Source organism: Electrona antarctica, assembly GCF_951216825.1.
Source record: "Electrona antarctica genome assembly, chromosome: 7".
In the NCBI taxonomy this organism is placed as follows: Eukaryota; Metazoa; Chordata; class Actinopteri; order Myctophiformes; family Myctophidae; genus Electrona; species Electrona antarctica.
Genome location: NC_136812.1, coordinates 20,336,296 through 20,480,474, shown reverse-complemented (window position 1 = coordinate 20,480,474; position 144,179 = coordinate 20,336,296). Strand labels below are relative to the sequence as shown.

General features: G+C 42.4%; 4 protein-coding genes and 1 long non-coding RNA gene across 6 annotated transcripts in view; 2 read left to right on the top strand and 3 right to left on the bottom strand.

Annotated features, from left to right (window-relative positions):
- Nucleotides 1-4,492, bottom strand: part of ncln (nicalin) — a 14,035-nt gene extending 9,543 nt beyond the window's left edge. For both annotated transcript variants that reach the window (XM_079504953.1, XM_079504954.1), the window contains exons 1-4: nucleotides 4,137-4,492; nucleotides 2,848-3,038; nucleotides 693-837; nucleotides 1-10 (exon numbers count right to left, since the gene is read on the bottom strand). The exon at nucleotides 1-10 is cut by the window's left edge and continues 85 nt beyond it. In XM_079504953.1, coding sequence (XP_079361079.1) covers nucleotides 1-10; nucleotides 693-837; nucleotides 2,848-3,038; nucleotides 4,137-4,308 — 518 coding nt within the window. In that variant the 5' untranslated portion in view covers nucleotides 4,309-4,492. The remainder of the gene's footprint in view (nucleotides 11-692; nucleotides 838-2,847; nucleotides 3,039-4,136) is intronic.
- Nucleotides 4,493-34,100: 29,608 nt separating this feature from the next.
- On the bottom strand, nucleotides 34,101-36,010 carry LOC306926465. Its single transcript, XR_013790387.1, has 3 exons — nucleotides 34,859-36,010; nucleotides 34,384-34,754; nucleotides 34,101-34,313 (listed from the first exon to the last, which is right to left on the bottom strand). It is a non-coding gene; the product is annotated as an uncharacterized lncRNA (long non-coding RNA).
- An 8,748-nt stretch (nucleotides 36,011-44,758) lies between these two features.
- Nucleotides 44,759-46,181, bottom strand: s1pr4 (sphingosine-1-phosphate receptor 4; the record flags this gene model as incomplete). The annotated part of the gene is made up of 1 exon (XM_079505199.1): nucleotides 44,759-46,181. One exon carries the CDS (start codon nucleotides 46,179-46,181, stop codon nucleotides 44,961-44,963), a length of 1,221 nt encoding a protein of 406 aa, XP_079361325.1. The 3' UTR covers nucleotides 44,759-44,960.
- A 4,750-nt stretch (nucleotides 46,182-50,931) lies between these two features.
- On the top strand, nucleotides 50,932-131,508 carry LOC306926797 (myosin IXB). The gene is given in 45 exon segments (XM_079506232.1): nucleotides 50,932-51,459; nucleotides 76,092-76,304; nucleotides 77,476-77,695; nucleotides 77,950-77,976; nucleotides 77,981-77,996; nucleotides 77,999-78,459; nucleotides 95,828-95,922; nucleotides 98,813-98,875; nucleotides 100,930-101,029; nucleotides 101,680-101,780; nucleotides 102,884-103,013; nucleotides 103,181-103,270; nucleotides 103,780-103,896; nucleotides 104,636-104,770; nucleotides 105,273-105,394; nucleotides 106,182-106,323; nucleotides 106,563-106,758; nucleotides 107,954-108,029; nucleotides 110,794-110,907; nucleotides 112,139-112,178; nucleotides 112,361-112,483; nucleotides 112,598-112,678; nucleotides 112,801-112,911; nucleotides 113,086-113,208; nucleotides 113,327-113,476; nucleotides 113,737-113,897; nucleotides 114,116-115,432; nucleotides 115,770-115,845; nucleotides 116,054-116,163; nucleotides 118,479-118,579; nucleotides 120,020-120,201; nucleotides 120,372-120,479; nucleotides 120,609-120,779; nucleotides 121,265-121,303; nucleotides 121,412-121,523; nucleotides 121,640-121,713; nucleotides 122,344-122,536; nucleotides 124,115-124,243; nucleotides 124,721-124,826; nucleotides 124,938-125,069; nucleotides 126,753-126,876; nucleotides 127,106-127,156; nucleotides 128,354-128,475; nucleotides 128,597-128,736; nucleotides 129,537-131,508. Coding segments are annotated over 44 exon segments (6,987 nt in total). The 5' UTR covers nucleotides 50,932-51,459; nucleotides 76,092-76,152; the 3' UTR covers nucleotides 130,091-131,508.
- Nucleotides 131,509-134,365: 2,857 nt separating this feature from the next.
- Nucleotides 134,366-141,334, top strand: use1 (unconventional SNARE in the ER 1 homolog). Its single transcript, XM_079506321.1, has 8 exons — nucleotides 134,366-134,749; nucleotides 135,446-135,495; nucleotides 135,887-135,965; nucleotides 136,189-136,341; nucleotides 136,692-136,707; nucleotides 136,839-136,860; nucleotides 138,035-138,197; nucleotides 139,402-141,334. The coding sequence occupies exons 1-8, from the start codon at nucleotides 134,648-134,650 to the stop codon at nucleotides 139,582-139,584; spliced, it is 768 nt and encodes a 255-aa protein (XP_079362447.1). The 5' UTR covers nucleotides 134,366-134,647; the 3' UTR covers nucleotides 139,585-141,334.
- The last annotated feature ends 2,845 nt before the right edge of the window (nucleotides 141,335-144,179 follow it).

The window sequence follows — 144,179 nt, the reverse complement described above, 5'->3', positions numbered from 1 at the left end:
TGAATCAGCACTATGAGAAAGGCAGAGCAGAACACAGTACAAATTAATCTTAAAATAGCTTTAAATGCGTGGTGTGGAAGGATAGGATATGACTATAATTTGCCAGTGCCCTCTACATCTTCTTACTGTAAATATATTTCTCACAAATATGCTGTTCTCTATATACTGTAATAATAACTATGTATGTTACATAAAAACAGATGAAAATGGTTTCACTTCTCATCGCCACCCCAAGAGTGCCTCTATGCTTAGTAGACACAGAAGTCTGCACGGAATCTAAAACTGATGTATTCTATTCAGCAGTTAACACAACTGCACAGTATCGGTGTATATCTGATGCTTAGCCACATTAGAGCTTGTACATCTGCTCTTTTTAAACATTTTTTTAATATCTTGAAAGTGTGAGATCTGATGATTTAGAAGCCATTTGTAGGCCCGGGCGGCTCGGCTGGCGTAGCCGTCTGGGCACCTAGACTGCTGCCCGACAGTGTGTCGCGGGATCGACTACTAAGCCCAACGACCTGTGCTGCATGTCACTCCCCCACTTCTCTCTCCCTATCTCTCCTCTATCTCTATCAATAAAAAGGTAGAAAAGGCCCCCCAAGAACAGAAAAGAAGGCATTTGTAGAATGGGCCTCAGGTATTAATGGGTTTTAAATAAAGGTCTATCTAATCTATGGAAGTGTCCTTACCCTCGGCTGCAGAGGATGATTCCTGGGAGGAGGACGATGTCAGGGTCTGGCTGTAGATGGACAGCAGCTCATCATCCTCCATGGCAAAGTAGACAGGAACAATTGTCTCTGTGGACAACATCTCTGGCTCCAGCTCCATGAACGTCTAGAAAGGAACAATACAAGAGCGTAGGTTTGACAACTAGTACACAATGGTTATCACAGAAAATCTGTTTCAATAAATAAACATGAAGAAAATAAATTAGTAGTTCACCATTTAATCATACAAAATTGAGTATGAGACAAATATGTCTTTCAGTGCCTTTGCATCATGTTGTGCTAACTATCAATGAGTCCATTGTGTCTCTGAACTGAATTTCCTTTGAATTATTTGTCCTTGGCAAACGTAAGGGATTATGATGACACCAATAAAAAGGAATGAAAACATTCAAGCATTTTTCGCGTTTGCCTCTTTGAACCCTAGAAGTCTGGTTTTGCCCGTTCTTGTTTTGAGTGGGGCACAGCTGATAAGAGATAGCATCTGTGGTTTAATTTCAGTTTGTAGTTGCACATAAATCACTGTATAATAGAAGCATGCTCAAAGCATGTTTTCCTGACAATGCAGGACGTGCACAAACCACAACCTCCTGCATTATGAAACACTGGGGGAAGTTACAGTAGTTAAATGTACCATCCAGACTAAAGGTCCCTGCACACACTGCTGCGTCTTTCGGATTTTTAGCAGCGTTTTTCCGGAAAACGCGTCCAGTCTGCAAGGACCTTAAGAGTCACTTTAAGTCATTTCTTCCATAATAAAAAGAAAATGCTGTATTATTATTAACTAACTTATTTTTGTGTCTTGGTTACTTGCACAGGCGTTATCATATCTTTCCTGCTCGCAACTGCTTTGCGCTCAAGATTTTTAACCCATTTAGGACTATTCCGATTCTAAAAACACCTTCTAAATACTGAATTCTGACATTTTTCAAATATTCATTCAAAAATTTTATGCCGCCAATATACTGTACATACTGTACATAGCAACAAGAACCCCAAAAAGGGTTCCCGTACTGAAGGGGTTAAACACCAAAAGGGGTTCCTGCCCAGAATGGGCGGGATAAAACAGCGTTATGCGCCAACTTTGCACATGCAGGGTTAAGATAATGTGGTTGATCTTATGGAGTGTGCTGTAACGCTATGTTACCCACAGACTTTGCGCTTACAATTAAGACGACCCTTCATGCTCTTACTTTACGCTTGAAAACACAAATTGCAAGGGTGTGGTTGTACACAAGAGCGCGCTTCGGCAGGCACAAACAATGCACGTACAACATCTGACAACAGTCTGTTGTTACGTTCCACGGTTCCCTGGCTCCACAGTACCTCTCACTCTCAGGCAGACTCTAAAATCAGACCAGTCTGAAGTGAGTGGTGCAACAAACTCAGCTTCCCATCATGCACAGTGTGAAGCTCAACAGCGCCACTTTGTCACCTGTTTGTACCCTAGCCTAAACATACATACATACATACATACATACATACATACATACATACATACATACATACATTTTAGGTATGCGGTCTAGTCTAACTTGGACTCAGGGGGGTGCCTTTTTTAAAACCTACCCATTTTAACCAAATACATACATAGCTGGGCATTGGAGTGGCTGCACCCTATGGTTGCACCACTCAAAAACTACTCTGTCACAGAACCTGCGGTCCAGACTTGGACCTCTGCCCCAAACAAGCAAAACGTTGGGGACACAGCCTTCAGTGTGGCAGCCCCCACCCTGTGGAATCCTCTCCTAATGGAGATGTGCCATGGTCCAACATTGGACTCTTTTAAGACTGCTTTGAAAAGACACCCATTCTCTCAGGATTATGGTGGCAAATAGCCATTTGTTGTTTTGTTGGTTGTTTTGATGTAAAAAGCATCCTTGGGTTCATGAAATGCACTATATAAATTCAATTATTATTCTAATGATTTACTAAAATGCGCAAGGTGGCTAGAACAAAATTGGCTGGTGCGCACGCCATGAATCCAACTGTAATTCTAGTGCAGCCCAATGTGAGCAGTGGTTGTTCTGTTGGTGGTAACTCAATACTTCAAGTCACAATCTCTGCAACGGACTATACTTTTGTATGCAAGATTTATCATGCCACTGGAGGTGAATACCTGTACTATGTCCTGAGGCATAGCAGACATGTTCTTGGGTAGGATGATGACCACAGCTCCTGCTGACTGGCGCAGGGCTTTCTGGTACTTTTCATAGGAGAAGTCCGTTAGCCGCATTATAACACAGCGGCGACTTAGCACCTCCGCATCCACAGAACGTGCCTCTGTGTTCAGTATGGCATTCCTGGTTCCTAGAGACAACAGAAATATTGTTCAATACATCCATTTGTTTGCAAAGTCTTAGCATCTTTCAGCACCTTATACGTTTTTTTATTTTTATTTAGGAAGACCCGTCTGAACTGAGTGGTGCTGTGTGTGTGTGTGTGTGTGTGTGTGTGTGTGTGTGTGTGTGCGCGCGCACGCTGCAATGGTAAGTCAGTGTGTGTGTGTGTGTGTGTGTGTGCGTGTGTGTTCAACAGTAACAGTTGGTGATCAACCACTATTGCCATAGTAATTTGGACATGCATACATGAAGACAGGAGGACATAGTTGGTAGTTTGAGTGGTAAATAAGGTCCCGAAAGGTGCTACAGAGTTCTATTCTATGCTTCTACTTGATGCTTAGCTTTACGTAAGGGCAGGGGAGGGTTGGTGTAGAAGCCATCCTCACTGTTTTGATAGATTATTGGGTTATTAGATTATTGGGTTATTAGATTATTTGATTGACACGCCTCCCCAGGCCTAATTGATTGATAGAGAAATCATAAGTGGGCCTGGGTGATTGGGAAAGGGTATGCACATTGGTGGACAAACGGTTTTTACCAGGTTATGAGAGCCACACAGCACAGAGAGAACATGCCATAAGGAACTGAGAAGCTGTTGTACCAATGGACTTTAATGGATGATCAAGTTAAGTAATATGCAAACCAATCAGTGGGTGCATCAGTGGGTTTTGTGGACTATTATAGCCAAAATAGCCACCACTACAGTTGGGTTTTGAAATGCCAGTAGATCCCATTGATTCTTGTTCCTAAATAAAATGTGAGATTTAATAACCCACATACTGAGAAGAAAGTTATGATTATAATGTTGCTATCACTGCTGACCAGAAATAAATCTCACTCTAACACATGAGGGACTGACTGCTACAGGAGGACAGAAGGCATTGGCTAACCAAGCTAACTCGGCTAGCCACGCTAACACTGCGAGCTGTCATTGGGACAGTTACTACACATAACATGCCACGATGATTTATCCAGCACCAAACGAGTAACCGATCTACAAGCTCACGATGCAACGCACTGTGAGCATCTAGATGAGATCTGCTATCTGTCGGCGAGCGACACTCACCGTACGGCTGTCCCTGCAGGTCGTACTGTTGCATGCGGTACACGGTGAATTCATGTGCGGCTTCGGCTGGGGTTGACACTAGGATCAGCACCGCGGGGATGAACACAATGAAAGTGAGCGGAAACGATGTCTTGAACATGTTGTCGAACATCTCGCTCGCCTCCTCAAACATGTTGGCGGTTGTATTTGCGCGACAAAATCAGAGAGAATTGGTATATTTTGTTGCTGTCTGTTTGTCTCCACAACCAGGAAGGAACTGACAAGAAGGTTAGCTACTGTTGCTAACAGCAGCCCTAACGCTAGAGGAACCAACCGCACCAATTGACACACGCCTTTTGATCAGGCGTATGACTGTCACCTCAGCTTGCAACAGATCTCCTATGCATGCGGGCTTATTTATCACGCATGCAATGCACAAGTACTCAATGAAGGGCATTGTTTAATGTCCTTTCATTTTTATTTAATTTAGTTAAATGACGACCCCTTTAAAATATTTTAAACTGAATACAATGGAATTGTGGTACATCTATGGTCCTTCAGGCGCTATCTGGGACAGCTATTTACTGTCAATATCAATTTCCAACAGCAGATGGCGCTGTAGACCAGATATTACCACCGTGGATAAGAAAGGTAAGAGAGTAGGCAGAATTATTTTTGAGTGGCACTCCAAGGAACAGCAATGTCCCTATGTCCACGTACGTGTCCCTATGTCCCTATGTTTAGAGTACCAGTACGGGCAAAAGTGGCGCTGTTGTGCTAGAAACAGAGAGAGAGATAGTTCCACTGTTGCCTGCTAATGAGAGAGAGAGAGACGTCTGCTAATTCCCCCACACATAAACTCTGTTATCGACCGTTTTGGACGCGGGCGACTCGCCAGAACCGGGCTGGCACCCTGGGCGCGTTCCTGTGGGTCTGGAATGTCTGGGGAGTGGGGACCCACCAGGGACCCCCACACGGAGTTGCACCACTCAGTTCACACAGGTGTGATTTTTATTTTAACTCTAGGCTATTGTTGCGCTCATACGGGCCAGGGCATATATTATATATAACTCTACGGGACAGATGCAAAGCCAAAGATACAGTGACTACAGCCTACCATGATGGTTGTAGCTGCTGCAAAAGCTACAAAACAGTTGAGCTGGTTTCAACTTCAGCTACAAAGATACAAAGCTGCAAATACTCTGTGTAGCTTTGTGTCTTTTACATCTATGTGTGTACATCTACATGTTTAATTTTGAGTTGGCACCAAATATTCAAATCCTAGTTAAATCTATTATTATACAACTGGCATAGGATACATATACACATTGCTTTTGATGTATCCATTAAAGGGACACTTCACCGCAGTGGCGTGACATTTTGAGGGGCAGGTGCCATGGCTGGACTGAGACAAAAACTCAGCCCTGGCATTTTCATGGAATTTGGCCCAGACTGGCCCACTACAACCAGTGCTCAGATACTCTACCGACTTTGCGATTCGAGGCACATACAAATACTTGAAATTCATAAGCCCTTAATACAACACTATTACAGAACAACATAAATGATACACAACCAACAGGCAACTACACTGAAACTGACAACTAATTTAACATTTGGCCCAGACCGGCCCGCCACCCGGCTCACTATGGGTTGGCCCACTTTGAAATTCTAAAATATCTAAAAACACATATTACCCACATAAAATCCCTAGGAAAGTGTTTCTTGTCTCCCAAACATCATTCAAATAAGATCTGGTTGCAAAAGGGGTGAAGTGTCCCTTTTATAATACCCCACTATTGTTAATACATTACAGACAGTATTACCACCTCAGACATTTCAAACTCTGCTCATAATCTGAGGAAAGACTATGGTTATAGCTGATGTCATATATATCATAATCATCTCTCTCTCTCTCTCTCTCTCTCTCTCTCTCTCTCTCTCTCTCTCTCTCTCTCTCTCTCTCTCTCTCTCTGCCCCCAGCTCTCTCCCCTCAGCTAAGTGGCAGATTAATGCTGATATGATGTCCTGCCATCCCAGTTAATGGACCTTGGCGTCATTATTTCCGTTGTGTGAGTAATCCTTGCCCGGGCCTATGAGAGATCAAGAGGCAAACAAAGGAGAAAAACCAATTAGGTATGACCATACAAACTCGTGGTAATGATTTTTGCATTATTGGGTATAGTTATCAATTGGAGATATTCTCAGACAGCCTGCTATTTTATTATTGTTGAAGAGATTCTTCAACAGCCACATACTTATCTCGAAAACACAGGAAAACATTATGATTATATTAATGGCAAAATGAAAAAAGCCAATAACACATTAGTAGGAAATGTTTTGTTTGTACGATTTTGCATTGCACTGCAGCACTCATGTCATAGTCTAACTCAAATTAAAGAAGCAGCAAACCCCCGGTGCCCACACTCAAGCCAGTGCAAAAATGTAATTTTAGCTTTTGGTCATATAGAAAGCTTGGAATAAAATTAGATTTTAGTTTTGAGTGAGCGCATGCTGCTGTTATCTTCAGCTCCAGCACGGCAGCACCTTACCTAAGGTGATTTGATTGGTGAGCTGTCACTTTGCTGATGGACGGTAAATTAAATATGCGAAACATCCTACTATCACCGGACCTTGTACAAATACATAAAACATTATTGTATGACACAGGGAATGTCCACGTACTTTACAGTAAACAGTGCGCTATTCAAAAAACTGATGCACACTTGCCCACACACACACACACACACACACACACACACACACACACACACACACACACACACACACACACACAATGTGTGGGCTGTTCACTGTGTCCCCGTTTCTTTCCACTGCTCCTGGGAATGTTCTGAATCAGTCCAGCCTTTGCCCCTGACCCCAGACCACAGAAAAACACTTCCTCTGTATGACCACACAAAAGGTTCAGTCAGTGTGTGTGGGTAAGTACCATGGATTAACGGGAGATTAGCTAGCTCGCAGTAAAGTAAGCAATTTGTAGTGTGTCTCTGTGTGTGTGTGTGTCCCTCTTTCTTGATCTCTCTCATTCTCAGAGGATGCTGTCATTTTCTCAGCACACTGGCAGGTTGCTCAACCGCTGAGCATATTGGGGTCCTAATCCATCATTGTCAAAATGTAGGTGCAACTGTAAAATCCCAAATCAGCTCTGAGACACCTTACACTCTTTCGGGTTCATTTTATACTTTAAGAGTAAAATGAACACAGTTTATAATACAAAGCATTACTAAAATGGCAAATATGGAAACTGCATTAAAGTTCACATGCTGTCGGACGAAACGGTCACAGACGCCTAGAAAGCAATTCAGGGGAGTCAGGGGAACTTGGTTGGAGCAGGGGTATAGTTCCTGCCCACCACCTCAGAGACTATGGCTTTGAATCCTCCATGGTGTCACGGTGCTTGGCCGGGCACTCCAGCAAAGACAATTGGCTGTGTTCATAGATAGAAGCCGAGCAGGGAGGGAGGATGATCTCTGTCGCTGCACTAGTGACTCCCACAGGTTGGCCAGGACACCTGAGGCTGTTCAGCATGGAGAAGAACTGTCTAGGTTGCATAGCATGCTCCTCTGCACGCGTTACACCCTCCTGGCAAAATTAAATTCCTGGCATGAAATACGTGGCAAATGTATGTGTATCAGAGAAGACGCGTGCTCGTCTACCCTCCCACATGACCAAATGTATAGTAGGTGTTAGCAGTGACACACGTGTAGGGAAAACTGGGAATTGGTATAACGACAAAATTCGGATTAAAGGGGAAAAATTACATCTCTAGTCAGCCCAGATGTTTTGTATGCGGAAGAGTGACAGGGTTTGGCTGGGATTGCAATGGCCAATGGGTACAGTATAGGCCTACTAGGTACATTCCCAAAAGGTGAATTCACTACACTTTCACTAAATTACAGGCATTATTGTATTTGCTACTGTACCTACAGTACTAAGATACCAAATTTGTTCAACCAATCTTTTTCATTAAGGCCACTAGAAATGAGATGAAGAGAAGAACAGTGTATGATGGTGAGCTGCAGCCAGCTAGACAGGGAGCCTATTTGGTGCAGCAGCAGTCGGATAATGGATGACGAGGCCTATTGGAGCCAGCCGTTCCATTAGGTTTTGTTAATGTGGTCAGAGGAGGTTGGCGTGGCGGCTCATCCGCCTTCATATCCACTTTCAGAGCTGCTCACTCATACGTCTCGTGGACTGGCCATATCTCTCTGTCTCCCTCTCTCTCTCCCCGGCTCTCTCTTGCTCACTCCATCTTTCAGTCTATTCTTTCTCCTTCTTCTTCCATGTCTATTTCATTATCCCTGCCTATTTTTAATACTCTCCTTTCCTTTTACAGGATTTTACAATACTTCTTTGTCTCACTTGCACTCATTCAGATTTTTGGCTTCACCCTTTTCCCCATTTTCCCCATTCCTGAGGACCCCAGTGAAGAATTAAGTTGATCCATTTTATGAGGGCCGGTACTGTCGGCGTCACAGCATTGATGAGTAAAGATACTAGCTCTTCTTGAATAACCTTAGCCAGGGATTTCTGGTGGCCGCCTCACACTTTTGCAATTCAGACTGTCAGCAGAATGTCCCTTTTCCCCCACAGCTGTTCTATTTCTGACATTCTTTTTGAAGTTTCACAAAATGTCCTGTTTTCTCAGAAGACTATTTCATTGAAAGACAGTGTATGAAATCACATATCCAAAATGTAGCTGAGCAATAAGGTTGTGAAATGAAGAGTTGCATGTGCCACGACAGGGAATGTACATAGAGTGAGAGGAACATAAAGAAATGAATGGAGACCCAGGGTTGTAAGGACAAAGGATGTGATGTGGTAATCTACTGTGCAATATGATAGGAAAGGATGTTCACTATGTTACCTCAACTTCTCTGCAACAAAACCTCTGTTCTGAATATAGTATACAGTATATAGGTCATATGTTTCACTTTCATGCCTTCATGTTAAGAGCCACCTCTTTTGCTAGTTAAGATACCATAAAACCAATGTGTTTATATCAACACACCACAGAGACCCTCGATTGATTACATACTGCATTTTTCTGTGACATAGAAGCACAGCATTGCTATGAATGGAAATGTCCATTCTGTATAAATGTTGTCTGATGTCCCGGCACACTGTCCTCTGTCTGAGACTGTTTCTCTGTCTACAACAGTATGTATCTGCCATGTTTAGAGTGGGGTGATATGAGGCATATTCTAATTACAGTCTGTACACCATTTTCTAGAATACCTATTGAGTTTGGTTAATATTTACACCTTGACCTTCTTATCTGTCTAAGCCAGGTATCAAAACAACCCTACAACATGATCTAGTCATCAGGGATTATTATATAAGGAGGAAGATTTTTTTGAATGAATATGAATGAATGATTGATTTTATTTCCGTGTCTGGCTGCCTTTCACAGCCCATCCCTTACAGGATTATTCAGACACAATTTTCAATACATTATATTTCCTGTGCCAACACGCTGACACCAAAATATTAAACAAAAATAAATATCAAAACAATATATACATTACTCTGATCGAGAGTACATTCAAGTAGTCCATTTAGTCGAGATAGACTAAAGCGGAGGGCGAGAGAGAGAGAAAAGAACATAAGGAGATAATGGACAGAAGACAGACTTGCGTTTAACTTAGACAAGGTGTATATATTTACACGCATAAATAAATTTATATACACAAAGAACTCGGATCTCAGCTTAGGAGTTGGTAGTTGGTATGATCCATCACAGTGCCACTATGCATATGTTGTATGTTTTCTTCTGGTCCAGGCTTTATGGATAATGTTTGAGATTGCGAATGTATGGTTATCAAATAAATATTTAACTAAAACGCTGTCCAGGGACTACATACACAAGTGTTTTTCTTAAATCATGATAAAAAGGGCAGTACAATAGAAAATGGATTTCATCCTCAACCTCACCAAGTTCACAATAGCTAGATGGTCTTTGATCTAATTCTGTTCCAGTGTACTGTCCTGTTTCAACATGTAGTGGCAATATTCCCGAGCGGGACTGGGCACACCGATATCGTTGGCTCTTAGATAGATCATACACAACATCTTTCACCTTCATACACAGTTTTAAACTGGCAATGTGTACGTAGTTTAGGTTTGTCATTGATTTCTTCCAACCATTTAACTCTGTATTTTGTCATGGCCAATTCTTTGAATATTCCCACATCCACCTTCTGTCTGTGGATGTAGAGATGCCCAAGTCCATGCTCCTGGAGAAGATCAGACACTTCCTGTGCCCAATAACCTCCTATTAGAATACCACCTGAAAATGGTGGATGGTGATGGGCCGCATGGGCGTTGATCCTTCTGAACTGAAGACACACCCACAGCTGTTGTTGTATGATAAAGGGGGAGAGGTTAGGGGAGGGGATGATATTGTAAACAAGCTGTCTCTGCAATATTGTCAGGGAGGTGTCTGTATCGTTTACGACCGTCAGTCACTCATATTTGATACAGTCTGTTTCTAGCGAAAATTTAACTAATTCAGCAGTAACATTAACGTTTTCTCTCAGTCAGTTGATTCTTCATATCCATATGAGTGAAATGGCCGGGATGACATGTTTATTTTTCAAACACAGTTCTTATGAGGCAAAATAAAATCCCCCTATGGGGATTACAATGCAAATAAAAAGTACATGAACCTGTCGACTTGCGCCCTATACCGATGATGTCAGACTTCGGTGCTCTATGAAGTACTGTCACCTGGCTCAAACACATGGAAAAACTGGAAGAAAATACAAAAATCACGGCACTCCATCTTTAGGATGTTCTATGTAGTTGAACTATTATATTCAGCTAGCGGGTTATGTGTTCATGAGCCTGTGAAGGTTACAATTTTAAATTGTGAAAAATGATATCCCCCATCAAATCCCAAAGTCATGTTTCCAGTTGGACTTGACACCTCTCCGTTGACCTTCCTCCTCTCCTAATGTCTCTCCGTCACCGGCCCACCCCGCCCCCCCTCAGAGTGACCCTGATTTCTCCCAGACAGAGAAGGCCTTGCATTCCACGCCTGTGTGCCTCCCTGTCATGTTTTCATCCGCCTGGCTAGTAGATCACAATGGGCGCCTGTGCCTGAGAGCCTGCTTTGACCTTCTCCCTCACCCAGCCACGCTCGCTCTCTCCCTCTGAGTTGAGCGGGAAACTGCCTTCTCTGACAGCCTAATAAATACAAAAACAAATTGCGGCAGGTTAGAAGAATGCGGCGTGGGCCAGAGCTGTTAATGTAATGAACTTGGCTTCGTGGAAATACGAGGCAATTAAACTCCCACGGTGCCTCCCTCCCTCCAGACCAGACAGACCGACGGGTGGCTAATATAGGGGGGCCTGGAGGGAGGGAGAAAGACAGAGACAGGGAGAGGAAAAGGAGAGAGAAGACCAAGAGAGAGAGAGAGGAGGGGGCAGACAGAGAGAATGGAGCCATTTAGCAGGCCCACAGGAGTAGGAAGTGTGCTGACTGTGATCGAGCTTAAACACCAATTAGTCATGAGGCCACCTTGTCCTGAGGTCACGTCCGCCCCACAGGAGTGCTGTCCAACCATCGCTCACCCGCCTACTGTTTGTTTTGGTTGTTTGCCGGCCTGATTGGGCTGATTACTGACTGATAGTCGGCCAAGTGCAGACCAGGTTTAGGCCACAGAGACGATGGGAAGAATGATGTCAGAGATGAATCCAGAAGCTTGTTGAGGGGCTAGCCTCCTATATCCAGCTTTTGGTGTCTGTCCACAAACTTTGTCCTACACAAACATTAAATTCCCATTGACAACATGTAATGGATAATTTTACGTCATAGCAAATAGACATAGTGTCTATTTTACGTCATGATGATGTACCAGGTTTAGGCCACGGTTACAGCGCCCTCATTTCACATGGGTGTGAAGTTATACTCGATTTAGTATTTAGATATTTGATATTAATTTTAGCTGCCCCGTCCCATTCCTATACAAGCCCCTTGTAACTTAAAACCCCAGCTAAAATTAATATCAAATATCTAAATACTGAATCGAGCACGGTCTGGGATGTTCACATACGCCTGAGTAGATGATGAAATTCAAATGACCAAAAGTTTTTTTTAAAGTGAAATATCCCATGTCCTGGATATATATTTATATGAGGGTCTGGATAATAATTCAGAATTGTGAAAACTAATATGGTGGTACTCAGGTGTGACTTATTGTTTTGCACAGCCCTTCAATACATTGACAAACTCGAGCTTGTCAGCATGTTGACTAGTGTGATGGTCCGATGATGGATTTTGTCCTTTTCTCCAGTACATCCCACTGGTGAAGCCTTGAAAAACATTAAATCTAGGAATTGTTTGTTACACATTTTCTTAACCGTCTTCTATATTAATTTCAGTAACCTCAACCATTTCATTAGCTTAAAACAATTAAGCACTCAGCAGTCAAACAATAATGTCAATATATGTCAATATATGATCATAAATAAAGACTACATTGGGTTGGTTACGACAAACAGATCAGTATTTCTGGATCATAGTTTAACAACAGGTTTGTGCTTATCATGAATGGTTGTACACCCCGCAGAAACTCCCTGTCCGAGGTGAAGGCCTGCCTTCGAGAGCGCCTCCATCGCCTCCATCGCCTCATCAGGAACACCGGTCTGGCAAACCTCACAGCCAAGCTCTACACGGACCCCATCGCTCTGTGCTTCGCCAGGATAGCTCAGCCCATCAGCCATCTTACTCCGGCCACAGCCCCGCCCATGGATCCAAGGGGGAGCCCCTGCATCTCCCACTATACCACAGGCGCCAGGTGGGTAACACTAATGACAGAACAATTATTGATGCCAGCGATGAAAATCTTTATTTTGCACTCTTGTTTCATATCCAGCTTTTGGTGTCTGTCCACAAACCTTTTCCTACACAAACATTTAATTCCCATTGACAATGAATGGAGACTTTTACGTCATAGTCTGAGCAAATATACATACAGGGCTCTATTTTTGTCCATGCTAAACCCCTTATCCCTAAACTACTTAGCCTTTTTTTACTATTTTGAAAAACATTTTTGCATAGTTAAAATAGCTATAACATTGACACGTTGTGAGCTTGTATCAATTTATGTTAGCGGACATTTGACATTGCTACATAAGGTACATAAGGTGGTCCCTTATTGGCCTAGCGCTCCCAATATGTGATTGGTTAGCCGATTTGCTCGTTTACGTAAGTTTTCCCTTCAGTGTCAATGACATTTAATGTTTTGATGTTTAATTTACGTAATATTTAGCGGAATTATCAACTTTTATCATCATACATCATCATGAATAATCTCATACTGGCCAATCAGAATGCCTGTTGCCTGTGATTGGTTAGCTGATTTTCTCGTTTACATATGACATACATTTTCCCTTCATTGTCAATGGCAAATATTGAGACGGGTGGGGACAAAAGGCGTTGATGTAATTGGCAAATTGCTGTCACATTACATATCGGGGCATACTGTCCTGTCAACACTCCCCACCGCATCTGAAATAGTTTGTCAGTCATCTAAAAACTTTGGTGATGGAGGTAAAATATAATGATGCATTATTACATTGTTGACATGCAGGATGGTCTGTGTACAATATTTATAATCCTGATGTTTCTGAATGAAACCTCAACACAGATTAGTTCCTCCTACAGACCTCCCAGACATCAGACCCCAAACCAAGTCAAAACCTGTGATGCTGATCATCTCCAATCAGCGAGGCCTGATCCCGGGGCTTTAGTCACATCTGGTTTGTAATTGGCCAGGATGCTGGAAGGATGAGGCCAAGGGTTGAAGTGACTGTGACAGACTTTGGTGTGTTCCATCCATCCTATTGCTTGAGGCTTATAACAGAGCTTATAACGACCACAGCAGTTTCCATTGTTGTTGATGAGGTAGTATTAAAAACTAGTTTGCCTTAGAGCCACAGAGCCTCCTCTGTTCTATACTATTCTCGCCCCCCCATCCTCCCATCCTCATAAATACATTGTTTGTTATGAATATAAATAACGGAGACCCAGTCGAGCAATTGCAAAGGAGTGAGCAAAAGAGATAAAAGGAAGGGGGGCAGCATGATTGAAATGCTAGCGAACCTTCAGGAAGTAATCTGGTCTGAGGCATGCAGGAGGGAGCGAATGGTTCCCTTCTGCTCCTGTTTATGCTTGCACTGAGACTTTTTTCTCACATACATCCCCTCCTCTCTCTCTCTCTCCTTCCCCCCCTTTCCTCTTGTCAGTCACAGCTTATCAATACAGCTGCTCACACTTTATCAGCTCAGGGTGTTAAAATGCAAAACATCTGTGTGGCTGAACACACTTTAAAAAGCATCATCTGACCACCTCAGCGAGAACCTCTCTCTCTCTCTCTCTCTCTCTCTCTCTGCATTCAAGATATTGAGGACACCCTTTGATTCAGAGAGCTCAAAATCTCCTGGCTTTGAAGCTACCAAGAAGCATTCACACTATACAGATGACACACATGCCTCAGATCAAACTCAGATTCATCTGCTCACACAGGAAATGAAGAAATCATGCTGCCATGATTAAAGTAAGAGTGTGAAGTTGGAACCTCATACAGTACAGTAGTGGTTCCCAAACAGTGTTAGATTTTAACTTGCCCATTTGTGCACCTTGGGCACAAAACGTGACTGACTGACTCAAGTTGTGAGAATGATAATAACGTTAAATCAAAAGTGCTACAGAAATATTATGAATCACTTACAGTATTCACACACAATATTGTTTTTGTGTTTAGGGGTGCTTAACCACTCCAATGCATGGCTTTTGAAGATTACGTCACGTTGCAGCCAAGTCTATGGACTTTAACTTGGGCGCCCGAGGCCCCTCACTTCAGTGAAGTGGCTGGGGTTCTGTAAGAGGTGAGCCATCTAGAAATGGGTCTGAATCTGTCTGTATTTCTGGGGCTAATCGTGCAAACCACTGGAGCGATCAATTTCTTGTGCATGCTCAGGCCAAGGACTACCTCCATGCATTTTCTTTCACATAATGTTTCATAAAGTCTATGGACTTTAGTTTGCTTAGGGCAGTAAATGACAAGTTTTATTTAACTTGAATCTATCAATTCATGAAATCTGCGTGCTGTTTAAAGTTTTGCCGGGGACCCTCTGAAACCCCCTCAAGGACCCCTGTGGGTCCTCGGACCCCACTTTGAGGGCCTAGATCTGAGGAGGACTTAACACATAAACACCTCCTTCATCAACATCGAAAACCATATGAAGTACAGTGCTGGTGGTGCTTTAAACTTTAGGGTATAGGCTGCTCTGCACAGTGGAGCTTGGAACAGGGAGCCTCGCAACATGTGCTTCGTGGAAACGTCTTGTAGTAGTAGTCTCTCACGCTGATGAATTCATCCTGTGCGGTCTGCTTGCGCTGCAGCTGTAGAACAAGATGAGAGAGATAAGAAACAGACAGGATATTTTTAAATACATGTACACACACAGTGGTTAATTAATTGAACTCAGAGTTCAATTAAATGGGCCGGTGCATTTTCTTGTGTGCCACTGTTGCCTATAACAATTTTCGAAAAGTGTTCAAACTAGTACTAGTTCATCATGGACAGTGGTCATTAGTATGTTCTGCTGCCCGGCTTAATTCTGAGAGTATACAAATGGTTTACACGTGTACTGTATGCTGTGCGTACATGTGTTAGTGTTTGTATATGTATCTGTCTACTGTGTGTGTGTGTGTGTGTGTGTGTGTGTGTGTGTGTGTGTGTGTGTGTGTGTGTGTGTGTGTGTGTGTGTGTGTGTGTGTGTGTGTGTGTGTGTGTGTGTGTACACACACACACACGTGTACACGTGTGCGTGAGAGAGTTGGACTGCCCTGCCACCTGTTTGGCTGTCCACCGTGTTCCATCCTTTGATGCCGTGTGGCGTGGTGTGGTATGGTGTGGTTGGTTGGTTGCCTCCAGATGTGGTATCTCCCTCCATCTGGAACTTGAGGAGAGAGGGAGAGGCTAGCTAGTCCCCAGGGATTTCCCCTCTCCGGAAGCCAAACGCTTCTTTCCAGCCATCTCTCCATCACTATCCCTCATTTGCCCTGCTCACCTCCTGTACCTTCTACCCATCCCAGGACAGACACGCAGCTGTTCCACAGCAGCGTCTCAATCCCTCGTCTTTATCCTTGTGGGTTATGGGGGTTATGGTTAAAGGAGGAAGATCTACAGTATGTGGGAACAAATCCAACAAAAACGAACAAAGAAAAAAAGACAGCGACACAACGTCGAATTATGTTAAATTAGTCGAGCGACGTGGTCATGCGAGTAAAGTGTTTTTGTTGTGCTGTGTCTTTGATATAGATTTGTGTGTGTGTGTGTGTGTGTGTGTGTGTGTGTGTGTGTGTGTGTGTGTGTGTGTGTGTGTGTGCGTGTGCGTGCGTGCATGCGCGTATGTTGGCAGCTTTTTCGGGTGAGTTCCTTAGATAATTTATACTGTTAATGACTCAATATTGCGTTGTACACATTTGATCTGTCAGCCTGAACTTCCCTGAAGGCATAGTTTTTAATTTGAGTCTTTTGAAGAACATTTCCAAAGATGCCTTGTGGTGTCTAGTCTACTGTATAGTACAAAAGGCTACTATTGGAATTGTTAGCATATTCAAAATGAATGCATATTGCTTTCATAGCTAGAGAAAGATGACATTTTGCACTTAAACTTAAACAGAATGAGACGTCAGAGAGCGAAAAAGACAATATGTAATGTGCATTCTCTCTAACAGCTTTTGCTAAAAGTCCCTGTTTGTACCACATTGTTCAGATTAATGTGCGTGTTATTGGACCTGCTGTAAGGATCTGGTTTACACAACATGTAACTTTGAACATAGCTCATAGCACATTCACATTCATGAGAACGCTGACAGAGATTTACAGTATGGAGTGGTAAAACAAACTATAATAAAGAGTGGGTGAAATCAAACCATATACTGTACATTTACCTCCCCTCCAAAAAAAGCTAAATAGAAAATGAAAGCAGCATCTATTTAATCGGTATCATTTTTCCTCATGCGGCCTTCGTTTTGCCCCATGTGAAGACGCAGGCTCTCCGGTCTGCTCTGGAAACAGGATGTGGGCAGGAAAACTGGGCATTTGCCACATGCCATGGAACCTCTCGTTTGCATAGTGTGTGTGTGTGTGTGTGTGTGTGTGTGTGTGTGTGTGTGTGTGTGTGTGTGTGTGTGTGTGTGTGTGTGTGTGTGTGTGTGTGTGTGTGTGTGTGTGTGTGTGTGTGTGTGTGTGTGTGTGTGTGTGTGTGTGTGTGCGTGCGTGCGTGTGTGTGTGTCCACATTTGTTTGGACTGTGACTGAGTGCAGTGAAATGCCTGTGTTTATGTGTGTGTTCCTCCCCCTTTCTGGTTCAGTGGTGCCCGCTTGCGTAGGCTTGCCTTCCCGGCACTGCACCGTGCATGGCATTCCCTCTGGCACCATGTTCAGCCCACCCTGGAAAAGTCCAACTGACCCAGGCTGTCTGCCTCCCTCCCTCACTCAGTCATAGACTGCTGCAGCAGCATCAACTGTTAGTTAGATCTTTCTGCTTCGATTCAGAGTATTACAAAATCTCAAGTTTTGCCAGCACCGATAGCCAATGGCAGTGTAGGAAACATGCTAAAAAACAACAGTGTCTGTTGTTTTTAATCCCTATGTATTATGCGCTTTGGAGTGATTAAATAACATAGAAGCAGGTCTACTGGTGGATGTGTGGTCTCGTGTCATTTGAGACAGGAGTTGGATCACATGTCTGTGATGCTGCCTCTCTCCTTTGACCTGGCGCAGACTTCTGGAAAGTTTGAATAATCAACACCAGGATAAACAAGCGAATACAGTCCCAGAGAAGATAGTGGATAAACATGGGCACGTTGGTTTGAGGCTACATGTGATGTCATCGATTGGAACATGAAATATCATAACTTGTGTTGTACTGAGAAAATATCTATTACGATAAATGCCCTCATGTACTGATTCCCCAACTACAATTCCATCATGTGTCCTCATAATTACAGTACGTGCACTGCAGACTTTCAGTGATTCTCAGAGTGCTTCCTAATGTCTCCCCATTGCTGTTCATTTGTGAAGTACAGTGACAGACTGTGTGCCACTCGCATTCTGGTCTTTTACTGGGGAGATGACTCACCATGTCAATCCCCTGCAGTGCTAAATAAATCCCCCTATTATCTCACAAGTGTAGAAACTAGACACTAGAAAATTAAGCGGTTAAAAGACACTGTCTTCTAATATAGCACATGAAAAATCACTCTCATAACAGTATGATTCTCCGTTTAGGACGACAAGACTATTTTGAGAACATTGCAGGGACTGCAGTTCTCTCCCTGCAAACTGCTTCAGTAAGACATTGCCCAACTTAAAAAAGAACACAGCAGGTTTAATTAGTGTGAATGCTATGTCTTGATGTGTAATATAATATTTTTGAAATACAGTCCTCAAGACTGCACTCTGATCATTCTAGTTTTATTGCAGGGAACAAGTCACGCCAGTACGCCACAGGCAACTGCTGTTCTGCCTTTGAGGTGTGTAGCATTCAATCAACTAAAATGTCCTTGCTACATGTACATCGTTGCTGTCGGTTGGAAATGTATCTTTTTATTTTTCAGGATTCAAATTCCAAAATAGCAAAAATAGCAGTACAAACTCAAATGCATGAATTTGAAGATTTTTTAAAAAAAATATGGAAATAAGAGGTCTCTGCCTTGGCGGAGCTGATCTCTAAAGTATGTTCTTGCTAGCACAGTAATGATATATCTGCATATTTGTAGAAGCGTATTTGTAGATTGTACACATTTTGTTTTTGTACACAATGCACAACAGGATTGATACATGCATGTTACAATATGGTCTTTACAAACATTACAGTATGTTGGTTGTAAAGTTAATTGATCCCACATTTCTTAGTTCATCAGTTCTGTAAATGTTTGGGATGATGACAAGGCATACAGAGAAACACAATCAATGCCTCTCAGACCCTCCCCCCCGTCCTCCTCCCCGCCTGAAATATGATATGTGTGCACCTGGACTCTGTTAGAAACACCTGAGTGCGTTAGTGGACGGAGGGGAAAAAGAGAGAGTGTCTCTTTAAGGAATAACTTGCAGAGAAAGAAGAAAAGCTGTACAGAGGGAGTGTGTGTGTGTGTGTGTGTGTGTGTGTGTGTGTGTGTGTGTGTGTGTGTGTGTGTGTGTGTGTGTGTGTGTGTGTGTGTGTGTGTGTGTGTGTGTGTGTGTGTGTGTGTGTGTGTGTGTGTGTGTGTGTGTGTGTGTGTGTGTGTGTGTGTGTGCGTGTGTGCCCGTGTGTGTGTGCGTGCGTGTGTGCGTGCGTGTTTGTGTGTGTGTGTCTCAAGCTGGTACACACATGGAGAGAGTGAGATAGAGATAGAGAGAGAGAGAGATAGAGAGAGAGAGAGAGAGAGAGAGAGAGAGAGAGAGCAAGAGAGAGAGAGCTGTGCATTAGGCACTAAGAGCCGTTTCTCTCTGGCTAAAGGCTAATGCAATTGCTACAATAAGAGTGTCTCAACGGAGCCTGGAAGAAAAAAAAACAAGTAGAAGGGGATGAAAGAGGAGTGGGAACGAGGGAGGAGAGAATGGAGGGAGGGAGTATGAGTGAAGGAAGGATCGAGAGAGAGAACTGGCAGCGCTCAGCGCTGCTTCCACACTCTCTTATATGGACAGTGGATCTCTTGGGACAACCCGCTGAAAGTGTCTTCTATCTCTCTCTCTGGGCTGTGACTGGCTGAGTAGGACGCTGTTGTGTGTCTCCAGAGTGATTTATCAGAGAGAGAGAGAGAGAGAGAGAGAGAGAGAGAGAGAGAGAGAGAGAGACACACACCCACACACACACACACACACACACACATACGCTTACGCACACGCGCACACACACACACACACACACACACACACACACACACACACACACACACACACACACTCCGGTAGCAGGCAGGCAGCAGTTACCAGCCAGCTGGCTGGGTGTGTTAACTCCACATCTGACCTCTATGGGAACAGAGCAGCCTCCACTCCTCTCCTCCTGGTGAGCTGTGGGAACAAGGGGAACAAATCTTCAGCCTTCCCTCCTCTCTACTGTTGAGCTCTGGGAACCACCCAGGAGAGCTCAGGACAGGATAGCACAGGACAGGGTGGCTCTGGTAGTAGTAGGCTACTTCTCAGGGAGCCCCTGGCACTGAGGATTGACCACCGTTTCTTGATTTGAAATGGCCCAGTTGGCACAGCGTTACTGTTAGTCGGACAGACAGTAAGTTTACCAACCAGTCAGTCAACCAGACAGACAGACAGACAGACAGACAGACAGCGTGCAGATAATCAATCAGACGGGCAGCCAGACAAACAGACGGCTGCATAATTCTTGCGCCCAGCCAGCAAACCAGCCAGTAAGTGTTGGTCGCTCAGTCGGGTCCTCCTGGATCAACTCTTCCATATCCTCATCTGAACTCCAAGCTGACTCACACATCCCAAGGAACAAATAGCTGCCTGGATCTGGGGCCACTAGGGTGAGTGTCACGAGTCATGACTTCTAAAAATCTTGCTTATTCTCTGTCTTTAATATGTTTTTTTTTACTGTTACTGTTCCTGTTTCTCACTTTGACAACTGACCAAAAATAGAGTATTTTAGTTATGGCCTCTCATTTGCAAATATTTGCTGTGGGGCAGATAATTGATTTAATAAAAATCTTTAATACTAATAGTTTTCAAGAAAGAATCTACTTCGACACACCGTGTGTGGCTGTGTGGCAAGCATGCAATATTATCTAAATCCAGTTGAATGGGAAGCTATACGATACGTGTGATTTTTACTATGTGAGATGGAATTACAGTTGATAATTCACACACACACACCTGCACTGTTCCTTGTGGGGACCTCGCCTACGCCCATTCTTAGCAAGCTCATTATTGTTGTTGGGGGTCCTAGAATTCTATACTCTCACCACTGTTATGGAAAGGGAGTTTTGATTTGATAAACTAACCCTGAAGTCAAGCACTCGGGACATTTTTAGACAAATAGTTCAAATATTTGACCATGCTCCAAGGCTTTATCTGGGTCTGCTAAGTCAGACATTCAGACTTGTTCCCATGGATAAGGCAGCGAGACAAGGTCACGTTATAACTTTGAAGAAACATTTTTTTTTGGCACAATAATCATTCACTTGAGAATGACCATTATGCAATAGTTTATATTGCAATGAGATTTCATAAGAGATATTATGATGGCTTCCTATGCATGTCACAAGTTAAAATGGTAACATGGTAACTTAATAATGGCCTCATACAGTAATGTCCTCCAGTATTAATAGCATTGTGTATTACTGTGTTAGTATTAAACACTGAATTATGTTGCAAGTATACAGTAATATTCATAGTAACCAGTTGCCTACTGACTAAACTGTGATCATAATTTTGATAAATTTGGTAGTAAATATTTACATGCTGAAATAAATACAGTTTCACAGTTAAATTCACAGAGAACCTAAGACCACTGTGAGGCGAAGTTGAATCCTTAAATTGAAAACTACTGTACGCTGCATATCCAATAATAACTGTGTCAGATGCGATTTGGGGCGTTGTCATGGAACAATGAACAGATGTTTGTTATTCGGGTTTGCCTGTTGATGTCTTTTCCATCAATATGGATCACTGTGAATGCATGTAAGTTAGTTTTTATGAATCCATTTTTACTATCTCTGTGTCTGTGTGCAGTCGAATGGCTCTGGCCACAGGTGTGTCCCCTGGTTTCTCTGCACTTTGTGTGTTCATTTGCTCTCTTCAGATCAACTACAGCGTTTAAGTGTACAGGACAGTATGGCTTCCCTGGGCTCTTGCAGCCAGACCATGCCTCCACCACAGGGAATTGCTGTCTGAACCGAGGCAATTACAGCACACATCCAAGCCGTCTTAGCCACGGACCAAATGAAGGGGCCTTTGATAGCACCCGACTGACGCATATTTACTTTTTTACGATGAACCAAGTAGTAAACAGCTTTCCTTGTTGGTGCTGGGGCAAGAGTTTAAACACATGCCTTCTAACACACACACACACACTAGCACATGCATGCACATGTGCACACAACCTATTATAAAGACTTCAAGGACATGTTCAACCAATGGCATACTTATTCAAACAAGCTCCCTTTTCTATTCATTGTATTCGATGGCAGACATGTCAGTGGCTGGCAAACAACAGGTGATTGTAATCAAATAGCAGGTGATTATCATGAAATGACAACTATGGCCAATGAGCTGTAGCATTGCGCCATACTGTATAGCAAAACACATTGTGATTACTATGAATACCTAATTTAGGTCAACACTAGACAGAAATCTTTTAGAAATAGCGAAATGTGGTGACAGAGTCAGCTCAATACCATATGTTCATGCCCATCATTGATTTCATAATCAGGTTTTTCAAGGGTGTTATTTTTCGGAGCAGCAAGCACAGCGGCAGCAGCCTCCAATTGGAGCCATGTGTGGTGGAAAAACAGGCCTCAGTATGTGGAGAGATTGCATGCTTGGAGTGGGAGGGAGCCTGCCGGTTACAGAGGTCACGATCCGAACACGCCAACTCCTCCTGGCCTTCTCACACGCCATGGTGACGGATGCATCTCAAAAGTCTGCCGTGGCTGCCTCTCCCATCTCCTCTGCTCCTTTTCCTTTGTCTGCTTGAATGGGAAACAGCTAGAAAGGTGCAAGCGCATGCATCTGCAGTGTTTCCATCGAGATGGCAAGACTACAGTACTCATAACCACATTTGCATCAATGCAGATGAAGGAAAAGGATACGAGGAAAGGACAGGAACAGGGTCATATATTTATAGGATTCAAGAGTTTTGAAGGGTTGACCTTTGCTTTGGTTTGAGTCTACTGTAGTTGAGTAAATCAGTTTGTTCTGTGCACAGCGGCTCCAGTGCATCCTGGTGTCCTCAAATGAACCCAGCAGTAGTAATGTTTATGTCTGTGTCTGATGACTTGCTCACTTGAACACTCTCCCTCACTCATCTCTCTAACACTGCACATACCATCTCTATCAGTTTTTTCTGCTTGATTTCACCTCTCTTTCACTGCCTCTTTCGCAATCTACGGATCTCTTTTTCTCTAGCACTTTCACTTGTTTCCCAGTCATGCTCTGAGATTTCTCTTTCTCTCTCTTTCTCTCTCTCTCTCCTCCACTCAGAATGTTATCAGGGTTGCACCAGCTATTAGCTAATAGCCGGGATAGCTACCACTATCAGATTCAGAGATAGTGTGCACCAGGCTTTTATGCAGTCGTGCCATTTCCCCTCATGCATTATGATCGATCATGTTCCTGTCAGTGCAGAGAGCTAGATCAAATCTTTTACCTTTATACCTCTAGTGTTTCTACAAGAGGTGTGTCAGTGCTTGTACAAAGGTAACTGCACATTCAAACCCATTAAACAAGTCGTTCCTTTGATAGGAGACTCAGCAATTAAATCCGGTTAGACTCAAATATCTGTTCTGCATCATTTTCAAAAAAAGATCCGTAATGATTGATTTTGCATGAAATTACACCCGGCCAAATTGCATTAACACGATGCAAAGTGGATTATACTTGATAGAACATGTGGGGGGACAAAATGCTGTTTGAAAACTGGGCACTTTGTCTGTGAGACTTGAGTTGTGGTTTATCTATAATGAGCGGCCTAATGGGCTGGATGATGAAGCCCAGATCTAACCAGCACTGATGAGGACTTCTTAATGCCCATGCCATGGGGCTTTTGGGTTACCTGAACTTACCTCTATGTACAAAGGCATGACCTGCCATCTAGTTGAAACTTGTATCTCTGCTGTATCTCTCTGATCTCATCATAGTACCCAGCCAGGGTTATTAAAGCAGTGGTTTTCAAACTTTTGTGCCCATAGCACACCAGGGGGCAAGCTTCCTCCCACTGTGTTGCGTTTCGGCCGTTTCCATGGGTTGTGAGCTTGTAGTTTGGCTATTTTTGCAACAAAACAAAGAAAATGTGTGAGTATCTCTGGGGGTGAACAAGCACAACACTATGTGCTTGAGCACTGGTTCAGGCGGTGGAATGGCCACTTGGGAATCAGAAGGTTCGATCTCCGGCCTTTCTCAAGTGTCCTTGAGATACCCTGTAGTGCAGTGGTTCCAAAACCGTCGAGACCCAAAAGAGATTAGACGTTTGCCTGCTACTACTTCTTATTATATTTTGTAATGTTATTTAGGGAATTAGATTGGTTTGCTTGTTGTTTTAAATGTAGGAAAAGAAAATGGAATTCTTACTTGTGACCCATAAAAATTGGTCCGTGACCCACAAATGGGTCCCGACCCACTGTTTGTGAAACAGTGCTGTAGTGCAGGGGTTCTCAACGTTTTTGACTGGGGACCCCCGGAAATGCTTTGGCCATGTCTCGCAACCCCCGCCCCACTGACCGCTACAATATCCTTAATAATAGAGAAAATACATCATAAATAAGTACTGAAACCGGATATAATCATTAAGGAAAGTTTATGCATGTACTATGTGTTCTATGTAAACTCTTAATTTCCATTTTCCAGACATTCAGTTGCAAAAAAATAAAAAGTAGTTTTTCTTTCTTTTTTAAAAAATAATCTGGGGACCCCCCAAAATAATTTGAAGACCCCCTGGTTGAGAACCCCTGCTGTAGTGTATCCTTACTGTAACGGCTCCCTTTGAGCAGGTTGGTGCATGGATGACTTGGACGCTTGGATGCCTCTGCCGTCGATGTGTGAATGGGTAAATAATATAATGCGCATTGTGAGCATGTTTTTATCCACACCTTGGAAATGCAGGTTCCACACAGAGATTCTAGACTAATATCTATTAATGATGTTAGTCTGGCCATGCCAGGCTATTGCACCATTTACCATTTACATTCACAACTTAGGTCAGTGTCATTTTGGCTAATTGTAATTGCCTGGGATTTTGTATTTAATTCAGATTCAATCTCTGTGTTAAATGGTCCCTGGATCGACCCCAAGCTTCACTCTGTCAAGCAAGAATAGCAATGCTTTATAATTCAGAGGAGCTTTGCACTTTGCATGGCATCTGCTTTGCACATGAAACAGATTGGGGAAAAAGCAGAATCCATAAACCAGCATGCAAGAGTTTATAGACTAGAATTTCATTAAGAAGTGGAAGTTGTTCTCTGTCACACGCAAACAACTCTCTTTCCTTCTCTTTGCTATACTTTGCTTTACTTGCCTTTTGTGAGAGTGGAGATGACTAATCATGGTAGCACCGGTGTGCCATATCTGCATAGTGAGTTCAGCACAGCAGAGCTGTGGTCAGCTGTGAAACTAACACCTGCAATCATCACTACCCTCCTACCACCATCACATACAGAACATGCCAGCATCCCCTGAGTAAACTACTCAGAATAGTGCCCCATAGCACACAGGATTACTCAGAATAGTGCCCCATAGCACACAGGATTGCTGTATACGAACGAAAACATGGTTAATGGAACTTCACACATCAGTGAATGTATGTCTAAGTACAGTATGTTATGTACAGTATATCTTCCGGTCTAATTCTGTGCATTCTGGGCGGGAAACACCTTTTGGTGTTTTACCCCCTCAGGCCGGGAACCCATTTTGCGGTTATGTACACTCAGAAAATTCAGCTGCTATATAAATATTTGAAGTTTTTCAGAAAACATAGGTCAGGCTTTAGAAGTCCTTTTTAGAATCGGCCTCAGGCCTAAATGGGTTTGCCCAGTTTTATGTCCCACTGACGGTCCTTGTGCACACCTTTGTGTCTAATGAGCAAATTGTCAAGACTATGAATGCATGGGGTCGCTTGGTTTGAGTCTGTAAACCATGTGCTTTCTAAATATGGTGACGTGTTCGTGCCTTCCGCCTTGTGCACAATAAGAACTTACAAAAGGTTGTGAATTATGTTCATTTGGCCTCACACAAACTAGTGGTCTTGACCTAATGCTTTCGCAAACCACAAACAAACCAGACTAAGTGTTCTGTTTAGTTGCTATGGCTACATGGAAATCACTGCCAACAGAATAGAACATTGAATTGAATTATTGTCTACACTAGGAAGAAGTAAAATCAGACAGATTTAACAGACATACAAGAATTTCTTTTACAGATAAGGCATCATTTTAGCTACCAGTGCCATTCATGTTTCTTTTGAAAAATGCATAGTTTCTGGTCGACAGCAAGTAGAGATTCAGATTAGGAATTCTAGAAGGTATATTAAAAACTTGAATGCATTCTTTGTAGTTCAGGGAATGTAATCAAATACATTAGTTTCAGGGAATGTAATCAAATACATTAGTTTGGGATTTACAATCACCCAAAAATCCCACCACTTTCAAAGAGGCTTTTGTATGCCAACTATACAGCATTGCATTTTAGATGAAAGATTCCATGTACGTATGTCTTACTGTACATACTGTACTACATCATTCAGATACATTACTATAGTTATGCCAATCATGTTTTTGCAGGCTTGTCTTAGGTTTCAAGTCATATTTAAATTATCTGTACCAGCAAATTAAAGGTATATTCAGTGATTAGACTTCATTCAAATATCACTTATTTTTTCTTTTTTTTTGGACAATCCTCCCTACTATAGAGTGTGCTGACCATATAAGGAGTTCCTCCCTGTCCCCAGTGAGCCCCTGGGGTCAAAAAACCCTAGTTTCAGTTTTGGTGGCGGGTGGCAAAGCCTTCATCCAATCAGGATGAGAGGGGCCTTCCTCCAATCATGATCGAGTGGGGGTGGGCCTTGGTGCACATGCTGTTGGCCTGTTGCACTTCCCCCCACTGTAGAGCGTGTGCATGTGCACATTTTGTTACCGGGGCGGACTGGGTGGTTTTCCAAATCACCCAAATCACTGAATGCTCCTTTAATTGCTATAAAGTAGAGCCTCACTGATGCCAGATCCCGATTCTTATCCCATGATTACCAATGTTTTGACCGATATCTTGTAACACAACACAACAAAAAAAGTACAAGTTGTGAGTCTGTAGATCAGATCAGCTATTTTTTAATACTAGTAGGCCTATATACAGTTGGAGGCCATCGATATTGTCCTTTTCTTTTTGCTGAGGTTTGCGTGATCTGCGCAAAACCCCTTTTGGTGTTTTAAACATTATGTTATAATTTAGCTATTTTTGAAAAATCGTGAAAATATTTATTTCAGAAAACTGGAGGATTTAGAAGGATTTTTTTTAAATTTTGAGGTCAGGCCTAAATGGGTCAAATGATAAGGGACAATATCGGTGGCACCCAACTTTACACTACAGTAATACTGATGTTGTCAAAACAGTCAAACAATAGCTAATATATCGGCCAGAACTGACCTTATATGCCACTCTCTCTCTTTCTTGGCCCACATCTGTCGACTTAATCCGCCATTCATTTAACTTGGCAGTGTTGACTGTGCGTATTAGTGGAGAATGATATCACATTCACAAACGAAACATTTCCTATATTAAGCCTACACACCTACCAAACAAACACTAACTCAGACAACTCCCTTTGAGTCAACTGTCACACATTGACACTTTCTTTCTTGTCTTAAACACACACACGTTAAAACACAGCTTTATGAGTGTCACACACCCACACACAAACACAATCGCTCATTCTGTTCCCCTACAGCCAGTGCAGTGAAGCTCAACGTTTAGTTCCACCTTTCAAACTTAGACAACATTTTGTATTCAGGAGGATTCCAGGGTAGGGAGGGACAGACAGACAGAGTATTCACATTCATACTGTTTGACACGATGGACATATTTCTCTGTCTGGAAACGATTCCGCACCACTTCGCTAAGTTGTACACCATGTGCTGTGACTGTGCACAGACTTATAAACACCACACAGAGCCAAGGCATGCTGCTATTCAGGCTTGTGGAAGACACTCTGTCCTTACATAAAAACAATGTATAGATGCAATGGGGTTCCTGTAAGCGGATATTGTAATTCCTTTATGGACCTTTAAGTGTAGCCCTGTGGAACTGAAGGATAGTCCTCCGGGAAATTATGTGTAATTATCAAGATGCTGTAAACGAGGATCATAGTCAGAATGATAGTCTTTTCCTTGGTCTGGTTAGACAGTCTTTAAAATGGGTGAATTACCAAAGTCTTTTCTTTCCATCTCTTGGCTCCTTAATGGGAGAAAGTCAGATGGCAGGAAGCTCAGATCTGGTCCGCCAATGGTTTTGATAATCCGGTTAGGAGGGAATGAGAGGCAATGAGAACATATGCAAAGGGATCAAGGAGAGAATTTTGAGACTCAACTCTAACCTCCTCCTCCTCCTCCTCACCGCTCAACAATCCTGTCATTATCCCCTTCCCACCAGGGTGGCCCTGGAATTTTCCTTGCAAAACAGCATAAACAACAACAATAGATAATAATACATCAGGACATTCTAATGCAGCGAGGGGGGAGTTGTAAAGAGTGTGGGAGTTTGTTTTTGTACGTCTTCCCTCACCCAGATCCACCCAATAACTTCAAGAGCTGGAGTGATTTAGAATGGGAACCGAGATCAAATATTCCCACATTGACCTGTTTGATGAATGGAAAGCCCTTGTTCGAGGTGAGAGAGACAGAGCAGAACCGCAATCATTTATCATATTCTACTTTGATTATTTAAAGTGGATAGAGGCGGGTATCCCTTCGTGCATCACTCCTCTTGGGCCATATGCTTGATATTCAGTTTTCCTACACTGGCACTTTATACCATGACTATTGATGTCCAGTAGCACCAGACGGTGTTTGCGGCCCCCGCCATTCCAAACAGAGCCAGTGTTTTCGTCTCTGAGTCACTTTAAACAAGCAAGGCCGAGCAGGCAGCTGGGTCTGCATATTCCAACAAGACTTCACATCTGCTGTGTCCTGCTGACGCACGGCCCAGGCAGCGCAGAACATTGCATAGTCATTCCTCATGTCCACGCAAACTTCATAACTTTTTCTTTCTACCGAGGTCAGGTGTATTGTCTTACATTCCAGGCCGTATACAGAAAGAGGTTTGAGCTTCATTGTACTTCATCAGTCCCAGCTCTGATGGCTTGTTCAAAGCATTCAAGTGTTGCTCAGACTTCAAGTATGAGGGTTTGAGTTTGTCAGAGACGTGGGTTCCAACGGTTCTGTTATAGAATTACAACTTTTAAAACTATGTGCCCCCTCCCTCCCTCTCTCCCTCTCTCTCTATCTCTCAGGTCACAGGTGTCCAACAGCTGCAGGATGAACCATGTGGAACATACTGTAGAGGGTGGAGAAGGTGAGGAGGGTGAATGAGGGCAGAGGGGATCTAGCCACCAACCTGGCTGTGGTGGGGAGGGTTCCTGGCACCGTGATTTGATGCACAAAGAGAAACGAAAATCACATTGCCAGGGATTTCCACTCCTTCACAGCTCACCAGGTGATCCAGGTGCATCCTTACATTCCGTGGTGGTTCTGGCATGTGTTGTTTGCAGCTACTCTCAGCCACTCTTCTTTTCCGAGAGAGAAAAATGGTACAAGACACTGGACGTTGCCATGGAGTCCGTGAAATAAATAATGGACATATTGACCAGAGATTTTTTTTATGTTCAGAGGAATGTTGCTTAAAAAGGTCTCACACAAGACTTAAAGAGATTAGCTGGTGGAATTAGATTCCGAAAAGTAATGTGTTTCCCTGATACCGTTTTAACACCTCTAAAACTCTAAAAGCATGGCTGCCTGAAATTGTTACTTGAAATTCAAATTTGATCCAAATTGGCCTATGGCTGCATGATCCAAGGATTCACTGTTGCTGCTGCTTGAAATGTAGGCAAGGATCCTTCATTGGCAACAGCATACTCTGAAGCACAGAATGAAATGGACCCTGCCGAATGCAAAATGAACTTTTGAATCTGGAGCACCACAGATTTTGAAACCACCAATGTTACCACCGAGTAGTCATGTAAAGGTCTAGCGCAAGTCTTTGTTCCCTCCAAATCCAGCCAGCCACTTGCTAAAGGCACAGAGCTTAGCTAATTGGTGAGCATTGATCCCTGCTATGTGTTGTTCACAGTGGCTAAGTTCAGTGCCTGAGGTGAAATAGTTGATTTCGGCGGAGGGGGATTTGTTCCGGTGAATGGAAAGAACTTGATGATCTTTGGATATGAAGAAGGGGGAGCGAGGGCTGAGGGAGGAAAGGAGAGAGGGAGAGAGAGAGATTGGGAGGGAGAATGAGAGGAAGAAATTCAGTACAAGCGTGGGAGTTAATGAATGAGAATTATGGTTCGGCGCAGGAGTTTGTGTGGGTTGTATGTATTCTGTGTTTTCCGGACTCTACAGCTTCAGATCACATAGCATGAATCACACCAGGAACAAACAACACCTGAAAACCTTCAAGGTAGTTTGGGTGATTGGCCTTTACTGCTAATTTAGGTGTTGTTTTTTTCAGATAAATGGAAATAGTGGGAGCAGCACTTTGTATACATGTATTGTATAACTTGATAATACTTAGCTAACAACCTGACATTCATGCCACATTTTAATTTTGTTGTATTGTTAAATTTGTTACATCCTAAAAGGAGATTTCCATTAAACACATTAAGGTCAGGGGATCTTAGTATAATCTGATCGACAGGAGGAATTGACTTTAAAGAAAGGCTAGAAAATTAGGAAAACAAACAAATATTTGATATTTGTTCAGAAACAAACATCAAAAAACTGAAAAAATGTGTTTTTTTAAATTCAATTCCAACTGTTGATCAGGTTATGCCAAAATACCAAGGACACGGTCCGAAAATTGAAGCATTGTCCTGATTTATTTTGTGGGCTAGAATATTAGAGAAATGAACCAATATTTGATATTTGTTCAGAAACAAACATCAAAAAACAGAAAAAACGTGTTTCTTTAAAGATGGAGTGCTACGATTTTTTCCCACCCTAAAACATGATCATCAGGTATTATTATAATATAAGGAGGAAGAACTTGTTCCAAAATGTGTACAGTATTAGTTAAAATCATGCTTTTATGTGGACACGCCCACCAGTTCATTAAAGGGTAAGACCACTTTTTTAGAGGTTTGGGTTGTTTTCTTACCTTATTATGGTCAAACTAGTCCAGTCCAGGAGTTATTTCGCTCCATAGTGCAGTTTTACAGAAAATAGCGTTATAAAAATACCAGCCCATTGACTTACATTGTACACTGAAACAGCTCTCAAAATCACTCTTTTAGTTCGTAAACAAACACAAACAAAGTTGTTTCAGACAATATAGAGCAACACCAAAACTCATGTGGTTTTATTTCTTCATAAAAATGGTAACTTCCTGTTGATTTTACTATATGAAGATCTGGATCCGGATCCATGGATCCAGTCCGGGTTTTCTTCTGAATAAAAATGGACAAATCAACAGGAAGTTAACATTTTTATGAAAAAATAAAACCACATGAGTTTTGGTGTTGCTCTATATTGTCTGAAACAACTTTGTTTGTGTTTGTTTACGAACTAAAAGAGTGATTTTGAGAGCTGTTTCAGTGTACAATGTAAGTCAATGGGCTGGTATTTTTATAACGCTATTTTCTGTAAAACTGCACTATGGAGCGAAATAACTCCTGGACTGGACTAGTTTGACCATAATAAGGTAAGAAAACAACCCAAACCTCTAAAAAAGTGGTCTTACCCTTTAAGTATGCCTGGTTTGCCTGGTGGGTGGTGATCCACCTGAACTGAAGCCGCACCCACAGCTGTAGTTGTATGATAAAGGGGGAGGGGTTAGGGGAGGGGTTGATAGTGTGATGTCACTATATTACTGTTTATTTCATTGGCCCGTTTGACTGTCAAGGGTTCAGCCTCCAGGAAGAAACCCTAAATACAAAGTTAATACACCATTGCACATAAAAACGACTCCAGCGTGTCTAATGAAGTACTGTCACCTCATAGACACATGAAAAACTGGAAAAATTGTGGCACTCCATCTTTAAAGTCAATTCCTCCTGTCGATCATATTATACTAAGATCCCCTGACCCATTAAGAACATTGATACTCAGGCTTATACATTGGATAAGGTCACTGTACAGAGTGTAGCGCTTCTAACCAGACTTAATGTAGCAACGGATATGTTGCTATGCACCTGGCAAGAACCATCATGCATACTAAGGTATTTGAATACTTTTTCAATGAGTGCAATTAGACACAGTTCCGATGTGGACTTGAATGTACCATTGGATCTATTGGGATTTCAAGAATGCGGATCTGTCCCGGCATGCCCATTTTTTGTCCACTTCACTTAACTCAGCATCAGCTTGCCAGCTCCTGCCAACAAACAAGAACATGGACTTAATGGTGGTTTATATATATATATAATATTATACGATATAATGGTATCCAGGCTGCGCTTTCCCATATGAAGTGCTGAGGGGGCTGTAACCTCCCGTGCCTACTGAACTGGTATCAGTGTTTAATCTAAAAACTGGCTCAGTTCAGCAGGAACAGGAGTGGAGCCCACTAACAAGTTGAATCTTTGTTCTGCATCACCTCATCATCCTCCAATCAGCACACAGCGCAGTCTCAGCGTTTTTCCACTGCCCTGCACTGTTGTTCAATTAGCCGGAGGGAGGGGCAGGGGCATGTGGGGGTCCTTGGCTCCTGCCATGATTGTCCCTGATGGAATTAAACTTGAGCATTCCTACCTGTCAGACATCGGCACTGAAATCTGAAGTTATTCCGGGACAGAGTAGCTAGAGTTAGATGACTGCCCCTTCATCAATTCAAATTATGAATTTTTCATGAACAGATTTATCATTTTATATGTACAGTAGACCCTGAGATTCTGAGTGGCGGTGTGAATATATACTGTCGCATACTGCCCTTGTTGTTATTCTGTTTAGCCTTCATGTTTATTTCAGCCTCATGTTCCTCTCTTATCAAGGTTGCTCTCTTTTCCTCTGTTTCTCACCCATTCTCTTTGAGATATCAAAGTCCAGACTGAGAGGGAGCTCATTGTGAGGTAATCCCAGTGAAATGTCTGCTATGTCTGTGTGTAATTGATGTCACCCTGGCTGCCCCCATTATCAGTGATTGGGAATGTGCACAATGTTCTTTCACCCCCCCCCCTTCCTCTCCCTGTCTCTACTGTAGGTATAAATCACAGCCTCAGAAAGGAAAGAGTTTCATCTTAAAGAGTTTATACCCATAGGGGAATGAATGCTTGTTAGCCCAGACAATGAATCTGCTCTTATCCAGCAGCCCCATTGATTGTGGATGGCGCCGTGGCGCCATCCCATCTATTTCTAATACTATTGTATTAGAAATAGACTCTACCTAGAAGTTCTATTCTAAATTTTTGAGGGGCGCCAGCCCCTCCTATGTCCAGCTTTTGGTGTGTGTGCAGTCTGTGACAATTTTGAGTGTTTGTCTTTGTGTAAACACAAACATTGCATAACACAAGCATTGATGACGAAGGTGAGGACGCAAATTGTGATTGGCCGGAATGAGATGATGTATGATGAGGTATAAGAGCGCCCCTCGCTTCACACAGGTGTGATTTTTACCATTGTAATGCCTGATTTATACTTGCTTGTAATGAATGTCACACACCAACATTGGCCGATCTACAAGCACACTTTGGTGTGCGGCGGCATTCCCAGACGAAAAAAATAAATACTAAATGTACTTATTTGTACTTGAAACTATTTTAATTTAAATTGTGTTATTTTGAAACCACTTAAGTTGTACTTATTATACTTAAGTTGCACTTAAAATCTGCTAAAACATATATTAAATATATTTTTCCTATTTTTTAAGCCTTTCACGACAAAAAAATAGTCTTTAATTGAAAATATACTTCCAGTATCCCACGTATACTTTTTCCGATGAGTGAAAAGCATACTTATATTATATTTAATGTAATTAATTATAATTAATATAATTGTATTTTCGAATATATTGAGTGTACTGTATATCAAGTATTAAATAAATGCATTTAAAATATACTACCAATGTGTTAATATACCGGTAATAACATTATGAACTAATGTGCTTAAAATGTACTATCAATGTATTACATATATACTTTTATTAGTTTCAAGTATAATATCAATGTATTAGAAATATACATTGAGTATGCAAAAAATGAACTTTAAGTATTTGATAGTATACTTGAAACTAATACAAGTAAGTATACAAGTATACTCCAAATATATTTTAAGCATAATTGATATATATATATACACAATATAACAATGATATATATATATACACAATATAACATATACTTCTGAAAAGTATAAATCTGCATATATTTGCATATATAACTTTGTTGGAGCAACCATGCCTTTCCAACAGATACTATACATATGAATGGGAAAAGGGGAGAGAGACTGACCAACTAACAAATCACATAAAACAACATAAATCACCAAATAATTCCACAACAAAACCCATAACATAACTCCAGTACACATTCTAATATTCAAATAATAACACAAATAAGAACAATAACACACGGTCCTTGGCACCCCAGTGTATGCTGGGAAATGGACTTCCTCTAGCCACTCCCATTTCACCTGGCAGTATTTATAGCACATTAGTACTTAATATACTTAAACTTAATATACTGAAAGCAGTTTATACTTTGATTGTATTTATAATGTATTAAAAATATAATCTACAAATATATTTACGTAAAATATGCTAAGAATGCATTTTTTTAAATACAATCTACAAATATATTTACTTAAAATATGCTAAGAATGCATTTTTAAAAATACAATCTACAAATATATTTTTAATTATTATAATTAAAGTACATCTTACAATAAATGCATGTTCAGGAGAACTAGCTATGCATATATTGATAAAGTATTTAAAATATAAAAATTAAAAATATATTTGAAATTATATGTATTTAAGTTTACATAAAATGAATGCACTTATGAAAAGCATATTTTCATATTAGAAATATATTTCTCATTTAGTACACTTATCACAAATGTGCTAAATTACAAATTAATTTATGTTCACTTATATTATATTTAGCAAAAATATAATTACAATGCATTCTCAATGTAATAATTACTATTATACTAAATATGAATTGGAAAGAAATGTACTATTAATATGATTCGAGGCAGTACAAGTATACTTTTAGCATACTTTCTGTGCAAAAAGTGTACTTAAGTATGGAAAAAATACATTTATTTTTCGCCTGGGTTTAATCTGGCTTTTAAATTGATCACATCAGTGGTAGAATCTTGTCTTCAGGGCAATGCTCCGTCCATTCTGACATGATTTCTGCAGGCACAGGTTCTCCAGCCCTCATCCGTGGGGAGCCCTAGTGCTGCTTGTTTTTTGTTTACCAGGTGTTTCATTGGGTTCACCATAGACATAGAAAGGTAGACGCCTCCTTCGGCTATGGGGCGTCTGACTGTATCTCCAGTGAGGCCAAGCTTCCTTGAGGCATGCGGGAACTTGCCAATTAAGCTTCCTCATGCGTCACAGAAGAAGGATGTTCAGTAGGCTAATCAGAGGCAATGTAAACGTGTGTTTTCTCATGACATTGTGAGCACGTAGATCTGCTAATTTGTGAAATGTAATTCCTGGTTAGGATAGTGAAACAGCAGCGCAAGAGGTCCCTGAAAGACCCCTGATGTAACATTGTATGAACTGAATGTAACCGAATGCACATGAAAATGTATCCAACTAATTCATATGAATTAATATTTCTGCTGTCTACAACAGCAGAAAGACATTTTTTTGTTGTATAGCAAGACCTTTATGTGATGTATCAACAACTGCATTCATAACTAGTAGAATAAAACTGAAATGTGACTGAGAAAGAATTATGTCATGTTTTTTCTTTTCTGAAATTGGTTGATTATAAGTTTGACGTAAACCAGTGGTTCTCAACCTGTTCTGGATCTCAAGGTTTTACATTATTCTTTTACTGTATGTTATATTATCATTAAAATCTCAGTGTTTTTGGCAATTATTTGGGGTCCCACTTGCAATACCCTCACGGACCACCAGTTGTTCCCCGGCCCAAAGGTTTATAATCACTGACCTAAAACCATTTTTACATTCTCAGAGTTACAAAAGTAAAATTCACACAGAAGATTTAACTGTGTCTTTCTTGACTGAAACAAGGATTTCCAACTAACTGTAGAGGGGAATTGATCCAGCTCCCTTCTAGAGTTACACACTTGTTACAGCCAGTTGGCTGGGCCTCCTGCCACATATGCTGAAATCATAAACATACACCACACACTCTCCAGCCCCCATCAAAAAAACATACACAAAGCGCACACACAAAATTACACAGCCATAAACGGGTTACCCAGACCAAAGTCTCCAACGCCGGCCTTGTCTCTCGTTTTAGTCTCCATAGCGATGTCAGGGTCCCTTTTATCTTCAGGCCTCAAAGGCTGACCAGATTTCATGATGTGGCTGCTTTATTGGGCTTGATCTGCTTTTGTTACCCCTCTGCTATTCAATCAAGGGTATGTGTGGTTCTGGCCCGTAGCTGTGTGCTGGCCTGGGTAATTGTGTTTTGGGGATGAACGGGAACAGCTGGGGAACAAAGCCTGAGTCCGGTCCATTCCTGCTGCTCTAGTGTGTAAATGACAAGTTGTGAGAAAAACCATGGGCCTGTGTTGGAGCTACTGATGCCGCAGGTCCACTGAACCTAAGGTCACGACCCCGCAACCGAACCCACTCGATAACAACTTCACAGATGAGAGGCAGACGGAGAGAGTGACAGGCTCTTTGAAATGCTAACTTCATGCCAATGTCTCACGAGAAGTCAAGCGCTTATTACAGTTGAACACTGACTTTCAGCAGGAATATGCTTTATTGGATTCATATGTTTCAGGCCAACCGTAATTGTCAGGTAAAACTATATGTTTTTTTTAATAAGAACTGTTTCTTGACGAATTGAAGTGTATGCTGTAATTCTTATTGTAATCATTTGCGTGCAATTAGAAGAACAGTGGATCAACACATTCATAACTACAGTACAGTTATTAGTTATTGTGCACCGTTCACTTGGGTTTTCAAATGGTGTTCCGTGGAGGTCCCTGACCAGTGACCATGCATGCATTCAGTAATGTAGGAAAGTGAATTAACACTACATTTGTCTTTCTTTCTTTCCCCCAAACCATAACTATTGGCACTTTTGTGATAGGAGGACAGTCCATATCTCTGTGAGAATCGTTTTCCCCCCCACACTGACATACCTGAAGAATAAGTACAGTGCAAGGTTGGAGCCAGAAAATGATAAGTGACTCTGTCCCTGTCTACCACTATAGCCAATAATAGACGGACTCCAGTCGGCAAGAACAATCATGCTTAACCCTTATCCCCACCAGACACAACAGTGGTCCCCAGGTATTAGTCAGCATGGTGGTTCCTGGTTCACAATCAGTTGAAAACCCCTGCTGTTTCCCAAACAGTTGGTCGGGACCTATTTATGACCAATTGTTATGGGTCAAACTTTTTGACCCAAAAATTTAATTTTTCTTCCGAAAAGATAATATAGATTATTTTTTAAATAACACAATGAATACAAAATTATGTTTACAACAAACAAACTAATCCATAATCCCAAAAAAGTAGTAAAATTAGCAAGCTCGTAACATGTCACGAAGCGATGCATTGTGTACTTGTAGATCTGCTATTTTCACTACTTTGTCCTGAGCAAACATCTAATCTCTCTTTTAGGACCTGAAAAGTATGGGAACCACTGCACTAAGAAATACAGAGCTTATGGACTTAATTAATAAAAAAATCTCTTACCCACAAAATGTGAGCTAGATAGCTTACTCTGCTATGCTTGATATGTGCTAAAGCTACAATTACTGGAAAGAAATACCTTTGCTCCAAAGAATCTGTGGTCTATCAACTAACTAACTGTATTGCCATTATTCACACAGTCCAATGCCAATAATATAAAATTACATTTGTTTTCGTCATATTTTTTGAAATAAGGGATTTAAAGACAAAATAAATAACAGACATAAAAGAAGAGGAAGTTGCACAGCAGAGAAAATGTTTGTCCTCACAAAAAGTGTGTCCTCGCTTATAGAAAACTTTTGGAAACCAGTGACACGTCATCACCCTTGGAACATCTTTCACAACACAATTAGTTAAGTGGATATGGTGTTCAAGCCAAAGAAAGGGAAGAATGAGAAGGGGGATTAAAGAAAGAAAAGAAAACATGACCACCTACATTCCCAAGGTTAAGAGCAAAGTCAGTGCAGTTGGACAGGAGCCAATCCAGGGAGAAAACAAGGTTTGTTTTTGTTACTCTAAGAAAGGAGAATTAACAGAGGTCCTTTGTGTACTCACCTGTAGGTATATATATATATATATATACATATACATATACATATAAATATACATATACATATACATATACATATACATATACATATATACATATACATACATACATACATACATACATACATACATACATACATACATACATACATACATACATACATACATACATACATACACACCATGACCATCAGAAAGCAGGGATATGAATCCAGTAGTGAAAGATGCATGGTTGCATCATAGCAGCCAGATATACAGAACATATACTCAACTGTCAAGCAAGCACTGCCGCAGGATTGGCATCCACATTTTTGGGAACTTGGCTTCTTCTGACTGTTATGATGGTTTTGTTCCAGGCTAGCTGAGAGCATCTCATTGAGCCATCTCTTGAAACATGGAGAAGTTGGAGACTTTGGAGACCAGTTTTATCAGTAGCCTATACATTTTTGGCAGCAACCATACCTTCCTTAAGCTGTTTTTGGTGGGAAGGTCTTATCAGAGCAACCACATATTGCTAAACAGCAATCTGGCTTAATGTGGGGTTTTGTAACAGTTGTAATTGTAATTCACTAATTCTGTTGAATGATGTCCCAAAATGATGTTGCGACCCCACCGCCAGTGTCCCGCAACCCCATGTGGTGTGAGGGTCGTGACCCCAACTTTGGGAACCCCTGAATATTCTAGTGCACAGCACGCTCAGATTTGCTACCACATGCTGTCTCAATAAAAATATAGGCCTACAGGCAACTATATCGGAAAACACTTTGGTACAGTAAGTGGACAGAACTCCCTCGTTTCAAAAAGGAGAAGAGGAAACAGCTGATTTTCTCATCCTCCCTTTTTTCTCTCCACCTGTTTTATTCCCACTGCCTGAACGTGTGTGTGTGTGTGTGCGTGCGTGCGTGCGTGCGTGCGTGCGTGCGTGTGTGTGTACGTGCGCATGACGCCGCATGTGCATAGTGTATGGTGTGTAGGTAATAGATACTTTTGTATGTTGAAGTTATGGGTAACTGCACACGCACATGTTCAGCTGTAGACAAACATAAATGTTAATCAAAGCCCACCTGTGTTTGAAATGGCACACAGTCTACCCAGGAACAACAGAACTTGGTACAGTATAGTACTGTTGGTTAGTGATTTTGCCAAGTGACTTTGACTTGGCCAAAATAATGCAATGGAACCTTAGTGTAACTTTATGCAAAAGATACATAACCAAGTAGTTATTAAATGTACTATATATGATCCATAATTTACCAGTTTCCAGCTAGCAGGCAAGAATCCAGGTACAAAAGACGCAGACACACAGAGCAGAAAATGGTCCTGAATGCAAATATTTGATGTGTGCATGTGGACAAGCAGCGACTACACCCTTCGTCCTCTTTGTTCTGTGTGTTAGCAAAGAGCATGATGTCAGCTGCCCGAAGGAAAAAGGTGAGAGCTGTGATTGATGATTGGCCATAATAGTATCCACAACTCCGAGTATATACACAGGCTTTATTGATGGCTGAATGTAGACACTGTAAGGCAGCCAAATACACCGGCTATTTTCTTAGAGAGGGTTTGTGTGGGGCATATGCTCTGGGCTTAATACAAAGAAAGAAACGTGATGTCCATGGCTTGCCAGCCTATGAAATCATCCCGTTTTCTTGAGAAAAAGCAGATAACTTCTGATCTCACAGATACCTGGCTGACAGGCTGTCGATCTCTGCATTACCTCACACTGTCTGAACACATACTGTACAACTGTGCATATGCTCACTAACATAATATGTTCATACACTCGCACGCACGCACGCACGCACGCACACACACACACACACACACCCACACACACACACACACACACAAAGCACCACTGTCTGCTTTCCTCTCCTGTAATGTGGACACTGGACATACCACATGGAAAATTATGCACAAAACAAAAGCTTCAAATAATATCACCAAAATCCATGTTCCTCCATGTCCCTATACAGATTGTTGACAAACAAAGGTATGTTGTAAAATGCACTGCCAGGTGTCAAAGCATGTAAGTCCTCACCCTTCCTTGTATGCCACTGTGTTTACATGTGTTTACATGTTTTCCCCATTTTGTGACCTACACAGGTACATGTATGTATGTGACACTCGAACAGTGAGTTAATATGTATTGTAAGTGAGCGAGCAAATGTGTGACATAAAGTACTTCAGTGTGTAAGTTAATGAGTGAGTGATTTACTGTGTATCTGACGGACCTACGGACAGACTGAATGACTGACGGACTGACACTGACTGAATGCTGCAGCTTTACTGTTCAGGTTGCACATAACTGTTCCTTCACTTCTCAGCCTCAACTTGAGCCCTGAAGGTTCCATGGGCTCAGCCTTGAGCTCCATGCAGTGCTAACACTACAGTTAACCCTCTGCCTTCGCCTCTCTCAGACAGTACATCATTAGCTGTCTGCTGAACACCTGGAGGCAAAGCCAGTTAGGTAATTAGAGAGAGGGCATGGCCATGTCTGTAGACTCTGCACGCAACCACCATTACCGCCCAGCGCACCTTAATTAGAGTAGAGAAAGGGGCCTTCTTGTTGTCAGAGTGAGAGAGAGAGAGAGAGAGAGAGAGAGAGAGAGAAAGAGACGGGGCGGGGGCTGGAATGGAAGACACTACAGATAGAGAGGGACAGGGAGTGGAGATCAGCCCCTGACATGTCAAATAACAAACGTATCGGAGCCCACGGCTAATAAAGCCTGGAATCTGCTGTTGCTTTTTCATAAGGCACCGGGCCTGGAACCAAGCCAAGACCTGAGACGAGGGAGGCTTATCCCCTATTCCATTCTTAACTGTTAAAATAGAGGAATGTGTGTGTGACGGAGTTGGAATTCACAAACACTCACAGAAGGTGTACATAATACTCATACACATACCGGTATGCCCAAATGTGGGAACAGATACACCAGCAATGACTTGTTTGGTACGATAACCACAAAAAAGAGGAACATGAGTCTGATGACTTTTGAGAAACCTCACAAACTGCCTGCAGGGACCGATTTGGTGTTTTAAAATATAATGCGAAACTGTGATGTAAGACTCAAAGACACAAAGGCGCACACACTATTGTGTACCTTTTCAGCTACCTGTAGAATCACCATGTACACTACAGGTGTGTGTGTGTGTGTGTGTGTGTGTGTGTGTGTGTGTGTGTGTGTGTGTGTGTGTGTGTGTGTGTGTGTGTGTGTGTGTGTGTGTGTGTGCTGTATAGTTTGTAGTAATGATCTGTTTTCATGCTTGTGTGACACAATGATCACCTCACCTGCTGCTAAGACCATGAAGGTGGCATTCTTCTCCTCTCACTTAACGGCTCGTTTCCCTTTCACACAGACGAGCCCGTGCCAGTCTCACACACGTCATAGAGAGGAGAGGAATGCCTGCTTGAATGGCTTCCAGAACATGGAGTCATTGGTATAGTTTCCGTTCCCTGTCGCCTCTCCCTTGTCTGCATAGTGAGCAGTGGTGGACACCACTGCAGTACTTGAGTCAAAGTATACTCCTGGTCAAATTATTACTCAGCTGCAAGTTACTGGAGAACTTCCTTTTAAAAACAATACAAAAGTACATGATTTAAAAGTAAATACTAAGTACAGTACTCAAGTAAATGTACTTTGTTGCTGTCCACCACTGAGCCACTATAAAGGAAACCGTGAAGATGGTATCAATTGACAAACATGGCATCCTTGTCTATACAAGCCTAGCTGGTACACGTAATCACTTTATAATCTACCAAAGCATGCAGTTCAACTACACAGCAAGTTCTTGATTGAGAAAGAAGATAGGAAAGTATTTGAAATTCACTCCCATAATAAACTCCATTCCTTTTTCGCTCCTAATGCCAGCATGTGCCTATAGTTGTGACATATTGTAGAGCAGGGGTGGGCAACTTTGACGATGGAGAGGGCCACTATATTTCCACACTCACTCCCTAGGGCCATATATTACTGTCGTAGCAAAAATAGCCGATCTACAAGCTCAAAACGCGTCGCAGCGCGACGCGTTTTGAGCTTGTAGATCGGCTATTTTTGCTATATTCGAATTGAAATCTTGAATTTTTGCTATTTTTGAATTGGAATCCTGAATTTTTTTAAAGCGGTGTCATGTTCGCATGTTGTGGAATTGTAACAGCTGAAACCAATATTATATCAGTATTCTGACATTAACCTGAGGGCCACATTAAGTGCCCCCGGGCCGCCAGTTGCCCACCCCTGTTGTAGAGACACACACACACATGGACAGACACAAGCGCACACAAACAAACACACATGCATGCACATGCACGAGTCGCACAGCCATAAACTCAGTGAGTAATTTCCTCCATCTGGATCTCATTTGCATTATTTCTTATTTGGTGTGATTTACAAATATTATGTACATATTGACCCATTACTGATGACGTATGGACCAACTAGGAATAATACAGTTTGTTCCTATATTTTGCAGTTGTTCATAGTTGCCTCATAGACAACCCAATTGCCAATTGGGTGACATTCAAATGTTGAAATTGAAAAGATCAAAAGAGATTTCAGATTGAATGACTAACACAATATTTAGTATATCATGTTCTACATCTGAACTTCTAAAATGTTCTGGGAACAGTCTCACAGTTGATCTACAGCAGAATACCACTCAGGGTTTTAAAAAATCAGACCTGTCTGAAGTGAGTGGTACTGTACTGTACTGTACTGTACTGTACAAGCCCTCCCTGGCCTGTGTGTGTCTGTGTCTGTGTGTTAGGCTGTGCAACAGTGACACTTGGTGGTCAACAAACGCTATAACGCTATTTTCGTGCTCAGACACAGCCAGGGACACAGGGACAGACCCAGGGACACAGGGTCTATAGGAGTGGTTGCACCACTAAAAAAAACCCAACAACAACAAAAAGACAATTTAATGAGTTGAAATGTGAACCTGAAGAGCCGTCTTTTCATAATGGGTTGCTTCTTGAGAAATGTATACAGCTGGGGTTGCTCTGGGAAAATACCTGCAATATGTTGAACATTATATATTCTCATGTCATGTCAAAACAGGTTGTTCCAGTGTAGGCCTAAAGACGTTATAATAGTTCAGTAGCAGACGCTTTGGGGCGAAAAACACCTGCCGAGACATATCTATCTGCCCTGTCATATTTATCAATAAGCCATCAGCCCTACTGTTCCTCCAGAACTGTCACAAATGAATGTCTATTTGCTTGTCTGTATTTAAACAGATGTCTGCAGATCTATGTCTGCAGAGTGAAGACATTCTGGTACGGTATAGGATAATATCATGCAGGTATTTTCCCCCCCAAAGGTATATCATCATGATATAGCTTTGGGGTGAAACATACCTGCTGAGACTTCCGTTACTCTCTACCGTTCCTCGGGCACTGTCACAAATTAATGTCTATTTGCTCATGCCTCATGGGGCCTGTCATATAGTGTGAAAATACTATGCCTGTCGAAATGGACGTTTTCCAATAAAAATGTTAAGTGAATAGTCATTCTGCGTCAGACACTTATTTATCCATATGCAACTAGAGTGTATAAAATACAAAATGTAACTATTTTGGCTATATACATCTGTACACGCTCAATGTTAAATGAACACTTTGATTTTATTGCACAGTACTATTCGTTCTCATTTACTGTACTCAAATGATGAGTAAAATATTTGTCCGTGACAGAATTAGAACAGTAGGCCTACGTTATGGGGTGAGATGTACTAGGACATCCAGCTCTGACCTGTATCTGATTACATCTAAAGGTTATTCATTGAATAAGAGTGCAGAGGTGCATTTTGGCCATGGTAGTCTCTCAAGACACTGTTGAGAAACAGGGGTCGCTGTTTTTCCGTTATTTGCAGATGGGATTCTCAGATTGTGGCCATGGTATGACGGTAATGTTTTCAATCTTTTCTTCCCTACATGCAGGAGTCAGCCCAAGCCTTTTGATTGCATGTCTCCCTCCAGAGGAAAGTGATGGTAGTTTACATCACATCACACCAGTCAAGTAATCTAAATGAAAAACTACATTTGTTTATTGTTAAAGTAAAAAATATCTTTATTTATATTTTCATGAATTTATCCTGAAACAAACATATCTGTGACCATTCATGTATCGTATTTATATAAAATAGCTCTGTTTTTATTTCACAATTTATAAAATGTACAGCATTTTAAACAGTATAACAACTTAGTAGTAAGGCTCAATTGTAACTATATACAACATACACATACAACTGGATGATGGAAATCTATTCAAAAGACACCAATGCACCATGACCATGAGACTCATAACTTCTCTGATAAATCTATCATAAAAATGTTTCTATATTTCCTAAAATTATAATGTCTTAAGTTCCTCTGCACATCTGTGCAGAATATGGGCCCACTACACCAGCGTGTGTAATAATCAGTAATTATCTCATGACAAAACTCTGAGAAATAACCGTTAGACCTGTTAGCTTGGGTGGGGTCATGCCATGGTTGTGGTCTAACCACTCGAAACTGAAAGACAGGTGGTGGTAGAGCTGCGCCTGTGCTTCTTGCTGGGTTTGTTGTGGGCCTTGCATGGTGTCGAAGGTGGCGATGCCACAACACTCAGGTTCCTGATCTTGTTGAAACTGTTCCTCAGGCTGTCCCTCCTGCTCCCCGACGTGCTGCTGGTGTCCTTGGACTGGAATGCGTCCGGGCGGCACAGGCCTGCCTTCAGGCAGCAGCAGCACAGCAGTCCGGCGATAGCTTTCCTCAGCTCGCTGCTGCCCAGGGCGTATATGATGGGATTCAGGCCAGAGTTGAGTACCGCCAGGGATATGAACCAGTCTGCGCTGAACAGAGGACCACACTGGCGAGAGACGCAGTAGAAGTCCACCAGCAGGAGCAGGAAGAGAGGTCCCCAGCAAAGTATGAAAACCCCTACGATGGAGATCACAGTTTTGAGAAGTGCTAGAGAGCGCTTGTTCTTGTGTCCCAGCTCTGTGCTTCTGTGAACGTGGCAAAAGATGGCACCATAGAGCACCCCGATTGTCAGTAGGATGATGAAGAAAATGATGAGGGTAAAGAGGATGTAGCTTTTGGAGTATAGAGGGAGGAGGGTTGAGCAATCGTCCAGGCTGCACAGACAGTTCCACCCTAACATGGGGAGAAAGCCTATGACCAGAGCCAGGAGCCAGCAGAGTAACACCAAGAGATAGATCCGATACGTCTTCCTGGCTGACTTCTGGTGCATTGGCTTCATCATGGTGGCGTAACGCTCCACAGCGATCAGCAGCAAACTGAATATGGATGCCGCCAGGGCCACGAACAGCAATCCTTCCCTGAACAGCCAGAGAGAGGGGCTTAGGCGAAATGTCTGGTTGCCCGATAGGCAGATGTTGACCACATAGGCGGCACCAGCGAGGAGGTCACTGAGGGTGATGTTGGCAATACAGACATAGATCCAACGCCGGCTGTGGCGGATCCGAGAGAGGACAGCTAAAAGTACCAGCAGGTTCTCCAGAACGATGAATATGCTGATGAATAGGGATATTATTGTGGTGACACTGACGTGGTTTTTCTGTTGGCCTGAAGTGGTGCGGTTCAGGAGACGACCAGTGTGGTTGTAGTGCTGCATGATCACATTGCTGATACCATTGATGGTGTTATTGTTATCACTGGACCAGAGGTACAGGTGTGGACAGGAGGCAGAGGAACGGAGAGACAAGAAGTTATCCATGGTTAGTTGGCCAAGCTGGGTGTGGGAACACAGTGCTATGTTGAACTGGGCAGACCTGAGCTTGGCTCACACAGTGAATGGCCTAGTGTGGGTCAAACAAGCAAAAGCTGGTCTTCACTGGACAGAGGCTCAGCAGTTGAGCTGCAGTGGAATGAATGTGGAACTCCTGTTCTCAAACAGGCTATCACACTCCTATGGCCACATAGAACTCACACCTGAAAAATGCAAAAATCAGAAAAATACCAATATGGTATGAATAAGAAATACATGATGATAATGTCAAGTATCAAAAATCTAAACAATAGACCCTAAACAATATATATTTTTTCTCCAGATAGTCAATTGCTGCCTGTTTCCTGTTAGTGTACAGTATAGTGCACATCAGTCCATTTAAAAGGCATCATTTAAATCTCTCCTACTGTATGTGTCACTACACTCTCCCCCAAGCACTGTGGTCTGTGGTTACGATAAGAGAAGTAAACAGCTGCAGTGCAGAGGGGATTTAAATCAGCATGTGAAGGAAATAGACTGACTGACGCGTCATTTCATCAACAAACAGAAAGAATTGCCATTCTAAATCACAGTCAGCACTTACTATAAGAAATACTATAATCGCCACTTACGACAGAAATACTGTAATAAGCACTACTTTATGCAAAAGGTAACACTTTTACACAATTTAGATACTGAAAGATAATTGTTCCTTTTGCAAATTTAAGATTGCAAACCATTTCATATGAGCACCATTTACCTTCATCTTTACTCACAATTAATGAATAAGTAACAGACCAATTAAGGCTTAAGCAGAAGCAGACTTAGTTGCAATTATAACCAACTGATGAAACTTAAAATATTGATGAAAACCTATTATAACTAATTACTAACAGCTTAATATAGAGTAGAATCTGTTCTGTCAGATGCAGAATGAAGTGATTTTAGCACTTACTTACTGTTGACTGCTGGAGGTGATGCTGAAGAGATGTAATTGCATCACTGAGCACTGTGGGTAGATTCTTGGTGCTCTTATTTGATGGGGAAGTAAGCCAGTTGTAGATGGTTCACACACCACACCCAAGAGTCAAGACACACACACACACACACACACGCATGCACACGCACGCACGCACGCACACACACCACAATATAGCATAGAAAGTTTGACAAATACACAATACTTATGTGTATTGGTCAAAAAGTGTGTTGACTGATAAGCAGTCATTGGTCGGCCTACAGTACATATGAGCTAACTTTACCAATGCAATATCCTCACATTGGATTGTATTGTTCGAAATTGACCTTGATGACATACAGGAAAGAACATTTCAGAACACTCACATGATACGCATAGTAGTGTAGTAGTGGTGTTGAAATAACATGATACTAGGATGTTTTGGTGTTGCAACCTGCAGGATATTCACATTTACCCACAAGACACTGGCACACACACAACCAGGCATTATTACAACAGATTGTAATGACGGTAATTTATTTTTCTCAATATTTCTCAGAAGAAAGCAAGAGAAAAACAGGAACTCCCAATCAGATGGTGAGGGGTCCCTCCCTGCAGCAGCAGATAGGGTTTCGTACACATACTGTACACCTCGTCATACAGCTGTGGTAACAGCGTGGGTAGATTACTGGCTCCAGCCCATTTTATTACCTTCGCTCAATCTATTTTCCAATATGAGTTAACCTGAAACATGGCAAAAATCCATCAGGCAGAAAGCAGGAGCTGTACTGTGACTTTCCATAAAACTCAGACTGTATAGAATTCAGATTGGGTATAAATACTGCAGAATTATTTCTATTGCTTCATACTAATAATCACTTTTCCAAGGTCAGCAAAAGGTGTTCTATCCTGTGGATTGAGTTGAATAGTATCCATCACCCTGTCTTCAATGCCCAATTATTGTGTCTTTAAGTCCATCTGTAACTCTAGCTGTACCTGTACCTAGTAATTAAATAAATGATGTGCTCTCCATTTTGCATAAAACGTCATACTACCTTTACAGTATGAAGTGAAATTCAAATGTACGTAGCTTGCGGAGTTAGTTCAGTCAGATATACTCGAGGGGCTCATTCAGTCTTATGCAAGACCCACATGTAATTCGCTGACGTGGCAATCAGCTGACCAATTGGGCAGTGTATTTAAGCTCACCTAAGTCTGGATTTTTCCCGCGTTCCTTCGTCTGCATATGCGTTTCTGATGCTGCACAGCATCAGGAATGATGATAACAACCTGGTGTTATCATGTTATGCACCGTTTGTTCCCACCACCTCCCCAGCACCACCGTGGGCTCTGCTATTTCTGTTCCCCATGGGGTGTTGTTATTGTATATAATATTATATATCTCCCTGGTCTTAATGGTTAATGATGGTTGTATAATTGTGACGAGCAGGGAGAAAAATTTAGCAGAGCCGAACGCCAAGATAAAATATTATATGCACACTTGTATTCTCATTCTACAATCAATATTTGTTCAATCTATTCGTGAGTTATCTGACTGTACTTTATTTATTTATTTATTTGTAATTTCACTGGAGGATAAGCCCCTTGAGATGCAGCATCTCGTTTTCAAGGGGGTCCTCAAAGAAGCACAACGCGAAACAAGAAAACATTCCAACAACGCAGAACAAAACATATCAAGGACATACACATAAAGGCTCTTCCAACATCTCAAACCCCATCAGTATACACTAGTATTCTTTACATTTTAAACTTGGAGGACATTGGAAGGTTCCCTTGTATATACGGTAAGTGTACAGTGCCATGTGCAATTGTGCATATTCATTCCACTTTTCAAATGTCAGTGAGGAAATATTATATTATACTGTATTCTATGTCATTGAGATGACTTACAGTATTTGACCTACAAACGGTACTAAGAAATGAGGTATAACAATCCGGGGCCTCTCATATTAGCACTCGAGCACATTTTACAACTTCTCTTTTTCTTATAGCCTGTAGTTCAGGTCAGGTCATAGAGATTTACGGTAAGATGCAGTTAGACTGCTCGTAAAAGGGTGTGGAAATGTAATTAGAGAAAAAACCCCAAAAGCAAAACATCCTTTCACGAGAATATTGAAAATAACTTCCAGTCTGCATCCTGAGGTAACAACAAGACCCACAACTGTTGACAACGCCCTTACTCTGAAAATCATACATCAAACATTACCGTACTCTATCCACAAAGAGGTGAGATGAATTGCTGTAGGCCTACACACTGAAAGAAGCTGAGCTACAGCTATAACTTTAGAGATATCTGCCATCGAAAACTTTCTGTCATTACTGCCCGCATCTCCTTAGTGCCTGGAGCAATTGATCTGAATTTGCACACAGACATTGCCCATTAGCTTATGCACCCAACTGCAAACAAAATGGTCACAGTGGGGAGTAGAGAACCCCCCCAGTTATATAATCTCCACTCGGGAGCTGTGCAGCATCCCAGGGTGTGCCATTTGAAAAAGAAGGATTTCCCAGCATGCCACCGTGTCGGTGTGCGACTGTGCGCACTCTGATATGAATTTTTATATGTGGAAAATTGAATGGAAAATGGGTTATAAGTGTATTGCAATTTACATTGTTGTATTACATTGTGTATACATTGTGTTATACATTGTGTTATGTCTCATGATTTAGCCATTATGTTGATGTGCATTTTGGTTATGGAACCATGGGAAATAAGGCTTTCTAGGGCTTTTGAGCCTTTATATGTGAACGATACAATAAACACTGTTTCCTGCATGAAGAAGTTGTCATATCTTCCTGGAAAACCCACTGGTTATTAATAGCAATTATCATATACATATATACTGATTGTACTGTTGACACTGTCATGTTTCTTTTGCATTGTACGGGCGTGTTCGGGTTGACACCAACACTTTTTCCACTGTAAAGTTGTGTTGTTGTTGTTTTTCTGCACAGTGCAGGATAGTTCTATCCTATCTATCTATCTATCTATCTATCTATCTATCTATCTATCTATCTATCTATCTATCTATCTATCTATCTATCTATCTATCTATCTATCTATCTATCTATCATTCATTTTTGTATTATGTGCAAGTACTAACTAATGTCTATTACAACTGCTGTTCTAAATCCTTTAGACCCGTTATTGACCTTATACACACACACACGCACGCACGCACGCAGGCACGCACGCACGCAGGCAGGCAGGCAGGCACGCACGCACGCACACACACACACACACACACACACACACACACACACACACACACACACACACACACACACACACACACACACACACACACACACACACACACACACACAGAAAAACACAACAGAACACAGACAATTTAGGGAGCAACATATTTGCCTGTGCATCTCTGTCATCCATCCAATCATCAGTGAGGACATGACCAATGGTATTTTAATTCCATGCATATTAGTATTGAAAGTACATGAGGTAAAACTACAACACTTGCTACAATATATAAGCTGATAATCATGTAACCAAAATCATTGCAGTCCAATGAGTTAAGAAGCTCAATGGGCTACATCTAGGCACACTATCTGATATGTTGGAAGTGTAACCTTCATTGGCCTCATGCATATTTATTGGTGAGGAGTCAGCACCTGCTGGATAAAAGGAGACACTGAAGCAGATGATATTAAAGATGTTCCAAATAATAGCATACATGTGTAATTGCTTCTTCTATCCAGTGGGTGGCGCCCTGTTTCAACAAATGAGCTGGTGCAACAGGGTGAATTCATTGTACAGCAGCTCGCTTGCGGATTTTTGTCAACTTTTTTTCTCTCTCCACCGCGTACAGCACACACACAGCCTGCTGCAATTATTTAGCCCAGAGAAAGGAAGTAGCGACGGGCTAGCAGCTAGCTGATCTAAAGCCAATCAGTACTCTCTTGGAAGGATGTACCTTTCCTTTGATCCTCTGTCATTTCAAAGAGAACTGATCTTCAATTAGCATAGACAATGAGATGGCAAGTAGGTAAAGATAACGTTTTAGTAGGGGCACTTTTTCCCAAGCCGGTTTCACACTGATTCAGTAACATTCACGATTCACCAGTCAGTGTTGATCTTTGTCTGGAACGGTAACGTCTGCTCTGGTCTGTATAGTCCGTTGTTAGCCTGTCTGCTAGTACTGAGGAGGTTACTGTGACTTGATTTCACCACAAGAGAAGAACAAGCAAAAAGAGCTTGGAAACGGCGACCAGAATTTCCATTCAGTCATATCGCGGATAATGCAATAAAGGATTATTCCAAGGCAATGAGAAAGACGACGGAGAAAGGTAAATATATAAAAAGTTGCTTATCTCGCTGTATGTGCTTGTTTGGGCTAGACAAGCAAGCCAATGAACTTGTCAAAATATACATTATGTTCTATTGCTCCAAGCAGTACAGTTTTGTCTTAACATTTAAGCCTATTTTAGAAGGCTTTTGAGGGATTTATTCTAAAGATTAGTATGTAATATGTATGGCCATACTTTTATGTGTTAAGCGTATACGATTCTACTGAGTGACAGACAGTAATTAAGGTTAGACAAAACGGACTCGTCTTACAACATTTACCTTAATGGTTTGTGTTGTACAGCTGCTATCTGAGTAAGTTGAGAATGTAGGCTAACTTGTTGCAATGACGTTATTGCAGTGATGTCCCCATGGCCTGCAAGACGTGAAAGAGACTCCCTTGGGCATAATTTTCAGAGTACATTTGAAATTCAGAAACGTTCAGGGTGTTGAGTTTGATGTAGACAAGCATTCCAAGTGTAATTTAAAATAAATGGTGTTTGACATTTGATTTTTACATTTTGGAGATACAGTAATTGTCAGACTGTAATTGTAGAGTTTGTGATGATTGCTGTGAACTATAATAAACCCCTGTGGTTAGCATTAAGTGAAGAAAAGTCTGAAATAACATTAACATTGACCTACCTTCTGGGGCTTTGTTTTTGAAAACACTAATGCACTGTACTATTTTTAAGTTACCATCATGATATGGGATACAAGAGTGCAACAAATTACACAGTATACATTAACCCCCCCCCCCCCCCCCCCCCCCCCACACACACACACACACACACACACACAGTGGAACTGCCATTTCCAGCTCTAGTAGCTACAGCACATGACTAATGTCTGGGTGGTGGAAAAAACTAATCACGTCATAAAGCTCCAAATAGGAACAGTACAATTAGGTTTACATGGATTTCACTTCAAAGCTCCTCTCTGTTTTGCTCTTTATTTGGTCTATATATTGTGACGTGTTGTTGCAGTGGCATCAGTGCAGCGGTAACATTTACCAAGACATTTCCTCTTGATGAAATAATTTACACTTCCCTCCAGACAGGCTCTTAGCTCTGTTGGCCAGGCCTATGTTGTATGCACAGACTAGTTAAATCCCTCTATGTGACATAACATTATGTTCACATATACACTGATTCTGATGTTGATGTGATCCATGTGCAACAGTGCAAGCATGGCTTGAATATTGGTACAAGCCAGGGTTAGTTGGATAACTTAGCATAGAAGAAGAATGGCTGCTATAATATCCTGCTAGATATAGTGCTTTACATTGTATTTTCATGATTACGTTAGTTGTTGCACAATGCACATTGAGTAAGCCTTTACTCAAAATGAAGGAGTTATGTCCCCCAGGCAGGCAGGGCTCTCTACTCAAACCCAATCCGAACAAAGCCTTTCTTTGGTCTTAAAAAGAAAATGGCCATATGGTGGCCTTCAGCTGATGGTTTGGACTCCTCAGTCCCAGTGCCCACTGACAGACAGACAGAGCTGACAGGTGACAGCGGTTGAGGGGATTGTGTGTGTGTGTGTGTGTGTGTGTGTGTGTGTGGGGTCACGTGTGTCCCGAGACTTAATGAAAAAGCTACGTTCCATTTTTAGAAGCTTTGCCATAAGTTGTAATTGGTCCGCTCCTGTGGATGCTGTTTTGTGGAAAAACAGTATGTTAAAAGATGGCAAAGTAAAAACACATGCTCATTTTTGTGCCCCCCTTTGAGCCTGTTGGAATGGCATTTATTCCACTGTTTCCCAAACAGTGGGTCTGGACCCTTTTGTGACCATGTTTTATGGGTCACGACTCGAGTAAAAATCCCAGTACTTGGAGATAGTAGCAGGTCCGTGTTCCTATTTTTTTAACTATGTTTTTTGGATAACGGGGATAACATTAATTGGTGATTCTATGCTAAGCTCAGGCTAGCTATCCTATTATCCCCTTTGTGAAGGCTACTAAATACCAGGATACAGTTACTGTACTGTAGGCTGTAGCTAAAAGCATAGTCCAAGTTTAATACATCTTTCAATCAAAACAGTTAATCTCAAAATATCTTTATTGCACATTTGCCTCTAGTCTTCCTATTACCACATCTATTATTTATAAATTCAATCTTAATGAATAATAATGATTGAGCAGCAGCCTTTTATATACGGGTAGCTGACTCGGCTGAGGCTTGATCAAACTGAAATGTGTTTTAGACTAGTATTACTGGTGGTTTCAGCCTTCAGGTGGCAGGAGTGGACCTGGTGACACGTAGGAGGGGCCCGGACAGGAGTCAACCCACAGAGCCTAGTCCTTCCACGCGCCAGAATCTGGTTCTCCCAGTCCCGGCAGAGTAGTTCCGGAGCAACGGATTGTGTGGCCTTGCTCATTCCCTGATGGACTGATCGAGGGTAGCCGGTAACCCCGGCTGGGTCGCCTGAGTGACGGGTATGATGTTGGATTGTTGGTAGACCCGAAACCCTGTTGACCTCAGGATACATCACTGAGGATAAGTCCCAGTTGCATCTATGCGATGTATTTTTAGTTATTGGCATGTAATGCTTTACAATATGGGCTTGACTCTTGAGTGTATTGAGGCTAGTTAAATCCCCTTTGTTTCCCATTATTTTTGAGTGATCTGGGAGTCCGTTTTTGTTGCAGCTGCACTGCTGAAAACGTTGGCGGTGTTGCAGAGGCTGCAGTTTTTCTGTCAACAAATTGTGTTTAGCCCAATTAAAAAGTGTTAGGATTATCCAAAACAGCTTGAAACTGTGCATATTGTCAATTTACACTTGATGAGTCACATCCTAGAGTAAAATCAGGCCAATGTGGTGTCTATGCACAGTATGCAAAGTGTGTTGTCTCTTTCTTCAATTACAAAGGAAAGCTGTTTGAGCCTATGCTTGACGGGTATACACTTTAACATTCATCACATATTATCCAATTAAATATTTCCAGGATGTTAATTTCTTCTGCACAAACAAAGACCATCTTTCGAATGAATGTCCTAGGGTTACAGTTTTGTGGTGGTGTTTTCCATAACTAGCAGATCTGTAAGCTCACATCGCGATGCATCTAGTAGTAGCCTAATTTATGAAAAGGCTAAGCTGTTTGAGTTTCACTCCAGGCCTGTTATTGTGCCACATGAACTTGGAGACAAGTCTATCCAGGAATGTAAACTAGACTGAGATAGTAAGAATGACAGCAAAAGATAAAAAGCAGCCATACATTCATCCTGATAGTTCACGCCCTTCCAACTGAAGACAAGCAAAGCACCTTAAATCCAAAATCCAAATCCTTTTTGACCCGCATATGATCACAATTGCCTGTCATCATATGTATCTAAAACATATGAATTAGTCCCCTGGACGCATTCTTTGCTTGTTTATCTACAGCTGGTGTACATGGCCAGGAATATATCTAGGCTACTTGTGAAATGTGAAATGATGCACCTGCCGTCCCATGGTACTGTAAACCCCTGCTTCAGCAATTATCTCAGAGACTTAGCTCAGCTATCTGGGGCCAATACGGCCCTCATATCTGCCTGGATATATTTATGCATACAAGTGCACACGCAGGCCGGCATAGGTTGATCCAGGCGTGTTACTGTCATGTATCCATTATTATTATTGGAGTTGACGGCAGGTATTTGTTCTTTGTACATGAAGAGAAAGGGACCACTGAAGGCAGCCTGCTTTGAATGTCTCAAATCAAGAAATGAAAAAAATCTGCACACCATTTTCTGCTTCCAAATATTTATTTTACTGAAGTGGTAACATTTCAGGCCACAGCCCTTCCTCAAACCATCAAGGAATGAGTAGACATTGTCTGTTGTTGTCTGGCAGGTTGGATCAGAGTACAGTGTAACTTGAGGAAAAAGCCTTGATGGAGCATTGAATGAAGTTCACACAACTTTATAAGGTGCAGCGGCAGTGTGGCAGGCCTGCTTTCTGAGAATCTGGCAAAAAAAATCCACAGACATGTAAAGACCTGTGCATCTATGTACCAACCTGCTTATTGTGAGGATTTCTCTACCCTTCTGTTGCTTACACAGTATTGCTGACCAAGAACACTGGGATGGGCTGGGTTATGTGTTCTTTTGTTACACTGTTGTAAAAACCCAGATCATATGGCTCTTACACATATTGTATGTATTGTTAGCGCCGTCTATGTCGGAATTCGGAACCCAAGCTTGAATAAGACCCAACCACTGATAAAGAAGTATCGAATCTGGTTTGCGCATCATAGCATTCCCAGCTGATTTGCGGTGTCTATAATGGGCTAAAACAGACAGATGGACAGCTAGTAAAGTGCACACTATACTGTAGAATCTCTCCCCTTTTTTTATTTTATTTGTAGAGATATATAGAGATAAACAGTACCAGCCAGCGTAGAGCACAGTTACATCACACGCGCGAGCGCACACACACACACACACACACACACACACACACACACACACACACACACACACACATACACATACACATACACACACACTCTACATACATACATGCATGATAGTGACAATTTTGAGATTATCCACGATACAAATCTGACAAGCGTTATATTTTATCGCGATACATGATAACCTCATATATCATCCCATCCCTAGTTTAGAGCCCTGTTTTTGAGTAAATGGGAATAGATGAATGGATGGGAGAGACGAGAAGAGGAGATCACGAGGGATCTCCTGAGTGGGACTCAGGATTGGCAAGACTTGACAAGATTTGTGTCACGTAAATGTGCCATAATCCCATATGTGGGCACTGAAGTCCAGCAGTGTGACAGTCAGGAATGCTGTTGGGTGTGTCGTATGGGGGGTGGTGAGATGGCATGGGTGGGTGGTTTGTGAACAGTCCCATGGGATTTTATGTGTGTGAGAGAGAGACCGAATGCTAGATTTTGGCCCTGGCAACATGGCTCCTTCAATGTGGGCAAACCAAGTTTATGGCTTTATAAATAGGCCCAGCAGCTGTAATTGTAGGGTGTAAGTGAGGAAAAAAGAAGACTGTCTGTTTAGGGATGACCCATTTGTTATTGTTTTTTGCATTAATTACAATGAAAATAATATAATTATGACACAAGGATCATTGTGATTATGGTGATTAATGACAAAAAAAACTCTAGGTGTTTTGACTGTGATTATAGGCCTGGTAATAGTCTGCAAAGATTCAGCCTTCAGGCATGGAAGACCAGTTATGGAAAGTTAAAAGTAATGTTCATTGAGCCTGCGGATCGTGAATGAAGATTATGATTTTGCATTTAGGATAATCTACAGTGAGTGATAACGTATCATTGTCCACAGCATGGACTGTTTACACCAGCTCTCAAACAGCAGGCTCTGGCTGGAGTGGAGCCTGGAGTGAGAAAGCTGTCAGTAAAAAGGAGGTCTTACCCTCAAACCCCCTTTTCACCGGTTGGTTCCCAATGGGAACCGGTTCAGTTCTTTTTGGTTCTTAGTCCATGAGCCAGAGCTCCAAAATTGGTGGGAAAAACTATATTACATTGTTTATAGGATCAATACAAGTAAATTTAATTTATACATGATAACCCTTCCACAGTAGTAGCTTTTTCATATTTTTGATTATTTTGCATATTTTCCTACATAAAAAATACAAAAAAATAAAATTGTAATACAATAAATCATTGTCTTCGTGGGGAAGTTTCATAGTGATAACAATGTATGGTTTTGCCCACTCAATTCATAATTAACGTTCCAATTTTGGAGCTCTGGCTCGTGGACTAAGAACCAAAAAGAACTGAACCGGTTCCCATTGGGAACCAACCGGTGGAAAAGGGGCCTCAGTGTAATAGTCAGGAACAATGTTTACTTCTCATCATCACATGCATGATGCAAATCTATGGAATGTAAAGGGTTAGCAAGCATTTGATCTACCGTTGTTTTAACAATAGCCCAGTGTTAGAAACAACTAATAGTAGCTAGGTCAACAGTTAGCCTAGTTTACAGCTACCCCCCACCCTTCTTTGCTGAGTCCAGTGACAGGTGCCACAGCAGTACTGTTGCTGAGCTTTAAGATCCCCTGACAATCAGTCCTGATTATAGCAAGTTCAAAGATATGCTGTAACCTTGCATTTTCCGCTCTTTCTCCACTACTTCCACTGCAGGGTCCTTGAATAGACATTTGCAAGAAGAGGTGTGTGTGTGCGGGTGTGTATGTAGTATGTACAGTATGTGCAGACGGGATGGTCCACTGTGGTCAGTGATTCTGTCCCTTGGTTTTGTTTTTAATTATGCTAATGTTTTATTCTGTACTGTTGCACAGATTTATTTAAAATGTAAAGTGCAATATAAATAAAATGTATTATAATTAATATAAGCATAGATGAGGCACTTTCCTGACTTGGTACTGCAGTGCTTCGTAACCCAGTTCTGAGGGCTAAACCTGCTCATTTGGCCAACTAACATCAGACAAACATACGTAATGGGTATGATTGCCTTAATTTCTCTATTGGATTAACATTCCCATTAGATCATATGCTCTGTTATTTGTCATTATACATTCAGGAAGAAGGGCTTTAGTTGTCAGCTCAGCATTGAATCAGATTATCAATCAAATGGAAAGATAAGAGTCTCATGGCTGTGATTACAAGGCTAACTAGAGAGAACAGAGTGAGGAAATGAAACGCTGACAAAAATACTGTCGGCGGATAAATTGACAATTAACTGTAAACAACAAATCAAATTCAAATCCAAGACTGCATTGCCCCTGATGTTGGGAACTTGGCAGCTCTCTCCCTTCCAACATAGTGAATTAATTGCCACGCTTAATGTAATTAAAACAAGTACTGTTCACCATAACACAGATTTGGCCTTTCGTCGCATTGCTACCTGTATGGCTCTCAACTGTATTGTGTGTTAAACCAGGAAAAGTGTATTAAACCAGGAAAGGACAGCAGTTATGCCAAATAACTATTACAAATAAAAAAAAAACCCAGGTGATATCTAGTCTCATAAATATTGATATAATCAATATTTTGCCCAGCCCTAGTATGGCTTTCTGAATGTCCTTCTCTATTTGTGTACTGGATGGTATACTGTGTACTGTATAAGCTGTGAAAGTAATATACATTTTACATCCTGAACCACAGCTTTTGAGTGGCAGATATGAATATGAGCCTGGAAACCACAGGCAACGTTCCACTTTCATGTACATCGAGACCACCTGCTCTTTCTATGAAATGGATCGACTGGGGAAGCTGGTGAAAGCTGCGAGGGTGAAAAGCTGCGAACGCTGATTGATTTTTCACCTCATGATGAATTAGTCATGAAGGGCAGGCACAGATTGAAAAAGAGAGGAGACGACTTAAAGGACAGATTGAGTCTTGAGACAAGGGAGATATGGACTAGTGTCGTTTAGGTTTTATCCGATACCTGTGCCAACAATGATGGTGCTTCAACGGCGCCAGAACTGATACTTTCTAATAGAAAAATTAGCCCGAAGCAAATCTGAATATAAAATTTCACAGTATATTCATTTATATGTAAATAAATACAATATTTACATACAGAAATTCTGAGGTAGCATTGCTATAACTCCAGCTTCAAAGTTAAGCAATTATTTTGCGGAAATCTAACAATACTTTTTTGCCTTAAGTGGAACCGAACTGACACACTGGAATCTCTGTTGTGATACACACCGGAAGCAGATTTTAATTTTAATTTTAAACTGCTGATTGTGTTACAGTATGAGTACATAACGAGGCAATTATGCAACGTAATTATTTTTCAAAATGGGGTCGATGTTTCAGCGAAAATAAAATCAACCTGTACTATGAATGGCAGCATGTGAAATAATCATGTTTTTTTTCGTAAGGTGTGTAATTACCTTAATATGGACTGTATTCTGGAATAATATATTTATGTTATCAGGCCATAATTTACATAATTAAACCTTTTGAAATGTTAAGTCTGTTTTCATGGTGTGGCTCCTAAGGGGCGAGCCACATAGAAGAGCGTTCGTGTGTCTGTCTGTCCGCGGCTAATCTCACAAACCACTAGGCTGATCAGTGCCAAATTACTTGTGCACGCTGCCAGTAGGCCATGGACCTTTTTAATTAATTCTTATCCCATGTGAACTCATAATTTTAGATCCACCAATCTGCAATTTCAGTCTTGCCCACATGATGTCAGAGACCATGAGACCATTGGTCCCCGCCTTGTTATTTCACATGGCACTTTTATATTTGATACACCACCACACGTCATGTTTGTTGTTTTGATAGAAGCTATATAAAGTTTTATACGTCTATTGAGAGAAATGGGCTTTGAGTGTCTCGTGTCTGGGTTTCGGTTGGCTGTGGACAAGAGCTACACTATACAATTCTCTGTAGACCCGTAATGGGTAGATTGGTAACATTCGTGCACCCTCAGAGTTAAATGAACGCTGAGGATTTGACTGTGTAGCCTGGCTCATTCCTCTGTCCTTCCCTGTCATTCAACGGCACCAGGGAGAGCGGCCTGAAAAGCAGGGCAGGGGGAAAAAAAGGATAAAACTCAGCCAGGCAAAGCGACATGGGTGACGAAACGTTCCCACTAAGTGTGCCAGCCAGGTTTGAGGCTGGTACTGTTGTGGTCCAACAGTGCTGGCTGGCTGGTGCACTACACAAGGAGAGAAGCAAGGCTTGATCCTGGCTCCAATGCTGGTATGGACAAAATACTACCAAGGCCAGATGCTACACAGTAAAAGCCTCAGTTTTCATTTAAGTCAGTGTACAAATGTAACCAAACGGACCCCTTAGAGTTATGGGCCCATTTGGTTACACTTGTACACTCTCTGCAGTTACAAATGGATAAATGAACATGGAGTAGTTTACTGTGTATATTGTCACAAACATGAAATTACCTTGATGTAATTACATTCTCTGTGAGATACAGGTAAAGGGCAACTCTCATATTTTGCTTCCTGATTTTTGGGTTATGGAAAGTGAATTTGTTTTATTTATTTATTTTTTAAATAAAAGCTCTGTGCATTCGGCCGTCACTCAAGTGACTAGCGCTGGAGGACTTTAGTGGCAGCCAATGTGTTAATACAGTATAGTAATTATCCTATATTAAAAGTGGCTAAATTGGGAGGGAGGGAGGGTGGGCAGGCGGGCCACATCCACGTCACTCTAGTCTGACTCAAGACATAAGCTTCCGATATGTCCATTATAGGCATATATGGTGTATGTAGTATGACCTTCTATGGTATGGTTCAAGAGTTATAGTTCAAAAGGTGGCTTGTTATAACGTCACCACGAGGCCAATTAAAAACAATGTGTGGAGGAGGTTTTTCCTTGGCCTACTGGGATTTGTGCGTGCAACGTTGCACGCCGTTTCGGTCCAGCGGTGCCTGAAATGTGCAGCTCAGTGCTCAGACACATACAGAGATGGCCAGTGGCGAAAACAGTATTCCTGCCCTAGCTGTTACGGCTTTGCGGAGATACTCTAATAATTACATGACATTGTTACGACATATTACATCCGCGACTAGACCTGTGTAGTTGTGGTCTGTCTGTAGTTCATGGGGAAGACAATCCTACTGCATGTGTATTGTGTAACCATGTATACAATTTAGCTATGTTTTTATTTCGACTTCAATCAGCCTTTTACAAAACATTACAGCCAGGATGGACCAAGAACCAGGGCCATGTCATTGTGGACAAACCGCAGTATGAGTGGACTTTGTGTTTGGTGTTGGCCCTGGATACTGTTTGTGTCCCAGTCTGCAGCTGAGTCTAAACTGCAGACTGATGGAGGCCTGGGCGGTCATGGGGAGTGACGGGACTGGAGAGAGGGTGAGAAAGAAAGAACAAAAGGACGAAAGGGAGAGAAGAGAGACGCAGAAGTGGAGAAAGGAGGGAGGTACAGATGGAAAGAGAGATGGGGGGGGGCAGGAACAGTAGACCTTGGCTGTATGTTCTCTATTGGCCAGGTTCAGCTTTTCTCTGTTTGTTTTTACTCTATTTTTACCTTCCAGTCTGCCCCTGGTCACTGCTGAATGACTCCATATGTAAGTTAGATTTCATCTGAGGGAAACCATTCAAATGTTCCTTCCAAGGGGGGTGCACTGAGAGGGAAATATACTTTGATCCATATGGTCTGTTGCTTAGTTCGGAGTGATATAGCGTCCAAACTATGTATGTCGTTTTTTCCCCCTTTATTTTGTCCTTCATGTCATTCGATTCATGGGAGGTCTTGTTGATGATTGTTCAAGCAACGTTATAAAAGCACCATCTTCAAAGCCAGCTAAATGTGTGAGTTGAGTTCATTCTCCTTGGTGTGAGATTCTGTCAGGAGCACTACAGGGAATATGACTGCAGTAGATCTCCCCCTCATTTCACCAAACAGAAAGCTCCTAATCTGATGCTATTAAATAGCAAATTTTGTCCCATGTCGGTGCTGCACAATCTACTAGATTTGCTCTGCTATGTGTCGTCATGCATAGTACTTAATTGTCTCACTCATTAAACCTGCACATTTGTGATCGATGAAAGGCTACAATATTGATTCTGATGATAATTATATTGCACGCTTTTATTCATGCAAAAATACATTGAAACATACCTACCCTATGTAGCTCAATACAGTATGGCACAAGAAAACTGAATTGCTTTCTAAAATGGCATCAACCAAATGTCATGACTTGTCATTGTGGCATGGAGGCTAGGTTAAATGTGTCCCTATGCTTTGTGTTGACCACAGCTATCCGTCGGACCGTCGACAGGTTGACGTGAGTGAGTGTGTGTGTGCGCACGTGCGCAGGGATTACGTAGTGCTAAGCATGAACTTGGTGCAGTGCAGTGAGTGATCAGAGTGACTATTCTGGTGCCACAATGGAGTCATGTGTTTGGGAAGTGTTTTAGAGCAGAGTGGCCCACATGAGTGAGTGTGTACAATATACCCTCTGTCTGCCTCCTTCACTTCCTGATCCCCCCCCCCCCCCCGACAGACACACACACAAACACACACACCGGCCAACATCTTCAGATTGTGTCTGTGAATGTACGTGTGCTAGCTCAAAGAGAGGAAGTGTTTCCTTAGCGTGAGACCAACCTGGACAGCTGCACAGGTCAGTTTGCTGTTAAGCTCAATTTATACTGTGCATCTACTATCTTCTACATTTTTTATCTCATGATTTTGGTAACTAATTTTTTTCACCCAGTGTCAATTGTCTAGTCACTAGACAATTGACACTGAGTGTATCCTGGGCGCTACACTCTCTCTGCTAACCTGGGGAGAGCAACGGACTGACCTCATGTTTCCGTCAATGCATGAGCATTCTCCAGTTCTTTTCATCGGACAGGGGGGAGTTTCCCTGGTTGGATGCAGCGTGTGGAAGGAACACATTATTCTAACCAGTTCCTTTCGCCTCCGTCAGGCCCCCCGGCTGGCCAGGGGGAGGCAGTTTAGAGACTAGTATTACTGCATGTTTTTTATGAGGGTACCTACCTACTACCTACCCTAGGGGACACGGGGAGAACATGCAAACTGAAAAGAAATGCCCCTTTGCCAACCCCACCTAGCCGATCTAGGGTATGGGCAGTGATCCCCAGCATTCACAGCGTCTCCAGTAGGAATCAAACCCAGGTGAGGCAACGGTGCTACAGACTGTGTCACCGTGCCCCCTATACTCAGTATTCACTGTCCCTTGGCCGAAAATAACAGATACTTTTATTTTATTTGTTTATTTAGTCGGGACAATGTACATTAAAAATGCAGTGTAAATATACCAGATTTAGCAAAACATGCTAATTTCCATCTGCAGTCCCCAGACATCGAACATCAAACAGTACAAACAGGGCTGACATACAGGACATAGCATACAAATACCTAGTACATTTCAAACGTATTAGATCAGTTCTTTGTGGCCAGCAACACTAATGCAGAGTATAAATCAGGCATTAGGCTGAAGCAAAACATTCCTCCAGATGCAATAGCTTGTGTTTCTAATGATATGTATGAGCACAAGTAAGCATAGCAATCAGTGGGTTTGCCTCCATGCACTCCTTGCCGGACCGGATGATCTGCCCACCCCTTCTTTTAAACAAATCTAGTCTTAATAGTCCAACACGATAAGGGCCACCCCCTCCAGCTAGTCGGCACATTTGACTGAAGATTGCTGGGTACGGAAATGTATAACTCCGGAATCCCCTGTCACCACCAGTCAGCATGAAATCCCAGGACAGCCAACCAGAGGCAGACAGTCAGCGTGGAATCTCAGTGCAGCCAATCAGATTTAGCAGAGTCTTCTGGATTCCATTAAGGATAACATACTCGACTGTCGGTCTGGTGTATTTCTTGTGGATGTAGCTGCTTTACGTTTAGAGTTTCAGGCACATCATAGTATGATTGAAGACATTCATTTCTCTCCACCGTCACATACATCATGCATCATCTTTTCAGAGTATTGACCCCTATGGATGAAAGATCTGGGTTACGAGACAGACAGTCAAGGACATGACACCGGGGGAGATTTTACATGTGCATTTGCATTGAAATGGCATTGAATGTTTTGTCTGTTGTAGGGCTGTGTGACTGATCTGGAATGGTTTGAATAAATGTGGAGCAGTTTTTAAGTTGTTCAATTTTATCTGTGTTGTGCATGCTGTACTCTGTGGGCTCTGTGGGGTCTCAGGTCTCATGAAAGACAGACTGGCCAGTGGCCACAGTGGCAGGACGAAGAGGGGAGAATAACTTGTTGTAAATCAAATATAACGGGACACAGGCTGTTTATATTAAACTCTCCACTCTTCTCCCCTCATCTTCTCTCCACTACTCATTTCATCTCATTTAGACCCTGGCATCTGGACTGAGTTAAGCAGTGCCAAATGGGAGGCAGTGGGGGGCAGAACGGGGATAACAGTAGGGGGTCCAAGCAAGGGGAGGCAGTGGTGACGTGCATACTGCATAGGGGGTGAAAGAATGGGGGAGACAGTTTAGAAAACGGCGATGGGACATTGTGTGAGACACAGAGACAGTGGAGTTGGTAATATAGTCGTGTCAAGAGAACATGGTGTTATGGGCATGGGAGAAAGATAAGAAATTGCTCTTTTTAAAGAGTGAGAGTAGAACACATGGGTGAGAGAAATATACAGGCTTGCAGGATTACTGACCTGCTGAGAAAATCACATAAAAAAGGGGTTTATTGAGCTGTGGTTCAAATTGGTGATGAATTCCCTGCAGCATTGGTTGAGAGGTCTAATGCACACACAGGCCTAGGAGCAGAACAGGGACAAAAGCCAGGGTAGGTAGTCCTTTTTAAATAAACTACACTGTGTTAACCACTTCATCTAATCTTTATATACTTTGTTGTATGACTGTCGAATTTCAAGTAGATCGGCTATTTTGGAAAATGATTTGGAAAATTCTGCCTATAATGACGGCAGGTGATTTTGCAGTGTAGTATTTTTCACATGCTCGTACATCAATCCAAACTCCAAACAATTTATTTACTCTCTTTCTAATTTCTATATATTTCCCTCCCTTTCCATGCAAGCCAGACAGAGACCTGTGTGAAACACAGAGTCAAGCTGACCTCTAAGCGAGGTGAAATGTGGCCAGCTTGCATCAGTTTGTCAATGCATAATTTAGGCGCATGCATATCATCTGCACTAACAGATCAATGCGGCACACTCAGATGACCTTTGAGGTATTGATTATCGTTATGGAGGCGTGGGTTGCTCTAATCTGTTATGACAGACATTCCAGCTGGAGTGATTTCGCTAGTCACAGGAATTTACATGTACAAAATGTTAATTTAAGTACATGGAACCACATGGACCCTAATTTAGATTTTTTTCAGTGTAGGAATACTGTAGCAAGCAGTGCAGGCATTGTTAATTTTTGTATATAATCTCGTTTTGTACTTTTTGTCCTCACTTGTAATAGACTTGCTGCTGTATAATTAGGCTTGGGGTTTATGGATTCAATTGGTGCCTTTGTTCTCTTCTGTTCCCTTTCTATCTGTTTATTCGTGTCAGGGAAGAGGACTCAGGCCGTGGACTCGGTCTGTGCCGTGAATGGACAAGGGCAACATCAACAAGTCAAATGCGGAATCCCTGCAGATTCTCCGTTCTTTAGCCTCCTCTCTAGACAGAAGCAGCAGATGCTCCCCAGCTCTGCTTTTGTTGTTCATGGCCGGCCGGCCAGAGGTCTGACTTAAAGACGAGGGGGAGGAGAAGAGTTTAAAGTACCCCCCACACCCCTACTCTCTTTCTTTCCGCTTTTCTCTCTCCACCTCTGTCTTTCTGACTGGCCCGGCTGGCGTCTGCTGGATGAGTTAAATCCCCGATTGAGCCGTTTCTAGGCCACATGGCTGCAGTGGGTGGTGCTTCGGTCCATTCACAGACACATAGGGTGCATCTGCACTCCATAAAGACCCCCAACGCTGAGGGTGATTTACCTCCACTCAGCAACATCAACCGCTCTCCTGCACCAATATGCACTGAGCAAATGTATCCCCACACAACAACGCTCCCTCCACTGTCCACACACAAATGCTACTGTTTCTATATAATGCGCACGCACGCACGCACGCACGCACGCACGCTCGCACGCACGGTCGCACGCACGCACGCACGCACGCACGCACGCACGCACGCACGCACGCACGCACGCACGCACGCACGCACGCACGCACGCACGCACGCACGCACGCATGCACGCACAGTGGGTCTACTCTGTATTTCACTTCTTCTCCGTCTGTCATTGTGCCTGAAGTACAATGCAGCCAGCTTTGGCTGAGTCCCATCCCCTCTCATGTCCATTAGATCAGCCAGAGAGAGCTGTGGTGGTGATGCATACTACTTTAGTGTCCCTGCTGGGCATCACTTCCCCTGAGAAGACGGGATCTGGCCTCGTCTGTTTGGTTCTACAGCAGAGTGACTTATCTGTCCTGACAACTGGCAAGGAACATGTAGATAGACCTTCAATGAAGTGATAGCGATCATGCTTTCATGATGATGTCGCGAAATTAAACTAAGTAATAAAGCGACAAAGCGTTCTGCCTGTGGTTCCCTTTTGTTTCATAAACTAATTTATTTTGGCCATTTTTATGCTTTATTTCAAATGGACACAGTGGAAAAGAGACAGAAAAGGCAGGAGAGAGGGGGATGATATGCAGTGAGAATGGCTTTTCTGCCTTTATTGATACTGTAGATACAAGTGAAGATTGACAGGAAAGAGGGAGAGAGAGACAGGGGGAGACATGCAGCAAAGGTCGTCATGAACGGGACTCGAACACGTGACTGTCAGGCCGCCTGGACCACTAGGCCAGCGGGCGCCCCAGAATCTTTGAGGGGTGCTAGCCCCTCCTATATACAGCTTTTGTCCCCACAAAATGTCTGCAACACAAACATTAAATCCCATTGACAATGAAGGGAAAATTTACGTAATTTTATCCCCACACATCTCATATTTGCCATCGACAATGAAAGGAGAAATTAGGTAAAATGTCCGCCTAATATGACGTAAATTTGAGTTGTGTTTTTGAGGGGCGCTAGCCCCTCCTATACACAGGTTTAATGTTTGTCTTTAGTTCAATGTTTGTCTTGTAAACGCATTGACAATGAAGGGACATTACATTTCCTGTCAGATCCTATTACCCAGGGGGCAAACCACCCCTTCCTATTGTCTCTTTATTGTTAATGGTGTTTAATGTTTGTGTTTGCACCGTTTGTTTTATATCACCATTACATCACCTAATCAACATGAGATAGACTTTAATATATTAGTGCCCCTCACTTCACACGGGTGTGATTTACATTTCCCATCCTGTGGGACTGCCCTGGACTGGCATAACTACTAAATTGGGAGAAAATGGGGAAGCTTTTATTGTGACAAAGGAAAAGGAAGGTCTGACCTGGAAGGAAATTCTAATTTCCTAGCACTATTGCTGGATAACATTACAGGAAACGTTGCTTTCCCTTTTACTAAATGCATTTCAGCCCATGCTATTGTATTTACTGTCACTCTGATTTATACTGAAAGGTTTTTTAATCAAATCAACTCTGACTCAGTTCTAGGATGGTTGAGAACCACTGGTCTGTAAAGTGAGATAAAAGTTGCTCGGCCTGAGGGATTTCGCCTTATCCAATAACTTCTATAAGGTTCTTTCATTTTTTCGAACTTGGAATCAAGCCTTTACTTACTGCCACCTCTCTGATCTCAACCACAGGGACAAGCACGGTGTAAGTCCTTTCTCATTGTGTTGCCAGTGAAGATGATTTGTGAGAGGTTACATCTATATATACAATTGAGAAGAGCACACTTTGTGCACGCACACAACTTTGTGCGCCATTCCGTTGGCCAAGTCATAGACCGTGATGTATGCGGAAGTGTCGTTTACGCCTGTGTTTTGTGGCCATGATACGTCACTGACTTTACCTCTGCATTTTCAAACCAGATTTTTGGGTGTTCGCATTTTCCGTGATGCGATGGACTGATTACAGAGCGCCCACACAAGCTGCCCAGCACGGGAAAAACACAGTCAATGGCCAAAGATAAATCGCTGTCTGTCTTTTTTCAAATTTGTGTGTGTGTGTGTGTGTGTGTGTGCGCGCGCCTCACTCAGATCGCAGTGCCACATAGACGCGTGGCGTTAGACGTGAGCGGGCAGTAGGCGCGCAAGCTTCTAGTTATCGTAAAAGGCACGTTAGTGGTGGTCAGTGAGATTCAGGTGTTGTCACTGTAAGGTCTACCAGTAGGCCAGCGATGGGAGATGTTGGTTGTTGTACTGGAACTTGGAGGATTGCCACCAGTCGTCCTCTGACCTCTGCCTCTGCAGTGGAGTCATTATGTCACTGTTCCTCCAGAGTCCAGACACATAGCTGACATCATTACCCACTTCCTGCAGGTTAACCGTGTGTTAGGCAAAAGGAGTTCCAAAGCAGGATGAGTCGACCTCATAGAAGGTTTTCACTGGCATCCGTTAGCATCAGAGGAGGAGCCTCTGAGTGCTAAACCACAATCTCCGAGAGTTATACGGAATTCAATTCATAGAACCGCCGTACAGTGACAGACATAACTCTCATATTTAATCGGAGTTCAATTCATTGGCCTTTGTGTGTCATTGACTAATCCACTTCCTGCCAGACACACTAGTCACCCAATGGTGTCTCAGTGCTGACTGGCTGTTTGTGCAAATGTGTGCTCTCTGTCTATGGTGGACCATGTAGATGAGAGTTGGCTGTTTATTGGGGCTGAGTAAGTGCGGGGCTGAGTAAGTGCGTTAACACTTAAAGCATTCACATAGCGGTCATACATTACCAGGATGACTGTCCATATAGAGGCAACAACGTGAGAAAGGCTAAAAGGCTATCTCATCTACCTTAACAGTATGACACACCACACCTCCCATTTCTTCCCGTCCTTCCCTTTGGGTGGGACTTATATCTATTTATTTTAACTATGTACTGGCTGGCTGTGTCTCAGGTCCTTATTCAGCTCTGTCCTAGCTCCTCTATCCTCACTCGAACACTGTTATGTAAAGGGCATATATGAAGGTTGTTGCAAAATTCAAGAACATGTAGATTTGATTTGAACACTTGTAAAATGCAATCTAATCTACATGTGCACAGTGAAATGTGTGCTTGCATAAAGTATTCATACACATGTACAGTAAATTGACCTTGGAAGTCACAAAGAATAAACAATTGTTGTGCAACAGTCAATCTTGTGAATATTGTTTTCTGTCACTTCACATTTTCCCTCTTCAAAGTCAGATTTTGTCTGTGGATTGATTGGATTGCAGGTTCAAATTTCAATGAGTTTTAAGTGCTCAGTGGTGCAAATGGGGTGCGTTTTGCATCCCAAAAAGCAGATTATTGATAATGGACACAACCGTGTCCATTTCCTTTCCTTCTTTTCAAAACCTTGTAGGAGTGAGGATAGTGGGGTTAGGAACTTAGGACAGAGCAGAATAAGGACCAATAAGGATCGCAGCCACTCGGAGGCAATGAGTAGAAGGAGGGAGGGAAGGGAAACGATGAGTAAGATCCAGTTTTCAAGTTGCCACGCCTACCATCCCCAAAATCAACTCCCGAAGTTAACTTTTAATAATTTAGTACTAGCTTATTATACAAATGAAAATGCACATCATTTTATTGAACAGTCTACAGTGTAGTCTCTCTGGCCTTGACACGTGTGCGTGTGTGAGTGCGTGCGTGCGCCTCTTTTGCATGTTAAGAATGATGTCATTTATCTGAGTGCTGAGAGTGTAGCTCCATGAAAGATTGTCTCACAGAACACAGTCTAATGGCTCCCTGGGGGCAGAGGACTGGAGATCTTTACAGCAGCCAAGAAATGTGTGGTCCCAGAGAACATCTTTCACATTAACTCAATCAAAACAGTGGCTGAAAAGACCAATGCTCTATTTTGACAGTTTCATCAAACTTATAATATTCAGCATCCATTAATTTTATATTTTCTTTGTCATAAAATAAAAATGGACTCTACTATAGGGTTTAGCCTACTTTTGTTTTCACAAGCCTATTTTAAGAAGACAGATACTGCAGGGTGGGGTTTATTGAGTCTAAGGGGGGATGAGCAGTTGAGCACTGCCTACTCCTTGAAGAAACAACAGGTTTAAGGTACTTGTTTGTTGTTAATGCTCTCTCCTACCACACATTAAGCAGCTGAAGGAGGCCCTGGCTACCATCAGCTGCAGTACTGTTTGCTAGTTGTATCTCTCCTCGATCCATAGTGCCAGCCAGGCTAAGCCTTAACAAAGCAGATGGGTAGGAGATCCATCACGCTTATCTGTGGAATGCTGGGTATCCGTCTCGTGTTTTTCTCAAAAAGGACTGGCTAATATCTCTACGGCTCCATCTTCCTTTTATTGACTCCTGGGACTCTCTCTCTAGTCTCTCTCTCTTTCTCTCTCTCCTCCCCTCTCTCTCGTCACTATGTTGACTGAACTTGTTCTCTCGGTCCTTCCCCTTCCCATCCACTTCCATTTCCTTATGCCTGATTTATACTTGGTTGGGCATCGAAAAGAGGAGATCTACAAGCTCACAATGCGTTGCACAACCAACTGTGTAGATAGACTGCTCTTTGGTATACGTCACTGTTGGTGTAGTGTTGGTGTATACAGTCTATTTTATAGACATGAATTACACTGAAGTTGGTTTTGGGGGCACTGGCGTTGGAGGAGTTAAAGTGACAGATTTAAACCAGACGGCTCATGATGGAGGATAATGATTGCTGTATTTTCTTTTTTTTTGTGGTCTCTGCAGTTTTGCATGCCGTGGCATTTTACAGACCGGCATGTTTCTGGGGTTGTGGTCAGCCAGCCTGGCAAAGGCACAAACAGCCGTTAAGTTGCTCTATTTCCACAGTCCACCCCCCCCCCCTTTTTTTTCTATGTATCTTAAATGATTCCAGAATTTCATTTAACCCTTGGCTCTGTTGTATTTGCTGGTCTCATAACATAAAGTTAGTCTTCGTACTTTGTTTTCACTGTAGCCAATGAACTGCTTCCTGTGAATGCATTTCATAAATAAAACATGATGGCCAGCACTGTCTGAATTGATTGTAACAAACTTAGTGAAGCTGATTTAATCGGCAAGAAACAACCGAAATAGCTGAAAAGGAAGTATTCATATTAATGAATATGCTATGAATTTGCTTTCAATGCTAGTGCCACTAGCTAGCATTCGACAGACTGCTTCAGTGCTTCATACTGTTTGTAAATGTTGACATAGTTAACATCGTGAGAAGCTAACAAAAATGCAGAATCCATGTGGACTTGGCTCACCTCATCTAAATCTACGAGTTTTAGCTGGTCTGATCGTCTGAGTGGGTATGACTGTGAAGATATGCCTGGGTATGATTTTGTTTGGTTTGGAACATTACCAACTATGTTGCCCCCCTAAGCGTCTGTCTCCACAACTGATGGGGTCGTCCAATGCATGGTCTTTCTTCCGTGTGCCTGGTTATATGATCTTTTCTGATAAAACTCCCATCATAAAACAGCGAGGGTACAATCACATCTGTCTTATGGTTGACACAATGGGATATTGTAGTGCAGAAACAAATAATTAGATGATCTTCATATTCATAACACTATGTGCTACCTGTTTGTCTCGTGGCGAGCATTCAGTTTGGAAGTGCCAGTGAAAATAATAAGGTTTATACTATGTAGTAAAATCTGCTGTCTTAATGCATAATGAACTGTAATAATAACTTTTATGGGAGCCAAGCCTTTCCCCATAGCCTGCTTATTTTTGGCACATTTCAGTCTACAAGATTTCTTATTTTCCTGGTCGGGGAAAATAAACCATCGCCGCTTGAATGACACCAATGATAAACGAAAGCCCCCATCATGCCCCATGCTTTCAGAACTAGACCTCTGGATCCTGTTACTAAAGCAGTGCAGTCTGCCTGCCACAGTGATTTAGACCAGGTTCCAGTTACCCCAGGGGAGGCTTACAGTTTACACAGCATGCATTTTCTGATGCAAAGTCAGCCTACGTGATCCATCATCAGCGTGAACTTTACCCAGCTGTTGTCTATGCGACTCAAAGTACACTATAGATCATTGTTCTGCATCGATATTGGTTACAGACAATGTAACCTGGATCTTATTCCTCTCTGGCTGGGGTCCATTTGGATGTTCCACTGACTGAATCAATGCTGAAATAGCTCAAGGCTCCTTCAAAGAGTCACATTTCTCTATGGCTTGACGGAGAGCCAGAAACGATGGCAACGGCTTCATAATGCCTGCCAGGTCCTCGGACGCAGAAAGACAGCAAGAGACAGACAGACAGACAGACAGACAGACAGACGGACAAGACTGACTGGCACACAGACGGAACCAAGGAGATTGGGTTTTTGGCTGCCAGCTTGCTAGTCTGGTACAGTAACCACAGTCTCACACTTATCTACAGCTAGCCAACTCTGACTGAGTATAAAAAAATGACACACATATGGGTCCTTTTGGCTCCAACGTTACACTCTCAGAGAGTTAAAATGAACAGTGGTGATTTTACTGCAGTTCCGGGGCGAGACAGGTCTGCTTATGTTGGATAGGATAAGCTTACCAGCATAACTAGCTAAAGTATGAAATACTGTTACTGTCCTGTAGTGTTAACTTAACACTACCCTTCAAGGGCAAATTACAGTGTAAAATGAGGCGCAAATGATTTTGTAATGAAAGCCAACTTCTCCTGTCTGTAAAAGCAGCTGATCTCACACATCATGTTATATCTGCCCTGCAGAACTTCCTGCTTCATCCTTTTCAACAACAACAGCCAGGGCTCATAACTGTACGCTTTCCTTTTGTGTAGCTGTGTGTGTGCAGGATACATTCTCTTTAACTACTCTAGCGTCCCTATTCTGCTGCGAACATTTTGGCCCAAATAACAGATCTATGGCCCTATCTTGGGTGCGCCTTACCCTTTATCCGTAAACTTCTTTGCCATATTTTACTATCTTGAAAAACATTTTTAAATAGTTCAACTAGCCGATATACATCGACACATTTTGAGCTTGTAGATCGGCTATTTGAACTATTTTAAAATGTTTTTCAAAATAGTAAAAAATGCCAAATAAGTTTTGGGATAAGGGGTAAGGGGTGGTGCAAGATATAGCCCATTATGTATAGGGAAACAGAAGGAGACCATGGGTTTAACTAGTTAATATCCAAGGGTAGAGCTGGAAGTCTGTTCATTCAAAAACTGTACTACTGACCAATTTGTTTTGGGAAAAGGACATGGACAAGTGTGGCTACTGGCACTGGAAGTCCCCCTTCCTGTAAAAGAGCATCGAGTGCTTAATGAATGAACATTTAAACCTATGCTGCAGCTTCATTCTAAATGCACAATAAAACCTTTGTAATTGGAAATATACTCTAATGATTACTCTATTGAATAGAGTAATGATTGTACATGTTCTCCCGGGTTCAACATCACTTTCTGGGAAGTCGGGGAACTCAGTTTAGTGTAACTCAACGTCTATGTTGAGGTTTTGTATTGTTCAGAACTAAGTCAATCATGTGATTCAACACTGAGGTTGTTTTCCTGTTGCATCCTCAAGGCTGTTGCGTTCATCGCCGCTTGCATATGGATATTATCCCTCCCTCGCCTTTTCCACCTGAACAATGCTCTTTTGTGTTGTCTTTAGTAGTCAAGGGCTCAATGATGATGTGGGATCATAGTGTTGGAGCCGTGCCAGGGAGAGAGAGAATATTGAGTAATCCTCTGCGGGACAAATGAGCACTGGTGGGGGAAGGACTGGTTTGTTGAACTCGTCATCTGGTTGGGGGAAGGACTGGTTTGTTTAACTCATCACCTTGTCACCTTGCAGTCAGTCATCTCTGTTATGGGAGACGGGCAACTATGTTTGTTTGTGCACGCACATTGTGTGTGTGCGTGCACAAACTGCACATGCCATGTAATCATTATGTGACTTGTGGTTTTTGTCTCATGCTGAGGAACTTGAGGAAGAGCCCATAATTGCTGCACTACTACTGCAGCGGCTAGTTACAGTCAAGTTTCAGTGGCAACGCTATTTTTAGATTGTGTGGTGAGTGACTGTCGCTGCATTGCAATATTAAAAAAACTAATTTGGTATTTATACCAGCACCGCAAGAGAAAGACGTGCCCTTAATTTTACTCTGAGATAAATAAATATTTATAGATATGTGGATATCCAGATGTGCTAGATTTTGTTCACTTTCTTTAACATTGGGGTTGCCTTGAGTGACTTGGGCATTATTTAATTAGCCAAAGATGTGTATAAACTATAAACCAATGGTTCTCGACTTTTTTTAATCTCAAGTGTTCGTGGCCCACCCATCTGACCACTTAACACAGCAGCCGGTTGCGTGCGTTTTCAGAGGACGTTTATTTCATCAATCGATCCAAAAACGGGTTGCGTTGTGATCTGTTGTGAGCGAGTAGATCAGATTTTTTGCCACAATATTTGCATATTTTCATGTTATGCCTATTATGAATAGGGCATAAAGAGGCATTTTAAATGTTGGCCCGGGCCGGCCTAGCGGTCTGGGCACCTAGGCTGGTAATCCAGCCTGACAGGTTCGACTCCTGATCCCAACGACCTTTGCTGCGTGTCATCCCCCCCATCTATCTCCCCATTTCCTGTCAACCTTCTTTCAATCTATCAATAAAAGGCAAGAAAGGGCCCCAAAATATCTTATAAAAGGGGAAAAAAACTAAAAGGTTAATACCCCCCTTCACCAGAAACGTATTGTAATAAAGGAAGTGGGACACTGTGTGTATTATGACTTCATTTATCATTTAGTTAACTGGCTAACTGGGGTAAGTCCCTGCATCAAACTATGTCCAGGGGGTGTACTCGCACATCATGGCTTATTTATTATTGGTGAAGTTATTTTCATTTTTTCTTTACAAAATGTTTTAAACATTTCAAAGAAATACCAGATCTACAAGCTCACAATGTGTTGACTTTTCTGTCAGTTGAAGACAAAAAAAAACCTTTTCCACATCCTGTGGGTTTATATACCACGCCTAGTCTAACTTGTTGAGTGACAATTTAGTCCTCAGAGCTCTTTATTCTCCTCGTTGTTATGTAGTGGATGGAGCTGTGTTGTTGATGTTAATGCCATGGTGATGTGTTACCTACATCGTCATGTCTGTGGCTTGGTCCGTCAGGAGGAAGAGCAGCACTTGCGTCACAGACTCACAGCTACAGTATAAAATAGACTTACAGCTCGCAGTAAGACTTTACAGAAGTTTCCTGTAAGTCTTATCAGCTCATGTCTTAAGGGTATCTTTTTAGCTTTTTAAAAGCATAGATGAACACATGCCAGTTTTGTGTCCTTATAGAACTCAGAAGATCTGTGTGTAAATGTTCCTTACTACTGTAAAAGCTTCATGTTACTAGCCTACCAGGAAAAGATTGCCCAATTTGGCCTGATCTCTGAGCCCTGTTGTCTCTCCATGGGCTTTTAAAACTGTAAACAGAACGTTTAACAATCATGTGATTATAGCGTAGCTTGGTACAGTAATCTATCCACGCTAGTGATGATTAGCTTCAATGGGCTAGCTGGAATAAAGAACAAGGTTCTGCTGAAATAATGATGGTCAATATTTCTGGAATATTTCACAGGGGTAAATATATATACCCTTCATTTTATATTTATTGCCGTTTCATTTAATCCACAGCCTTTTCTTATAATCTAAACTATTTATCTAGTCTGTGTCCTCGGTTTCCATAGTTACAGTATGCCTGCTGCTGGGCCAATCCAAGACAAACATTTATGCAAAGTTTACATTTAGAATGTGAACTAAAATGCAGTCTAACTCTGTCTTTCTGTGCCCTTTGAAATGACAGAGTGACTAATTGTTAGGCCTTTTACAACGTTGGAATGCCCCACACTGGAATGTGGACTATTTCAGTGTGTCTGTCATATTGTAAAATCATTGCTACAGTTTTGTTGGAATTTCTTAGTTCTGAATCATATTATCTGAGCATGGAAGTTACAAGCGAAGGTCAATGTCTCTCTCTATCTTTGTCTGATGCTGAATATTTAAACCATCAACTAAGTTGTGTTACTTTGTGTATAATTGAACATGATGCATCCTGTTGTTGTTATTATTATAACAGGATATATACCATGAAATGCAAATGAGTTAATCCATGTGTAATGTCTTCACCAGGTGCTGCATGGTGAGTGTGGCAGTGGGTGCGGCATGCTGAGGCCACTCCCCCTGGCCCAGAATGAGTGTCGGAGATGGCGCTGCCACCATGGCAACGAACGCAGGTGGAGGAGGAGGGGGAGTTGAGGCAGCGAGCTCCCTGGACGGCCGCACTTACCTAGTCCAGATCTACCCCCGGCTGGATGACCAGTCCTCTACCTGCTGCTGCCTCAGGTTGGTTCATGTCATTGCAACTGCAATGTTCTTACACATTTTTTAAAGACTTTTCAAGATTATAATCTACATGCACAATGCGGCGCATCACGATGCGTTGTGAGCTTAAAGTGGTTAAACTGATTTTTACACTATATTAAGTTATCAGTTAACTTAATATAGCATCAATAACTGTAATAATTGAGCTCGTTAGTATTGTGGTCCATGAGCAAAGAAAATGGCCAAAACAAGAGCCTCTCTATTTAGGTTTTTCTTCATTTCCTCCGCCAAGGAAGTAATGTTTTCACTCCCGTGAGTCCCGTCCATGCTTTCGTCTGCCTGACTGTTGCAGAAAACTTGGTGGAAAAGTGGGTCCTGGGCCAAGGAAATAATTTAGTAACTTCTCACATTGATTGGCCAAAAGAGTCGTTTGGGGGCCGTAGTCTGTCACAAAAATGCTCTAAACATCTGCAAGGATTAACATAGCACAATAGTACTTTGAAGGAAGGTTTATCACGAGCCCCGGAAGAACTGATTAATGGTCTCTTGCACCATGAAGTTATATTGGCCAAAAGGCGATGTGCAGCCAGAAGCACCTGTGTGCTCTACTGAGCATGTTTTAGTTAACACTTTAATTGCCCGGGGTTATTTAATCCATTACATTATAGCGCCCATTCGATTTATAAACACGGACCCATTTTCCGGACGGACTTCCGGTCCGTGTTGATGTGTGTGTAGCAGCTAACAATAGCCACACCACTCTAGAGTCGATCGACAACAACGGGAGACAAGAATAAATCTATCGCGACTAGCGACTGGACCGCGGAGCGGCGTCTAACACAGGATATTTTTTCATAATTAGACGGGATGATTTAGATCGCAAGTTATGAACGTTTTAAGATTTTCGTTTTCATCAGCTAAACAGGGGAGGGAGTTTTTCGATGACGTCTCACTCTTGCGCGTCACAGAGGATTGCCCAACAGGCGCTCCCAGGCTGTGGAGCCATGCGATCCGTTCTCATATCAATAAACTTCGTCTTTTAGACAAGACTTCGTCCTGAGCGTCGGGCGTTACTAATAGAAAGGACAAATAACTTCGTCCTGGGCGATGGGAGTGTTAATAAATGTAATGGGGTAATCTTGTGTAATCTTGTATGGATCACTTTTATTAACCTTCTTCATTCTCCGTTCAGAGTGCAGAAGGATGCGTCAGCAGCCTCTGTGATTAAGGATGCAACCTCAGAGCTGGGGCTGGACCCTAGCCGTCTCTACGTGTTAGCAGAGGTGAAGGAATGTGGCGGAGAAGAATGGGTCTTGGAGGCCGGGGACCTGCCAGTGCAGAGGGTGCTGCTGTGGCCCCGGAAGGCTCAGGATGAACATCCTCAGAGAGTGGGCTTTTACTTCTTACTACAGGTATAGTGGAACACTGTTGAGTCAGCTCAATTCATCTTTGTGCTAAATCCATGGATAAAACATGTCACAACCTTACACAACCATAAACAGCAGTTATGTGTATTAATTCATATCACGTTTACAGGTACTACCTCATTTTTGAGGGGCACTAGCCCCTCCTATGCCCAGCTTTGTGTGTTTGTGTGTACCCCATAGTTATGATTTGATACTAATAAAAAAATGATTTAAAATGGGGTTACTTTTCCATGTTCCAGGAGAGGAACGACGATGGAGCTATTCAGTATGTCCACCTCCCAGCCCTGTCCAAGGAACAGCAAGCCCAGAGGCTGACCGCCAGGGGCTTCCTCCCACCGCCACAGGATGACTTTGCGGACCTCTGCAACCTGCCCGACCTCAACGAGGAGAGCATTCTGAACAACCTGCGTATGCGCTTCCACAAGAAGAAGATCTACACCTACGCGGGCAGCATCCTCATCGCCATCAATCCCTTCAAGTTCCTGCCCATCTACAACCCCAAGTATGTCAAGATGTATGAGAACCACCAACTGGGAAAGCTGGAGCCCCATATCTTTGCCATCGCAGACGTGGCATACTATGCCATGCTCAGGAAGAGGGTCAACCAGTGCATCGTCATCTCCGGAGAGAGCGGTTCAGGAAAGACTCAGAGCACCAACTTCCTGATCCACTGTCTGACCGCTCTGAGCCAGAAGGGCTACGCCAGCGGGGTGGAGAGGACCATACTGGGGGCTGGACCCGTCCTGGAGGTAAGCTAACACCAGACACCGCCGGGTGAATACTGATTAACCCCTGTCTTTTTCTGTTAGGATTGTCTACTCTACAAATCTTTTATGCAGGTGTCCTGTCCACTGATCATTAATACCCCTGTACTATTTAGATAAGTCCTATTTAGCATGTTTAGTTTTAGTTTAGTTTATTCGCACAATAAAACAGTACAAAAAAAGGTCAAAGTGTGTGCAGGTGAGAAAAGAAACCCATGGAGGGATTATATGTGGTTCTCACCAAAGATAATATACAAATAGTAATATACAAATAGTAATATACAAATAGTAAGGAGACAAAGTAATCAAACATAGGTATGGAAAATAACAAAAACAACAACAAATACATTATTTACACTTGTGACATGTGTGTGGTGTGTGTGTGAGAGAGAGTGCACGCATGCACACACGCGCAAGCCTGAGTGTGCCTAGTGTACACTGTACATGCATGTCTATCTGTGTCTGAGTATGCACAATAAAGCTACATTCTATGTTTAAAGTTACAGAGTGAAGATGAGGAGTTGGCAATAAGTATGTGTGAATTCCAGAGTAAAGAACCTCTGACTTTTATGGAGAACTGGCTAAGAGTGGTACGGCTGAAGGGAGGATGAATATTATCAGATTGTCTAGTATTATAATCATGAACTTCATGTAAAGGTGAAATCCGTTTAGAACAAAAAAGGTTATTTTCTTCCTGTGGATATAAGAGATTTTTTTGAGGTACGCTAACCCCTCAGCTTTAATGTTTGTGTTGTCTGAACAAACAAAATTACACTTGTGTGAAATGAGGGGCACTCTTACCATTATACATCATCTCATGAACAACTGAATTCATGTGATTGGTTAGCCGATTTGCTCGTCCACATATGACATACATTTTCCCTTCATTGTCAATGGCATTTAATGTCTGTTGCCACAAATTCACGTCATATTTGAGGCACATGACCTAATTTCTCCTTTCATTGTCAATGGCAAATATTGAGACGTGTGAGGTCAAAAGCTGTATATAGGAGGGGTTAGCGCCCCTCAAAAAACAAATGCCATTGACGATGAATGGAGAACTAATGTTTGTGTTGTCTGAACAAACATTAAAATTGCCATTGACAATGAACAGAGAATTTACGTGACATGTGTCTGAGCAAATCGGCATATGGATGTCGGTGGGACTACCATTCTTGATGATGATGTACGATGATGTACGATGATTAGAGCGCCCCTCACTTCACACGGGTGTGATTTTTTTTCGAGTTTTGCAAAGAACTTGAATGTTTACAGAGAGCATACTTTGGCTTGGTAGCAGTTTCTTCTTTCCTATAGTGCCCGCTTTCATAAAGAAAGCGGGCACTTCTGCAAAATGGCCTTAATGACGGCTGAAATGCACAGCTCATTGTTATTACCGGTAGTCTCTTCCAACACTGAGAAATGATTCACTAACACACACACACACACACACACACACACACACACACACACACACACAGACACACAGTCACACACAGACACACACAGACACACTCACTCACTCACTCACTCACTCACTCACTCACTCACTCACTCACTCACTCACTCACTCACTCACTCACTCACTCACTCACTCACTCACTCACACTCTCTCTCTCTCTCTCTCTCTCTCTCACACACACACACACACACACACACACACACACACACACACACACACACACACACACACACACACAAAAACACACACAGTCCTCAACATACACTGAATTCTGTCTCAGTTGAATGGATGATGATTACTTCCAGCAGTGTGGTTATGTGAATGATATAGCATCACTTGATCGTCCCAGAGATCCTTTATGTTCCTGATCTAATGTCTTTTCCTTCTGTACAGAGCTCCAGAGCTCCTTTGTTTCCCAGTTATTGTTTTTAGCTGAGGGGGGTGTATGTATGTATGAGGTTAGTGGAGGAGACACCGTCGGAGAAAAAAAGAAGTGAAAGAGAGAATAGAATGGGAAGTGTGACGCTTGACGATTTAAGTTAACACTTGCTGACAATGCTGAGAACAGAAGATAAGACTGTTTGTTATCTAGGAGCACTGCTGAGCCAACTTGATGATTGGAAGACAACACAGACGCCTCTCTACTTTGAAGGAAATTCTGATTCTGCTGATCGTGATAGCAATGGATGCATTAATCTCAGTATTTTGTAATAGCCGATGACATTAACGTCATTTTCTGCATAGTAAATCTGTGTAGAACTAGAGTTCACAAACTTAATTTAATGTAGGAGGCTTGTTGACTAACAGCCGCTGTGTCTTTGTGGTCAGCATGTTGGATCAGGTGACTTTGTTCCACTTCCCACTCTGTGCTTTGTGAGAGGCGAGATGTTTCTGCTGCTTTCTACAAGCAGAGAGACAGACTGACTGACTCCAGTCTAGGGACTCTCGTCTAGGCCGAAGCAGATGTTTTGGGTTTGATACCAGCTTTGATTACTGGGGGAGGGAAACAAGAACTTGGACTTTGGTGTTATAGTAAAGAAAGATATTGCATGGACCTCAAGAAATAATTGAGCATTGAAAGCTGTTGGACCCACAATAGTACTATTTTCCATAAATTATCAGCATAGCCTTTTCATGAACTACAGTATGAAAATAATTCTAAACTGTTATGTTTTTTGTCATGTTATAGTGTAATCATAAGAGAATGAAATCATTTTTTTCCTTCAGTGCATTTTTGGTTCTTTATGTGACAATACAAATTCCTTTGTTAAAAGCCTATTGACTCTAAACAGACAGAAGAGAGTCTCCTTTTGTTAGTGTGATTGACTAGACTGAGTGCCTGTCCTTTTGATGGAGACGAGCAGGAGTTGTGAGGTACAGTGGTCCCCTGTAGCCAAATCATTTTTACGGCGCAGCTTTGCAGGAGGTCTGTCTGTCTGTCTGTCTGTCTGTCTGGGTGTCCGGAGTTAATCTCGCAAACCAGTGAACCGATAAGCGCCAGATATCTTGTGCACACAGCCAGTAGACCACAGAAGTAGCCTTTCACATTAGTATTATATTATTTGTAATATTTAACTTTAATTTTATAATGGAATTAAGGTGCTCTGATCGGGCTTAAACCTCCAATTTTCTTTTCAAAATATTCTTATTTAGGAAGAAGCCCAGGGGCAAGTACGAACGCCATCAAGTCACAGATTCTCAGAAAAAAAACAAAAAAAAAACAGAATTCTACACAGATTCTACACAAGAGCACGGCCTTCAGTGGTCAAGTGTAGTCAGCCACACACAAGGAACAGGCCAGACCGCTCCCAAGCATCAGCGACTCAGAGGCAAACGGACATAATAAAATAAAACTCAATCCCCTATCCCACCCTCCCCCCACCCACAATCCCAAGGACAAACCTTGGCCAATTTTGAGGTTTACATCAAAGATATGTCATGTCGTATACACGGCTGATGCCATAGACGACATCAGTTTTGTGACTGATGTCATCTATGGCATGCACATGCTGCCCACATGACGTCCATGATCCAAACTGGAGCCATCACTGTTGATGTGAATCCCAAGTTTTACATGATTAGATTTTTAGATTGTGGAAGAAAGCAAGTCTACGCAATGTGTTTCATATTTCTGTTGGCATGTCAGCTTTTGTCATATTATTATTATTTTGCATTGTATATCCTATTTTTTTTAATATATCTGCAGTTACAGTTTATATGTCTCCTGTAGCCAGGACTGTAGCCAGTAAAAAAAGAGTTGCCAAATACAGCTCTGTTGTGTTTAGGGTGATTAGAGGCACTTGTGCAGACACATACAGAACATAAACATGCTTGCATCTGTTGGCTTTCCCATCGTTTGACAACTCAAGGTTGCATCATGGAGGGCCAGTTAGGTTTTTGTGTGGTTTTCTAATGTGATCCCACAGCTACGTGGCAGAGAGCTTTGTTTGTATCCCTGTAACGAGAAAGGGACTTTCACATATGGAAGAACTTTCCTCTGGGTCAGACCAAAAGCAGGGTTATTACTGTGATTATCATTGTGTGCACATGACTCTACACTTCTACTCGTTGTACAACAGAGAATGGCCGGTGTTGATGTTGAGCAGTTATTGTCATCGTGATGTTGAAATGATTGTTTTGTTTCATCTGTGACATGTTTGACCACCCTATAGTTCTGTGTGTCATCTATTACAGGACCTTCAGAGGGTGTGTGTGTGTGTGTGTGGGGGGGATAACTATTATAGTCATGAGATGTTTGTGATGTTTAGAGATGTGAAGTTGGAGATCTCCAATCACAAAAGGGAATGGGATACAACTGATGAAAGTAGAATCAAAAGACGCATGGTGATGGAAACCTTAGTATTCTTCCATGATTCATTAGCTGTCTCTTAGTGTTGGAAGTCTTAATCTGACAATAAATCCCTCCTACATAGTTCACTGTTCTATTCCTCAGCAATGTAGCTAAAAATAAAGACTCAGCCAGCAAAGCCTTATGAGGAATGTAGTTTATTAGAAGTAAAATTCAACAGTGAAAACTCCCTGACCTGTGTTTTGTGTTTGTTCCATGGACCGCCAGGAGTTGCCTCACAGTTGACGCTTTATGGAGGAGAATGAGGTAGAACTGAATAGAAGTGACTTACAGTCGATGCGAATTGGGAACATGCATTTGCAAAGTATCATCTTAAACATTTACTGCATGTTGGTAGAATAATGTGCAGCTGGAGTCATTTTCTGGCAGGAGGCATTCAGCCATCCATCCATCATTTTAACAATGTCTTTTTCCATTTGTTTCAAAACCCACTGACTCGGCAGTGGTGAGGATCCCCTCCGCGGAGCACTGCAACCTTCAAAGGCAGTAGAATGAGTGAAGCTCTGCCCTCTTGATGTCTGTCAGTCTGTCAGAATCTCTGGTTCTGGAGAAGGAGGGAGGGATTTTAGTTTTTCCCATTCTGTCAGCAGAGTTCTGGTCCCTTTGGCAGACGGGACTGCCACTCTGCCATTCAATCCCCAAATGTAGTATGCTGGACTGGTTCCCTTGGCCCAGAGCTGTGGTCGGGGGACAGACAGGGAGACGGGTCTAGTCTGGGGAAGAACCAGATATAGAGAATTGGGATTCCAACTGGGAACCAGTTGACACAGTCATTCTGGATATCCTTTTAACAGCTGTACCTGCCACAGCAGCATTGCCATCACTGGAAGTGCATTGTGTCAGAGTTCAGAAAGGTTAACAGGAAGAGGTGACTTTGTGTCCTCTCCCATTTGCCTACACTATAAATTGTTGATTTACTTGATCAGCTCAATTCAGCTGCATTCGATTCAGTTCAAAGAGCCAGCTAGGACTTTTGTGAAAAGAGTCGACTGAGTCATAAATGTGCTGACATTAAAACAAAACGGGGGAAGTAATAATTCATCTTAAATTATGTTCCCTGCTGTTTGTCTCTTTCCTGAAACATTGAGTTCTTTGGTGCTTTCCAGCTGATTTTCACTTTGAAAATACTGTACATTATTTATTCCCTTTATTTTCTTGGATGCTTAGGTTACAATAGTTAAAATGTTAGCAGTGCGGGTGGTTGTACTTTTATGGGTGGCCTCCCTCAGTGGTGATGGAACCTTTAACCCCAGCCATTTAGTGCTATGCTTCACCCATTGATCCTGTGTATGCAGTATGTGCACATGTAAGTGCCTGTACGATGTGTGCGCCTACGGTATGTGTATGTTGTGCACTTGTGTGTGTCTGTGTGGAGCTCTCTAGCCCAGGGTCACATTTTCAGGAGATGAGATCAGTGTTTCTGGAGTTTTACTCTTGACTGTGAGCTCTATAGTTTCCTGTGCTGCTCGCACATAGACCTACCCTGAAATAGCCTACTACAAAACTTAGCAGAGCTGGGGGCCTTTAATGGATTGCACCTCTTCTCTTCTCTTCTCTTCTCTTCTGCTCTGCTCCATTCTGTTCTGTTCTGTGTGATAGTGTTACCAGGTCAAATCTGTGTAGTGTTCCAAATGAGTAAATAAATTACAATTCATATAAAACCATGGTTACCCAATTCTCTGATTGTTGCTGTCAGGTGGAAACCTACCAAAACCGTTCTATTCTATTACCATTTTAAAAACAATAAGAAAAATGTGAAAATATCCAATCTACGTGCGTTTTCACTATCGATTTTCACTATTTTTGTGCAGCTAAGTATGGCATTACTTTATGAAAATACATAAAAAGTTGAAATATGATTGGACAGCAACGATTATGTAGCATTGATGGAGCTTCTATACAAGCTCACCTGGAAGGTATTGTGCTCTAAATTGGTATTTTACTGCTGAACTGGTTTGACTGGTTATTCCTCTTCTCGGTTAAGCTTTTCACCTCGTGTCAGGTTTTTCCATGCAAGGATTTGAATGGCTTTTCTTTTTAATATCAGCAGGACCCATCTCTGCGTACAGAGAATAGTCTGACACCTTGTGCAAGTGCACTGGAGTTGTATGTCAAAAAATCACACCCGTGTGAACTGAGTGGTGTAAGGTCTTATATAGACTGATCAGCTGTGGTCTGACGTAATGTCTGACGTAATGAAATCACACCCGGGTGAACTGGGTGACCGTAGCAACCGTGCTCATTTTTTGGTACGAACAGACAGACGGACAGACAGACACGTAAACTAACAAAGCCAGTTGTAGGAGTGGTTTACACCACTCAAAAAATGTAGTGGATTAATACATTAAAGCTTGGGTTTTCCTTCTCGTGAGTCGTGTACCAGTGGGACATGTCCCATGTACTGGCACCGGTCCGCGTACCAGTGGTTTTAGAGGAGCCAATTGACACAGGAAAGCTCATGCTCATTTATTTTGTAGGTTATTTTTGTTTTGTTTTTACATCATGGCTGTCTATAAGGCGGTCTGTGTGTCTGGATCTACATGCTGCCAGTAGGCCGCAGAAGTACCTCCACAATGTTTTTTTCTTACATATGTTTATACTAAAATATTTAACTTTGATTTTGTAGTTGAAGTTAATAGAGTCTGACATCAAAAACTATACCTCCTCTTGGGTCATGAAGATTTCTTTCCATAAAAAAATCCTTTAGACATTGGGAGAACTACATTATGTGGGACGGCAGGTCAAAATTCTTTTTTATGTTAGTCCCAAAAGGTGCAACAAATGGCGTGATATTCAGCAGTGCAGTTGTTTGTGAATAATACAACAGAAACCAAACGTTATCTTTATAACTGTATCAGCGTCAAAACATGCATTGCCTACAGCCAGTAAACATATGAGCAGCCGGCTGTTTCCGAAGTGGAATAAGTAATTTGGGTTTTTACTGCGTCAGCTGCAAACCCACCAGCTTTACAGAGAAAAGATATCCATCTGAACCACCAGTGGTGGAGAAAGTACTCACATTTTGTACTTGAGTAAAAGTATCAATACTGCAATATAGGAAATACTTACAAGTAACTTACTGGAGTAAAAGTACAAAAGTATTGGTATCAAAATGTATTTAAAGTACCAAAAGTAGACGGTACTCATTATGCAGAATGTCTCATTTCAGGTTTTCAAATTTTTGAAAGTCTGAAAATAGCCGATACAGTACAAGCTTACAATGCGTTGCAATCGCATCATGGCTATTTTCTAATGACCAAAATCTACTGTATATAGGGCTGAAGTGAGTAATGTATGTTTTGTAATATTAATCCAAATCTACAAATGAACTACTGTAGTAAAGGTGTCAAATTAATGTAGTACAGTAAAGTCTTTTGGTTTTGAGATGTAGTGGATAGAAGTAAAAGTATTGGATATTGGAAATACTCAAGTAATGTACAAATACCTCAAAACTGTACAGTACTTAAGTAAATGTACTTACTACTGAGTTACTTTACACCACTGTGAACTACAAAACTTATTAGCCAACAGCTTCACCACGGTGGCAGGGAAGAGACAACCTGCCTCAGTTTTTATTGAAGGCTGTTGCAGCCATGAGCTGAACTGCAAAGTAAGCTCCTGCCTTTAAGTGGTCAATGGAACATTTTTGTACTTTGTAACAATTAAAGGGCAACATTTAATAAACGTTTATTAAATGATTATAATTCATGTTTGACCTTCATGCAGTGCATGTGGCACCACTCTTCACAGATTATGTCAAGTAGATGGCAGTTTGGATGAAAGCCAACTCGGCTGCTCTGTTGTGTGTTTTCTCCAGTGCAAAGTACTGGAGAAAAGTACTTTAATATAATCATGCAGAATGAGCAGCATACAGTGCATCTGCAGCTCAGTCTGCACTGGACAGACACTGCAAGCTGATTGCATGACATCATAATTGGGTAAAATAGCCCTGTGTGATTTCTTCACTTTGTCAAGGAGCTAGCTGGGCCTCCCACCAATACAGCTCCTCCTCCTCAGTCCACCCAGCCGGATGGTCTGTGAATATCAACCTGTGTTTTTAAAGGCAATTTATGTGCTGCTTCGTCCATATGTGTGGCATATTTGTGTTTTGTTGGAGGTCATTGTTTTGTGTTCAGAGCATATTTGTTTTTTTTAATTTAGATCACAGGTGATAATTTTTGCCATTCATTTCAATGGGAAAGCCTTTGTCACTGAAAGGAAATTCATAGTTTTTATTGAGTTATGGGTTTAATTGCCATGAATGACCTATGATTTCCAATACCTGACTTATGTTCAGGAAAATCAATTGGGCTTGAGTGATTGAGTGCCCGCCACAATCAGGACGAGCCAAGCCAATCATACTTCTGCTTTTCAGTTGATCAAACAGCCTGCCTTCTTAGCTACAACTTATGTTTTGTTGCACGACCAAGACCACAGAACTTTTTTATAGCTAAAAGTATATACCTGTATACTGGTATTGTCGAGAGACAGTCCTGCGATAAAACATCAATTATAAATAAATACAGCCTCTATGGGCATTCCCCAGCCCTCTCCATGACATTCTGTCTCACAGTCGGGAAGTTCCTATCAGTTCTCCTTAACAGGAAGGAGATCACCCACGACACCGGAAGTAACTGCAGCTGTCCTCCTCTGCCATTGGCCCAGGACCTTGAGGCGGGGGGGCTGCACACACCACAGTATTGTATTGTTGTTCAGGAAGTCTAGAGGAGTAACTTAACTGGCCATTCTGTATGTGGATCCATTGTTTATCCTTTAGTTCTAGGTTGTCTCACTTTGTTTTCCCCCTTGACTATATTTGGACAGGCTGGGTGCCCACAGTGTGTTGGCAGTGGGCAATGGGCATGACTATGGGAAGAGATGCCATGGCCTGTTTTTAGTCACTGTAGCATATGCACACACACATACAATACATGCAAACTAACAAGTTAGGCCTTCATAACGGTGTTGATTTTGACAACAAATTTTGTTTTGGTTTTAGTCAGTCTTTTGAATACAATTCATTTAGTCATATTTTAGTCATCTGAAATGTTTTAGTATTGGTCTAGTTTTAGTCGACTAAATATACTGTTGATTTTGTCGACTAAAATGTATTTTCACTGGCCTTGATGGGGTCATAATGCCTGATTTTACCCGTGGTTGCATGCTGAAAATCATTAAGATTTACAAGCTCACAACGCGTTGTAGATCTGCTATTTTTAGAGCGAAAACACCCAAACGCAACACCCGAGCGCAACCATCATAAAATTACTTGTCTTTTAGTTCTACTGGATCTCTTCTCCCCTAGTCCCTCCTAATAATTTAGTCTAGATTTTATTTATTGACGAAATTGTTCATTTATTTAGTTTTACTTATCATAGTTTAGTTTTTATTTAGTTCTGATTTAGTTTTCGTCAATGAAAATAGGTCATAGTTTTAGTCAACTAAATCATGTTCGTAATTGGTTCGGAATCCTATTTTCTAAATATGCAAGACATGTCTGCTTGTAGCTGCTGCATGCAGTAGGTCATTTCTGGGTCTATTCGTGGTAGTGGGCAGTGCACTAGTGTGACCACATCACAGGCTGGGGCTTGATGTGGTACCTTCCTGTGCCTGGGTGGGGCACTGGGGCTGGTTGAAAATATCTCCAAAATGGTGACATGCCACGCCGCTGGTGCAAGACTGGTGCTGGAAAACCTTTAGTGTACTTCCATCATACTGTACTAATAGCTCGTCATAATGGTCTGTATAACATAAGTAATATATTGCCTTATAATCTTGTTCACCGCACATCCAGAGCCAGCGGATTACTCACACATAGAAGTTAAAGCTGATAGTGTTTTATGCAACTCTGCAACTAAAAGAACATTTAGCTACTATTTATTTACTACTAAAATCAGCAGTTGCATACTGAAGCAATTACACTCAATTTACTCTAGTCCAAAATCTTTTCTCCTCTTTTGTTTTTTCCACTATGGTGATTGGTGACATCAACACAAGTTTGTATATTTTCCACTGCCGTTAACTGACTATTTAGCTGTCATACAATGACTAGTCTTTGTTTCAGACATGCTTTGTCTCTCTTGAAAATAACATGTCATTGTCATGTTTTGTCATTCAATATATGCTCTCACATGAATGGTTTCTTCAATTCTTCGGGTGAAAATGTCACCCGACACCCTGCAGTATAGTTTTCCTATATTCCCTGAAGCAATAAGAAAAACTGTGCCATGCTGTGCTGTACTGCACAAGACTAATCAGATCACCACCCAGTTTGTTTCTGGCCTTGGCTTTCACCCAACGAGTGAATGAAACGGAACAGTAAAATTGTCCTCATTGTAACACAACATCTGCTGCTGTTAAACAAAAACACAATGTTTTGGCTGCTATCCTGTCTGTGATTTTGAATCATACCCCGAGGGCGAGGGCTTATATGTGTGAAGTTATAGAGCTGGTTCTACAGTATATACAGTACAGTGGCTGTAGCAAGGCACACTATAGACGTATAGGCCCTCATTTATCAATTGAGTGTAAAATCTGCCTCAAATTCGAGTGTAGGTTTTGGAGTACACTCATGTCGGCATGACCTTTATGAAGTGATCGCAAACAGCTGATCCTTCCTTAATTCCTGAAATCAATCTGGCACGCCCTATGAAATCAAGCCTGAGCCTCGCCCTCGTTTTTGCGACATGCACAACTGCAATACGACCAAACAACGTATGGAAACTATAGTTACATGATGGAAAAAGTCAGATATATTAGTAAAAAAAAACCTGAACCTGTGAACCATGAATTAAATAACATGGCGCACACACACACGCTGCTGTTTTGCAAATTGGTGCGTCGTCTCCTGTCTGTCTCTATCCCTGTGGTCCGTCCGTGACACCTTGTTCGTGCACGTTTATGACAGTCTATTTAGATTGCCTCGCTAGTCGCTGCAGTGGCTGGGCTGTCAATGATATGAATGTGCAGCCCTTATGTGGCACTGGTGGTGGTGGGCTGGCTGGGTTAGCCTAACCATCTCCGATGCGGTCCCCACTTGTGCTGGCAAGGCACATTTGGCATTCGTGTGACGCGTCGGGTTTATCCTTAGATTGCACATACCGTAACTCCAGAAAGACATTGGCCTGCTGTAGATTAGGCTACAGTAGGCTACCTACGTTGGGAGACTTGAGTCTCCGCAGCTGCAGCAGTTCACTCTGCACTACTCTCCAACGTCCCGTCATGAAAATATTCCAGTACAGGCAGCTCAAATCCTCCCCCTGTTTAAAGCCTGTCAGCTGGTCAGTCAATGCTGCTCCGCTTTTCTACGACAGAAAAACAGCTGAGGACAAAGCCTACGACAGCTCCCGACCTGATGTGATTTTTGTCCTGGCGCACGTTCAAGTTCAAGGTTTTGCGGAAATGATAAATGCCGAAAATTGCGGTAATTCCGGCATGCACCCATATTTTGGCGTGCGCCGCGTTGATAAATGAGGGCCATAGAGGTGTAACTGTACTACTGACATTACAGTCATTGCCTACAGTCACTGCCACCATCATGTGAACTCCCAAAAGCCCCTCTCAAATTCATAACATCAATACTGTTTACCATTGGTGTTTTGCCTCACTATTTTAACTACCAGTGATTATATTGTTTATTAGCTTGGTGCTTGGTTCGTCAATTCTACCCCATAATTATTGGCTGTACACACTTGTAGGTAAATGTACGTTGGCCACAAAGCATGATTGTTATTGTTGGTCTGTGGTCTGTGTGTGCCTACCTTTGCCCCAGATGAATGTGGGAATTCTAGTTGCGGCGGTTTTGACTATTCCTTTGTGCGAGTGACGGTGTTACGGCGAGATGCTCATGTCAATGCCTTGGCGCCGTGTGTGAAAATGTTTAACAGCAGCTCTTAAGTTGACTTTTAGGGACGAGGAGGACTCTCAGTGCAATGCATATTAATGAGCAGTCTATATTATGAAATGGCATAAAATGTGTCAATTTCTGCCCTAGTTCTAATCTTACAATATCAGTTTCTTTGGATTTTATTTTGATGATGTAAAATCGGGTCTGAAGGTATTAGCTTGCAACTATAGCTCAAAGCTTGTTGAGAACTATAACAAGTAATAAAGTAGGTGTCTTGACTGTTGTGTTAGTGATGCATAATTATCTTTAGTAAAGTAGACTTGTCCGAAGGTTTAAAAATGTTTCCCAAAGCCACTGATAATCACTCATTTCAGCCGCTCATCAGAATACTGTCGTGTTTCACTTCACTTAATTTGCTTCCTCTGTGACAAGTTTATAAGAGACCTATCTATGAAATGTTTTAAAAGTACTGTTGCCACGACAATGGGAAGCAACGCCACGACTATAAAGCCTAGGTTGAAAGGGCCAGAAATCAGATTAGAGTAAGAAGGTGATTCATAACGAATATAATCATTAACACCACTACTTCAATTTCAACCCTCAAGATACCATAGCCCACGGTATCTTCATAATTAAGACTCATTGAAAGTCTTGATTATATTGGTCCTTTCACGACCGTCCAAGCGGCCAGACCACAAGCGAACGCTTGCAATCTGACCACTTACAGACATCGTCTTTTAGCACACAGTAGACGAGTCAACCACCAGTGAACTAAGGAGAGCGTTCACTTGAACACTTAAAATACAGTCCATCCCTAGCTAGCCCTCACTGAAGAGCACCACTCGGCACTACTGACTTGACAATGGACAGTACCACCTTCCAAGATTTCATCACCGCTTTGCGCCAGGAGAACACCGATGCCCTGGAGTCCCGGTCTCGCAATGTAGCAGCTGAGCATCTGAGGCCAGAACTCAGAGCGAAGATGGCCCCCCTACAAATCGATTTTGTGTGCAACCCGCCAGCCAGCATCTCCAAATCCGAACGATCCTAGGGACGCAAACCGTCCCCGAGGAAGTACTAGCCACAGCGTTGATCGAGATAGACGCCATCTTGAATTCCAGGCCTCTGGACTACGTCTCTTCAGACGCAGAAGACCTCGATCCATTAACACCGAACCACCTTCTCATGGGCCGGCCCGATGCCGCAATGATACAAGTCCTCTATCCCGAAGCCGAACTACTCAGCCGCAGGAGATGGCGCTATGCGGGTTACTTTGTGGCACCCCTACAAACAGAAGTGGATCACAGGAAGGGAGAATCTCGCCAACGGGACCTACGTCCTAGTCATGGACCCCCAGCTCCCCAGAGCATTCTGGCAAATAGGAAAAGTGACGGAGGTTCTGCCAGGGGAAGATGGCCGCATGAGAACAGCCGTGGTGCAGATAGACAACCGCACCTACACGCGACCCGTAACACGACTAATCAAACTCCCAGCATTGCCTTCAGAGGCCGCCGTCACGAGAGAGGAAATCAAGGAGGCTGAAGGGGACAAACCACACCGCAAAGCTTGTTGCCGTGAGTAGCAGTTGGTGAACCCAAGCGTGCACTGGGGGAGTGTTGCCACGACAACGGGAAGCAACGTGATGTCATGGCAGTGACATCACCACGACTATAAAGCCTAGGTTGAAAGAGCCAGAAATCAGATTAGAGTAAGAAGGTGATTCATAACGAATATAATCATTAACACCACTACTTCAATTATAACCCTCAAGATACCATAGCCCACGGTATCTCGGCTTCATAATTAAGACTCATTGAAAGTCTTGATTATAAGTACTGTGTCTGTAATTAAAAGGTTTTGCTTGTGTAACTGACTTGTTGATACAAATGGCTCATAACCTTCCACTTTGCAAACTGTCTCCTTATCTGTTTTGAAAGATGTGAGGCCATCCATGCGTGCATGGCGGTGCGTGCGTGTTTGAATTGGATTTAAGATTGTATTCTTGGTAGTTCTGGCTTAGTGGCTGTGGAAATATACAGTTGAATAGGCTTCAGGAAAACAGGCCTACCACAGAAAGGAACAGTCGAGTACTTTGTGTACTCAAATGTCATACGTGTACAATGATGGCACAGTATGCATGATATATGATTGTATATATGTATATGTATATATAATATGATTTTATTCAGTTAAATCACTTCATTGGCATGAATGTTGCATCAACATGTTCTCCAAAGCTTGAGTTATAGTGAGTAGACAAACTTCCTAGAGTAAAGGACAAGGTGACAATAACATTGTGTCTACGGTGTGTTTATCGCTTTAGTCACAGATCTGCGTTTCTGCATATTTAGATAAGCTCCTAAACCCTGAACCAAACTGCAGAGTGACAAATACACATGAACAAATGCCACCGTATTTACACACTGACATAGACAGAGACTCCTTTATCTATCTTTGGTCTTTCTGTCTCTCTCTGTCTCCGCCCCCTGTCTCTCTCGCTCTCTTTCAGTAGTATGCAGATTAGACAGCAGGTTTCCAAGGGCACCACAGCTTGGCTAAGCGTCATTCACTTCCTCATACCTGATGAGTCTTCCAGCCAATCAGGGAGTCTGTTGAAGGGCATGTTCGAATACGAACGATGCTATGACATGTTTAGCATTCCGTCCATCACGAAAGGAGCCTGGGCTGAGCAGAAGAGATTTCCCAGGGGTTGGTTGTATTGCCTGAGAGAGACCCACACTGGACAGCTCCGATGGCCAATGCCAACTTAAACTGGCCCTGAATGCTGGAACTGTGACAGCGACCGAGGCAGTGGCAGACCACACCCAAAGAAATAAATGGCTTAGGTCCAATAAAGGATTTAACAATTTACATAGAAGTGTGCATTTGCACTCACACATGCACATACATGCACATACAGACGCACACACAGCACTCACTCGCATTGACTGTAAGCGCACTCAGAGTCCTGTCCTGTCTGAACAGGTTGTGGTTATACTCTGGAAGGATGATTCTGGAACGTTTGAACAGAATTCAGACTTTCATCATCCATCGTCAACACACTGTTGCATCACTCTCTATTTTGCCCTCTGGTCTCAAAGCTATTTCAGGATTACACTTAACTCAATTAAAATACATAGCCGTAGCTATGTACAGTAAGTTTCAAATGTACAATCAGCAACACACCTCCCCTGAGACGTAAGCTGGTGTGGAATAAGACTGATCTCACTGAACGCACAACTTGAAACAAATGAATACATAATAGACAGTATTGGAGAAAAGACCTTAATACTGGCAGCTCTGTTGCTGCAGTAGAAGTGGAAATGGGTCAACGGTTGGTTCTTTGTCAGTATTTGTGTTTGCCCCCTGCCTTCATCTAATCTGCTGAAATACCACTGTATCGAATTCACCCTGCAACTGCTATTGACAACACAATGTGGCTCCTATTTAACATGCACCGAGTCAACTTCCCGTGTGGCAGTCTTTTGTTGGTGTGTGTGTGTGCGTGCGTGCGTGCGTGCGTGCGTGCGTGCGTGCGAGAGAGGCTATCTTTATACATGCGAGTATGTGCAGCAGGGAAAGAGTGCTTTCCTGTGTCTTCATCAATGGAGTAAACAGGGCCCCTCATTGAGGACTGGTGGCTGAGTTCTGTGCGCACCCCTGGCTGAGTTTGGCTTTGGCCCGAGGCCTGGTGCTCTCTAATTCTCTTTGGTCTGACACTGCTATACATATAGACCCCTCCCAAGCTCATTTATCATCACTGACCTAATGTTGCACGCGCGTACACGCGCGCGCACACGCACACGCACACACACACACACACACACACACATTAAAGAAAGGGGGAAATGGCAGGGTTTAAAACAGGAAAAGGATAGAGGGGGATGGAGGGAAGAAACTAAAGCAAAGTAGGAGGAGATGGATTGAAAGATATAGTTAGTGGAGGGCAAGAGGGGACAACGAGTTACAGATGCTCACCCTACCTACCCCCCCACACTAAGCCCCTCAAAACGCACGCACGTGCACACACTCACACACACACACACACACACAGAGTCCCACCCTCTTCTGTCATGTCAGCTGCTGCTTTCATCGAGTAGTTTGACCTCTGGACTTTGGGGAGACTTTATTGCCACAAGTGATTTGTTGTTGTTTTTGTTTACTTCAAAGCACTCTGATTGAGGTGTAGTCTTTCCAGCGCAAGAATGCTGTGTTCCCCAATGCAACACTCTCTGACTCTGAGCGTTTGAGGTGCATTCATTGCACATAGGGAATAGTTGATAATCAATCAATAACCCCACTGACCTGCTTGAGAAGAGATGAATTAAGATGTGGAAACAGACAGACAGGGCAGATGCAGTAGTGGCTTTTGCAATTCTGTTCTGAATTTGAATAATGATGATGATCTTTATTTATAGAGCACCTTTCAGACACAAGTGTAGTTCAAAGTGCTTTACATACAAGTAAAATTGAACAAGGGTAAAAAACAAAGGTAATAGCTTCAAATCTGGTCAGTAGAATTCGTTGAAATTAAAAGTGAATTTAAGATAAGGTTACAACAAAATCATTTAAAAGCATTGTAGAAATGGGTTTTTAGCTGCCTCTTAAAGTCATCGACTGAATGCATGGTTAACTAGCAGTGTTTTTCCTACATGCGGAATCCAGCATGTTTTGTTTAGTTTGTATTTGATTTAGAATTACATAAATTTGATCTTTCCTTTATTTAGCCATACTTAGCATTGCTTAAATTTTTTTTTAAAATCACACCTGTGTGAACTGAGTGGTGCAACTCCCTTCTCCCCCTAACCCCCTCTCTCTCTCTCTCTCTCTCTCTCTCTCTCTCTCTCTCTCTCTCTCTCTCTCTCTCTCTCTCTCTCTCTCTCTCTCTCTCTCTCTCTCTCTCTCTCTCTCTCTCTCTCTCTCTCTCTCTCTCTCTCTCATATTAGCAGGCAACAGTGCAGCACTATCTCTCTCTCTCTGTTTCTGGCACAACAGTGCCACTTTTGCCCCTACTGGTACTCATAGTGTGGTTGCACCACTCAAAAAAAGAAAATACATTATTGGGGAACATTGACTAGGATATGTGATTTTTGAATCTCTTCTTTGACCATTTGTCCTTGCCACATGGAAAGTAATCCATGGATTTGTTCTTCTCTTCCTCTGTTTCCTCTGCCAGGCTTTTGGAAACGCCAAGACGGCCCACAACAACAACTCAAGCCGCTTTGGCAAGTTCATCCAAGTGAATTACCTGGAGAGTGGCGTGGTCCGAGGGTGAGTAACTGTGTGTGTGTGTGTGTGTGTGTGTGTGTGTGCACGCGCGTGCGTGCGTTCCCCTCAACAGCCACCTGTATGCTCTCATGTGGACTTCAGTGTAGCCAGAATGTATTAGTGTAGATTACCATGCCGTACATGGACAATATATTCAGAATCCTCCTTCCCGTGGCCTTTCATTTGAACCATCTTCCTCTCTTTGGACCACAACCTTCCTCTGTGTAGTTTATTTGTTGTTTGTTCTCTGTGCATACTGTGGGCTACACCGCTACATGTACGTATATGCAGACACGAGTACGTTCTTCCCTTTTCTCAGCAGTACTCTGAGGTTGGGCGGAATCATGTCTGTCAATGTGGTCCGCGTCAGTGTCACTTCCTCCTCGGCCCAGGAAGGAGTGAGGAGAGCAGATGCACAACACAGCACACCTGAAAAACACCTCATATGTAATTCTGTGAGATTTTAAATAGTTACAATATGTGGCACAGGGCTACAGAAAAGATTTCATTATTATGCCCAGATTCTCGCCAAGAATGAGTACATTGTTTTGTTGAGGCATTTCATTGCTCTATAAACAAAAGCAACATACAAAATGGACATGGTCATGGAAACGGCAGCATGTCTGTAGCACCAGCCGCTCGGCATGAGGTCACAGTAATGGGGCAGACTCAAACTGATTAGGTCTTAATAGCACCAGGTCTCATCACCCACTATTGAATTGCTCATCCTGAGAGCAGTCAGTAATCCAATAAGGGTTGTTGAATTCAGTTACTGTAGGTGAGGCCTTTCTGCACTATGCCGCCAACCCCCTTAAGGCTCAGAAACACGAGCAATACAATCTACCGCTGGTGTACATAAACACACACACACACACACACACACACACATTCAATACCATTAGAAGAGCCGGCGCTGCCAACCCTCCTTATATTGTGTCATCTCTTGCGTTGAAGCCTCTGGACACTCATTGCTCCAGTATCGTACTGCTGTCCACTGGGCTTGACAAAGGCTCCCTGTCGTCTGCCTATCTCCAGTGGCAGTCATTCACAGTCTATAGAGGAGATTAACAAAGGGAAGACTGGGACTAGCTAATGTTCCGCTCCGCTGTGCTCTCTGACTGACTGACTGACTGACTGACGAACAGACAGACAGGATGTTTTTATGCTCTCTATCTCTCTCACTGTGGGGCTCTCTCGCCATCTAATCCTTCCTCATTGGGAACTGGGAGAGCTAGGGCCAGAAGAATGTGTTGATACAGCATCACAATCATTTTACAACGTTTTCCATGTATACATTGGCTATAAAAAACAAATGTAGATCTACAAGTTCACAGTGCGTCACTTCGTGCCACGCTGCGAGCTTGGACATCTGCTATTTTTTAACGTATATAATCAAGTATTGGAACATTGTATAATAATGGCACACATTATTTTGTGGACCAGTGTGAACCCCAGTGTTTCCTCTCTGCCACTGATTGGGAGTCGCAGGACATGGTCCATCGTCACAATAAACAGGATAGACATAGATAGATAGATAGATAGATAGATGGATATGTTCTACCTTACAGATTGGTCTAAATAACGTTTTATTTAGCAAAAAGGTTATGGATTGCAGCTTTATGTCAATGTGTCTGCGGCTGGGACACATGACACCCCACACATTAATTTTAGATCACCCGTCCCTTTCCCCTTTTTTCTCTTTGTGGTCAGACCCGGTGGTTGGACTCCTCCAGAATTTCATTAGTTTTAGCAGAGAGCGTGCAGGGAAGATGATTGGGAAAAGTGAGATGGAAAAGCACAGTTAGAAAGTAGGAGAGACCTATTTGATGTCTAGTGTCTACATCTCTGCAGTACTGTCCTACACATCCTCTTCCTTAACCACTTAAACCCTATTATACTAGTTGACCGGAGGCCCCCGGGGGTCTAGTAAGCTCTCTCTTTTATCAGCTTGAAGCAGATCTACAAGCTCACAATGCATCACAATGTGACGCATTGTGAGCTTGTAGATCTGCTATTGCCCCCAGAACAGGGACACTAGGGTTCATGTGGTAAATGTCTACATGCCGTGCAGAAGGAATTTTGGCAACCGTGGACCGTACAGTATGACATTAGTTAGGTCTCACAGACGTACAACAACAGTCCCTGATACCTCAGCTCTCTACTTAGGGTGTCATAAAAGACTGACGTATGTGTTGTTTTAATTCAAGCCTTGGTCATCTTGTGTAAAATCAAATTTAGCCCCGTTTTATGACCTCAGACTTTTGTAGTGGGAAACCACTGCCTTTACGATCACATAATCTGTGACTTTGGAAGGTTTGAATGCAGACATCTACTTTCTACTTTTATTTCTGGTGACACTACAGAAGGTCTCTGATTTCACGTCTTTCACTGTTCTGTAAACAAAATTACAAACAAAAGGCCGACTTAAAGGGAATTCCCGTACGTCTGAAACCAGATTAGTTCCATAGTAAGGCTATTGTCTATGTGTGCCGTTGTGTGGTGTTATGTGATATTGTGTGCATTGCTTCACTGTCCATCCAGCCAATATATGGAGCCTGTTCACGATTTTATTGTTCTCACCATCTGTCCTCACTTCCCCTCCTCCCTCTCCATGTCATTTCATTACCAGCCCACTTTCACATTTGACCCCTACACACGCACGCATGCACGCACCCGCACACAAACACAAACAGCTGAGTGATAGGATCAGATGACCGACATTCAGTATCAAGTGATTGATGCTCTTTCTTTCTCCCTATTCTCCTTTCTTTGTTCCCCACCCTCCTCTTTCTCTCATTCGCTCATTTCTCCTTCCCTGTCTCTCACCCTTTCTTCCTGTCATATTCTGGCTCACCTTGGCTCATCTTTATCTCTCTCTCTCTGTATATTACAGGGCTGTGGTGGAGAAGTATCTGTTGGAGAAGTCTCGTCTGGTCTCCAGAGAGAAGAATGAGAGGTGAGGAGCAACAGGCAGGGTCACGATCCCTCACCCACCCACAGTGACCTTCAGGGGGTCCTCTGAACAAACATGGGGAGATGGGGAGGTACCCTAAGTGCCTTTTGATGTAGGGCTGCAACAATCGGTTATTTTCTTAGTGATTTTAACAGCAATATTTCAATGAATTGATTAAGCACTTCAACGTTATTTAATACTTCAGTTGCACAGCATCAGTGGTTTAGTCTACACTATATACGCAGTATTCTCAAACCGAAATTTGAGTAAAAGATAGTACTGTAATCACAGTGGCATTTACTATGAAAACGTGCATTTCCCGTCAGTCCATCCGTCCGTCACCCCACGCCTCCATATATGGTCATGCCTCGTGACATCACGTGACATCATCAGCGATAGATCCCCGATGTCATCAATATTGGCCAGCAACTCTACATCTGACCTCAAACCCTTAGATCTAGATACACTGCATCCAAAGTGGAACTGGATGTTCAGCTGACAAAGTATTGAGTAATGTAAACCCCGGACTATACAGAAGGCTCAGTCTGGCTCCTCCTTGGATCATTGGGATGATCAGTGGTGTAATGAATGAAAGCTGCTATTGAACTGGACTAGTGGTGGTAATCTCAGAAGATGTACCTGTAAACAAGACAGGGTAGATCACGTTCTAACTGGGTTGCGTTTGGATGAGCCTTGCTTTGATGTGACGTGCGGTATAGTCCTGTCTGAGATACGGAGTTAAGCATTAACTTGCCCTCCTACACAAACAAATGCAAAATACCTGTTCTGTTGGTATAAGGAGCTACTAGTCCATTTGTCTCCTTGTTGCACACATCTATTGTACCTGGCTATCATGTGTCCCTCCTTTGTAACTCACCTACCGTATGTGAAATACTATCATTCATAGCCAGCTAGACTCCGGGTTGGCTGCTGCTAGTATGACTAACTGTTTACTTTTAAACCATGGCATACATTTAGTAGAAAGCATACCAGGGCATATGACTAATTTGCCACTGACTCACTCACTCCACAGAATAATATGTAATGTCATTTATAAACCACCCAGGGTGGTGGAATTCACTTTTTTCTTAAAGGTAGGGTAAGGTTTTAGTTTTTTGTAAAAGTACTATATTCTCATAGTAGTCATTGCTATTGCGAGTGTTTGTTCAGTAAAAGGCGTATCCCTGTCTCTCCAGCGTTTTAATAAACACCTGGGGTGGTATTATTTCATTAATTTAATAGCAAAATGGCCGCCGTGTGAATATGGTGAATGGCAATGATGAGTACTATCAGAATATAGAGCTATTTAACATAAAACACAAAAAAAATAACACTTACCGGTAGCCCTACCTTTTAAAGAATTAATTCTAAAAGAAAGACAAGTGGCAGAAAAAACACCAAACCTTTCTATTTGAAACAGACTGGACTGGACTCTTCTTCAGTACTAACCTCACCTGTGCAACCCGCTGGTGGCCACTGAGAACCAAGCTAATTCAGTATAAAGCTCATCAGGCCTGTCTGCTCCAGGACTGAGTGTATTGTATGATGTCATTTTGTCTCCCTGATGAACATGGAAATGCATTACTCCTGTCCTGTGTGCTTGCACAACAACAACTCCCCCACCTACAGTACCTACCTAGATTTGCGAGTGGGTTTGCTCATTTCAGTATTCATTTCAGTTATTCTTTCATAAAATGGGGAGCCAAGAGATGAGAACCGAATCGAGAAGACTACAGGAGACATTTTCTGTATATAAATAGATTTTTCCACATCTAGTTTTAATTTAATTCAAAGTCGTACGATTTGTCACACACGTTACCGCAGTGAAGAATGTTGACTTTGGATGCTTAATTAAAATAATTCTGATCTGCACTCTGACGACTACACTTTTCAAGTTCAACACTTTATCCTCTGATATATTGTCCACTCTCTAATAATAAGTGTATGCTTATAAAACAGCCTTATCAGTAACAGGGATGTTTTTCCTAAACCAAAAGCCAGGTTGATGGCAGGTTTAATTTGACGGCTCTGTTTGTTGTGCATATGCACTTTTCCAGGAACTACCACGTGTTTTACTACCTACTGTTGGGTGCGTCTGAGGAGGAAAGGAAGGAGTTCAAGTTGCTGCCACCAGAAGACTACCTCTACCTCAAGCAGGTAGGTGCTGCTCCTCACACAATGAGGTCTTACGACAAACGCTGAAAGAACTGCTCCATCTCTACACCGCCTGTATGCTGTCAAAGCTCCTCCTTCACATGCATTCAGTTCTTGTCTGTTCACACCGACTGGCCTGCCAGTGAACGACCGGCACGAAATGTGTCAATGAAAAGAGCATTAAATGGCCATTCAACAACCTTTTTTTTTAAATTGCCATGCATTTCATTTTGTTAGTAGAATATTCTCAGTGTTCTCTGTGAATGTGCTCTCGGCAAATGTGTGTCAATTGACATTGAACTGCATGAATGATTGAATGGGTGGACGTGGTATGTGAGGTGACCTTGGAAGGTGGCGTTGTTATTGAATCTGAGGGAGTGGCTATGCGGTGTGTGTGTGATTGGCGTGCTGTTAAATGGGCCTCATGCTTCCTTCTTCCTGCACATGTGTGCACTGCATGTCAATGAGGCATTCTTTGTGTCCCCTCTCTCTCCCTTTCATCCATTTCTGTTTCTTAATCCTGCCCACTCTCCCTCCTCCTCGACTCTTCCCATTTTTCTCTTATCCCTCCTTGTCCTTTCCTGCCTTAAGTTATTTCCTTCCTGTGTCTCCATCTGTGTCTTAATACGACCACTTTGTCTCTACATCTGCAGCAAAACTTCAAGATAGAAGATGAGGAGGACCTTCGTCATGACTTCGAGAGGCTGCAGCAGGCGATGGAGATGGTGGGCTTCCTGCCAGCCACCAAGAAACAGTGAGTGTGGAGACTGTGGGCATACAGTACTGCATAGTTTGTTTTTAAACCTTTATTCATGCACTTTTACAGCAATGCCCTTCACACACACACACACAATTACACAAACTCACACCTGGGAGCTGCTGTCCAATACAACCGCAGTCTGAATGCCTTGCTCAAGGCTCACTGCGCATTCACATTCCTGCCAAGATTTTTTTCCTGCTGGTCTAGGAATTTGAACCTTTCGGCCACAAGCAGTCTCCTCTAATTTGGAGGGGAGCGACGTGTTGTAAGCTTGCAGCAGCAACACCGAAACAATTAACACCCTTGTCGCCATGACCCGTGGCACCGCGGGTTATCATAATTACCCTGTGATAGCCGAACCCGCGGCGCCGCAGGTAATCACTTTATATCAAAATCCACCAGCAGAAGCCAAACACATACCTCTACTGCACCCAGGTTGCTAGGCAGGTTGCTATGTCCCTCCAGGCACAAGGCGAAATGCACGCGCACCCCATTGGAATCCACTCATTATGATTTATTTCCTGCCTGTCTGAGAAATACTCAAAAATCCGTCTTTTTGTCAAATCCGTCCGGCGTTCAGATGAGAATAGTGATTTTTGATCCCATTGTGGCCGACATATTACCGTTTCTGGCGAAAGATAAACGCCAGCTGCTAGACTACAATGTGCTTTCGGTTTCGTCTTTGTGAAGCATGTGACACACACGGAAGCGGGGCTTGATGTTGAATGTGAAGCATGGCGCCGAGGTACCATTAGACCACTAGAGGGCGCAGCTCTCAAAGTGTTAAATAAAATACAGAATATGAACACCAAACAAAAGCCTATAGGGAACTCTCATCTATAAACAGTTACGATGGAAACGGCATTCTCTGAAGATAATACTTCCCTTCAGCTCTCAGTTAAATACTGTATCAGCAGGAAAAGCCTGTATGTTTATTCTGTGGATAATGGTATTATGAAGTTCAGTGAGGCATGGGCAGCACAAAATAGACCAACAATTAGCACGTTAAGCATCGACTTTGCACATGTTATCATGAGACTGCGAGTGTCAGGAGAATGCTCTTTGTTTGCATTGAACGCTCAACCTCTGTGCTGCAGGATCTTCTCGGTGTTGTCGGCCATCCTGTATCTGGGCAACGTGACCTACAGGAGGAAGTCAACGGGCCGAGATGAGGGTCTGGACGTGGGACCTCCGGAGGTCCTGGCTACTCTCTCAGACCTTCTCAAGGTGTGTGTCTCATTGTTAATTCATCCATTTGTAACCAAGTGTCCCCACTTGGTTACATTTGTGTGCTCAAAGTTAAGACCCTGAGTTCATGTGTAGCTGTAATTACTCTTTAAGTGTAAGTTACGGTATGTATTGTACGTGACGGTGTCTTAATAATTCCCTCCCAGGTTAAGGAGGAGCTGTTGGTCGAAGCCTTGACAAAGAGGAAAACGGTGACAGTGAATGACAAACTGATTCTCTCCTACAGCCACAGTGAGGTAGGGACCATGCATCCATCCATCTCTGCAGCATGTCATTAGTGTAACAGTGTTATCCTTCACACTAATTAGTGGTGTGTGTCTACTGTACGTGTGTCCCTCCTTCTCTCTGTATGCCACCCGTCTAGAAGTGCTGTCTTCTGTCCAATGTTCCTGACATACATCTTATATCTCCGCCGGCGGATGTCAATATATTGCTCACTTAATCTGACCAAAAAAACAAAACAATTATAATTTTATGAATATGGAGAAAAGCAAGCTAATTCTACCATTATAACCTGTAACCATAATGTTTTATATTCCCACTTGTAAAAAGATCGATTACAAGTAATCAATTATGAAAGTTACATTGAATAGTTTTTTCTTTCTGTAAATTGATTCATCATTTTCAGCACTAGTAGTAACTAGGAACTATGCACAAAAAAGTATTTCACTCACCTTTTTACTTGTAAAACTGTGACAATAAAGCTGATTCTGATTCTAACCTTCAACTCTTCTCCTTCCGTCAGGCTATCACAGCCAGAGACTCGATGGCAAAGTCTCTGTACAGCGCTTTGTTTGACTGGATTGTTCTGCGCATCAATCATGCACTGCTCAACAAGAAAGACATGGAGGAATCTGTCCCAGTGAGTCTCTTAAAGCTTTAAGCAATGACTTGACTTAACAACTTGCACAATTAAGAAACAATAATGAACCCACCTTTAAGTTTAATGCGACATGACACGCGACGTGTATGTTGTGTCTGAGGTGATTACAGCCATACAGTACATTCCTCATTTAAAGATGGAGTGCCGTGCTTTTTTCCCCACCCTAAAACATGATCATCAGGTATTATTATTATAGGAGGAAATTTGTTTCTTCCTCAAAAAAGTGGGTAGTATTTGTTGAAATGTCCATTTTATGTGGATACTCTCACCAGTTAATTAAGTATACCTGGTACACCTGAACTGAAGCCACACCCACAGCTGTTGTTGTATGATAGGGGGGGGGGGGGGGGGGTGATATTGTGATTATATCACTGTTTTTTTTCATTGGCACGTTTGACTATCAAGATTTCAGCCTCCAGGAAGAAACCCTAAATACAAAGGGAAGACGTCATTGCACATAACAACCACACCAAGAGGTATAATGAAGTACTGTCACCTCATAAACACATGAAAAACTGGGGGAAAAAAATCACGGCACTCCATCTTTAATAGCGTGTTGTTAAAAGTAACCTAATTTTATACTCCACAGTACGAGGGTATCGATTGCCGACAAGAACTGAATGTCACTAAAAATCTGTTCTTTGTGGCAAGCAACACTGTCCTCCTATGGACTATGAATCAAGCGTAACATTCCACTGTGGCCATGTCTGTTTTCCAGTGCTTGTCCATCGGTGTCCTGGACATATTCGGCTTTGAGGACTTTGAGACCAACAGTTTTGAGCAATTCTGTATAAACTACGCCAATGAGCAGCTGCAGTATTACTTCAACCAGCACATTTTCAAACTAGAGCAGGTGAGCCTCTCCTTTTGTCTGTACATTGCAGCCTTGTTCTCTGTGATGAATAGACCACGTGTGCCTCCTGCCATCTTTACACCATCCTGCTGTCTGGCCTGGATTCTGACCTGATTACAGGCTCTTCTCTTAACCCATAAAACTATCTTCCAATGTCATCCAATTAACTAGGTTTCTTTAATTAGGAGTAAGTTGGTTACATACTTGATGACAAAAGTGCTGCTGAACTGGTTAAACAAAATGAAAAGTACATATGACAGAACACAAAAACATTCTAAAGTTATTAAACACACCAGTCAGTCAGCAGTTTTTGTAGGGTGTGGATGTTTTTGGTGCAAACAATAACGGTAATAAAAATAATCATCTTTTAGCATCTTGTATTTTTAACCAGTCAGTTAAACCGGTTATGTAACTTAAGATGGAATTGGTTTCAGGATTGCGATCCCTGCTAATGTGACTGATGTACTGGTTTAATAGAATACCATGTCCTGTCTCTATGCAGGAAGAGTACCAGGCAGAGGGCATCACCTGGCACAACATCGATTACACGGACAACGTGGGCTGTATACACCTCATCAGTAAGAAGCCCACTGGCTTGCTCTACCTGCTGGATGAGGAGAGCAAGTAAGTAACGGCAATAGCCAAGCAGTACAGAGTAACATCCTCACACAAAATAGTTTGTTTTTGTATGTGGTGGAAGGGTTTAACTCTCATGGTGTCTGACATGTGTGATCTAAATTAGTTTCTTGGTTGCCATTTTTACCCCATGGCTCTGTTGACAGCAATGTGCGTGTGCGTGTGCGTGTGCGCGTGCGTGTGCGCGTGCGTGTGCACGTGCGTGTGCGTGTGCGCGCGCAACGTCAAATTCTTAGTAGTCCAAGGAAGTACATGCACACATTTATTTTGTGTATATGTTCAGGCAGAACCCTTGCCTAAATATGGAATCATTGTTGACTGATGTCACAGGCTGGTGTCTGCATGGGAGCCAGGCCGTTATCAGACACCATCTTATTGACGGATAGGTTTGTACAGAGTTACAAAAGTAGGTCATAACCACCCACGGCCAACTACTCAGCTGAGGGACCTGAGGACGCTAATTGTTATGGATACCATAACCAACACATCTTCATATCAAACAAAGGCGCCACACACAGAGACCCCATGGATTGATTACTTCCTGTTTCACATTTGACATGGAAGCCCACCAATACTATGAATGGCAATGTCTGTTCTATACATTTATTTCTGTGTTATTCCTGCTGGTTAAATTCCTGTTCCGAAAAACTGCCCTGCTGTGAGGGATTATGGGGTTTATTGTCTCAAATTCAACTGAATTGAAACCTTTCCACACTTTGCCTGTACTCTATCCCTTTATCCTGGTCCTCAAACCTCCTTTCTATCTCTGTTTTAGTTTCCCACATGCTACAGATAAAACCTTGCTGAACAAATTCAAGCAGCAACACCAGGGAAATAAGTATTTTGTCCCCACGTCTGTCATGGAGCCCGCCTTTGTCATTCAACACTTCGCCGGGAAGGTCAAGTACCAGATTAAGGTAAAGATGGATGCTTCAGATAGTAAATAGTGTGTGGCAAAAAATAAATACATTTTATTTTTAGAGTAGAAACCAACAAAACTGTTTTAGCTCAGTTCAAGCTGTCTAATGTAAACAATATTCATGGAAGTGAAGTGTTAAATGTGACAGAATTTCTGAAGAACAGCGTAATCAGTTACACCTAAATAGAGCCTGTTGCTTTTGTTCTTTGTTTCCCCCTTTATCGTTGACTTCATCAGGACTTCCGGGAGAAGAACACAGACCACATGCGTCCCGATATCGTGGCCCTCCTACGGAGCAGCGACCGGGCCTACGTGCGCCAGCTCATTGGCATGGACCCAGTAGCCATGTTCCGCTGGGGAATCCTGCGCGCCACCATCAGAGGCATGGCTGCCTTCAACGATGCTGGCCGTCGCTGGGCAGCCAAGACTGCAGGTATGTTATCAGCATTGTCAAAATCAAAAAGCTACTCTGTTATTGTACAGACTTTTGCAATAGTGGATCACTGGATTGTTTAGTATTTACAATCAGAATACCACTTTATAAAGCACAATTATGGGCTGTTCACACCAAGTATAACTATAAAGATATTGTTTATAAAATCGTTAAGACTCCACACCACAACTTCAATGATGAAAGTGATGAACAATATAATTATAGTGAGGATTAAAGGTACGTTCCACTTGCGCCTTAAGCCCAATCAGGTTGATCTGGTGCATCTCAGGAGCAAGACACACAAAGCAGGTAAAAAGAAAGCACTGGAGCAATTCTTGACAATTGGTGCAAGGCAGACAATACCGTTATAGTGCTTAGTGTTGTTAAGGAATTTGTCCCATTGAAAGTGTAGGGACATAAATGTGCCTAGAGACACAGTACATATTCACACAAGGGACAATACAAGGTTAGAAATTATAGACAATATAGGCTATAGTTGTAATACCACACAATACACATATATACATTATACTTTAAATATTATGTAGATCAAATGCAACATAGTCACTGTAATCCAGTTTTAGAAATTAAATAGCTCTGTGAAATGTCTATGAAGAGTTACTACACAGTAACATGCTCAGTGTTAAATTAACTCAGGATTTTAATGGGCGTGTTTTGGTACCATAGCTGGCTGACCTCTCTGACTGTAGAGTGTGTTTTACATGTACAGTGTGTACCACAACTTCACAGTTCTCACGTTTCTCTCTCTCTGTAATTAGTTCACTAGAGGACACAGAGATCTGAAACGTGAGGCTTTTACGTAGACATCACCCCTTTTCCTCCAAGCCTCAATCCTCCAGACTATTTATGTGTTCTCAGAAGTGACCCATTGACGCAGGAGGCTATTTTAATGTCGGTTAACAAGATGAAATAAGATCTAGATCAAAACCAAAACAAAAGAATGACCACAGACATGTAACCCTGGTCAGTCTATACACGTGTGTGCGTGCGTTTATTTTAGGGTGGAGTGATATTTTAGGCCTACTGGTACGTCCAGTGGTTTGTGTGATTAGCTCCAGACACGCACATAATCACAGGAACAGGACATGGACAACATACAGTAGAAAGTAAATACTGGTACAACAAATAATTAACATTAACTGTGTGTGTGTGTGTGTGTGTGTGTCTCTTCTAGGAGTCGTTCGCCCCACCTCCAGGACCCCGTTAGGAGAGCTTCAAAGGTCCAATACCCCAGTGGAGCGGATGTACAAGTAAGCTTCCCCTCCCCTGACCCACACACTGTACCTGGATTGTCATCAATATGCAGTATATTGATTGTGTAACTGACAGGCCTCTTTGCCCTGGAGGTGAACTGCAGTAGATTTGTGGACCACTGCACATGAGGAGACAAGGCCAGATGAGCATCGCTGCAAACTCCTTGATAAACATTCCATCTTCACAGGGAGAAGAACGGGGGGCAAATTCCATTTCGTGTTGAACATTCAACCACTGCAACCATTTCCTCTAGTAATGCACAATAAACTGTAATAACTTGTGAATGTTTCCCTTAGTGATGCACAATCTTGGAGGAATTGTTGTATTGCCTCGTGGACTGTGGACCTTTCACATGGTACTGCATGGGTCGGAGAAAGATTGGACTGTGATTTCAGGGAGCTGAAGGCGGTTCAGTGTACAATGAAGTCTTCAGTGTTCATTAAAATCTGCGTGCAAAAAATAGTTAAATTAACGCTCCGAAGTTCAGTTGAACAAATTTGATGGCTCAGATCCATCACACTAAAATATGAATCCTCCTTCAGCTCATCTGGCCTGCCCATATCTTCTGCTTCCTCCCGCCTTTCGGTGACCCCAGTGTCTGTGGTTCTCTCCTCTCCTTCTCCCCTCCACAGACGAGCCTCTATGCTCGATTTCTACTTTGATCACTCAGAGGATCGCCCTCTAGAGGCCTTTGAAGACATCTTTGCTAGCTATGAGAGTAAGAAGTAAGTTGGCTCAGAGGCCAGGGTAAAAGCGTGAAGGGATATGGTCAAGCAGGAAGGGAACTGTGTGCATGTGTGTGTGCGCGTGTAGTACTTTTCATTGTGGGGGGTAATGGACACCAGCCCAGTTTCTCATTCCGGCGTTTGCTCACATGTCACCTGAGGAAGCACAGTATTGAACAGTTCAGAAATGCTGCAGGCATTGTAGAGGTGCAATAGTTAAACTAATCTATTTAGTTTGACATTTTTAACATTGATTTGTTGATGTAAAACTTGCTTCTTGATTATTTGATTAATCCAAAAATGATCGATAGAATAAAATAATTGTAATCGATAGTTGCGTCCCCAGTTACAGCTCAAATGTATGTACTTGTAAAACAAAGCTTCCTCAAAAGTGTAAAGTGCTTCTCAGAGTCATAATATGTGACATACAGTGTGGATGGTGAGTAAGGCTTTTTCTTAGAGGAAGTGCAATGCACTAGTACTGCATGATGCTGCGAGACAATGCCACCCTCTAGAATTCAAGTCTTTAATAGCTTTAATCCTCTTTCTCCCTAGCCCTGCTTATAACTGTAGTAATCTCACTCCTTCCCCAAGTTTATTTTTTTTGCTTCGGAACACTAGCAGGTGTTTTTACTGGGCTGCTCTGGTTAGCTGCCCAGATTACCGACATTAACTTTGGAGAGCTAGAAACACACACACACACACACAGCCCATGCACACACACACACAGCCCATGCACACAGACATGCCTAGTAGTCAAATAGACAGAGTGATGTGTGAGCGATCTCCAAATGGAATGGAACGGAACTGAGCAGTGTTGTTGAGCGGTGATCATTCTGAAACGTGGCCCCCTGTCCTGTTTTCACATCTGAAATTACTGGGTCAGTTTGAATAAACAGGAAGAATACAGCTGAACCTCATTGATGAGATGAGATGAGATTCAATTTATTGTCAATGTACAGTACAAGTACAGCACAGCGAAAAGTATTTTCGCATCTCACCAATAGTGCAAGCATGTCAGTAAGGAAGAGGATACATTAATTACAGTAGTACAGTAGTAACAGTAGATATGGGCTGAGCAGCCCATATCTACTTTTACTACTGTACTACTGTAATTAATTAATACCATACCTTTAGACAGTAAGGCACGGAGGTCAATTTCAGAGTGTCCTGCTTAGTACATATATTACAGTAGCCTGTTCTTCTCCTGCTTGACCTCCTTGTTATTGTTTTGGTGATGGGTAAGTACGCGAGCGATGCATGAGCCAGCTATGAGAAATTGGAGATATTAACCTCACCAGCACCCTCCTCACCCAAGTCTCCAAAGTAACAACGAGAACTATCAAGGAACTAAAGAAACAAAGACACCACCGGTCCTTGTCTAAAGATCATGCTGTCTTCACTGGTGACAATAACCACCAGTCCCACCCCATAGCATGACGGAGACGGCCAACCACGGCGAGCTTTGGTTCAGCTCTGCATGCTCACTACAACTACTGGCATACGGGCTTGAATCCTAATGCCATCGTGAACAAACCCCCTCCCCTCCTTCTGTGTGTTTCTTTTTCTGGTCTTAATTTATACTTTGTTGTATCGTGGTGTCAGTCACTGGCGAACGGCACCAACAGTGTGACAAAGTATAAATTGGGCTTAAGGCAGCATGGTTGGGTGGTCTGTCACATCTGACTGCTTTATGGGAAAGATCCTGAATACAGAGATGGATGGAGAGTACAGAACAAATGTGCGTTAATCTTCATGCACGATCGGAGTGAGTCCTGAAACGAGTCTTGTTTGTCAGACTCCCAATCATCCTGCAGTGTGTTCTTCCTGTACATGTTTTGTATTGGTTTTGTATTGGTGGCAGTGTGTTCTATTTTCAATTGTGTCCTAACTTCTTTTGCGTCCTACATTCCTTTTTTTAATTCTTCCCCCTCTTGTACTCCTTTCATTCCCGGTCCCATTGCTCTTGTCCCCTCCCTCCCTCGCCTCTCTGCTCCTCTATACTGTACTGGTGTGTGGGTGTATGTGTGATCAGAGACATGCATGCCCAGATCATCAGCTCCATTAAGGACTTACAGCTGGATGGTGAGGACCCCCGCAAGCTGCTACAGTCCTGGGGTCGTCTTCGCTTCCCACGTCATGTCCTCCAGTGAGTCTGACTGGCAGACAAGACCCTGGCACCCACCTCCAGATCAGTCCAGTCCTGTCTAGTTTAGCCTGGCTCAGCCCATGATTGATGGCTCAGTTAGCTTCAGACTAAGCCCAGTTTGATGAGTCCAACCTAGATGAACGTAGACCAGCTTAGACTAATTTAGACTAAAAGTTCAATCCAGATGATTGGACCAGTTTAAGCACTTTAACTCTGGTGTTCCAAAGTTGTTTTTAATGTTCGTAATCTTTCAGAAATACGAGATCTACAAGCTCACAAAGTGTCACATCACGTTGAGCTTGTAGATTGGCTATTTTCAAAAAGCCAAAATACAAAATATGGCTTATCTGTGGATAGCTGTCACCATCAAAGACCTATGTTTAAAAGCAGGTTAAAAAAAGGACCCTTCACACAGTGTTTGACAAAGTCACCTTGCTAAAACACACTGCCTACCTGTTCAGACAGCAGACAGAAAGCATTACACAAGAGACACACATGCTCACTAATAGCTTGTCAAAGTGGGACCACACCTCTCTGTGAATGCGTCAGAGAACAAAGCCTCCTTTAGAGAATTCCTGGTTTCTTTATAGAAGGCAGAACACGGCAGGACAGTACTGGTTTTTAGAGCTTGAATAAGATGGCTAAGGCTTAGATTTGAGACACAGGTCCTGCTGCCACTGTGTTCTGTATTTGCATAATGTGTGTGTTTATACTGTGTGCTGTATTCATTTTGTAGATAACTTGGCTAAATCAAAGGCTAAAGAAGTGATGGCTTGAATGCATACTTTAATTGCTGCACGAGCAAAGCGACATCTAGAGGAATGTGACCTCAATGGCTACTCAGCATGCGACAATGTACAGCAAGTGATAAATGGCAGAAGTAGAAGGAAGACAGAAGTGCTTTCTTGACGTGCTGAACCTCTTCAGGGCTGACTAGTTGGTTGACTGGAGGTCATGTTCTGTCTCTCTGTGCCTCCATAGACATGGCATCCCTCTTTCCTGTTATCCTTCCCCTCTTCCACGGTGTAAACCCCATTTCATCCCATCATTCATTCATTCCATCATTCAGGTGCATCTCTGGCATAATGTTCACTGACTGACAGTGCATGATGAAGCTTCACCATCACACTAACCCTCACATCTTCCAGTTGCAATGAGATATTTTTACCTCCCCTGTCCCGTTTTTAACACATCCCTGTTAACTTTTCCTTCCGTGCCCTTCTACGTACAGGAAGAACAAGAACACCAAGCAGAAGCAGATCATCCCTAAGGTAAACCTTATCACAGAGAAAGGGTCTTTGGAGTCCTATGACTGCATGAACTTTCATGATTCTGTTTATGATTTAAGATTTGACGCATTTCAAGAATCGGTCACCGTTTTTATATTGTGCACCCTGCCATGTCATATTTTAATAAATGAAACCTAATTAAAGTTTGTCACTCGACCCTGCAGAGTTTGCTGGACTCCAAGTCTCTGAAGTTCATTGTGGGTCTAACGCTGCATGACTGCACCACCAAGAGTCTGCTTCACCTACACAAGAAGAAGAAACCACCAAGCATCAGTGCCCAGTTCCAGGTGACCACAACAACAGTGTACACATCAACATTACACAGTTTACCAGTGCCCCTCTACCCTACCAGTCTTCTTGAACTTAACCCTGACCCCACCCTGTTCCACTGTGTGTTTCAGGCCTCTCTGACCAAACTCCTGGGGACTCTGGGCAGAGCAGAGCCTTTCTTCATTCGCTGTATTCGCTCCAATGCTGAGAAGGTAAGAGCTGTTCCCACATCACTCATAGCCAGAACATCTTGTGGTTGCTTATCATAGTCTAATTAATGCTGTGTGTTGATTGGTAATGGACAGATATGTTTTCTGTGTGTTTGTGTGAGCAGAAGGAGATGTGTCTGGATGAGGCTTTGGTTCTACAACAGCTGCGGTATACAGGCATGCTGGAGACGGTGCGCATCAGGAGGTCAGGCTACGGAGCCAAGTATACCTTCCAGGTACTGTAGGCCACTGTTAAGCCATCATTATTATAATGCATTACTGCTGTCCAGTCCATTTGATTTTATAACCATTATTATATATTTTCTTTTATAATCCATCTTGAAGCACTTTAACTGCATAAACCTCCACCAACACTTTAGTCTGGTAATAATAGCCTTTTGTCTCTTTAGGAATTCCTACAACAGTTCAGGGTGCTTTTACCTAAAACAGCCACGGCTTCCAAGGATGATATTGCAGTGCTCCTGGAGAAGAAAGGCCTCAACCCCACCAACTACCAGATAGGCAAAACTAAGGTGGGGCCCCGCAAATTCCTGCTTAATTTGAAGCTCCTGTATGATAAACATTGGATGTTTAATTTTTATTTTGCTATAGTGTCATTACTGTCGGGCCTATCTTGTACCTCTTACCCAGGTCTACCTAAAAGAGCTGGAGCGTCAGCAACTGCAGGACATGCTGCACAAGGATGTGATGCATAAGATCATCTTCCTGCAACGTTGGTTCAGGGCCCAACTGCAGAGGAAAGAGTTCTTGGACATGAGGCAGGCGGCCATCTTAATCCAGGTAGCTATGTTTACCAGTCAACACTGTTGGTTCTGTTAGAGAGGAACTAAGGTCAACAAAATTATATCATACCTAAAGTATTACCCTATCATTTCCTTATAATGCTGCTCCAATATGCCTGTGTCTTAATTTTAAAATAAGTCCTTGTTTCTTTCATCTAGCAATTGAAGCATACTTTTGTGTCTCTGAACAAACTTGTTCGTACGGTAAAATGTGACACACAACGCAATATTCTATCATTATTTCTCCTCTCCCCTCAGCGCTCATGGCGTAGGTACTGCAGAGAAGAGCGGAGGAGGCAAGCAGCCACTGTGATCCAAGCTGTGTGGAGGGGATCCAGGCAGAGAGCAGAGTACCATCGACACAAGCAGGGCATCACCAAGATCCAAGCCTTGGTCAGAGGACACTCGGCACGCAGGAGGTAACAGGAACCAGACACCCACTCATCTTGTGGTCGGACTTTTGACAGACATAATATTGTTCATAATGTTACAAAGATAAGTCCTCATCATCTACATAACCAATGGACAGAAATGTATTAGTCTTGCTGTTCCAGAGGCCCTTGCTTTCTTGGTTCCGTCTGTCCTATTTAACTAAAGCCAGCAGTATATAATGTAGTACTATATCTCACTCTTACAGGTGCAATTCCATACGTGAGGAGAAACAGAAGAAAGCAGAGGAAGAAGAAGCTCTGAGGAGGGAAGAAGAGGAGGAGCTAAGGAGGATCGCAGAGGAAGAGGAGGAGGCTCGGAGGATAGCGGAGGAAGAGGAGGAGGCTCGGAGGAGAGCGGAGGAAGAGGAGGAGGCTCGGAGGAGAGCGGAGGAAGAGGAGGCAGCTAGGAGGAGAGCAGAGGAGGAAGAGGCAGCAGCCAGGCTGGCCAGGGAAGCTGAGGAGGCACATACGCTCGCCAGGGAAGCTGAAGAAGAGGCAACAAGGAAGAGGAGGGATGAAGAGAGATTGAAACTGGAAGAGGAGCAGCGGAAAGCGAGCGAGAAGGTTGTGGAGGCGGAGGCAGTTATTGATGTGGAGCCTCAAACAAGGGAGGACCCCGACATCGAGCTGGTGACCGAGGAGACCCTGGATGAAAGCCAACAGGAGGATTATCACCCAGCGGAAGAGATTGGACAGGAGAAGGGAGTGGCAGCCGCTGGCTCACAGCCCAGCAGAGACAGCAAGGAGGAGCCACTGGATGAGGAGGACGAAGGGCTGGGAGAGGAGGAAGGGGGTGGAGAATCTGCATCCCCCAGGTCTGATTTGGAGATCAACGGTACCCTGGCTGAGGCCGGACCCCAGCTAGACGATGAGGAGGAGAACCAGGAGTTGGGACAGTCACAGCAGGCCCAGGCAGAAGATCCTGGTGCTGAAGTGACCACTCAATCAGCTGGTCCAAAGAAAGGCTTACCGACTCCTTCCCAACATGAGCAGAAGAGAATACGTGCTCCACCAATCCACAAAGGCCCGATCTCCAGGAGCCAGGAGAAGAGAGAGCAGAGGAGACGCAGGGGACTGGAGCACAACCAGAGAGAAGCTGAGCGAGCTGCGTCCACCTCTTCCTCAGCCGGCGACAAGAACGGAACCTCTCCGCCAAAGGGCAAAGGTCAGGAGGCCCCCAGGCTAAAAGAGAGGTCTGACAGCAATGAGCTGGATTTGTACCACTTCTATGTCCAGGGTAAGAATGACAAAGGCGGAAAGAAGGAGGCCAAAGCGTCTTCTCCTGCGGATGCTTCTGCCCCTGTTCGTCCGTCTTCCTTGGCCCTGCAGCTGCCGGACTCTGTGCCAGAGAGGAACGGTCATGGGGAGGGTGTCGGGGGTGTGGGCCTGCAACGGCGCCCTGCGGGGATAAAGGAGAAGCCGGATAAGTGGAAAGGGGGGAAGAAGAGCGGCAGCCGACACTCGGAGAAAACCAGTCCCCCTCCATCCCACGATGTGGAGTACAGGAGGAAGAAACATTCACAGTACGACCTCTCTTCTTCTACATCACATTTAGCCTCATGTTAAACTCTCATTATGGTTTCATCTTTGTATAAAATCAATTATTCATCTGAGAGTGTGACACCCCAATTGACATTGTCGTTTTAATGACCTGAGTTGGCACTGTACCTGGTGTGCTATTTCCCTCCACACCAAATCTCTCCACCGAAAATAGGCAATCTACAAGCTCACAACTTGTCACAACAAAATGTGTTGTGAGCTTGTAGATCGGTTATTTTTTACAGTATGTTAGTTAGCCCCAGATATGGGTGCTAGGGCTCAAGTGGTTAATCAGTGTATCTCTGTCCCTTTTGTCCGCAGGAGTCGAGGAGCCTCATCATCAATAGACAGCTTATCTCCAGGTTCTGATGGAGCCAGTGCCATATCAACCGCAGAGGTACTGTAGTGTAACAACACCATTTGAAATGTACTGTATATGTAATCTTTGGTTGAAAATCTGATTTGATCTGAACTTGAACATGACTCTTTTAAAATGTTTTTCTTCAAGACCAGTTATAATTATACTTAGTTATTTTAGTTATTGTGTTATATCTTGTCTACAGTAGAACCTTCATCTTTTCTGTGTGCTGTATTGTGTGCTGCAGGTGCAGACAGACGGCTATCCTGACCTCTCAAAGAGCGGCTCCATCAAAAGGAGGCAACAAGATGGTTCGGGTCACCACCAAGACTCGGGTCATGCAACCACACCTGACAGGTATTGTACTGCACTTTCACACTGTGTTGCATTGCTGCTGTATAGAGAGAGATAATGAAGGGAAAGCCTCGGTACCCAGACTTTTATTTTCGTTTGCTACGGCTCAAAAATCTGATCTCTGATCTCGTGAACCAATATTTCTCCAGCACTTGCTCCATGCACGCCCGCCCCTCTAGACCAGAAAACACGCTGGCTGGGCCAAGCTAATGAAGGGATAATCTATGATGGTGTTTGTGGCTATCAAAAAATACCACACCACACAGAGGTTAATATAGATTTACCATGGCCTCTTACCAGCTATTACAAAAACTAATCAAATACGCACATCACTTGGTTGAAAAGCTGGGTTAGAATATATCATGAAGAATAAAGAGTAAACCTGCTCATCTTCTCCTTCTACTTTAATGACAACATTTCAAGCCAAGGCTCTCCATCGGGTAAAACTTGCCAACTATTAAAATATTGTTTACTTTATTCATATTAATATAAACTTTTGGTACTATCTTCGTCAATTAGCGTTACCTTACAGTATTTCTACATCAAGTTAGAGAAATAACTCTCAAAATCCAAAAGAGAGCTAATTTGTCCTTCTGTAAACTTTTGGGACGTGACGATCACAAACAATATATTGTGTTTTTCTAAACTCCAAAGTATCTGAGCTAATTAGTTTAGATAACTGGAAATATAGTACAATGTTTATTATGCATTTAATTTAGAACAATGATGCAGCTCAAACGGCAGAAATATTATTATTTGAAATTAATGTGAACCCTCCACTCAGTCAGAATTGACTATTCTCCTTGGCCATGATATAAAACTCTACTCGTAATCACAGAGTTTCAAGTTATTAGGACAGATAAAGAGTGTAGAGGAGGGATACTCCTTCACATCACAGCATTCTGAGTCACATCTTAATCCACATGGAGGTCTTGAGACTCATGGCTCATGGGAAAACACTTTGTCTTTTGTAATCAAACCATCCCTGGCTCCCTCATGTGGTGCTCGGTACACTTTGCCATAACCATATATAGCTACACACAGACCAGTTTGTTGTGGGAATGAGACACGTTAGCGGAAATTCCCGATAAGTGAATTGACTCTGAATGGACTGGCTTGAACCCTAGAAATGGAATGCTTGACGTTCACACATGGAGCCAACACAATTATAAGGCAGAGGGATCAAGTCCTTTGTTTTAATTTGCATTGTTGCTATAGTGATGTTATTGGAACAGAGATTGACTGTGTGCAGTGTGTGGCACGTTTAAGTCGAGAATAGATCTTTCTTTTGATTGTGTCTGTTTGCACCATACTCAAGAGGTTGAGATGTGTGGTATGATACCCATATACTATGGCTATGAAGTCTGTCTTTGTACAGTTCTATATTATATCACTCTGCTTATACGTAAATAACAATGGTGGGTTTGTCTGGAAATTATCTCAATTTATACAGTCTTGTTTTGACCAATACAGTCAAACAATAACCGTTTCTGATCATATTTTGGCAAGAATTAGTTCAACAGTGATTCATCTCACATTTATAATAGCTAGTTTAAAACAATATGACAATGCAGTATATGTTTGGAAAATGTTTTAATTGGAATATACCGTTTTATAAAAGACTTGACTTGAGTTTCTCCTTGTGAATGCTGCAGCACAGCCATGTCAATAACCACGATAAAGCACACCCTCCTCTGTGTTATTGCTTAATCATACTTTTCTATATTGTCACTTTATTGCATTATTTTTGCATAAAAAATAATAAGCATAGTAACTGACTAACTGTGCAAGAAAAGGAAGTGGGCCTTTTTGTGCAAGCTTTAAGCGTGCACATTCACCAGCAGCACATAAAGAAGTAAAAACACAAAACCTGCATAGAAAATAAAAAAATCAATAAATAGGAAAGACAGAAAAACACATGAAATTTGTAATTATTTCATGTCAGTACTTAATCAGATAAACTACAGTGTCTATGAGATGTGTCGTTATGGGTTATTTTATTCCTAAAGAATGATGACTTTAGTAGGTCAATACTGTATGTCAGTTCCATAACTGCCAGCCTATATTTGATGAAACAGAAAGACAAATGGAAGTCATATTTTTTCTTGGGTGGAGTGAATGTCTCTCAAACTCTCGAAAAGAAACAGGAATGTCTTGCTTACATTTTGCTCATTTAGGGAATTTGAAGAACCTTTGAGGTACATCTCAGTTGTTTATACAGGGATGTGTTCTGCAACACAAAAAGCAGGACAACTCAAGCAGGATTCTGATTAACTTTGTATGTTTGATAACAGAGTTTTTGTGTTTGTGACATGCAGGCCGTCGGGTTTCCTGAGGAAGATTCTGAAGAAGCGTCCTCACAAGGAGGCACACACTCCAGATGATGGGGATTTGACAATGGCTCAGTCTCTCGAAGAAGGTAATTAATACAGAAACCGTTGGAAAACAAGACGGGGTCTAATAACGGCTTGGCTTCCATGTGGATCTCAGACGTCATGTGGCCAGTCTATGGCATCAGCATTAGTACGTCAGTACTACGACATCAATAATCTCAATATTTGGGCAGTTTCAGTCGGTATACATATTTTGTTTAAAAAGTTCAAAACATGTGATAAAGAGAAAATGCTGTGGCCTAGAGAATTGCACAAGAAATGTGGTGCTGGTGCAGTACACCGATGCAGACAATCAGATGTTACTGTGATGCTTGGCTTGTGTGCTATCTATCCTGAAGACGTCACGACTCAGGAGGTTGGAGCCTCGTACTTTGTCGCACAACAACGTTAAGCATTACTCAACGTCACGTGGAGCTGGGCCTCGAAGGTCTAGCAACTCCAGTTCTTGGAGTGAAATGTGGAAAGAAAACACAGGTTTATTATTATTATAAAAATTCCAGGGGCTTAACTAATCAAGCTGTTTGCTTTCTGGGTAAATAGTGTCCCGTGCTGGATCAGGCTCAATGCTAATAAAATAACTGTGAGCTCACAGTCCTGTTTGGACTATGCAGCTCATGCATACTTTCTGCTTTGGTTGGAAGAGGAGGCTGAGTGTTAATGAATACAACTTAAGTCCTACATACTTAGTTGACCGCTGTACCCCATGGGGTCTATACTAGGCCCCCTCCTTTTTCCCTAGACACTAAGGGCTCCATTTTCGGGTACAGGCCTTAGTTTAGACATACTATTGGTCCGACTGTCATTAGACCGACAACCTACCTCAAACACTAACCTAACCCTAACCGCAAGCACGGGAGCAGCGCATGTTCGACCACATGTCCGACCGTTGTTTCCGCATGTTGGTCCGTTGGTCCGTCTAATCTGCGTGTGCATCCCCTATTTTCACTGATGCCTTACCTCTTATTCCTGAACTTCTTTGCCTTTTCTTTTTTTTTTTTACTATTTTGAAAAGATATTTTAAAATACTTCAAATAGCCGACATCAGCTATTTGATCTATTTAAAGATGTTTTAAAAAATTGTAAAAAAATAAAAAAGGCAAAGAAGTTTAGATGTAAGGGGTAAGGCACCGGCGAAAGTAGTATCTTTGCCGAAAACGTTTGACGTGTGACCTTGTAGAACTTTTGCTACTTTTGCTGAATTGGAACACTACTAGTGTTAACCGTTCTGTGCAATGCCCGTTTATTTAGAATTTGTCACATTTGAAGTTGAAGTTCTTTTTTTTTCAATCAGTATTTCTTTCTGTAGTATACCAATTAAAATCCATAGTATGATTTTAACTCGGAGTGTACAAATGGCAATACATTTACCCATTAATTACCACTTAAGATTTCACGGTGTAATCTTGTAATAGCGTCATTGATTCTCATCAAAGCCTTTGTGATATCTCTCACTTCCCTCACATCAGGGCACGCGTCTCGTTCACAATCTCAGAGCCATGGGGACGCTCCTGGTAAAGGCCTGAGCCGCAACCCAACCATAAAGATCAGCCGGGCAACACGAGTCTCCGAGCAGTGGAACGCCTCTTTGGACAGAGAGATCACCAACGCCAACGAGCTACGACACCTAGACGAGTTCCTGGGCAACCAGGTATTATACGAGGACCGCATTATTATACTGTTTCTGTACACGGTAAAATCCTCAGTGTTTACTAAACGGTAAACGATTCATTTGGTTGGTTTGGAACTAGAGCAGAGTTTCTGTCTTGTTCCAGTAAATTACTCACCTTTTGTTTGATGAACCTTTCTTTGCCTGTGCAGGTGAATGATTTCCGCTCCAGAGGGAAACAGTTGTCAGCCACAGAAGCCATCTTTGTTACAGCCACCATGCAGTTTAGAGAGACCATCAAGGCCATGTATTCTCTGCCAGTGAGTCCACACACACACACACACACACACACACACACACACACACACACACACACACACACAGACTTTCTCAGTCACACTTTCTAACCTCCACTCCTTTTTGTCGTCCTCTCCCTTAACGTGTACCAGAAACCCACCACTGGCTACAAAGGCTTGATGAAAGGCTACCAGAACGAGGTGATCCACCTGGCGGGGGACCATCAGAAAGGAGAGGTCCAGTTGGTGGTCAACCTGTTCCAGTCGGTGCTCGACGGATTCATCCGGGGAGAGATCAAGAAGGAAGAGGCTGAACCTGCCAAGGTAAAGAAAGAATGCAGTGATTATGTATGAATGAACGAGGGTTAATATATAAATTGAATAAGCAAACATGCATTGCATGTTTCTATTTTTGTGATTAGCAGTATGGTTTCACCTGCACATAACACAACCTTGCAGTGATAGGTACAAAGATACAGCAGAACGTTGCATCTTGAACATCTTTGCTTCATCTTTAAATGCATGTGCATTCTTCATTTGTGGTACAGGACAACGTGGCATTGCACAGCAAATTAAACGTCTCTTCTCTATCTTTGTAACGTTAGTATGGAGTTGTGGCCCTGTTTCTGTTTGTATTTTACTGCCCAAGAGGTCTGTAGGGAGATATACTGTACTTCCGGTGTTTGTCATAACAAATGGCCAAAGCCCATAAATAAATGTGACCTGGAATCTCTTAACCTTAAACCAAATATTTTATAAATACAATTTTGACTTGATTTTTAACTTGACTATTTGTATCTGTCTTCCAGCCTGCTAAAAGGAAGAATAGGAGAAAAAAGGACAAGAGTGTAAGTATGCATGGGATGACCAGCCATATTCCATTGCTGGTACTGTATGTCACTCTTGCAATACCTGTTTCTCTATGTGAGTTTATTTCATAATTGATTGTGTGATAGATGGAGAGTCCAATGGACCACGAGTTCAGCAACTACCAGGTGAGCATCATGCAGTCATGTGACCAGTGCACCTCCTACATCTGGGCTATGGAAAAGGCCTACATGTGCAGTGGTACGTTTGAACACCAAAACATTACTTTGCTTGCTTGTTTTGCCTCTGTATATCCAACTACTGAAGAGTCACACATTTTATTTAAAACGTTGTTGTTGTTGTTTGTTTTTTTCTAGATTGCAAGATGGTATGCCATAAGAAGTGCATCAGCAAAATAGTCACAGACTGCAACACGTTCTGTGCCAAAAAGGTAGCTGTCCACTCTGGTTACATTTGCACAACTCTGAGTTAATGCTGCAATCTGTCAGATGTATGTCCTTCCCAGGTATCCCACATTGAGAAATGACAGAACACCCGCTTATATTGCCCTTTGAAATTCAGGCAGTATTACTTGTCAACCAGTACAGTAGGTGCCCTAGCTGACACCAAGGTCTAAATTATTCAACGGCAGAGTAGGGGGACCACCTCCAACCACTGTAAATTTGCTGGTCATATTGTATTAACCCATTTTGACCTGAGATCAGATTCTAAAAATGTCTTCTACATCCTGACAGTTTTCTGAAAAAGCTATGTTTCTATGTCAGTGGTTCTTTGATTTTTCAAAAATAGCAGACCTACAAGCTCGTAGCGTGCCACTCGGTGGCGCGCTATGAGCTTGTAGATCTGCTATCTTTCAATAGCTAAAGCATAACATAATGCTAACACCAAAAGGGGTTCCCGCCCAAAATGGGTTACATACTCAGTCTACCTTGCTTCAAATACAGTTTTAGTCATTAAAATAAGTTAGGGGTTGCAGCTTTAAATAAATTGTGATTTTACTGTTGAATCCGGATGAATGTTATTTAATTGATCACTGTTGTGATGGTATGTCCATTCACAGAGTGATGAGGACTCTGGCGCTCAACACTTTGGGGTGCGTGTGTGCCGCTTGATCAGCGATAAGAACCCTGTGCCCATGGTGCTGGAGATGTTACTGGAGCATGTGGAGATGACCGGCCTTTACACCGAGGGCATCTACCGCAAGTCTGGGTCTGCCAACCGCATGAGGGAGCTGCACCAGCTTATGGAGAACGGTCAGTCCTCCTAGCCAAGTTGTATTCACCGATAACATACTGACTGACTATGTGTGTATTACACTTACTAGGGGTGAATAATCCATTAGTTGATTGAAAGATTTAGTGAATCATGTAAACACTGCTTCCTGTTGCAACGTTTTAGTCTTACGACCTTCATCGATGTACTGTATCACCAACACAATTTTGCCCTACCAAACTGTAGGGCAAAATGTGTACAAGTTATAACCATTATTAATTGGATAGTGGATACCTTCTCCCAGTACGTGACTATCCGTATGGTAAAACTATATAAACTATATAATTTACTTTGAGCTACAGTGACATGCATATATCGTGAACATCAGCAAATAAAATAGTGCGCCCCTCTGGGCAGATATTTCCCAGCCTCAGAGAGACTCACAGAATCACGGGGGCGAAAACATAATCCCCACCCCTGGCCGCTCCAGCCTGGCAGAAATAATTACGTACTAACATTGGATACGTGGCTTGAGTTTGTGATTCGCTGTATACGAACATGTGGCAGTGTGTGCTAACCTATGATTGGTCTACCTTTGTAGACTCGATGTGAAAATTTAAATAAGATTTGGAGCACGAAGCAGACTGTGGGAATCATCTAGGGATACTATATGGCATTTGTTTCATATTATGAAATGTAAAATTACAGTGCTGCTTAGTAAATATATTAACTCAAATTCAATGTGTCAGTTTGGGTTCCAATAACTTGTAATTTGCATTTACTGTAATTCTGTGTGTTCAGATGCTATATAATTTTCATGCAGACATTATGTCAATGTACTATTATCCTTGATTACATTGGGATGTCATAACATAAGCCTATCACCTCGATTCTCTGACTACCATTACCAACCCAACCCCATAGTCTTTTGTAACCAGACAATCAAAGATCTCCACCTACGACCTACCGATACATCTGTTGACATCTAAAACTGTGTGGAAAATATTTGGAGATTGCGGAACCATTGCAAAGAGTTTAGGGTGGGTGGGCCTGTCATATTGGTATGGTAAAAACTTTAGGGTGGGCCTGTCATATTGGTATGGTAAAAACTTTAGGGTGGGTCTGTCATATTGGTATGGTATCATGATTGGTAGACGTAGGTGTGTTAGCACTGTAGTCCCTACTTTGAATTTAGATAATAACGAGCATTTTCTGTTTTCTACAGAGAGAAAGACAGATTAAATACAAAAACAAAATCAAAGTATACCGTTCAAAAGAATACATGTTGAATTTGAATCCTGAAAAGTAACATTTTTGGAGTTTTTATTTTGGTGTTTGTTTGTTTTTTCTTAAATATTTATGCCACGATTTTGCAACCCATTTTTCCACCCTGTGTCAATTATCTAATGTAATCCTGGGCGTTACACTTCCTCTGCCAACCTGGGGAGGGCAGTGGACTGACCTCAAGCTTCCTTCTATGCATAAGGAGTCCACACTGCTACTTTTCACCTGACGGGGGAGTTTCCCCGGCCGGATGTAGCGCATGGAAGGAACATGTTATTCCGACCAGATCCTTCTGTCTGTGTTTTAATTTTGTATTGATGTGGTGTTGTTTCCAGACCCTCATATGGTGTGTCTGGAGGACTACCCCATCCACACAGTGACAGGTCTGCTGAAACAGTGGCTGAGGGAGCTACCTGACCCCCTCATGACCTTCACTCATTACAATGATTTCCTGCGTGCTGTGGGTAAGGATGCCAGTCCCCACTAGAGGGCATTGTTAAACAATTTAAATTGTAAGCTGGGCTCCTTCACAAGAACTGCACTTGTGATCTGTCTTTGTACGTGGTTTGGGCTTCTACTGCTGATGAAATCGGTTATTTCATTGACCAAGCCAACATTTAAAGTGAACTTGGTTTTGACTATCTCCTAAATGATCCAGATACCCACTGTTGTAGTGCCACTGTTGTAACGTACTGATGTACAGTGCACACTCATATCCACTGATATCCACTGATTATTGTCTGTAATTATATCCATTCATAGGTTATATATGTATATTCATGCACTGGTTCCATTGTGTCGATGGCTAGGGTCTATTTATTTTATTTTCATTTTATTGTTATTCACCGTTAATGTTATTACAACAACTGAATATAAAGATCTGTCGTATCTGTTTATTGCCAGTAAGTGAGTCATTATTCCATAATTCCCTCCCTATGTAGAGCTTCCAGAGAAGCAGGAACAGCTCCACGCCGTCTACAAGATGCTGGAAGAGCTCCCTACAGCCAACTTCAACACACTGGAGAGACTGGTTTTCCATCTAGTCCGGTAGAGATCTCACTTGGCCTCAACAGAGATATTTGGGTGACAATGCTATAGTACTGTACCCACTTGGTCACATTTAAACTGAACTCCAGCTGTGTGTGACTTCTCTTACAGAGTGTCCAAATTGGAGGTTCACAACCGCATGTCTTCTAACTCACTGGCCATAGTGTTTGCCCCTTGTATCCTGCGATGTCCGGACAGCGCCGATCCTCTGATGAGCATGAAAGACGTCGCCAAGACCACCATGTAAGACTGCCCTGGCTGGGTACACTGTAGTTCAAGACCACCATGTGAGACTGCCCTGGCTGTGTACACTGTAGTTCAAGACCACCATGTGAGACTGCCCTGGCTGTGTACACTGTAGTTCAAGACCACCATGTGAGACTGCCCTGGCTGGGTACACTGTAGTTCAAGACCACCATGTAAGACTGCCCTGGCTGTGTACACTGTAGTTCAAGACCACCATGTGAGACTGCCCTGGCTGGGTACACTGTAGTTCAAGACCACCATGTAAGACTGCCCTGGCTGTGTACACTGTAGTTCAAGACCACCGTGTGAGACTGCCCTGGCTGGGTACACTGTAGTTCAAGACCACCGTGTGAGACTGCCCTGGCTGTGTACACTGTAGTTCAAGACCACCATGTGAGACTGCCCTGGCTGGGTACACTGTAGTTCAAGACCACCATGTAAGACTGCCCTGGCTGGGTACACTGTAGTTCAAGACCACCATGTAAGACTGCCCTGGCTGGGTACACTGTAGTTCAAGACCACCATGTAAGACTGCCCTGGCTGGGTACACTGTAGTTCAAGACCACCATGTAAGACTGCCCTGGCTGGGTACACTGTAGTTCAAGACCACCATGTAAGATTGCCCTGGCTGGGTACACTGTAGTTCAAGACCACCATGTAAGACTGCCCTGGCTGGGTACACTGTAGTTCAACCAACCCAACCCCATAGTCTTTTGTAACCAGACAATCAAAGATCTCCACCTACGACCTACCGATACATCTGTTGACATCTAAAACTGTGTGGAAACAATTTGGAGATTGCGGAACCATTGCAAAGACTTTAGGGTGGGTGGGCCTGTCATATTGGTATGGTAAAAACTTTAGGGTGGGCCTGTCATATTGGTATGGTAAAAACTTTAGGGTGGGCCTGTCATATTGTATGGTATCATGATTGATTTAGAAAGCAGTAGACATAGGTGTTAGCACTGGGTCTCTCCACTGTTCTAGTCCCTACTTTGATATGGGCGGGCTTTGGTACATTGACGTTCAATGCTTGAGACCTTTGACTGACAGTAGCTCTGACCAATTGCGTCAAAGAGAAAATGTTTGAACCCGCCCCCCGGGAAACAAGATCCATACACAGCATCTCCAGACTCAAATACCACACGACTGGCTTATTAGCCAGGCTATCACAGGGCAGAACACAAAAATAGACAATAAAACACAACCAAATAGTTAAAATGATAGAACAATGGCAAAGAACAATGGCGAGACATGGCCAAAGCTTTTTTGGGGGCCCTCAGCCAAAAAACGTTGAGAACCCTGCAATAGAGAGCACAGTGCACTACAATACAGTATATAGACCACAGTACAGTAACTATAACAATAAATATATAGTTGCACCGCTCACTTCACACAGGTGTGATTGCGAACGAATTGATCACTAACTATAGAAGTGTGTGTGTGTGTGTCACGCTGTAACACCACCCGCCCGCCACCAGAGGGCAACTGAAATTGGAACGATACAGAGAAGAAATTGGAACGATACAGAGGTCTGTGTGTGTGTGTCTCAGACTGCCACAACAGCTTCGTTCGCTTCCCGCCTTTACGTGTCTTACTTTTTTTGTTTTGTTTTTTTTTTACTTTTGAAAGGATAAACCAGTATCTTATATATATCATATTCCCTTTGTCTGTGTGTAGGTGTGTGGAGATGGTGATCAAAGAACAGACTAGACGCTACAATGAAAAGATGGAGGAGATTGAACAGCTGGAGTACGCCGAGACTCTGGCCGTCAACCAGCTCAAACTCAAGAGACAGAACACGGTGAGGGATACATCCTCGACCCTGGTCCCAGTTCAGCCTCGGCTCACATGTATTTTAACATACTGCCATTTACATGTTTTTTACATAACTTTCTTACGCCATACCTCTAATTATCTCTTGACCAGTCATCCTCAGATTGTTGTTGTAAAATCAACAGATTCTAGTGTCAGATAGCACTGTGCCTCCAGTCACATGGGTAACATGGGCAATGTTCCTTGTCTCTCTTTAGCACTACTGGCATTTACCTCTCAGGTTCTCAGCTCCTTACAAAGGAGTGGTGGTATGTATCATTCATGCATCAAGTTCTCCCGGTAGTTCCAGTAGCTGCAGTAGTAGCAGTAGTGGTAGTGTGCCCTGCAGAATCGTTACGCATGGCATGTAGATGTGGGTGACTTGTGTGACCTCACTTCAATCATCTCCTCTATAATCCCTTAACTCTTTTCTTACTAACCTGGTAGTGCATTGCATGACTGTGTTAGCTTGGCCTCAGTTCCGTTTGTGATGTGAAGGTTCTCTCCTGTTATCCCTGGCGCATTTGTGAAATAAGGTTTTTCCTGTGAACAGCATGACTTTCAAAGTATTACGGCAATAACAATAACATTTTGTGTATGTTTCATGATTTGCCAGTTAATTCATACATTGTCTACATGAAATGGGATATTTATGGAAAGACGAATGCCTTGAAAGTTATGGTATTTACAAAGGAGTGTTTCTCCATTGAAATTATGTTTTTTGTATTATTTATTTTGTAATTGTTGTGATGGGTCCTGTCTAACGTCAAAGCTCCACCTACTGTGTTGTGTTGCGTTCAACAAATGAACCGGGGCGAATGCAACGTAGTGCAATGCAATGCAACGTCAGCAGTGGAGCACCCTTCATTGATTAAAAAGGGAACATTCTCTGTGTTGACGCCCGATGGCTGCAGTGGTGCTTCGGCGTAACTATTGTCTCAGCCCTGAAAATGACCTTTTTATAAAGATCCAAAGCTCCCAGGAGGTGCGGCCCCTCACAAGTACAGTAGGGGTTTCTTAAAACTGTGGAATTCTGTGCACTAGGTTTGTTTGAGGCACTGTATGCATTTCCACCCCTACCTAATAACTTTGGTTTGAAAGTTATTGCATCTCGCCGAAGGCCTGCAAGATGTGTTGTGCTGCAGTTGCATGACTCAACATGTGTTGTGCTGCAGTTGCATGACTCAACATGTGTTGTGCTGCAGTTGCATGACTCTACACAGGCGTCATCCACCCTCCTGTCCTTTCCACTTCCATTCACTAACCAAGGTGGTTTAGATTTCACATGTGGGTCAAAATCATATGTTTGATTTCTTTACGAGAAATGGACATAATATTAGTTACTGGCCCTGTATGGTATGGCAAGTATTCAGTATGTTCTATAAAGAAAACAAATAGCCATTTTGGCCCCGTTTTGGTAGAGCGGTTGTGTGAGGCGTGTGTGATGACGGCGTGTCTGATTGCAGGTGCATGAGAAGGCCAGTTCTGAGCTGACCCCAGTCCCTGAGAATGAGCCGCTGGACTCGGACACAGAGACCGAGACTGAGAAGAACCTAATGGCGCGCATTAAGTCCATCAAGCAGGAGAAGTACGTGTTTTTTAACTCTGTCGTCATTACATTAGAATCTCTCTCTTTCTCCTTTCTCTGTCTTTCATGAGCTTGTTGTGCACACCTTTATCTGATGTGAGTGTCCTCCCCTTCCTTCCAGAGAGGACCTGGCGTGTCGACTGCCAGAGCTGGAGCAGCCCGGTTCAGACCAGGAGAACTTGGACTCTGAAGCCTCGCTGAGCTCAGAGAGCCTCCTGGATGAACAGCAGCGCTGCCCTGCCCAAGGCTCAGAACCTGAAGGTCGGTATACAGTTACAGACTGGCCTCGGCTTCCTTCTACCTGTTTTTCTCAGTCACCTGTGGGTTTCTGATCAGTCCACGGGGCCCCTGGATTTGGCCCTTACTGTCTTTTGTGGTGCAGGTCTGGACCAGTGATGGTGATGGTGGTGGTGCCGTCTGCTCTGTAGAAAAGCAGGTTGGAGCAACTGTGTGTGTGTGTGTGTGTGTGTGTGTGTGTGTGTGTGTGTGTGTGTGTGTGTGTGTGTGTGTGTGTGTGTGTGTGTGTGTGTGTGTGTGTGTGTGTGTGTGTGTGTGTGTGTGTGTGTGTGTGTGTGTGTGTGTGTGTGTGCACATGCTTGCATGCTTCTCTGTACATTGGTGAAGGCATGTACTGTATATGCATGTATTGCAAAGTAGCATGCTCAAACTTTGTCCTCGATTAAATAATTGAGCATTTTGGCTCACCAAAACCAAAGTTTATGCATTGTGCACATTCACAAGTTTAAAATGCTGAAGCCAAATATTTTGCCTCCCTGTTACTCAGTTAAAATCTTTTCATGTGTTTTGTTTTTGTTAAGGATAGAAGCTTAGTAGCTTGCCATGCTATCCTAAAAAACTGCACTTAACCCAGCACCCACTGTTGATGTGCATAGGTAATGCTTCACTACTGGTTAACATGGTGACATCATGATATTCCATGACACCATGAGACCATTTCAGGATGGCTGTATTTGACCTTAAAATGTATCGGGGAAAGGATGTTGACTGACTCTTTATTCTCTTTATCTCTCTCTCTCTCTCTTTCTCTCTCTCTCTCTCAGGGCGAGGTAGTCCCCTGAGGAGATCAAAGCCAGCCTGCCCTCCCAAACTATGTGCCCTGCCTCTGCGAGCTAAAGCCCCTGGTGGGCATTCCTTTGTGCCAAGCCTCAGCAACGCTAGCTCTTCCTCCTCTATGTGCAGCTCGGCCTCCTCCACCTCAGCGTCCTCCTCTGCATCCTCCAGGCACCCGCTGCAGCGGCGAAACCCCATCATTCCTGGCACAGTGAAGCTCCCTCCCGGTGTCCATGGCCAGCCTGTAGTTCCAGGCCACGCCCAGGGTCAGACTCCTTCTGGAAATCATCGATCGTCATTTAAATTCCTCAGGAAGAGAGAGCAACCAAGCCGCCGCGGAGACGGCACCCAGTCCCTGTATATTGACAACAACTCTGACCCATTGTTGTCTTTCTCCTCCTGCCCCTCCTCTGTTTCCTCCTCTTCCTCCTCCTGTACAATGGTTACATCCTCTCCTCAGCCCCAGCACACCAAAATACCAACCTCCTCCGCAACAGGCCATAGACGTTTTTCTGACCCAGACATCCCATATATGGATGATTAGGTCTGATTGGGGCAAGAAGGCTCCACTTCATATAGAGAATGATATGCATAGAAAGACACTCTTGCATACGACCCAGTAGGAAAAACACCAATAGTACCATTGGCATGGCTAGATATCATAGATGACAATAAAACTAGGTTTTAGGTTAACCAGGAGAGGATAGGAACTAGGAAATACATATGAGGATCCTAACCCATGGAACTGAATTAAGTAATTGACCAACGTAACAAAAGATGGGTAATTTCTATGGCTGAATGGGGAGAGACAAATGGAGACTGTTACAGTTACGGTTGTCATGGGAGCTAATAAATGAACTGCACATTTTGTTTAAACTCTCATTGACATATGACAATGAACGTAACAGGACAAGATGTTGCCATGCACTTTTTCTATCATTGTTAATATATTGAGGTTACTATTGAAATAACAAAATCACATTTTGGCTGTTTGGACAGCCTCATCTGATGGACCATTGTTTTTTGTTTTGTTTTTCTGCTTTTCCTTTTCTTTTCTTTTTTACACGTAATTCAAGGAAATATTGCAAGCTATGAATTTGCACCTTTCCATTCCATAGTTCTCCAAAAGAGCAAGCCAAACGAGTGTGCTCTGACTCTGTTAATTAGTGCCTTGATTTTGTATTGTAAGCTGTCAGTGTACAAACTCAATGGGTCCTTTTTACCTGTATCTCAATGGAGCCACATGGATGGGGTGGGAGTTGGGGGGGGTTAGGAGAGTACCTTTTGTATGATACGTTTTGTGTTTATTGTGCTCAACCAACTCAAGATGTGTTTAAACCAAGGACTTGACCCACTCGCATGCACAAACAACACACATTGTGAATGTCGTTCTGGTGCCTTGGTCAGCAGCCTCATTCCTTCACCTTTGACCCATAGCACAACACAGTATACTGTAGGAAGGAACAATGCTAAACCGCTTTTCACTCGGCAAAGGGAAATGGGAGCAGCACAGACACTTTCCCTGCTGAATGGAGAAACACCAACCCAGCTACAATACCAGGGCTGTGCCATGATGTATTTGAAGCTCAAAGGTTTTTGACTGTTCTATTAAATACAAACACGGCTTCTCTTAAGGTTGTTTTATACTCAACGGGCAAAAACAACTAATTCTAAAATGGGAAATCTGTCAACAGACACTTGTCTTATGAGTATAAAGCAGCATTTAGCTGTGCCGTACCTGCCAGTCAATGGCATGCGCTAATATGTCAGACTTGTTGGAACATGGCTTAGGCCCACTGTATGATAATGTAATACTAATGTTACTCTCTGACTGCTGATTGGATGCTGTTTGTTGTCTGTCTGTATGATAAGGAAGGTGATGTGTTGATGTGAACAGGGAGTGAATGATGTGAGCTGTAATGCTTACTATTAACAGGACAATACAGAACATGGTGCGTTTAACACTTGCCCTCTTTGTTTTGATTGGCCCACCACCTGTGCTGTGGTGATGTCATTTTAAAAAAGACAGTTTGCACAGAATGTTTATCACTGCTGAACTACAGTAACATCTGCATTTAATGTTCTGTATCTACAGTAAGCCGAAGCTCTGTTTAAACTACAAAAGAAAGTATGCACTAATTTCACCCGTATTTAATAGATTTTGATTTGTCCTTGCAAAGTGCATCACCATTGCAGACATAAACCCATTGATTAAGTGCACTGCATTATCAACTAACAAAGAGTTGTAGCGTTTGTGGAGACAGACGACAACATTGACATTAACATCTCCTGGAGGAGAGCATTGTCAAAACGTCATATCATATCATAAATGCATCATTGATGATTGACATCACAGGTTGTCTACATGAAGTCTGACATCCACATGGGAAGCACACGGTCATTACCCTGTCTGGTTGTATTCAATCTTTCACAAGGTGTAATTATGCTGCCGCAAATGCTAATCTTAGCCGGGGGTGAGAACTGCATGCGTCTAAAATTTTAATCCTTAACCTGAAATTTGACGGCAGCAGTGGTATGGTTGGCAGCTGTTTATTTTTTCACTTTGTTAAAGCTCATATTTGACTTGATGGTACAGTAGTAGTCGAGTAATTGTAAGATATTGGTATGGTATTTGGACTGACGGATGATACTGATATCGTGATGAAATCCGGAGACATCTGCCTGGCAGTCAAATGCTAGGCCATAGGCATGGTCTCTTCTCTGGTCTGCAAATTGGGCTGCAGGTTGCTGGTGGAAGATGCCTGGTCCCACATGAAGGATTCACTCCTCATGGCAAAGACATGCTGGCAGATATGATTACCAAAAATCATAACATCACTTGTACCCTATTAAGCAATCTCCCTTGATTATCAACCTGTAGAAGACATTACATAAATGGCTTGCCTATCTGTACTTACTTAAAGATAACCTGAAATGAAAAATATGTATTTTGTTCTGCCTTTAAGACCAGACAACTTCTGCAGTCATATTGGGCTGAGTTAATGTCAAACAAAACATTTAAAAAAAATATGATTGGGAATTGTTTATAAGCCTATCAAAAGTCTAACCTTGATTGTTTTGTGTCAAACAAAAGCATCATGCTTACATCAGCAGGTACAGCAGAAATCCACCTGTCCATCATCCTAACACATGGCTGTGATTCAGTATGCTGTACACCAGATGGCGCTGCTGTATCTTGAATGTAAATGCAATGAAGAGTCCATTGTGCCGTCGTCAAAAAAAGGAAAAACGGCGCCCTCTGTTCCTAACTGAATTCAGAATACCAATCGGAATACAAATTTATAACAACATTCATACAATGTTTTGTATAGCACTTTTCTAAATACTCAAAGTATGTGCAAATTGTGGGACATTGCATGGAGGTTTCTGGTTGATGAAGTTGTACGTATTTTGGGGTTGTTAAAAAAATGTTTTGAGAGTTCAATAACTATATTGAAAAAAATTCTCTATGGAAAAATACATAAAAAATAGGTCCCAACAAAAAGGCTTGTATCATATGGTAATTTAATAACTCATGTTTTGTCCGTGGGCACACCTAAGCTTCCATGTGCGGCCAAAATAAGTTGTCTGCTGGTGTCTCTTCCGGGTTTTTAGCAAGGAAGCTCCACCCACGCGGCCAGATTCCCGGAAAAGCTTGCCCCAGGGGCACCCTGCCGCGTGGGTGGAGCTTCTTTTCCATCCACCAGCTGTCTAAAAAGCCGGAAAGACGTCCTTTGGCCGCGCCTGTCGGCTCAAGTGTGCCCATGCTGTGTGAAGGAACAGAAGTGGTCACGTGACTGGGCTGCGCCATGACACTTTCATGAATACTTTCATCAAAGATAGTTTATGTATGAAGATGGTCCAACTTCATTGGAGCCACTAGATGCGAAATGGTACACAAAGCCTACAAATGGTCTCCTAAATATAGTAGGCGTGGTTTGCTTCTCCCCGACAGCCACACCGTTGACATGATTCTGCGGAATTTAGAAATGAAACCATTGGGAAACTTGTGTTGGGGAAACTGTGTTCATTGCATCGCCATGAAACCCGATAGATGCATTATTAATACATGAATACATATTGTACAGTATTTGAACCAAAAATGAAAACAAAATGAAAACAAAAACAAGGCCATTTTACATGTAAATGGCCCTCCTCCTCATTGACCAGGCCTTTTCAAGGAATGAGGCAAATAATGGCATTTCATTTTCAATTACCTTTAGATCATACAGACTACATAATCTATCCTCCTCAACCGTGCCTACATATCTGCCTGTCTCAATATGCAGACCAAGTATGCCAGCTCTAATTTGGGCACATAAGGATAGTTTCTAATCGTTTTAAATATGTCCATTCATTTCACGTTATAATATTCACATATTCACATGCAATTTTGATGTAAATCAAAAGGGGGGGTAACTACCTGGCTGTCAGTGGGGACTCGGGAGTGTTGGCTGGGAGGAGGAGTAAGGGGGGGGGGGGTACTATCTGTCAGTGGGGAGTGTTGGCTGATGAATGAATATCAACATCCTAATACATCCTAATACTGGGGGGTCAAATTATGCAATTCCTGCTGTCAAAATATGACCCCCGTCAAAAAACACTTTGTTAATAATGTTACTGCCAAGTAATAATGTTACTGCCCACCTCACGCAGATTATGATACGGGAAGTAAAGCAAAATTGGCCTCTCTTGCTAATTCCATGGCTAATTCTCCTCTTGGGCGGCAGCCGCGGGGGTGGAGCTTATTTTCCATCCACCAGCTGTCTAAAAACTCGGAAATTACGTAAAACACAGCTTCTTCTCTCCGCGGCTGTATTCGGCTCAAGTGTGCCCATGCTGTATGCATGTTAAAGCATATATAAATGACGGAGCGGTTGAGCAAAGACCCGCCCGGGCCGCCCGGCAGCACTGTTTAATGCAATTTATTTGTGCGTGTTATACGTATTTTTTGTTAAATTATTAATGACAAAGTTGTACAGTGTATATCCATAACATAAACAAGGCGCAGCACGATAGCAAACAAACTAGTTACAAAGGTCCGCCCACTCGAGTTCTGCCTACGTCAAATCCTCGCGACGTCTTTTCAGTTTTAAACAACATGGCTTCGTCTAGGTTGGAAATCAATTTTATCCGATTGTTGTCCCGTTGCGAGTCCATAGCTTCTGAGAAACGAGGGGAAGAGGAATGGAGATTAGAAAAGGTAAATTCACGAATCACCGCTATTTTTATTTCTCAAGGCAGCATTGCTTCTTCAACGTTTAGTAGAAAGAAAACAGTGACATGTCACAGCGTTGTTGACAGTCAGCGCTGCAAAGCCTTCAGACTGATAGCCACGTCGCCACTGACCGCAATGACATGTCATTTATATCGAAATAGTCAACAACTGAGTTATATTTGACACTGGATTTACATGCCATTTAATACTCGTTATAAATCTCCACCGGTCCTGGATAACTGTTTTAAAGTCGGATGAGCTTGTTATTCTAAAAAGGTGCCACTCCTGCTGAAACGTATGTGACTGTTATTGTGAGTTGGACGCCTTACTGTGTGTATAGTTATGTAGTGTTTTGTTTGTCTGTTTTAATGTAGTCAGTATGTGATTTGTGGGACCAAAAATATGATGTTTGACTTTGATCCATTTGGCATTTGTTATCAAGATTGTATGCTAATGATTTCATTTTCATACAATCTAATTCTGTGGTATGTTTTACCATCTGCCTCGTCTTTTCTACAATAATGGCCTTATTTGATCTGACTTTTACTTTCGTATGATAGCTATGCAAATGTCAAAATTTGATTACTACTTCTGGTGAGCTATTGACAATCGCACACATATTAAACTAGTGTAATATGAATTAACAGCAACAAACAATGGTCTTAAATTCCTCACTTCTAGTATGTTGGTGCTCTGGAGGAGATGATGGTGGCTTTAAGGAAGACTGCAAGGTAAGTCAGACAACATTCGAACAAAAAGGTACATTTATGTCTCTGTAACAATGCTTCTTGGCAATAACCATAGTTGGGAAGACAGTTTTTCCCTTTAAATTGTACCCCATTCATAAGGAACATGCATTTGTGCCCATGAAAAAAAGCCAAATCTTCTCTGCCAACGCCAGATATGTTGTTGCTATTGACGTGTTGGATGATTCAATCATGATTGAATCAGTAACAAGGTAGAAACATGACATATTAGTAATTCAAAATGTACAGTTAATCAAACTTTGTTCCGTCGTGGGCCTTTGGATGTGTTCGTTACATAACTGATTTACATAGTTTCAGTAAATACCATGTTATTCTAAGATTATGCAGCTTTTTTTTGTTGCTTTTTTCTCCCCAGCAAGCCCACACCAGAGGTCCTGTCAGACTACACAAGGAAAGTAGATTTCCTCAAAGGACTTCTAGAAGCAGAGAAACTGGTCAGTGTTAATAGTAATTAACTCAATTTTCTGAAACATTATTTCGGAAACTTAATCCGGACTGCGGATTACATTCTAGTCCTTATGCAATTTATTTCTTTGAGTTATTAGAAAAACTTGCTTACTGTAAATCGCTCTGGAATGATTAATAGCGTCTGCTAAATTGTAAGGTAATGTACTCTATGATTCCCATCTTATGGCTCTCCCATGTGTTTGTGTGCAGTCTTCCCCAACAGAGAAAGCCTTAGCTAATCAGTTCCTTGCTCCTGGTCGGACACCCACAATAGCCAACGAGAGAATGCCAGCCACTAAGACTGTCCACATGCAGACCAAAGCTCGCTGTACAGGAGAGATGAGAAATGAGTTGCTGGGCACGGTAAGATTACCTATTTGCTCCAGGTTTTCATTATGCTCCAGGTTTTGCTACATTGTAGCCTGATTCCTCCTTCTGCATTGAAGCGGTCTACATTTGGTCCATTAACAAGCCACAGTAATTTTCTTAACTGTTTAAGTGCCACCGACGAGATGACGAGATGTTCATCAATATCATTGATATTGATGAACATGTCAAATACAAATTTCTACATTACTTGGAAGAAAGAAAGAAAAGGAAAATAAATATATAAGTAGTCTTTTCTGTACACCAATTTTGGGTGGTCAATAAATAAAATGATGAAAGACATGCAATACTGTACATCCTAAATCCTCTTTTCTGTCTCTTCACAGGGAATGTCTGGTAAAGGTAAGACTCATAATCAACTCAAGAGACATCTATATCAGTATCCCTTTATAAAATAGCTGCACATTTACAATATTATTTATTGAATGGATGAATGAACATTTATTGGTGTGATTTTCTTCTATCCTTCATAGGCACAGATTTGCGAAACAGAAGGTAAAGATTTAATGCATTATTTAATTTCAGTGAGAACTAATCACTTTCTTTTCAAATGTGTCCATACCTTTTAAAAAGCACTTTTTGTAATTATGTAACAAGCTCGTGGCTGTGATGGAATGTGATTTTCCTCGACCTCATCAATAAAATTCTTGTACTTACTTACATATTGTTCACGATAAATTTCAATCCCCAATCTACAAACTTACAGTAGCCTAACTTATGTTGATGGTATTTTAACTTATTTAGCTGGGAACCCCCTCAAGGACCTTGGTGTCCCCATACCCCACTTTAAGAACCACTGGTGTATGGTACTCTCACCTAAGTAAGAGATCCTCACCCATCAGTGCATCCACCACAACAACGCCCCTTACTATCTAAAGGAACTCATTGAACCCCCAACCTCCACCCGCTCCCTCCGCTCTGGTAATTCAAACGCTCTCAAAGGAAAAAAAGCCCAATCTCCGCACTATAGAGCGTCGCAGTCCCGCCCCTGACGAGAGGCCCGGATAATAATTCCCTGTTCATTTTCCCCATAGACTTTTCAAAAAGTATTTATTTAAAGACATTTATGCAGCGGACAAAGCCAACTCGGCTCGTGACAAATCATGACAATAAACACAATGTTTTCGGCCGATCAAATAATTAGAAGAAAATAAAGGCAGGGTACAACACGTTTTGGTTTTCTTCTTACTAATTATTTGATCTGGCTCATTTGTCACGAGCCGAGTTGGCTTTGTCCGTGCCGGAAACGTCTTTAAATAAATACTTTTTGAAAACTCTAAATGGAAAATGAATGGGAAATCTCTTCCGGGGCTCTCGTCGTCATGAAATGGGGCGGAACTGCGACCCTCTATGGGGGACCGGGCCTATTGCTCAGCTGCTCCTCTGCTGTGGAATGCCCTCCCAGACCACTTGAGACTAGCACCACAATCCGTGGACGCTTTTAAAAGGGGACTTATGACTTTTTTAGGCATTTGCCTAGTTGGACTTTTAGATGCCCTGTGTGCTTATTCTTATTTTAGTCATTTCTTTTCTCCTCTTGATGTAGTAGACCTTTGAGATTTGTTTCAAATGTAAAGTGCGTCATAAATAAAATGTATGTATTATTATTATTAATATTCTGAATGTTAAATGCCTTTAAATATGATGGCAATCATCTCTCCATCTGCAGAGGTGTGCCTGTAGATGAGCGTCAGTCTGCTGCAGAGCTGGATGCTGTGCTGCAACATCACCACAACCTGCAGGAGAAGCTCGCTGAAGATATGCTCAACCTGGCCAGGAACCTGAAGAACAACACCCTGGCAGCCCAGAGCCTCATCAAACAGGACAACCAGGTGTGTGTGTGTCAGAGTCTTGCAACGGGTCGGATACCCGTGGATACCCTGTGGGTACCCGAGTTTGACGGGTGTTAACGGGTGGTTAAAATATACTTTATATTTTTAAATTAACTTTATATATATATAAGTTAACGGGTGCGGGGACGGGCGGAACGCAACGAAACGCGGGTGTGTGACCTTTTTTAATCACACTGCAGTTAAGTCCATCACATGCCCAATAGTCCGGGAGCCAAAGGGTGATTTTTGGCTGAACGTGGTTTCGTCAGATAACGTTTTTTGTAGCTTGGGGTCACCTCTTAATAATTCAAGAGGGTGCCCAGTGATATCCCTTGAGCATTTTGAGTGGTGCAACCACTCCAAGGAACAGCAATGTCCGTGTACTATGTACTGTATGTGTATGTATGTGTGACTATGAGTACCAGTAGGGGCAAAAGTGGTGCTGTTGTGCCAGAAACAGAGAGAGAGATAGTGGCCACTGCGAGGCTACTATTAATTAAGAGTGGGAACACAATCTTACAAGATTTAGAAAAGACGTCCTGGTCAAAGGTATTTTACAAGACCATCCCATCTAAAGTGAAGATGGTGGCAACAACAGCCAAATCCATTCAAATGCTATCTATTCAAGGGTCATCGTACTCCTGTCTAGTGACCATGATGTTAATGTGGAGGATGCTCTCGCCTATGAGCTGGCACCCATATGCGTTTTCTATCCGCACAAATAACCAATTTTGAACAATCAGGCTTTCATATCATATAGGTGCTTTAATTGAAATTGCTCTCAGGAACCGCTCAACTGATTTTGTCCTCATCGTGATGTCATCAATGTCACCCTACTTTTACAAAGTTTACAATGTCCACCATTGTTGATTTTCCAAGCTGGCATGGAATGGAAACAAGCCTGGTTTTATCTAGCATCAGTATTATAATGACTCAAATATTAAATAATCAGCATATCAGCACCCCCACCACCTCAGGACATTGTGGTACTGCAGCTAAAACTGCTTTCAAAGTCCAGAAAGAAATGACAAGGACTGGTTATATCAGAGTGGTGATTGAGGCTCAAACCATTAGAAATAACTTTGAGGGACATAGACAATATGATATTAAATATTAAAAGCAGTTTTAAAATGCATGTTATTTGCGCTTTCATTCATCAAGGATTTAAATGTATTGTTGGGTCTCCCTCCTTCTGTCCATGCAGACTCTTAGCCAGTCAATGCGTCAGGCAGACGCAAACTTTGAGAAGCTGAAGACTGAGTCAGAGCGTCTGGAGCAGCACACCAAAAAGGCTGTCAACTGGTTCCTGTGGCTGATGCTCATCCTGGTCTCCTTCACCTTCATCAGCATGATCCTCTTCATCAGAATCTTCCCCAGGCTCAGATGACCGCTGTGTGTGTGCACCGCCTGGAAACCTCAATTCCATGACCAACATCGGTTTACAGAACAATATAAGAATATAGGCCTGCACATATCTATTATACACTACGTATGTAGACTCTGTACTGTATGCGTTCTATACAGCACAGCTGGCGTCAGTTCCACATCAGCTCTTTTTGATGGACCAAAAGGTTATGAAGTTAAATGTTTTATTTACTTCGCAGGCTTATAGGAATCTTTTGAAAGAAGAGTTTTTAAACGTCAGTATCATTTTAGGGAAAAGGTAAGGAACTGACGATCATCAGAAACTAAAGCATTGTCTTAATATCCAATGGAACGGAACACCTCACCCATAACTTCATCTTCATATAATTGGTCCTCAATTCTCAAGATGTAACCATGTCTGTCCACTCACTCTGCGTCTCAGAGGAGGGCTGTGTGGACCGGTAAGAAATCTTCCTACTAGTGGCACTAGTAGGTTTGTTTTTTTATGCTAGAACAAAGGCTTCTATTTCAACATGCTTCCAGGAAGAGAACGGCTTTAGTTTTTCTTAGCCATTGATGATGTCATTGGTAACTGTCCATATCCCACCAATGAGACTCAGCGTGAGTAGACAGAAATGGAGACGTCTTATAATGAGCATTAGTGAGACTACATGAAGATTCAAGATAAGGTTGAACATGGATGAGTGGTCCTTTAATCATGGGAGTCACACCCATATACTGTATATGGTGAGTTCGACGCGACACCCCCACTCTCACAGATCTGTGATGTCATCCCCACCACTTTGACTGGCTGTTTTTGTTTTTTCCGCTTGGATGTCCGTGATGCATTATGATCCCGCCGCAGTTAGAAAAGCCCTGCTGTGATTGGACTGTTTTCCCTATATGAAAGTCTATTGGCTGTTGATTGTGTTCAATTTAGGTGAAAAAAGAAAATAATTGTGCACGTTAAATGCGAAATATTTGCCAACGCATTTTCAGTTTGGTTATTCGTCATGCTCCTGGTGTATAAGGACATGTAATTGTTCCGCTAGCTAGGCTGTTCTGCATTGGCAGCATGCTCAGTCTGTCTCTTCCTGGGGATTAAAGTGATATTTCACACAAAATTAGGTGGCCCTGACAATTAGTAGTGTCACCACTTATCTGACTTCATTAAACTAGATTGCTAAATCTTCTGCTTTGAAATTAGAATATTGTTTGGCTAAATGGCAGACAAAATTTCACCTAAGGCCTAGTGACATTCAGTGTTAAGAGGTAAAAAGAAAAAATAATTGCTGTTTTCTCTCCTTTTATCAAATGCATTATTTTGCTTTCTCTTGTATAATTTGGTCATTCTGTTTGCACGTTATTCCCCAAATTTACATTGGTTAATGACAGTCTTATGCTTGGTTTGTTTTGTGTCTTGATGTTATGACAGATTGTAGTGGTGGTGGTGGTGATGATGATGTGTTTGGCTTTTGTGTACAGTAAATTATTGTGAAAGGTTATCCCCTTCCCTCATAGCAATAGACAGACAAGGTTAATACTGAGGTGTGCGTAGTTGACCAGCAAAACACCAAGTCATTATCTTTGTAATGTGAAATGCTTACTTAGTATCGTAGGTCATCTTGAGAAGTAATGCATGGAAGGAGTGACTTTGGACAAGCTTTAAATCTGTCCATGATGAATCATTGAGAAGTTATGTGCAACAATATGTCAATCAGTAATTTAATTTATTTTGATCTTAACTTTTGACCATAAAATTCCAAATCAGATTGACGGTATTTCTTAGTTGGAGATTTAATATACAGTGTATTTGTTCATTGTGGACTGACATTTTGGGCCAACATTCCAATGACATGCTTGTATTTCTGAAACATTTCAGTTTATACATGTAATTATTTGCAACCCTATCCCAGACAAGAGGCACAGAAGGAAAAACTGGTAGGATTTTACTCCAGGTATTTTTGGGGCATGTGGATCACATCATGTGGAAGAAGTGGTAGTTTGAGTGACATTGAGTATACTTTGATATGGTATAGTAGTTCTTCATCTAAATGAGGACTGTAAACATTCAGTTCTCTACCAAAAAAAAGCATGTCAGGGAAACGTGGACATGGAGGGAAATCTATTTTCAAGCAGAGCCAAGTCTGAAACTTCAAATATTACATGTCTAACTCATCTTACATATTATGGTGCAATTTGATGGTGATGACTCATGGCCAACAAAGTCGGTTATTGATTAACAAAATAAATAAATTACATCATACATTCTGAACTATTAATCATAGAATGATTAATAGACATTGGATTTGTAAACTTGCCATTTCACACGTGACATGCTGTAGCTCAACTAGAAATTATGCACACTATTTCCCTTGTTTGGAAATATATTAGTTTTTCATGTGATGGTGAAACTGTCAACTCTAAACCAATGTTAACTAGAAAAAGTGCCCTTCTGGGCACAGGTCTCCACCAGGAGGATAGGACTGTGTGAGATGTTTGGCAACATGTTTAGGAGTAATATAAACATGTTTGCCTTTGATGGCAATTGGATGATTTGAGGCATTTTGTTCCAAAATTGTTGCAAAAATCAACCTGTTGGTGGCGCTATAACAGGCCAATGTGAAAAGGGTGGGATATATTCCTCAGCCTAGTAGGAAAATGTGTGAAAGATTTCACGTAAATTGCATGCTGCGTTCATGATTTGAGGCTTTTGTTCAAAACGGGGCAATCTTGCAAACTGTGAAAGCCAATTATAGCCAATTAGGATGGAATATGAAATATGGGACAGATCCGACTTGAGCACATGACCATAGAGATACTCTGTAACGATTTGTGAGATTTTTGGACAGAATCTGGAGGAGTAATATCAAAAAATGTGTTTTACAAAAGTCGGCCTCCTGGTGGCGCTATAAAAGGCAGATGCGGAAAATGCAGGTCAAAGGTTTGTCCTTGGCCTCTAGGGAGTGTGCATGCAACGTTTCACGCAGATCGGTGCAGTTTTAGGTAAAACATGTGAAAAGCTGCCTCATGGTGGCGCTATAACAGGCCGTTCTGGAAAATGTGGGGCAGAGGTTCATCGTTGGCATCCAGGGAGTGTGTGTGCAAAGTTTGGCATCGACCGGGTTAACGGTGCCAGAGATTAGCTGGTAACGGACGGACGGAAGGACACACGGACACACGGACGGACACACACACACACGGACGGAGTGCAAAACATACTCTCTCCCCATGCCTTCGGCCTGGTGGAGACAATTAATGGAGCATATGTAAAATTGACTTCAGTCAGTGTGCAGTACCTTTTGTGTCTGTAATGCAGTAAGTCGATGTGGCCACCAGGTGGCAGACGTGACATTAGAATGGCAGTAGATAACCCCAATGACCTCAATAGTCCAAACAAGCCACGAATCCCAAATTAACTCCACTACCTATTTAAAACTGAGGATGGAGGTATGGCTAAATAAAGGCAGTAGGCTACAGAATTGAACACAGCACATACCGTGCGGGGCCCTCTGTAATCTTTCAGAGTAGAGCTCTGTTCTGTTTTATTGCTCAACTTTATACTAGTTAACATCAACGCTCACTAGCAAAACAGTGGCAGCAAGGATATAATGAAGAAAGAGAGAGAGTAACCGCCAATAAGTTCTAATGAAGTTACAGTAATGTCTCTCTGTTGGTTTGAATGCAGACTACAACTCTGAGGTCTGTGTAGCAGGCTGGCTTGTCCAGGCTTGCTGCTCTGCCCCTGGCCCTTCCCTGGCTGCTGCCTCACCTCATGGCTGGCTGGGCTAGGGCCCGACTTTGCTTGCCTGCTGTATATTTTGGGATCCCCTTGGGGTATTTCTTGCTTTCGGAAGCTGAGGTATGCAGGTCCACCAAGAGACCAAATGAGGTTGTGTCAAGCACAGCAGCTGTTTGAGCGTCCATTCTCAGGCCATTGCCGCCCAATGTTTGATTGGCTGTTCAAGGCTAGTTCCGTTTGAGGAAGCGGCCCCTTGAACTTGAACAGCTAGTTTGTCACTGGTGGGATTTGGCATGTTTGTAATTGTTATGGCACCCCTTTTAACTGAAATTCCACAAAGATGACCCGCTCTCTGTGCTGTAGCCTGTCTACACACTGTCCTACATAGATGGACTCGTGGAGCTTGGTTAGTATACAGGTGCATCTAAAAAAAAATGAATATCGTAGAAAAGTTAATTTTCTTCCATAATATAATTAAAAAAGTGAAACTTTCATATATTCTAGATTCATTGCGCATACAGTGAAATATTAAAAAAAACTCCGGTCTCAAAATATTAGAATATTTTATGAGACCACTAAAAAACATTTATAATACAGAAATGTCGACCATATGAAATGTTAATTTATGCACTCAATACGTGGTCTGGGCTACTTTTAAACAAATTATTTCATCAATGGGGTGTGGCATTGGAGGTGATAAGTCTGTGACACTATGGAAGCCCAGATTCGATTTGATAGCAGCTTTAAACTCATCTGTATTGTTGAATCTACTGTCACACCTTCCTCTTGACAATAAAACATACACTATCTGTAGGGTTCAGGTCAGGCCAGTAGGCCTACACCAATTTCTAGTAGGTTTGGCTCTGTGGGCAGGT

Coding starts and splice junctions, on each gene's coding strand:
- use1 (XM_079506321.1), top strand. CDS start 134,648: ATGGCTTCGTCTAGGTTGGAAATCAATTTTATCCGATTGTTGTCCCGT. Junction 135,496..135,886: donor GCTTTAAGGAAGACTGCAAG/GTAAGTCAGACA, acceptor TTTTCTCCCCAG/CAAGCCCACACCAGAGGTCC. Junction 136,861..138,034: donor ACAGATTTGCGAAACAGAAG/GTAAAGATTTAA, acceptor CTCCATCTGCAG/AGGTGTGCCTGTAGATGAGC.